This window comes from Boleophthalmus pectinirostris, unplaced genomic scaffold (genome assembly GCF_026225935.1).
Source record: "Boleophthalmus pectinirostris isolate CB_2022bp ecotype Guang Dong unplaced genomic scaffold, ASM2622593v1 HiC_scaffold_20, whole genome shotgun sequence".
NCBI lineage: Eukaryota > Metazoa > Chordata > Actinopteri > Gobiiformes > Gobiidae > Boleophthalmus > Boleophthalmus pectinirostris.
In genome coordinates this window covers 20,536,957-20,655,957 of record NW_026571153.1, presented here as the reverse complement: position 1 = coordinate 20,655,957, position 119,001 = coordinate 20,536,957, and the positions used below count along the sequence as shown (strand labels likewise).

Below are 119,001 nucleotides of genomic sequence, written 5' to 3'. Positions count from 1 at the left end.
GGGGTCTCCAATGTTTTTCCTCCCGTGAGCTAACTTTACAAAACAAAAATGCCAGAGAGCTACTAGTTTGAGCAGTCACAAGAAATTAAGTATATTTAAGGGCCAAGGAGAGCTTAAACAGTTAGATAACTATAAAACCTAAACCATTATCCATTTATTAGTGCACAAATTTAGACATCAAAATAATAATGCACAATGCTAATAGGCATTTAAATGATCAAATTTTACTCATTCAGGACAATATATGTAATTCATGTTTTTGTCTGTCCTGAACTGTGTGAAGTAGGGTTGCATCGAAAATCAGATACTAATCAATACTTAAACTATATCGGAACAAGATGCTCATTTGAGCAAGTATCCATACTAAAAAAAGTCACATTAACAAGACAGAAATGAAAATGAATTAATAGCTTTAGAAAGATATTGATGGACGACTAATGGATTTCTTGTCTATATCTTTCTTGTCTTATCATTGTCTAAATAAAGTGTGTTTTTTCTATCAAGGGTATCACTGGAAATAGTATGTTTTGTGACAACACTAGTGTGAAGTGTCTTTGAGTATTATGAAAAGCACTATATTACTTTAATATTATTTATTTAACAAGCTAGAGGTGGCTTTGGGTCAAATTGCATCTTAAATAAAACAATATGTCAGTGATGGCTGCCCTCATGGTGTTAACTGAGCCAAGGCACACTGTAACTCACCATCCACTGGGGGCGCTGCAGCGTAGAAATATTACCCAGCAGGCCTTAGCTGTAACTAGAGGACGAGGTCTTCCGAAGCCAGTGGAGGTGAGGCTGATAAAACAGTCAACCATGGGAGTGCTGCTAAACAGGTGGTACAAGTAGCAGCCGCCATGTAAGAAGGAGACGAGCAGCAGAATTCGATACGCGCCCAGAGAGAGGGCAGTAGAGAGGGACACAGCAGATGTAAAGTGTGGGAGGAGGGCCACAAGGGCACAGCAGAAGCATGTTTCCAAGGCCACATCTCATTTCTCTTTCGCAGCTTCCTTCTGGTTTACTTCTCTCTTATGATAAATGGTCACAATTTTATATAGCATTTTTCCACCTTCAAGGCACTCCAAGCACTTTACATCAAGGAAACACTCACCCATTCATGCACTTTCATACACCAGTGTATGCAGACACTGAGGGCAAAATGGGGTGTCTTGTCCAAGGACACAATGACACCTTTTATTTTAGGGAGCTGGAATCGCACCTCCAACCTGTGGGTCAGTGGATCTGATCTTCCATTTTTTAGCTGTCAATCAAATATGCCATATTTAGTAGTGTCTCAAAGCTTTATATTGAGTTTATGTGGTTGCAACAAAGTACAGGGACAGCAGCAAGGGATGTAAAATAATCCTGAATTTTTGACATTATTAGGGACTAGGAAGGGCTCCTCTCCTCCTCTGCTTTTCTCTCTCCTCTGCTTCTCTCTCCTCACTGTGTCTCAGTTAATCGAGGAGAGGAATAAAAGAGTAGGAGGCAAGGAAAGAGAAATGAGATACAGCCACAGTGTAGGTATTTATCACTTACCCAAACTTCTGTCCCTACAAACACCTGAGGAGGTGAGCATCCAGCAAGCAGCACGCCCTGTCAAAATATTTACCCAGTCACACAAAACCCACAGAATCCACATGCGTGACAGAGAAGTTTCACATAAGTCACACAGAAAAAAGCAGGTCTAACAAGGAGTTAAGGAGCAAACTTTCAAAATGCAACCAAGTTCACAACTGAGAAGTTTTATTTAAATGTATGTTTTTGGCAGAACAGTTAAATGGGTGAAGAAGAACAATATTGGCTGATAATGTAAACACTGGGTTCAGGAAATGAGTGCCTAAAGTATATACCAAAATGTAACATTATTTAAATTTAAAAAAAAATATACATTTAAATACATTGTTTTATCCATTCCCAAGAATATTATACAGGCAGATTTGCATATGTGAATACAATAAATAAAATACTTAATTCAATATATAATGTATATATACTAATAGTACACAGATTTGGACCAATCAAATGTTTTGAAAACTAATATACTAATGCACATTATGGTAGTATCATAAATTACTCGCTTTCATTGCACTTATGGCTAAACAAATGTATCTTGACTAAATGTAATCCTCAACAACTAGTAAACTATGTCATGTCATATTACACAAATTGACTCTTGTGAACTTTAAGGCATGTTAGATGTTCTTAGCTCATCAAAAACATAACAACGCCAGGTATGTGCAGGTATGTAATGAGGAAACAACATTATAACATAGATGAGAAAATAGTGGAATAGGGGCCCTTTAACGACCAAAAGAGGTTTACTTGACAATCCCACTTATTTATAGATGCATAAGGTACATTTTGAACCCATTGCCTTACCATGCATGGAAGCTTACATTTTTAGGAGCAAAAGCATCATCTATTATGAAGCAGGGAATACATTTGAATCAATACTCAGCTTTAATTAAACACAACTGTAGCTCTCTAGCATGCTGCCATTACAATGACTGCTCCCTGCTACGTGCTAATGAGGCTCTCAGCTGATGCGAGCCCCTCTGTGCCTATCGGCTTTCCTGCACAGCATATGGCTAGTAACAGTTCGCTCAACTCCAGTGGCTATACTTACAAGCAGTATAATATCTAATGACACAAGACTGGCTATTCTATATATATGTATATATATATATATTTATATATGGGTGTATTAAAGTGCCACAAGTTGGACTACTCATTTGACTAAACCACAGTTAAGGTGCACTGTGAAACTTTTCTGGTGGAGACCTACTTAGAGGTCAGATATGTGGAGAGGCAACCCCACTCACAGTCAGAATATCTGTTTTTCAAGGTATTTTTGAGCTATAAAATCAAAAATGGAATAAATGTAAAGTACAGTTGTTTAATGCTATACTGTATACTATACATTCCAGGTAGAGCAATGACCCCCAACCAAAAAGTTAATCAATCATTAATATAGAACTCTCTAAAACTCTCAACTTCCTGTAATTTTCAGCAGATTTTTCAACTTTTCTTTACAACTTACTTCTTGATTTGTGTAAAACTGTAATTTATATTTATAACAGTTATAATACCACCAAATTAAGTCCAGGTTCATAATAGCCTGTTATAAGCACTTTAAAGGTGCACTATGTAACTTTCTCTTTGGGGATCCGTTGTTTCTATGGATATGTCCTTGCTCTGCCTAGAATGTTCCATAGTGTGACATTAAACAGCTCTCCCTTATATTTATTCAATCATAGGTGGTTTAATAGCTCAAAAATACCAAGAAAAACAAGCAGTCATACTGTGAGCTTGGTGCCTTCCCACAGATCTGAACTGTAAGTCGGTCTGGTTTGATTTCCATGAAGATAGAAATGTTTAAAGCCATAGTGTGAAACATTATGAGAAAGCAATAACATCTCCACAGAGAAAAGCATTTGACAGATCCTGCACCAAAAAAGTTACACAATGCACCTTTAAATGAGAATAGGATTTACTTCAAGGCATGTTAACATGGGGATGTTCTTCATAAATCTTCATAATTCCATGATATTTAATGAATTACCGACATATAAGAGGTATACAAGTGTGTTTAAAGGTGTGGCAATTGGCATTTTGGACTGTTCCTTGGTCCGTTCAGGTGGTATGCAGAGTACGTACCACAACTCATAAAACGACGTCCTCAGATTGCAGTGGCAAATAGAAAGATCTGGATGAGTGGCATGACCTTCAGTGTTGAAAGATCAGCGAGGACGGCCTGCAAAAAGTAAGAAGTCAGACTGGGTGGCTTTTCGCCACCCAGTCTGACCAAAACATTCCTGATTTCAACTTCAAAAGCGTTCAAAAAGGGTTGCTTTGATATACAGTTTTTAGTTGTTAGTTAGATGACTATGAGCAAAAACAGAAGATCACATCAAGTTCATTTATAAAGCAGATTTAAAACAACCAAAGCTTACCAAAGTGCTGAGCAACAACAATAATACAACAATCGCATAAAAAAATACAATTTTAATATAAGTGTAATATATGAGATAAGGTGTGTTTTTAGTTGAGAGATTGAAGATTTGCATAGTTTGTCAACCTTATTTTATCATAATTCAACATGTAAACCTTATAAGCTGTTGTGATTAGAATTAGGAATGCACCAGTTCATCTTAATTTTCAGATTTGATACCGATTCCGATACTACACCTTAAAGTGTCTGATTTTTTCATTCTCTGCAATGGTATCAGTTAATATCAGATATCAGCATTTATTTACTTAAAACATAAATAAAATAAGACAGAACTGATCCAAAATTGTAGCTGTTATTTATCTCTCAAGTAACTACTGTACAGCTTTATACAAATAAGGCCAACCACAACCAGTAAATGGCCTTATTATTAATGATCAATATATATTTCTAAACAGGATATCAACTGAAACAATATTTACAAACTGATATCTGAAGCAGCAAATGTTTCAGTATTGGTGCAGATATCTGATATCAGTATAAGATTGGTGCATCCCTAATTAGAAGGTAGATTAGTAAGTGGTAATTATTATTAGAGTTACTTATTCCCCCTTTAGTGGGATAAAGGTGTGGTATTCGTAGAAATAGTTTGGGGACAGTTGCGGCTTTCAGTTTCCTGTTTATAGGCGCCATATTGAGGACTTTTGGAGATTAAAAAAAATACATAAAAATTAGCAATAATAATCATGCAGGTTTCTTGAGAAGTACAATCACTGTATGAGACGTGCCAGCTCCCCCATATACCCCCTATACCGTTCTTATGGTCTAGGGGTTGAACTAATTTAGATCTGCTATCATGTTAAAGAAGAGGAGTACTATTTCAACACTGGACCTGTGCTTCTAAATATAAAATGAAGGAGCGCCATGTTATGATATCTCCCCTTCAGTTTGGGGCAGGTGGCGCATGAGCAAGCAAATAGTGCAGGCCAGCATCTTCGCCGCCCCCTGTCGTCCAAAAGCGTCATATTGTCGCTGACCCCGCCTCCCTCCCTTCCTTCGCTATACACCTGATCTCTCTCAAAATTAGGCAAGAGGGTCCGTGCAGCAAGTCATCATATGCGTTACACTTGGTTTTGGTCATACGATAGGTGCCACTTCGGTATGCTATGTGAGCAGGGTATAAAGTTCAGGCATGCTCAAATCATAAATTAGACGTTACTGTAATGAGTGGCAGGGGCCAATATGGATTTCTGTGATATTTCAAAGCTAGATTAATATGAAGCTAAATATTTGGTAGCTAGTTAATGATACTGACAGAGTTGGCAAGGCTTGGCGCATACTGGGGATCAAGTCTACTAAGGTGTCCAGTAAGTCGTTGGCCATATTTCCTTGAGACATGTGCGGGCAGGAGACGGGGTTACTGGCCCTGGCTGGTCATCAGGAGCTATTTTAGTCCTTCTAAGATTATGTGAGAGACAGTTTCAAGCTCACAAGTAAAATGTGAGATACCTCTGCTGATGCCAGTGACGTCACTTCCATCAAGTTCTCAGCTCTGAAGGCGAAAACGGCAGCTGCTAATACTGGAGCAGGCGGAGAAGAAGAAGTGAGATAGAATTTTAAACATGGGGAGGTTGGGTAATGTATGGTCAGGTGCTGTGATGTGTTTACCAGAGACTATTTCCAGGGAATCGTATCCAAGAATTCGGTCCCAGAGGAGCAGGAGCTGGTCTGTGGAGAGGTATCCGGAAAAGGCACGCACCATCCATTTAAAAGCTATCCGTAAACTAGGTCAAAAACAGCATGGAAGTTTAAAAAATTACAATCTATTAAGAGAAAGATTTATTTGAACAAATAATCATAAATCATTTTATATTTATTTGTTATTTATTTGTGTAGGGGCCGATACAATAAATGTAGATTAATTAAGATTAATTAACTAATCTGATGCAGGTATCACAGTGTTTATAGCCTAGACTAATTTGCCAGTCCCCAGAAAAGCTTTTAAACTAAAATATTAGATTTCAAAACGCTTCAGATTCATAAATGTGGGATATCTTTTGTGAAAGGTTGTTAAACTTATCTGGTATTCTATACGTTGTGGTTTTGTTATGTTACCACAAGATGGCAGTGTTACCTAAATAGTGTGTTTCACTTTTGAATGGATACAATGTAAATGTCCATAAACGTCCATTACTTATATATAATCCTATATAATGCAAGAAAATGTTTAAATTTAACTTAAAGGAACTCACGGCTGTGCTTCAATCTGTCGGAGATGGTAAAAGAGCTGTGGCAGGTGGGTCTGGAGCAGTCTCTCAAACTGCAGGCACAGAGACACTATACCCTGCAAGAGAAGCCATGTTTGTGAAAAAAAAAGAAAGCGTGTACTTCAAATATTTAAAAGCCCTGTATTACACAAAATTTATTCTTGTGAGCTTAAAGAAATGTTATAATGTTATCTCCTCAAAAATATACCTGGAGTTTAGTTTTGTTTCATTCACACATGTTTGAGTAACTTGTTATTATTAGTCTGTCTGCATCTCCAAAGGTCAAAATGTTCTGTTCCACCTTGTGAAATTAACAGCTACCTTTCACTTTTTGTTCAGTAGAGATTTGAAATTCAAGGGCTGACGTTATGCAAATGATTCTAGTGAAGGTGTATGGAGCTTAAACACAAAGTGGAGTGCTTCCTGTATGACACACGAGGTAGTTTTCCGTTTGACAGATGAATTCAGCCTAAATTTGCAGGGTTTGTGTGTTAAATATGAGTGAATGACAAAACGCAACTTAAGGTATGTAGATCAGGAAAGGAAATACCCTTTAACTAAACTGCACCTTTACTATGTCAGTGTATATTATTACTGAGTGAACTGTATGCCACTCTGTTCTTGTCCCACAAGTTTTCATTGTATATAAAAATAAATAAATAAATAACTTAACTGGGCAAATACACACTATTTTTTTTATAAAGCACATAAGACTAAAAATAACTAATTGTAAAAAAAAAAAGTCTTATCCTCAAAGGAGAGGTGATCATACCGAGGGTGAAGAGGAGATGGAGTGAAGTCTGAAGAAGTAGCGGATGTACATCTCCCTGAACACACTGTAGAGTTTGGATGGCTCATTGTACAAGTAACACAAAGGAGCCACTGTTCAGCAAAGAAAAGGAAAAAGCTGAATTATTATCACAGTTCCTTAACATTGCAAAATTCAGGTCTTTTATACAATGCATTACATGATAATAGGGCTAAACATTTAGTGATAGTGGTCTTATGCATTTGATAATATACTTTTTTGGCTACATTGTCAGATCGTAATGTAGTTCATATTTGTTTAAGATATGACTTTGTTTACCATTTAAAGACATAATACATCATAAAAATAGTAAGTCTCCATCAATTGTAATATTATGATCTTTGATCTGATATTATGAACTGTGAACTTTTAGCATATCACCCACCCCAAAACAAATTGCGGTAAATAAGCATGTTATTTTTTGTTAATGTAATACCCTTGAATCTAAAAATGCTAACTCTATTCACCAGAGGTCAGTAAATGAACAATTACTGGATTCTAAACCCAATTTGCTTATGAGGCAAATATCACACTTCCCTGTGAACAAGATTATATCTAATATGAGTCAGGAACATTTTGTGCGCAGGAGAACAGCATATAATGATATTAGAAAGAGAAAGTGAAATTTGTAATCTTCTAATGGGGCATCCCAATAAGCACTCTACATCTTGTATTCATTTTACCTCAGTTATTACGCAACCGTAATTTGAAATCTTAATAAAATGTACTTACCATACATTGAGAAACCATGGAAGGGGATCACACCTGTTGAAATATGAAATATAATGTCAGTTCAACAAAAATAAATTACACCCAGATCAATTTTTCACATTTGTAAGATAGTAAAAATCAGACACAGCACCTTCAATGTAATTTTTAAAAAATACACTGGCTTACCATTAGGAGGATACACCACAGCACACTCTTCCACTCCCATTTTCCCTGCAACGTGAACACAAAACTTAATAAAAATAAATAAAAAATCACTATTTGTACACATGTGAGCTGCAAGGTCAGTGGGGTGGACTGGCATTTGTACAGGATTGGCACAGTCTTGATAAGGACAATACAAAGACAGATGAGCCTTACCTTCAATATAGGATTTGGGCGGAGTAGCGCTGTTATACTTGAAGTGTTCCAAGACAGCTGTGTCACGAGAAAAACACAGCAAAACCTAGAGGAAAATGGTACAATGCATTCAGATAAGCCATATGAATGAATGAAAATAGCTATTAAAGGTCCCATATTATTTATTCACCCTTGTTTGAGTAACTGTTTAATATTAGTCTGTACACATCCCCCAATCTCAAAATGCTCTGTTCCACCTTCTGATGTCATGCATTGATAGTTTTCATGATAGCAGCTATTTTTTTAACCTTATGTTGAGTAGAGACTGGCAATTCCAGGACTGAAATTATCCAAATGATTCTAGTGAAGGTGTATGGAGTTTAAAAACACAGTAGAGTACTTCCTATATTATCTCAAAAGGTGGAATAGGGTGTTTTCTGTTTGGCTAAATATGCAAAGTCTGTGTGTTAAATATGTGTGAATTAAATAAAACACAACTCTAGCTATGTTTGTGATGAGGAAATAACATTATAACATAGATCCAAAAATAGCGTAATATGTGCCCTTTAAAACCAGCCAGGAGAACATGTGAACACAATGTATCTATGTAAGATTTCTGGAGTTTCTCAAGTGCTTTTTCTTTTCCCTCACGAGATGGATTTTGAAGTGGCTATCATTTTCCATTACTGCACCAAGTCTGTCCTTTTTGAGAAGCAGGTTCATTTCCACAGACCACTTATGACAGATAATATAGAGAGAAATTGTCCGCCCATGACCCAAAATGAGACTGGTGGCAGCTCTTATACCTGAATGTTGACGAGAAAAGAGCACTGGGTGAGCTACCATCTTACCATATGAAAAGCAGATTGTGTACTCTAGGCATTCACCAATCCATCTCATTGGTGATCTTCAAAATTACTGTGTGGTTCCTGAATGTTTATGACTATTAAAATATATTTTTAAAAAAATGTCATGTAATATGGATAGAAAATATATGGTTTAAGAAAGCAGTCCTCCACTAAGGCACTAGACTGGTTTTGCAAAAGTCAAGAATTGTGTAGATATTAAAGGTTAATGGGCCTATATTACACTAATTTCTGATTCTGATTCCTCATCATAAACATACCTGGAGTTTTGTTTTGTTTCATTCACGTTTAACACACAAATCCTGCATATTTAGGCTGAGCTCTTTTCTAAAACAGAAAACATTCGACCTTGTGATGTCATGTGGTAATACAGGAAGTGCTCCACTGTGTTTATTAATGCCATACATCTTCATTAGAATCATTTGGATGATTTCAGCTCTGGATTTGACAATGTCTACTGAACTAAAAATAAATGGTAGTTGTCATGAGGGCGCACTGTGAGTGGCCCTACAGTGCTGTAGTGTGAGGAGAAAAATTACTACGCTTCACACTTTGACACCACTAAAAACACCACATTACTTTACTATTGTTCCCTAGGGGTATGAAGCTAACTGAAAGCACTGCTCTGTTAGAAGCTCTCTTACTCAAGATAGACTTTAATACGAGTTTTGTTTTAACACAATATAACCAGAAAGAGCTGACTTGGCTAAAATTACAATAGGTGAGCTGATTTGTGCTGTCCCTCTCAAATAACATTACAGTTAGACGCTAGCTAGAAACACCTAAACAGGAATCCTTGTATTTATCAGAGGCTCCTGAAAATGTATAGTTTGAATCCATTTTGTATTTTTTTCTTGTGTTATCAGATCTTAAAACTTTTTTAAACTATGATTTCTAATGTGTGCATTGTGTCACCATGCTAACCACTGAACATTCCACCAATAGAGATGCATGTAGAACACCCCCATCGCGAAGTGACCGCAAAGTATCAATAGACCCATTACCACATTGTAACGTACCCAAGCGAAGAGTTAATAATCAAAATGCACTTCTCATAGTCATCAGTGGGCCATATCTGATAATTCACAATTGTCCATGTTCCAATTGGGAGTAGATTCTTTCACTGCTTAGAGGATTTGACATCTATAAATATTGACATAGATTGTGTTCCTGCCACCTCAATGGCATATTACATTATGGTCTTTCAGGCTGACATTTCCACAGCTGTCAAATAAACCTTGTGTATATAGACCCATCTGTCATGACCAACGCAAGATTATGGACACATACTATGTACATTACCAGTGAAAAGTTTGGACACACCCTCTCTTTCAATGTTTTTTTTTCTTCCACATGTTTAATACACAGAGAAGACATTAAATATATAAAGTAGATATATGGAATTATGTAGCAAAGGGAAAAAGGTAAACAACTTTATTACATTTTATTTTTATTATATTTTATATTCAAATCCTCAAAGTAGCCACCCTTTACTTTGTTGAAAAATATTAAGTTATTCAACTTTTTTTCTTTCTACTATATAATTCCATATCGCTTACTTCATATATTTGATGTCTTCCATATGTATATAAAATGTAGAAAATAGGCAAGGCAAGTTTATTTGTATATCACAACTTGTACTAATTAGTAGTAAGTAGGTAGTACAAAGTGCTTTACAGAATACAAAAGACATTAAAATCATAATACAAAAAAATAAAAATATAAGTAATTAAAATAAAACATTACAGCCACACGAACAGCTTAATTAGTAGTAAAAAATATATATATATTGAATGAAAAGGTTTTTGACTGGTGCTGGTATTGTACTTCTATTCAAAAAGTGATGCGTTGTGTTTGGACCTTGAGCAATGTGATGTTATCTCTGCATTAATGTTTCGCAACTAAGGTTCTTTTAGGTTTTGTTTCCTTGCAAAATATGAACAAGTCTAATCTCAAGGGGCAAGTTATTTCAGGAACTTTTGTGAGATGTATTTGGCACACAGAAGCAAACTGAGGATCTAAGTCTGGGCTAGTTATATTTTCAACAGTGCTGGATGAGGCTACTGTAAACAGGTTCAAGTCAGTGTCAAAGTCCTATATTACGCAAACTCTTGTGAGCTTTAAGCCATGTTACAATGTTGTTACCTTATCAAAAACATAACCACAGTTGTGTTTTGTTTTATGTTTCAGTAACACTGCAATGTAGTGGTAGTTTTCAAGTTTGCGGCTACCTTTTATCTTTTGTCCAGTAGAGATGGGCAATTCCAGGGCTGAAATTATCCAAATGGTTCTAGTGAAGGTGTATGGAGTTTACAAACACAGAGGAGTACTTCCTGTATTACCACATGACATCACAAGGTGGATGGAGTGTTTTCTTCAGAGAAGAACACAGCCTAAAGCATACAGGGTTTGTGTGTATGTTTTTGATCAGAAAACGGCATCAAAACATAGATCAGAAAATATGGATCAGCGTAATATGGGCCATTTGATGTTTCTTTGGCAGCTAATATTGTAAATGCACTAAAAATACTGTATTATGGTTGGCTCTGTGTAGATAAAGACACAGACAAATGTCCCAAAAGACCCATGTACCTGATAGAGGAAGTCTTCAAAGACGAAGTAATAGTCATCATTGCTGGCTGTGAGTTTAACATCCTGTAAGAATAGCACAGAACATGTTATCTCTAAAGCAGCCTTAACAACCAGAGTAATGAACCAGCTCCACTGTATTGTCAGCTCTGACCTTGTAGATGAGATTGTCCACCAACAGGTCATGATGAATGACACCGGCCTTCAGCTGCTCATAGTACATGACATCCTGAAAGACAATATATATATAGATATTTACAAGCAGTAGTGGATGAGTATTAAATACTATTATGTATTATTAAGCATTATTAAGTTTTATAACTTTTGTACTTCGTTACCTTCCACCACTGTTTACATCTACATATTGGCTTGGCACAATAACAAATTTTGAAGCGCAATATATTTCCATAGAGATATACTGAGATAAACGATAATGCTGAAACTAGTAGCACGATAATTCCAGTAAACCATATTTAAATAGACAGTGCCATTCAAAAGGCCTGAGCTGCAATAAATAAATAGCAGAATGAACCAATAATTAGCCATAGAAGTTAGTTATAAAATCCTCTACAGCTCAAATCTTGTTGTATTGCAACAAAAATGCCCCAATCGCTCAACTTTGAAAAGAAAATGTACACATTTCCTTTACTACTGAAACTTACTACATACTGAAATCCAAAGTAAATTGTCCCAGCTTTAATATACTGAATTGAGTCTGAGTACTATACTATGCAATACTGAGTAGATATAGTGATATGGAAATATCGTGACAAGTATATAAGTATACAAATAACCAAAAAGTGTGCTAAAAGTGCTAAATCATGCATATTAGAAAAAAATAAATGTCAAGGGCACAGCAACAGCACGTAATATAGCACATAATCAAGAGTTGAATACTTAATCCATTATTATGACCTGAAAATAGGACTGTCCAATTAATACAATTTTAATCAAGATTGAGATTAAGTCAGCGTGGAGTTTATAACATCCAGAGAGGTAAACAATGTGTCAGTAAAAGCCTGTGGTTTAGAGCAAATTTCAGACTTTAAAGTATAAAGTATGTGTTAAACGGCAAGTATTAAAAAGTCTGTATTATTAAAAGTCTGTAATGTTTATTCTCAGAAAATAAATAATGAAAGACTTTTTTTTAACTAATTACTTTTTAATAAGACACAATTAAATTGGAGTAGAAAAAGGAGATCACGTAAGATGAGAAAAAAAATTCTGATTGATTTCTCATATCACCCAACCCTAATTGAAAATATGTTTGTGTTATAGTTTACAGACAAACCAAGCTCTTTAGAATTATGTGTGTATAATTATAATAGGGCTTCACGATATGAGAAAAAAGATGTGATTTTCGATAACTACGCTTTGCAATGTGATGACAAAATTATTGCAATATCTTAAAATACTTTTGGAAGTGCTTTTAAATTAAAATAAAAAATGTGCCTTCATTTGTTAGTCAAACTGGATCAAAACCAAGACCAACCCAAGTCTAAGGAAAATGACAAAATCTGCCTTTTTCTCCATGTTAATTTCCAAAAACACTTTTCTGTAAAATGGGAAACTTTGTGGTGTCACAATATGTCAATTTTTTAACATTGATTATAGCTTCAGCCACTCTTTATCAATGTTTCCACAAAATATAGCGCAGCCTGAAATGATAGATCATAGCTCTAAATCTCATTAGAGGAGCAGTTATATGAAGCTTAAGCGGCATTCCTGACAGTAGTGACAGCAGAACTAAAGCAGTGCTAACAGATGGAGCCCGTGTTTCCGGCAGCATGGTTTAACTCCGAGTGTCTCCGGCTGTGTCAGACTGGTGGATACAGATGAGCAGAGGGAGAAAGAGGATGGAATGGAGAAAGTGTCCTATAAGACATGTGAGCTGTGGCCTGGAAGTGATCAGGGCTACACACACTCACACAGCTCTCCTGACAACACCAAATTTAAAGTTACACATCTGTATCAATCTGAATTGTTGATTTAAAGGTTCATTTCACTGGAGAGTTCGTCACCTGCTTGCCTTCATGGAGATGTTATTGCTTTGTCTAGAATGTTTCATGGTAGAGATTAAACCGATCTCATGGGAAACAACTGTAGGCTACATAACAGGTAAGATCTGTGGAGATGCAAATCTGTTCACAGAGAGAAATTTTGTATTTTTGAGCAGCAGAAACACCCGTAACAAGAAAATACAGCTCCCAAGTTACTTGTCTCTAGGGAGATGTTATTACATTACCTCCAATATTGCAGAGTATGGCATTAAAACTTTCAGTCTCCAAAGAAACAAGCAGGAGACACCACCAGGCTAATTTATAAATGAGATCTGTGAAGAGGCGACCCCATTCACAGTCAGAATGCATGTTTTTAAAGGTATTTTTGAGCAATAAAAACACTCATAATGTCACGCCCCTGTCTGAGTTCCTGAGTCTTCTGTGTGTGGACGTGGGCGGAGTCTGCTGGGAGCACGTGCATCCCATCTGCAATCAAGCCTGCTACAAAGGCCCAGCTCTCCTGCCAGACTCTGCCAGATTGTTTCGTCTACCGGCTCCTCATCTCTCCACCGCCTATCCTCCCTGGTTAATAAACCCTTGTTACTTTTGCACTTTGTCCTTGTTTTGAGTCCTTTTTTGGATCCACTCCAGTGACACTTAACACATAATTGAATAAATGCATCTTAAATAAGTATAAAACCATATTGTGGAAAAGCCCAGTGAGGTTCATTTGGTCTTCCAATAATTTATGTTATTAGGTTCTTTTCTCAGACTATGAGTTTGTTTTCATACCTGACAGTGTCGACTGCTCACTAGCGATCTTGGTCACGTGGTGTTGCTCAGATGTGTCGTGTCATCTGATTTATATAGTTTTGGCGCTGTCTCCCTACACGAGGAGGCAGGATGACGGCGCCATCTGCAGGAAGACCACTAGTGAGTGGTCAAAACTGTCAGGTATGAAAACAAACTCTTGGTCTGAAAAAATAACCTACCAGTCGTAACACATATCATGTACACTTACAGGCAAAGCAATATCATCTCCATGGTAGCGGACCCGCAACCTGAAAAGTTACGCAAGTGCACCTTAAACACTATCATGTCCCTAGGCACGGGGAACTCCACTGTACTCTGAACCAGACCAGCACAAGCACCAGTAGCAGAAGCAGATGGTGACTCTGTTTGGGTCCACTGTGCTAAAACTGCACCATTTGATTATGTTAGTGGTAGAATTTATATTCTCAGGACAGGCTACAACAAGCAGAGATAAACAGCCCTTCAGGAGAATCACACACACTAGTTACATAACTGTTAAACCTTGAGTCTGAATAAATTATAGTGTCTACTTACTCATTTGAAGTATCCAAGACTAGAAGCAACTAGAACAAGAATGTTTAATTGCCCAATGGCATGCATCAAAAGAAATTTCTAATGGTGAAAATATTTACCTTAAAGGGCCCATATTACACTATTTTCCAATTTGTTATAATGTTATTTTCTTATCTCAAACATACCTGGAGTTGTGTTTCTTTTCAATCACACATTTAACACACAAATCCTGCATATTTAGCCTGAGTTCTTCTCTCAAACAGAAAATACTCTGTTTGACCTTGTGATGGCATGTGGTGATACAGGAAGTGCTCTAGTGAATTTTTTAACCCCATAGACCTTCATTAGAATTATTTAGATTTTAACTCTGTAACTTCCAATCTCTACAGAAGTAAAGGTAAAAGGTGAAACTTGAAAACTACTGCTTCATGACATCACAAGGTGGAACAGAGCATTTTGAGATTTAGAGATGCAGACAGATTAATAAATCAAGATTACTCAAACATCAGGTAACAGCATTTTAACATGACTTGAAGTCACTTAAAGAGTACTTTTTGTGTGATAAGTGACCTTTAACAAGCTAATATATTTTGGGCCACCTCTTGTCAACATACAATGAATTGATATAGTGATATGAAAAACCTGACATTCAGCTTTTATGAAGAAACTACTTTGGGAATCCCAGCGGCTGTAGGTATGTGACAGGTCCCTGACAAATGACAGGTGACAGGTTACCCCAGGGGGACAGGTGAGCCATACGCACACACAGGAATGCTATACACGCACACACATGTTGGATTTCCATGCTTTTTGCGAACATTACATAGACAGGTTTACTTTCCTGGACTCCTAACCTTAGCTACTATTATTACTTACCTTTTACACTTCTACGGGGTATTAATTACTAACACAGAACATATTTAGATCACTATTTTGCCTCTTATATTTTTGAAAATGCTATATTCACTGAAAACATCATATTAAAATTAGTGCTGTCATGCGATAAAAAAAAATTTAGAGATTAATTAATTATGATCTGTAATTAATTAATCTAATTAATCTCATTTTAATCTCACCTAAAAATTGCTGAGAAAAGCCTTCAATTTGAGGTATTTTCATTTAAATTCATTATTACATTATTGTGGCAGATCAAAAGACTGATATAGAACAAAAAAAGTGACTTTATAAAGTCATTTATTGTTTAACAAATCTCTCCAAATTGGCTGTTGAGCCCAAGTCTCCATGAATAAGAAACTGTTTGCTGTAAAGTAGCAAAGACGAGGAAATCTGAACATAGTAACTTTTGTCTACTTAAAGACAATAAAAAGTCCAGTCTTTCCTTAACCATATTAAAAATATTATTGATAGAGAAATGCTTTATATATGAGATCACTGGTTTTAGTCCTTGTTTTAGTCCTGGCTTAGACCTGCTTTAGTCCTAGTTTAGTCCTAGTTTAGTCCTGGAATGGATTAATCCTGGTTTTAGTCCTGGTGTTAGTTCTGGTTTAGTCCTGGTTTAGTCCTGGTTTAGTCCTGGTTTAGTCCTGGTTTTAGTTCTGGTTTTAGTCCTGGTTAGTCCTGGTTTAGACCTGGTTTAGTCCTGGTTTAGACCTGGTTTAGTCCTGGTTTAGTCCTGGACTGAATTAGTCCTGGTTTTAGTCTTGGTGTTAGTTCTGGTTTAGAGGCGCACAGGAGGAAGCGCGGTTTACGCCGCGTACGCGAGAAAACACGATCCACACGCGGCTCACGGGAGCACGTCGGTGTCCGCGCAGTGTCTACGAAAGGAAACGTGGTCCGCGCGTTCTCAGGTTAATGACGATGATGAAGGTGTGTGTTTGTGTTTGTGTGTGTTTGTGTGCGTGTCCCCTCATGTGGCAGGTCACTATAGGACAGTAGTGAAGACATCATGAGTCTATGCAGGTTGTTTTCACCAGTGACATTTAAGTTGTAGGCGATATTATATTTGTTATTTTCTTTTATATTTCACGTCGGGAGAATAATTTCCAAGACACGAATGTGTTTTTACCTGTGCACTGCTGACTCTGTTCTACTGGCTCTTCGACCTCGTCCATTGTGCGACTGACGCCGTAAACGTCGCTCTTACTGCGCGCGTTTTGTGCGGGTTTCCGACAATGAGTGGAATTGCCGAAATTAAAAAATGTATAAATGTGTTTTTTGTTTGTGCGTGTGTGTGTGTTGTTGTCCCAACAACACATAAAAACAGGTTTTATAATAAAGCAACTCACATACAGAAACACTAAAGTTAGAGATTAAAAATGAGATTAACGCGATTAAAAACATAACGCGCTAAATATGACTGCAATTAATTAATCGCAATTAACGCGATAATTTGACACCCCTAATTAAAATATGTAATTAGTTCCAGTTTAGTCTTTAACACTATAAGTCCTCCCTACCCTTGCTCTCTAACCCAGGTGACCCCCTCTTCAGAAGTGCAGAAAATTTAGATAAAATATGTGTTGCATAACTGGACAAAACTCAAAATACATTGCAACGTTCATCCTGTGAAGAAAAATAAAAATTATTATTATGGCCATGCCCCCTGACAAACCGAAAGCTGACCATCTTGGATTCAAATTTTCAAAATGTTGAGTCAGAATTTTCGCTCCCGTCGTATTTTAATGCACTCCTCTGAAGGCGCTTCACCCACAGGGTTGAAAATCACCATATATCATCTAGAGAAGTGGGGCATCAAAAGTTAGCCAATTTATTTTCATAACTGTCACAGTTTACGTGAGGCGAAGCTGCAAATTGTAAAACTTCTTGTAAAACATTTTGCCAAAATCTACTAATTGTGACAGAAACAAAAATTGTGTGATAGAGCCCCCTACAAAACACAACAAGATTCTCCACAGATAGGGAAAATTTTCTTTTCCAAAATGGACGAAATTTGTCATAAAATTGCCTTGGGACATCTCAATCAAAAAAGTCAATGTAAAACATGGTATTTTTTTAACTGTGTTCCCATGGTGATACACAAAAGCTCCAATGTTATCCTAATGAGAAAGATCAGAAAAATTCCCATTCATGAAAAAATATTATTATCACGGAATATTATGAAATTTGGCATAATGACTCTTCATGTCATTCCGATCAAAAAAATCTATCACAACCATATGGTATATTTCACTGGGTTCCATGCCTAATGGCAAAATTTAAAACATTTCTTACATTTCAAAGTCATAAAACAACTTATTAGTTTCACTGAAGAACGTGAAATTTGGCACAATGATTCTTCAAATCACCTTGATCAAAAAAGCACAAGGGGCCAAAGTCGTATTTTTCATGGTGTTGCCATGGCGATGTCCCAAAGTGCCCATGTTTATCTAGGTTAGCACATCAACATCTCCAAGGCGTGCTGACTTTCTGTGTTTAGTGACAAGTACAATTGTAAGCGACAATCACACAGACGCAAGAGGTGCATCAGCGCTACCCGGGGGCAGTGGCGGGTCGGCCGAGTGCGAAGTGCAGTCTGCGAGGACCGTTCGATGCTGCTTGCGGCTTCAATTTTGAATTTATTATTACAATTTATGTTTTGTTACTATAATATTTTGTGATGTGTGAGCTACTGTGTCTAAATAATTTCCCTTGTGGATCAATAAAATTTGTCTAAGTCTATGTAAGTTTAAGTCTAATTGAGAGTGCGCAGTAATTTTTGTCCCCACAAAGTCATAAATACACACCAGTCTACACACAGTAATGGTAGATGGAGGAGCTGTTGCAGGGAGGTGGGGAGCGGTTGGAGGGAGGGGGTTGGGTGGGGGTGTACCTGTGGCTGGTTGGTGGAGTTAAGGATGAGTGCCCACAGATCTGCCCGGAGCCCAGTGGGACAGCCCTGTCTGCTGTACTGCTGCGCTGCTGCACTGTCCTGCTCCTCCACCACTGCGCACACACAGAACACATTAGTGTAAAAGCCCAGACATACAGACATACAGACATACAGACATATAGACATATAGACATACAGACATACAAACACACAGACATATAGACATACATTATTTATTCACTCAGAACCTGTGGCTGTGAGAGGAATGAACCCAAGACCAGAATATGTCTGTGCTGAGCTACAAGACACTTTAACCTGGGCATTTTAGATTAGCTATGTTTGACAGGTTGGAAATGGCAACACTGATGGAACTCCAACTTTATGGGAACCCAGGATTAGAGATGGCCGATACTGATACCAACTGTTTAGGATCCAGAGAAACCAATGGGATCTAATTTGAATTTAGTGCAAACTCATCCACAACCATTTTTTAAATTATAGACAGATAAGAGAGCTGTGTAGTCACATTTCTGCACTACCCTCTTTGGCCAAAGTAATCAAATAACATTGTATGCATATACTCCTGATGCATATGATGGCAACTGGTTAGTCAATTTAAATATGAGTCTCTGGTGATGATTTAAGGCTGACAGTCAATTAAAAAGGGCATCTTTTCAGCAAATATTTCTACCCAGGATTATTATTTTTTGTGGTTAAGCATGTCTCTTGTCTGATGCCAGACTTACTACCAACCCATTTATCTCACTTATAGTAGAATTTGAATCTATAATTGATCATTCAATTTTTGAATTGATATGGACTTAAAGCAAATAGAGCAAGAACTAGTGAAGCAGAGCATTTTCTAACTTTACTGTAAGAACAGCGGATAGTACAAATTATACTGAATCAAGTACAAACATAATTTTTACTTTACTGACAGATTCTCGAAAGAAGAACTATTACATAGCTTTCCAAAACTAACACTTGGAAATACTGGGAAATTAACAATTCTGTCTCTATTCTGCCCTAAATCACAAATGTTAAAACATGCTGTCATTGATTTTAAATGCCGGCCAGTTGTAACGTAAACCCACATTCCTTGTAAATGTCCTATTTGGGAGATCTGAGCCAGCATGAGGCTAAGTTCAGTTGTTTTTGGAATAATAAGACCAATGTAAGTGCACAGTGCTGAGTCAAAGAGCTGTCTACTCATTTCAAGCACTTTTTAATCAAGCTTCATTATGTTGTCACTTTGTTCAAATTATTTTTATTTAAGGACAGACAGAGGAAAATTTAGCTTCTTGACAGCAATATTCAGAAAACAAAGACAAAAGAAAGGTATAAATAGCTACAAAAACATATGGTTGTCAAATCCCCTTGTGGCCTGTCTAAAACAGTATTACGTTCAGCAAATGCTCAATATTTTTGGAATCTCCTGCTTTGGTACAGGTTTATTCATAAAGCTAAACAGATAATACATAAATGTTTATTATCAACAGTTAAGTTATCTATAATGAGTGGCTACTGCCTTACCTTTCTTCCCAATTTGAACATATTCATTCTCAAACAGGTCTTCATAGCAACCGGAAAGAAACAAATAAAATAATCTGGTTAATTTTGTAAACAAATATAATCTCTCTGAGTTTAAAAACACAATCGTACCAGATAAGATACAATACAAAGAGACACTAATACTGTCAATTTCCGAACTTAACAGAGATAGAGTCTGAGGAAAGCCAGGCTGACATGAAGCACAGGAGCGGTAAACAGCAGATATGTGCACAATACACTCTGTAAACAATTAACACAGCGAGATTTATGATAGCAATAATAAAAGAGAAGGTCTGAAGACCTTAAAAGGGTCAGTTTAGTTAGAATAACTCCAAGCAAACATATTCAATACAGTATATGTCCAAAAATACTCTGCCTAAAAGAAACTTAAAGGTGTACTATGTAATTTTTTTTTGGTCGTGTCGGTCTGTCAGCTGCTTGTTTCTATAGATTTATTAAATTACAGGTGGTTTTATAGCTCAAAACTTCCTAGAAAAACAGGCATTGTGACTGTGAGTGGGGTTGCCTCTTCACTGATCTGACCTGTAACATGTTTGGCATGGTCACCATGAAAATAGAAAGGTTTAATACTACACTGTGAAACATTCCAGACGAAGTGAATAACATCTCCATGGTAAAAAGCATTTGACGGACCCTCCAAGAGAAATGTTACACAATGCATTTTTAATATAGTTATGACATGAAATACTAACTTATAGAAACAACTGCATTTTAGTTATGTACCTGGATGAAGGTGTGCGTGGTCATCAATCCCCAACTGCCCAGTGTTTAGGTTCAGTTCTGAAAAGGCCTGTCTCTGGAATAGTGGGAAAAACAGAGAGAGGTTTAAAATAAATAAAAGAGGTTTAAAGATCAGACTTTAAAAAAAAGCGCTCTTACCAACTTTGGGATGTCCCGAACATTGAGGGGAACCTGAATCAGACCCCAGTGGCTGCGAACATTCACCTCCTCACTGCTGTCATGGTTGGGATTTCTCAGGCTAACCACTACCTGAAAAAATCAAAATTAAATTTAAATTTAAATTTAAAATTTAAAATTTAAATTTAATGTATACATGACATCATAAATTAATTACAACTAGCTCTGTCATTGAATTGCAGCTAACTGTGTGTGTTGTCAGTGGGCAATGTCACACGTACACCAAAGTCTGATTATTATTTCATGTATGGACAATTAAAGGTCCTATATTACAAAGACTAAACTATTGTGAGCTTTAAGCCATGCTATAATGCTGTTACCTACTCCTAAGAATACCTGGAGTTGTGTTTTGTTTCATTCACACGTTTGAGTAATCCTGCATTTCTAAAGTTCAAAATGCTCTGTTCCACCCTGTAATGTTATGAAGCAGTAATTTTCAAGTTAACAGCTATATTTTACCTTTTATTCAGGGCTGAAATCAACCAAATGATTCTAGTGAAGGTCTATAGAGTTTAAAAACACAGTGGAGCACTTACCTGTATACCCGTATTACCACATAACATCACAAGGTGGAAGAGAGCGTTTTCAGTTTGAGAGAAGAACTCTAAATATGCAGGGTTTGTGTGTTAAACATGTGTAAAGGAAACAAAACACAACCAGGTATATTTATGATGACGAAACAACATTAAAACCTAGATCAGAAAACGAAGTATAGAACCCTTTAATTAAGTTCATTTAAATGACGTGTAAACCACAAAGTCCGATGTGAGTAACTGAAGGGACCATGATTAGAAAAAGAAATCTGATGATTTCCTGTTTACATGTCATTTTAATAACTCAACTATCAAAAAATCTGAGTGTGCATGTAACCTCAGACAGTAGTACTTAGAGAACATTAGCAAAACTGTGTGAAAATTATATTGTATTCAATGGTCTTGTAAGCACACACACAAGAGGAAAACTAGAGGTTCCTGCTTGCAGAGTTGTTTATTGGCAGACTTCTAAGCTTCACACAAATTAATGGAAAACAGCAGGGGATGCACCTGTATAAACCAATGCATGGCCGTTTGTACCAAGTGTCAAGATCAGAACATGAATCGATTTCTAAAGATAATCAACAATGGAACAGTTACCTCCAGAAAGTCTTTGGGGGCATAGACAGGTCTGAAGCGACTCAAATCTGTAACGAGATAATTCACAATTGTAGTTTATATAAATACCAACCGTTTACATCAGCAAATCCAAGACAGATGGGACAGCTCTTGTATCTAGACTATACAAATGTGTTGAGGCTTGAGAAACACTTTATCATTTCTGCATTAAGAACAATGCAGTGTCTTGTGGTCAAAGGGGAGGCTAAGTAGGACCGTGAGCTGTCTCTAAGTGGGATTTCCAGAGCACGGCAGTAAATCGGCATGGCGTGTCAGCTGTAAACGAGGTCAGAATCGGGTTTGGACGGAAGGAAGGGTGCTGCTCAGTCCAAGAAGTCTGGACAGGCTCGAGATTGAAAAAGTCAGTGTTTACAGTTAGCCGACGGCACAGAGCACAGTGTTATTGCAAAGAGTGATAGTGCTGTTTGGATCGGAGAGTTACCATGCTCTTTGTACTGAATTTACCCGGAGACTACCCGTGAAAGATAAAGATGTATATTTCGGTCTTCCTCAATAAAATATCTTTTGCAACATCTTATCTTATACAATGAAATGTACTGGCCACCCAAAGGTCAAAAGTATTTGGGATCCAGTACCATGCAGTTCAGTGCAGGGAACAAATAGGACTTTACTTATTTCAAGGCTTTTAATGCCCTGCTCTGGTAACCCTTAAAGGAGAAGCAAGAGCCAAAGTTACAAGATTTCTTTTAGCAGTTAGGGATGGGATAAACAATAATATTGTTATTAATAAAAAGGCAGACATTTTGTATAATTGTTGTAAATGCCAATAGAGATAATCGCCATTGTTTCACCAAAATGTGCAGAGAAAAGTTATTTATCTTTAATGTTATATTCTAGATTGTTATATTCTGGATCATTGTTATTTTCACAGATAACAAAGTACATTACTATAAAAGTTCTTTAAAATGTAACTAATTAATAATATTCAAATTATAATTTTTAATATCTCCAACATTTTTCAGCTGTTATCATGATCGTTAAATCGCAATTATTTTGGACATGAAAATCGTGACATAAAATGTCAGAATATCATCCCATGCTTTCTAGCAATTAATAAACTACATACAAACTTGTTCATATTATAGCTTCATAACAATTACCTATTCAAACATGCATTGTTTGTACACCATTACATTTACTATACACCAATATAGTGCGTGAGGAAATGGGTGAATTTGAGCTACGGGGACACCTGAATTTCCCCTTCCGGCAATCAGTAAAGTATTTATCTATTTATCTATGTCAATCTCTAAAATACCATCCATCCATCCAATTTCGTTCACTTATCTGGGACCGGGTCGCGGGGGCAGCAGCCTAAGCAGGGACTCTCAGACTTCCCTCACCCCAGACACGTCCTCCAGCTCCTCCGGGGGAATCCCGAGGCGTTCCCAGGCCAGCCGAGAGACATAGTCCCTTCAGCGTGTCCTGGGTCTTCCCTGGGACCTCCTCCCGGTGGGACATGCCCGGAACACCTCCCGAGGGAGGCGCCCAGGAGGCATCCGGAACAGATGCCCGAGCCACTTCAACTGGCTCCTCTCGACGTGGAGGAGCAGCGGCTCTACTCCGAGCTCCTCCCGTATGACTGAGCTCCTCACCCTATCTCTAAGGGAGCGCCCAGCCACCCTGCGGAGGAAACTCATTTCGAGTGCTTGTATCCGCAATCTTGTCCTTTCGGTCACTACCCAGAGCTCATGACCATAGGTGAGAGTAGGAACGAAGACTAACCGGTAAATCGAGAGCTTCGCCTTTTGGCTCAGCTCCCGCTTCACCACAACGGTCCGATATAGCGACTGCATCACTGCCGAAGCTGCACCAATCCACCTGTCAATCTCACGTTCCTCCCCTCACTCGTGAACAAGACCCCAAGATACTTGAACTCCTCCACTTGAGGCAGGGATTCTCCACCCACCCGGAGAGGGCAAGCCACCTTTTTCCGGTCGAGAACCATGGCCTCGGACTTAGAGCAGCTGATCTTCATCCCAACCACTTCACACTCGGCTGCAAACCGCCCCAGTGCACATTGCAGGTCCTGGTTCAATGAAGCCAACAGGACAACATCGTCTGCAAACAGCAGAGATGAAATCCTGTGGTCCCTAAACCGGCCCCCCTCCGGCCCCTGACTGCGCCTAGAAATTCTGTCCATAAATACAATGAACAGAACTGGTGACAAAGGGCAGCCCTGGTGGAGTCCAACTTGCACCGGGAACAGGTCTGACTTACTGCCGGCAATGCGAACACAGCTCCTGCTCCGGTCATACAGGGACCGGACAGCCCTTAGCAAAGGGCCCCGGATCCCATACTCCCAGAGCACGCCCCACAAGACACCACGAGGGACACGGTCGAATGCCTTCTCCAGATCCACAAAGCACATGTGGACCGGTTGGGCAAACTCCCATGAACCCTCGAGCACCCGATGGAGAGTATAGAGCTGGTCCAGTGTTCCACGGCCAGGACAAAAACCACACTGCTCCTCTTGGATCCGAGGTTCGACTATCGGCCGGATTCTCCTCTCCAGTACCCTGGCATAGACCTTACCGGGAAGGCTGAGGAGTGTGATCCCCCTATAGTTGGAACGCACCCTCCGGTCCCCCTTCTTATACAGAGGGACCACCACCCCGGTTTGCCAGTCCAGAGGTACTGTCCCCGACCGCCACGCGATGTTGAAGAGGCGTGTCAGCCAAGACAGCCCCACAACATCCAGAGACTTAAGGTACTTAGGACGGATCTCATCCAACCCCGGAGCCTTGCCACCAAGGAGCTTTCCAACCACCTCAGTGACTTCAGCCAGGGTGATGAGTCTGTCTCCAAGTCCCCAGCCTCGGCCTCCTCCTCGGAAGACGTGACAGTGGGATTGAGGAGATCCTCAAAGTATTCCTTCCACCGCCGGACAACGTCCCCAGTCGAGGTCAACAGCTCTCCCCCCGCACTGTAAACAGTGTTGGTGAAGAACTGCTTCCCCCTCCTGAGGCACCGGAGGGTTTGCCAGAATCTCTTCGAGGCCATCCGATAGTCCTCCTCCATGGCCTCCCCGAACTCCTCCCAGCTCTGAGTTTTTGCCTCCGCAACCGCACGGGCTGCAGCACGCTTGGCCCGCCGGTACCCATCAGCTGCCTCAGGAGTCCCCCGAGCCAGCAAGGGCCGATAGGACTCCTTCTTCAGCTTGAAGGTGTCCATCACCGGGTTCGGGGATTGCTGCCACGACAGGCACCACAGACCTTACGCCCACAGCTCCGAGCAGCCGCATCGACAATAGAGGCCGAGAATGAAGCCCACTCGGACTCCATATCTCCAGCCTCCCCCGGAATCCAGGAGAAGTCCTCCCGGAGGTGCGAGTTGAAAGTCCTCCTGACAGAGGGCTCCGCCAGATGTTCCCAGCAGACCCTCACTACAGGCTTGGGCCTGCCAGGTCTTTCCGGCTTCCTCCTCCGCCAGCGAACCCAACTCACAACCAGGTGGTGATCAGTTGACAGCTCAGCCCCTCTCTTCACCTGAGTGTCCAAGACACGCGGCCGGAGGTCAGATGACACGACTACAAAGTCGATTATCGACCTCCGGCCTAGGGCGTCCTGGTGCCACGTGCACTGATGGACACCCTTGTGCTCGAACATGGTGTTCGTTATGGACAAACTGTGACTAGCACAGAAGTCCAATAACAAAACACTGCTCGGGTTCAGATCGGGGAGGCCGTTCCTCCCAATCACCCTTCTCCAAGTGTCAATGTTGTTGCCCACGTGGGCGTTGAAGTCCCCCAGGAGAACAACAGAGTCCCCGGTCGGTGCACTGTCTAGTACCCCTCCCAAGGACTCCAAGAAGGCCGGGTACTCAGCACTGCTGTTCGGCCCGTAGGCCGACACCACAGTGAGAGACCTGTCCCCGACCCGAAGGCGCAGGGACGCGACCCTCTCGTTCACCGGGGTGAACTCCAACACACAGCAGCTGAGCTGTGGGGCAATGAGCAGGCCCACACCAGCCAGCCGCCGCTGCCCGCGGCCAACGCCAGAGAAATGGAGAGTCCAGCCCCTCTCAAGGAGTTGGGTTCCAGAGCCCAAACTGTGCGTGGAGGTGAGGCCGACTATATCTAGTCGGTAACGCTCAACCTCCCGCACAAGCTTAGGCTCCTTCCCCCCCAGCGAGGTGACATTCCATGTCCCCAGAGCTAGTCTCCATGTCCGGAGATCTGGTCGCTGAGGCCCCCGCCGTCGACTGCTGCCCGGATCCCTATGCACCGGCCCCATATGGATCCTGCCACGGGTGGTGGGCCCACGTGAGGACGGTCCCACGTCACTCCTTCGGGCTGAGCCCGGCCGAGGCAGGGGAAGGCCCAGCCACCAGGCACTCACTGGCGAGCACCCACCCCAGGCCTGGCTCCAGGGTGGGGCCCCGGTGACGCCAATCGGGGCGACGTAACTGGCCTCGTTGGTAAACTTGTCATACAGGGCTTCTGAACCGTTCTTCGTCTGACCCGTCCCCCCGGACCTGTTTGCCTTGGGTGACCCTACCAGGGGCATGAAGCCCCCGACAACATAGCTCCCGGGATCATTCGGGCACTCAAACCCCTCCACCATGATAAGGTGACGGTTCAAAGAGGGGTCTAAAATACCATGTTTTTTGGGGGTTTTTTTTATTTTATTTTATTTATTTTTTTTATAACATTTTTTAAATTTTATTTTATATTTCTACTTCAAACCAGTGCATCTCAGTCTTTCACTGCTCAAGGCCAAATCCCCTGAGATCTATTCAGACCTGGTTCATCTGTGCCCATCTCGTTCCATTTGTTGGTCAGCTCCTTCTGCTCCACTGCAGGCCTCTGTGTGGGTGGAAAACGGGGAATTCAACAAACAAATGCTCTCAAGTCAAAACAAATCATCAAGAAGTGGAACTCAAAATACAAAATGTGCCTACTGGCAAATTAATAAACTTTTATAACCTACATATACGGCTATAAGGACCATTGGCTAAAAAGGAGCGTAGCAAAAACTCTCTAAACTAACAAGTACCTCTGTGGTCTGGACACATGTTGGACTTAAACAGTATTCGCAGCACCACAAGTTCACTATTTGTACAGACATGTAACTTTGGTATTCACATGTAAAAAAGGGCAGAATCAACTACCAAATATTTTCACTGTATAATCGCAAAGGAAGGTAAAAGAATTAGAAAAAATTTAAATTGAAAAATTAAGGTCCAGTAAAACCCCATCAACTGCTCAACCTATGATCTACCTACAATTTCAAGACAGTGTAATGGAATTCAAATTTGTAGACTAGATATCATCTTCTGCAATGTTTTATCTATTACAGAGCCATTTGACTGTCTTATGAATTTATCTGCAGACACCATCAATCTTGTGCTGCTTTTATTTTTGGTCACGTGACTTGTACATCTTGTTCTAACTTGGTAGTTGCTTTAGTACATTAAATTCTTGACATACACATGTCAGTCAACAAAAGTCTGGAAAGACTGGAAGCATCAACAGGGGTTTGCACTAGAAAACAATGTGTCAGTAAAGCTGAAGTTGGAGTTGTTACCATGCGGGCCAGTGGTACTCCCAGCTCCGTGCTCATGCTGTTGAGGCTTTTGAGGACACGCTTCTCCCAGCTGGCCTGAGGGGAGATTTATATGTAATTATAGACATTCACACTGCAGGAACATATGGACTCTATCTGATTGGAAGCTTTTTTTAAATTAATTTTACAATATTTTAACTGAAGATGCAAGGCTAGAAAATGGACTATGCAGTGATTACTGTCTGGTCTAATTATGTGTCTGTGTGTTTTTTAACAATAATACTAAATACTAAATAAAACGAAATGAACTAAACATTAAGCATTTGGTACATTTGAGTACAGACTTTAATTTATAAAAAAAAACAAAAACATCCAATCCAACTATGTGCAAGCTGTCCTACTCAAAATTTATATTATGAAAAAAATGCTATAAAACTATTACTGGTAGTTCTCCCTGCAGCTGTTCAGGAGTCTCTTGGCAGCTGTTTAGGAGTAGCCCCAGATTTTGGCTAGAATTTAGATTAAACTTTGTATAAGACAATTCAGTCTGTTTGCAGTAGTCCAAACGTGAACATATCTATCGTGCTAGCCACTGCGTTCCAAATAGGAAGTGTTCATGGAGGCGCTTCTAGCTCCTACTGATCCTAGCTCCTCTTGACTTACATTGGAATATTGTCACCCTCTCCCTGTAACTGCTGCAGTGAGCCTCATCATTTTGGTCTTAAAATGTTGGTATTAACCCACTGTACACAATCCTGAAGTGTTTATTACACTATTTGGTCTGCTTTGGCTGTAAATTCCTATTCCTAATATGGAGCTTGGCTACAAATTAACTGCTAGCATCATGAGTTTCATTTGACTTGAGCCAAATGCTATAGGAAACGTCTCACTCCCTTACTTACTTCTTTATACACTCAGTCGTTCTAATGCAATGAGTTTGTAAGCTTGTTTCTCAACTTTTAGAGGCCAGAGTGAAGTTTTGCCATCACTGTACTAACAACAGCTAGAATGCTAACAGAGCACCAGTGTTACTTCCTGATTCTCTTTGTAGTTAGATGTAAAGAGCTCTCATTTTGATCCTAAGAGCTGCTTTTACAATATATACTGGGCAAAACAAATTTGACTCTATTACAAGAAGTCCCCTTAAATACAAATAAAAGTTGTTGAACATTTACAAAACAGACAAATTTATTTTCCAAAATGGGATCTCTGATCCAAACTACTGCTTTTACTGACAGAATTGGCTGTGGACCTCTGATTTAAAAAGACCCAAAATGAAAATTACAAAGTACTCAATACCAATCTCAAGAAAATGTGATATTCCCATTTTTATATTAGCCACACACTTAGACATCTGGGGATTCCATGCCATGTTCTTAAATTACTTCAGAAAAAGCTACACCAAATCATCACTCTTCTCCACATTTTCACTACTAATTGCATTTTCAATTCTAAATCCAGCCGAAACATATAAACAGCTGAATCCTGACCTCCACCGCCTATAGATGCGAGTGAGTAAATGTGCTGTGTTTGTATTTGGGTGACAGACTCAGAGAGAGGAAGGTGATGAAGAGGAGCAGTGATGAGGATGTGAGCAGACACACTGACCTGGGCCTTGCGCATGTAGGCCAGTGGCTCTTTGAGGTGCTCTGGGGGAACCGCAGGGTGACAAGGGGGCTGCTGCCTGGTGAAAGCACAAACAAAACATTTCAGAGCACAGAGATAATACATAAGACTTATATAGCACATTTTTGGACAATCAAAGACGCTTTACAAACAACGAGAAATGGATGTGCACAACTCAGAATTATAGTTTGTAGAGGTGGGTGGACGACAGAATTACAAATGCAATCAAGTCTGTAGCCTGTGCTCTTACTGATTTAAAAAAGGTACTACAATCACAACTTCACTGGGGTCTGCCTGTGCCTTACCGATAGCAGACACATGCAGGTTTTTCTCAGTACATAGACAGGCTCCTGTGAAAGCTCAGAACCTCCAGAATGCACTCATAGGCTGCTCTAGCTCTGATCAATGATTGGCACTACATGCTCAGGTTTAGGTAGTGAGGCTTCAGATCAGAGCAAGCCCTTTTAGGTTTTAACCAACTGAATTTAAGCACTGAAAATGCAAAAGAACTCAAATGAAAGACTCATTCTCATAAACAGATGGACACCAATGTTTATGTCAGCATTAGAACAATAAATCAGCATTAGAATCAGTAAAAGCTATATTTGATTTGAATATGTGGGTCTGAGGACACAGATAGGTTGAGTATGAAATTTTAAATCTAAATCTGACATGCAGTTCCTTTGTAAGTTTTGTAATTATTTTTATTTTAAATTTCCTGTCATTTTTTAAAAAGCATGAAGTAGAAACTAAACAAAAAGAATAATATCTGAAGAAAAAAGGAGAGAGACCCAAACACACCGTTTATCTCCTGTCTTCCAGTTAAGCATGCTTGAGACATATTGAATGACTCATGGCCCTGGTTTCTTAAACAAGATTCAGTGTAAGGTAAACAAGTATAAGAGCACATCGAGCTGACTAATGGCAAAAAGAGAGGTGCATTAGTTAATGTTACCCATCAAGCTGTAAAAGCCATGCATTAAGAGCCAACCTCCAGAGACACAGGTAAGAAGTCTTAAGAGTACTGTGCTTTACTTCACTATACCGGGAACAATGTGTCTTCAGAAACAGAAGGGGTCTACACTCACATAATACATGAGGAGAGAGTTAAATTATACAAATGTTTTTTTAGAGTCTGGGCACATTGGAGAGGATCATGGTAATAAATTAACAAAAAGATTTATAAACAAACAAACAAACAAACAAAAAATGTTACTGTATACTGGTCACAAGAACCCCTCCCCTGACACCTTCTCCATACAACCTTCTGTTGATGTGTCTTATGTGTCTAATGTACATGTCTTATATATATATTAATATAACATGATTCATAAAAACTATAGCACCAAGTAAAACATCAAGGAAAAAAATACACACAAAAATATATAAGACAATGTTCACACTCACACTGACACAGTAAGCACAGCTCGCCTGTATCAGTTTTTTCTATTGTTTTGGCTACTGCATGTCTGGATGTTGATGCTTGTGGTCACAGCACAGGGGATTTTTCCCAAGGTTTTTTCAAATACGGTACATAATAAACAAGTCAAGTAGTTATAGTGAACATTCTCAGTATTTGAAATGCTGCTAGTACTAGCTGGGACCTTTTTAAGACCTGGTTTATTTTGTGTTGCGTGTTAGATTCAGGTCAGTCTTGACTGAAGTTTAAAATCCATATACACACAATATTTTGTGAGAGAATAACTTTATATTGCACATGAGCATGAGCATGTGTGTGCCATGGATGACTAAACTGATGTACACTACTGGTATTTCAAACACTCCATATTCTTATTACTATAATACAGGTGTCTTGTTAAATGTACTTATCTTCTATCTTTAGCTCTTCTGCTTGTTATGGTAAAGTCTAGTTAGTGACTTGCAACACCTCTCCTTGCTTCATCTCAGTAAGTCATAAAGAGAAGCAATAATCAATGAGCCACATTAACCAGGTTTGTGTGTTGTGTAGAGTTGTGTGTATGTACTGAGTTGTTAGCTACCCTCTATAGCACAGGTGTCAAACATGCGGCCCGGGGGCCAGATCCGGCCCTCCAAGGCCTTTAATCTGGCCCTCGGCTGATTTTCTACTAAAATATTTTAATTCTATTTTTTATTAAAATATTGTTCATTTTCTGTGGTGCTTATCATAGCAGTGTTTCCAGCATCTCTGTGTGTGGCCCCTCCCACCAGAGCAGCACAAATGAAGACTTGCCTCTTTCCAAATGCTCTTAAAGGACGATCGTTTTGACTGTTGACCATGACACCCTCATCAGCAAAATGTCAAAAATGCGAAAAGTGGACACCGAGTGCAGGATTTTCCAAGAAAAATTTACTTAATCCTATTTATACAAGTTAATGTTAAACAAGTTCATGTTAAAATATTGTGTTGAAATTGTATTTTTCTTAAAGTTTCAGGTTGTTCATAATATTATAATATTTTGTAAAAGAAAGAATTCATCAATTTAAAAAGTTTTTTGTAATAGATTTGTATTTCTCTGCACAAATATTTGAACTTATTGTTATTTTTGGGGTTTATATTACATGAGTTTTCTGATCCGGCCCCTTTGGGATCAAAGTAGGTCCCTCAGACTAGAGCCCGACCGATATGGATTTTGTTGTGACCGATATGAAACCGATATAATGGGAGTTGGCGCTGCCGATAGCCGATATAATCGCCGATATATTTTGTGATGTAAAAATTCACTGTAAATCTTGAATTGATTAAAAAACTTAGGTTTGGCTCTAGTGGATTCTAAATTGGGTTTATTTAGGCAACATTTATTGTTATTTTGACTCTTTACATCATATTTACAGACAGTAGATTGGCCTAATGGCATTTTTGCATCACATTCTAGCTACTGTTACTGTCACTGCTAGTGATGGGTATTCCAGTTTTTTGGTTTTTTGATTTTTTTTGGAAAACCGGCTCGGCTCACTAAAGCAACTGGCTCTTTCGGCTCCCAAGCGACTCCTGAGATGGTTTTGTTGCAAGCAGGACTAAACCAGAACTGAACCAGGACTGAGTGTCGGGACTCGGTTTCTATCTCTCTCCTTCACTTAAGCCCAAGTTTAGTCCTGGTTTATTCATTTTATGCTGAACTGCAGCCAAATATGCACTTTTTTTATCCTATGCACACGCAGATTTCTGAAAGTTTCGTTTTCAGCCGCTGCTGCTGTCAAACTATGGGTCTACATGCGGCATGAAGAGAAAAAGTGAGAAAAAGAGAAAACACGGCTCCCAATAAGAAGCAGGCTCCTGTTGTTCACTTCAAAGAGTCGGCACTAAGAGCCGCTTCGATCGCGACCGACCCATAACTCCAAGCTAGTAAACTATCGCTATAAGCCTTTAGCCATAAAAACATGCGCACCGCGGTAATTAATTATATGCATAAATGTGGATCATTCACACGTCTATTCACAGCTCATTTACATATCAATGCTTGTCCAGTAACAAATATACGACCAATGTAGTCACTTTACAATAGACCAATAGAAAACAGCCTGTTTATGTGTGGGAGCTACAGCAGCTAATCGCTAACAAAACCTAAACTAGCTTCAAAGTCGATGTATTTCCAACACTCACCGCTCACACAGGCTCCTCCTCACATCACAAGTCTGCACTAATAAATGTCCTTTTAATCCAGACTCAAACCGATTGTCCGAAAAAGAATCTAATCTCAGTGTTGCGCACCGCTGCGGGTGTAAACAAACACACGTGAGTGAAGTGACGTCACTCTGGTGGTGTGTTCAGGGACAGTACGGACACAGACACAGACAAATTACACCGTAGATAAATACTGATGCGGAGCCACATTATAGGACATTTATCTGTCTGTAAATTGGATTAAATGAACATAATGTAGAGAGTCTAAACTTTATAAGGAGGTATAACATGCCCACGTGAAATATCGGCCCATATCAGCAAGCATATCGGCCGATAGCCGATATGTCTCCAGGTGCCCATATTGGCCGATAATATCGGCCAGCCGATATATCGGTCGGGCTCTACCTCAGACCAAAATGAGTTTGACACCCCTGCTCTATAGGAACAGTAAAGAACATATTTAAATGCCGTTTTAGGGTAAACTTGTTTGACAAGGAAAGTGTGATGAAAAATAAATTGACGCAGTGTCACTTCAGCAGCAACTCAGTTAGTACATGATGGATACTTTTCAGTAGCAGTTTTTGAACACTGGGAAACTATGTTATGTTTAGAAATAATTTATAAGCTAGAAAAGAGACCCCATTAATTTATCCCATAGACTTTCCAAAAACAATTAAAAGTTTTGAAGTTCACTCAGAGCTAATTAGCTATGTGGTGATTACTGAGCACAAGACCTATAATTTGATTTAAAATCTGTTTCTGAAACTTTATAAAACACAAATTTAAATCTTGCATTTAAAATTTTTGAGTGAAAACAACTGTGTTATAGATATTATTTAGCATGTAGCTGTTTAGCCTCCACGATGTCTTTGAACTCTTGATATTTGAATATTTCGAAATGTTTTCGGAAAGGAAATTTTACTTCCAAAACCAGAGCAGACTTCGAAGTGGATGGGATTGTTGAGCTCCATACATCCCTCCTGTATTCAAAACTGTATTCTACTAAACTTGTTTTTAAATGCAACATAAATATGAAGTGCATGTTGGTGTAGCTTACACATGTAGCTCCCTGTACACTGCATTCTGAAGCCTTCTTTCCCAGCCTGTAAGAGAAAATGAGTGAAATGGTTAACAATATATATTTTTAAATGACATTAAAAGGTTTGTAAGATGACAAGGGGTGACAATCAAAAAGGAGACACTATAGTAATGTTGTATGCACAACATTATCAGAATTCTCAGCATTTAGGACGCTTATGTAATTCACAGCCTTATGGAACAAAATGTCTGGAGTTTTTGGCAAAAACTCTAATTGTGAATATTACAGTATTACCCCCACCTGATGTTTTGAGGAAATTCCGTACATCTTCTTTAAGGGATCCCAGTTTTATCTCAGGTTGGTGTAAACATTCCTATTAAATTTCAGAAAAGAATCAGTTAAAACATGTCATGCATTCACTCATCTTGCAGAATATTATTCTCCAGGCGGGACGCAGCAGCACTGTGATTGACAGGCACCTGCTCTGCTCCTCCGCATCTTAGCCACATGCTAACGCTACTTACTTTGGCTTGTCGCTCTATTTGCGAGTGTAAATGGCTTCCTTTCAGGCGTTGCACGATTTGGGCAATTGCCAGCGATAACTCGGTACCCTCGTTCATTATTTGTGGTATCAGTGCTCCTTTATTTTTGTTTTACAGGACGTTTAATGATGGTGCAACATCCAGCGAAGCAGCAACAGCAACCCCCTGCACAAGTTACATAGCAACGGGTTCAGAGGGAACAATACTGAACATTGGTTCCTTGGACACATTGGTTCCGCTCTGGTTTCTACAAGTTATACAATTACATAGGGTAGGTGGGGGGTGGGGGGGGGGGGGGTTTGTTTATTGGGGGTAGGCTGTATGGTCTATTAATTTATGAAAATAAACCACTCTCCCATGCCGACATAAACAAAAACATAGTTCACTAGACTATGTTTCATTGAGATCTGTAGTTGGTTAAGATATACCAGGGAGTCACTCAAGATCTTTTCCACGTGAACGGTGATAGAGGAAGAGTCACATCAAATCACACAAAGTTCAAATACAACAGCAGCCAAAACGCGTGCATTTATATAAGCGTCATATCTGTCATTTTTGTTCTTTTAAGATTAGGCTAAATCACATAATTATATAGGCCTAGACTGTTAGGGTGTATTGTTTTTTTTTTTTTTTTGTTTTTTTTTTAATGAAGACAGGCAGATGCTGACTCGTGCTGAGCCTGAAGGCGGGCTGCGCGCTCGAAAGTGCGCCTCTTCCACATGCTGTCAGACACTATAGAGCCAGGACGCACGCCACACGAGGAGCGCGCGGACAACCTGACGCACAAATTTAAGTCATTGCATTATGATTCAAGTTCCTTTTCTTAAGTCGTGAAATAAGACTCACTTTGTGTTGATTTGGTTTGTAGCATGTGACGGATTTTTAACTCAGTCTACCTGGTTTTACATGTTGCTGCAAGAAGAGGACGCGCAATGGAGACGTTTACAATCCACGACATGCTCGTCAATTCTACTGATCTGAATAAGATTTTGTGTAATTTGGGAATTAAGAATATTTCAGATTGTGAGAGCGATGAAGTCCCTTCACCCGAACCTAAAGGTAAACAAGTTTTGGTCTATGTTCGAGAATATCTGTATTTTCCTTCGTAATTCCGAGGTTCATTCCTTTGAGCCTAATTTGTTCCAAAAGACAATTGTGCTTTGGGCATGTTTGCGCCAGCGCGCATTACGCATATGCCTGCTGTTGTGGTCTTCTGTGTGTCTTGTAGTAGACTACTGATACAAGGGCACCGCGCTGTTATACAACTTACAAAATTAATAACGTCAACACTGTACATTACAGAGTGGCACAGAAATATGTAAACATTTGTTTTAAACATATTTTATAGTGAAGGAGAGAGAGGCATTGTGGTCATGGCACATGCAAGAGCCTTCTGAGTCATGTTTACATTTATAGCGCTAAGACCACTTCATCATAGCTATAATATCTAACAATAACTGCAGGGTATGTATTCAGATGCAAACATTTCTATATGCAGCTATAGGCAGCCACACACACACACGTCAGCAAGATTCATTTATCACTTTTATTCATTTTCTCTCTTGAAAGTAACCCTTTTTTTTTTTTTTTTTTTTTTTTTTTTTTTTTTTAAATTAAGTTTGTAATATTCTCCTGACAAGAAATATTATCCAGGCCCCAACACATTATTAATTTCCTAAAATAAATGCTTCAAAGAATGTTGAAGAATGGTTTCATAAACTCTAAGTAAGAACAATTATCATTAAAGCAGGTGGCAGTGGTTTGTATTTGTTGAATAAAAATAATAAAATTATCATAACATTTGACATTATTGACACAACCCACTCTTCTTGCCAGACTGTTAAAGTGGGGTTGACAGCAGAGCGCACCATGTCCTGTAAATGCATTTGTAATGAGATCACTATAAGCCCTCGCATGCATCTGTTTCTTATGTATAGAGAGATATTAAGCCAGGTGTAAAATTTTAAATATAATTTAGGTAACTTCAGTGGGCGAACTTTGAAATGACAACATTTTGTAATAACTATAAAAAAGTAGACCTATAAGTCTTCATATTTTATTCATACAAATGTTTCTTGCTTTATTACGGTGATGCTTGTATAGTTATCCCTTCTTTGTTTATTGAACAGTTGTTAATGTTGTCCAGTGTAAGAGAGAGTAAGTAAGATAACATGCTGTGTCAGTGCTATTTTATCAATTAAAAGGTAAATGTAACATTTCTGATGTAGGGTCTGCCTCCTGTTTGTCGTCATTGAGATGTTATTGTTCTGCCTGGAATGTTCCACAGTGTGTCATTGAATGTATCTATCTTGCATTCATTTGATTATTGGTGTTTTAATTTAAACTAGTTTAATTAATGGTGTCCAAGAATCTAATCGGTAATTTCGCCTGGTGGCATCGGATACCTGTCTCCATGGAGATAGATGGGTTTTCCTATTGTGGAACATTCTACACAAAGCAATAACATCTCTATGGATACAAGTAGATAGGCCTGTCACGATGACAAATTTCGAAAAATGTATTCGATAAACAATAATATTGAAACCATCTTATGCCACTGACTCAGTAACCCAAGAGCAGATTTAAACCACAAAAGCTATTCTAAATCTACGATAATGCTAAAAATCATAAGCTGCAATAAATAAACAGCAAATTAAAACATTTTACTACTTAGTTTGCATCTCTAATGAGCCATAGAAGTTATTAATTCAACCTTCTATGGCTCAGACTTTATCACATATAAATAAATATACCATAATATGAATACATTTCCAGTAGTGCAAAGAAAATGTACGCTCGATAAATACTGACTCCTAAAAGTATTCTTCCATTTGTTATATATTGAACAATAAGTTGATACAATGGTTATCATGAAATGTCTACAGATAATGGATTTCCTGCAGAAAAATTGAATAGTGTATCTTTAACCAATATTCAGTATGATCAGCAATCCACAGCTCTCAAAACGTCCCTCTAGATTATGTTGTCCACGAGTCAACCTTCTCCCTGTGTCTGTCTTTGATTATTAAAGGTGCATTGTGTAACTTTTGTGGTGGAGGGTCCATGAAATGCTTTTCTCTATGGAAATGTTATTGCTTTGTCTTGAATGTTTCACAGTATGGCATTAAACCTTTCTATCTGCTTGGAGATCAAACCAGATCAAGTTACAGGTCAGATCTGTGGAGAAGCAATCCCACTCACCGCCTGTTTTTCTAGGTATTTTCCAGCTATAAAACCACCTGTAACTGAATGTAGTAAAACAGAGATGTTTAATGTTATACTGTGGAACATTCCAGGCAGAGCAATGACATATCCAGAGAAACAAGCAGTTGTCAGACCCCCAACCAAAAAGTTACATAGTGCACCTTTAAACAATATTCAGTTTCCTCAGCTATCCGCAGCTCTTAGAAACTTCCCTGTATTTTATGTTGTCCACAAATCAACTTTGACCCTATGTCTGACCCTTATAATTTATGTTTACTCCCCAGACCCTGATAACCCAATGTACAACAACAGTTTGGCTCTCCTCAGTGACAGCAAAAATCTGTAATGTTCAAGAGTTTTTATTTGTTTTTTGTCTTTTGTTTTTTTTTTTTTTTTTTTTTTTACCAACATGCAAAGACAAAAAAAAAGACAAAAAAAAACAAAAAAACCTTAGGACATACAAGTATACAATTATGACAAAGACAATAACAAAACATTGCCATTACACTACACATACATATATACACATACATATACATTCACACATGCATATACATATTACATATACATGTGTGTCCATTCATGCATACACACACATATATACCTACACACATGTACATATTACATATACACACATATATATACATATACATAGACTTTTTTAACATATATTAACATACCTACATTTCATGCCCATATACATACGTATACATGCACATACATAGATATATAGAGAGAGAGATATTTAAATACACAAAAGCTTTGGCAACATTCCTATCAAATGGGTTCTGAATTTCTCCCACAACTATGACAAGGAGCATTTGAGTTTGTTTGCAAAATATAGATTAATATCTCTTTAAAAATCATTAGAATCTTGCAGTTCACACTTTGTGTTAATAGTTTACGGTGACATCATTCTGGTTGTGTTCTACATGTATGTCTAATGGTGGAATGTTTAGGAGTTGCTATGGTGACAAAATGCACACTGTCAAAAAAGTTTGAAGATGATCTGAAAACTGAAGAAAAAAAACACAAAATGGATTTAAACAGCACATTTCCATGAGCCTTTGTCAAAACAAGTATTCATGGTTATGTTATTAATTTTCAAATAAATGGTGAGAGTGACAAACTGAAAAAAATATTGGTTAATGGTAGCTAGCATGTGATTGTAATTTTATGTGACAAAGACTTGTCTAACAGCATAAATCAGATCACCTGTTGTAATTCCAGGTTTTTATGGTCAGATTATGTTAAAACAAAGCACAGACTAAAGTCTAATAAAAGCCTCAGACAGAGCAGAGCCTACAGTTAGCATCACACCCCAAAAATGTACTCTGCTGTCCTTTTTTTTCTATACCAGTGGGAGATAAGCCACCAAAATAATATAACAATTTTTTTGGAGTCAGATCACAATTTCAATTTTCTTTTCTTTTGAGAGTTCACGCTTTATTATGGCTGGTTAAATCCATCTGTTACATTGTTAAGGCTCACCAGTGGGAAATGTGATTTTGAAAAAGTGTATTTAAGCTGTATTAAAAAAAATATGTAAATTCTATTGAAATATCAGGCCAGGAACATGTTTTCTATCACATTGTTTCTTGATTGCTCCTTGGATGCTCCTCTATAAGCATTATTTCCATTGATAGTATCAGAAAAAGATCAGATAACGCAATAATTAGATCTGATTTTTGGTGCATGTTTACATGTACAAAACTGTTGTATTTGGAACACAAAGTGCAATGAATTTTAACAGTTTCAATCTTTAACATTCTCTCTTTGGGTAATTTCTTTGTCAAAACATGCATAAGTCTGAGGAGTTATGCATACCAGACTGAACTGTTTACAAGACAATTAGAGGTGGGTGAGAAGAAGAGCCAGAAGTTGCACTCGAAGAATAATGTCACTTCAGAATAATATGACTCAAGCAGAAGTACAAAGTAGTAGTCCAGGAAATTACTCAAGCAAGAGTGTATTTGGGAAAATGGCTCAAGTAAGAATAATGGTAAAAGTATAAGTCTGAAAGTAATGTATGATTTATAAAACTTGTTGGCTTACTCACAGTGGGGACAATTACCAACACTTTTACTCATGTAAGAGTACTGTTACACTGTACAAAATGTTACTCAAAAAGGAGTAAAAGTATGCAATCCAAAAACTACTCCAAGATGAAAAAGTTAGTCAAGTACATGTAACTGAGTAAATGTAACTGCGTAGTACGTCCTCAACATTTGTTTTGTTCATCACCTTTTCCACCTGCTGCCCTGAGGTAGAAGGTACAGGTCTATACAGGCCAGAACAACCAGACTGACCCACAGCCCAAACAGCTTCAGTAAAAGTACAGATCCTGGAGCAAAAATATACTCAAGTAAAAGTATCAAATGAAAAATCTATTTAAGTAAGTAAGTATTAAAGTACCGTTTGAAAAAATGAGTAAAAAGTAAAAGTATTTTCCTAGCTGTTTTTTGTACTTTTTTGTATTTTTTGTATTGTTTTATTTATTTTTTTGCTCAGAAATGTCTGCCCAAATGTGTTAAAAAATAAACCTTTCAGTCTTTTCAGGAAGTCTACATATATACAATAATAACAAAATATATATTTACTTTTTAGTCCAGTTCAAAAATGTAGAGGAGAAGAAAGTACAGATCTCAAATGGAGTGAAATAAAATTTAACACCAAGACAATAACATTGAACACATCTTGGCAATGTTGCAGTGCACATATCTGACTATGTCTCTGTGATGCCCTTTAATACTGATACCCTTTATGCTGCAGCTATGACTGTTACTGTTTATGACATACATGTACTGCACTGAATGTCAAAATGTCAAAACTATGCAGTGTTTAATGCTCTAAACGTAATTTAATTGTTTTCTATGACAATGACAATAAAAGTCTTGAATGTACTACCCACGTCTGTTAACAATCCAATAATCCAAACTGCAGAAATCTGTTAATGGAATATCCTGTTTCTACCAATGAACTCTTTCTTTTCATTGTGGCAGACATCAACCAGACCGTGCGTATCGTGCTCTACAGCCTGATCTTCCTCCTGAGCGTGGTGGGGAACAGCATGATCATCGCTGTCCTGGTGAGGAACCGGCGAATGAGGACTGTCACCAACCTCTTCCTGCTGTCTCTGGCAGTCAGCGACCTGATGGTGTCCTTGGTCTGCATCCCCTTCACCCTCATCCCCAACCTCATGAGGGACTTCATCTTTGGCACGGGCATCTGCAAGCTCGTCATGTACTTCATGGGTCAGTCACAATGCTTTTGGTCTATCATAGGTTTATTGGGGCTTTTAAAGGGCCGGTATTATGCTGTTGTGTGATCTACTGTATGTTATAATGTTGTTTTGACAACAGAAAGAGACCTGTTGTGAGTTGTGTTTTGTTTCAGTCACACTTTTAACAAACAAACCTTTCATATTTAGGCTGAGTTCTTCTCTCAAACAGAAAACACTCTGTTCCACTTTGTGATGTTATGTGGCAATACAGGAAGTGCTTCACTGTTGATGATGATTTCAGCCCTGGAATTGCCAATCTTTACAGAACAAAAGGTAGCTGTTAACTTGAAAACTACTGCTTCATGCATGGATGACATGCAAGAAATAAAAGAAATTCAAAAAACCTCTTCAAAACTGAAACTTTTTATATTTTTTAATACTCTCTTTAGGATATTGAGGCATAACTTTTCTACAAAATGATGGTCTGAACAAAATGGGTTTTTTTGGTCCACCGAACAAAAGAATTGCGAAACTATTCGGAAGATGAAAACAGAGATCTTTGATTTGATCAAAAGTTTGTCTCTTGAATGATGAGATGAGGTGTACCGTTTACTTTGAATTTCAAATGTCATCTATAAAATCCAGTCATATCATTGATTTATTGTGATAAATCTGCTGATGCCACTCAGGGTGGCATCAGACTGGCACAGAACAGAGCACCTGGATTTGTTCCTCCAATTAAAAGTGGCCTAATTTGTAGTTCCTGCTCAAAATATGTTAGAAGTGACTATGACTGTGATATTCTTACTATCGCAGCTATTACTTGGGCGCATTTGTCTACTGATCCGGTTGGCAGTTCGAATCCCACTCTCAACATAAACATCATTAGTTGAGTGGTCAGATCCACTGACCCACAGGTTGACATGAAATTCCAGCTCCCACAGATGAATGCTGTTGTTGTGTCTTTAGGCAAGAGACTTAACCCCCTTCATCCCCAGTGTCTGAGTGTGAATGGTTGAGTGTAGAAAAGCACTATATAAACACATTTACCATTTACTACTAATAGTACTAATATTAATCTTGCTTGCTACTTGTCCATAGATATAATTTACACTTGTGTTATAATATTACCTCCAAAAAACATACCTGGAGTTGTGTTTTGTTTCACCAGCTACCTTTTACCTTTTGTTCAGTAGAGATTGGTAATTCCAGGCTTGAAATCATCCAAATGACTCTAGTGAAGGTGTATTGAGTTTGTGTGTTAAATGTGTGAATGAAACAATACACAACTCCAGGTTTGTTTGTGATGAGAAAACAACATTATAATGTAGGTGAGAAAATAGCCTAATATAGGCCCTTTAAATGCCTCTCTGGACACATTAGTGAGTTTGTTTCAGTGGGACAGAGTGTTGAAAGTGGAGGGTCACTGTAATCATATGTGGGTTAATCAAACAGTCCCCTCAGATCTTGTGGTAATCTTTGGACCCTTTCATCTCAGTCCAAATAGATAAGACTATTTACCGCATTCATTGGATCAGTAATTGGTTTCTACTTTTTGTTTGAGGCCTAGTAATTGAAGTCATCATGGGCCAACCCATTCAAAATATTCATTTCCTTTTCATTTTCGTCTCTTCAGCAGAATGTCAGGCTGGTCTAATAGATTTGACCTGGAATAAAATGGTGGAGAACAAGAACACTAATTTGGAAAATGTTGACTTAATGAATCGTTTTTGCCTGGTGCTCACCTCACTGTAGTTGTCTATCTGTGGTCCCAATTGTGACGTTTGTAGCAGGTCATGCTGACAAATTGTTTGAGGAAATATGGGTGCACGGCTCACTCAAAGACCACATGAAGCAAGTAGAGTGGAAGCTAATACAAATGGCTCAAAATGAGAGAGGCGCAGCAGGCTGTAATTAAAATGGCAAATTAAGGAGCACATATAATTAGGAAAGGCCCTTACGGAAGATTAACACAGCACTTTTATTAAGTATGACCGCAATAACAGCCAGAACACTGTCCAAAGTTTGTTTATAGCAGTGCAGACTGTCACCATGGTCCTCTGATTCTAAAAACTAAGCTTCAAATGTCGCCAATGTTGTAGAGTCAAGACTTAAAAGATACAGGATGCAATGCCACTGAAATGGCACAGCAAACATAACTTGTCAAATGGTCTGTTAAACCAATTGTTTAGAATGTAACTGTAGAATAAACTGTGGTAGAACGAGAGTTAAAGAGAAGAGGCGTGAGTTCTAATGAAGGAAAAGTTTATTTACCATCTGGACCCAGCACCCTGAGACATGAACTCTGTAGACACTGTCATAATGTGTCTATTCCAGGCTAGCGCAGGCCAGTCTGGATATTCTGGATACTCTTCTGTTGTAGGGAGTGTAAAGATTTGTGTATTTTGAATGCGGTGTGGGGGGGGGTATGATTTATTATATTGTCTTGGATGTAAATTAATCACGATATATGTTTTTAGCTCTTACAGTGACTATGTGCACGGAAAATAAATACATGGAAAAGGCACATTCATCTCTATGAGCTATTATTCATCTAAGGCTGCTACAAGGGAGTTTTATACCTCTGACGAGCGCACTGAGAGTCTTCAGCACAGAAGGAATTTCTCTAACAATTTTTTCCTCTCAAACCTTTACACCAAAAAAAGAAAGAAAAAAAAAGAAAAGAAAAGAAAAGAAAAAAGAATTCAGGAAATCTCAAAACTGAACCTAAATCAAAGTTACTTAAAAAAAATATATACCAACAACGGAAGCATACTCAGCGATGGATTTCAATGACTAATAGTCAGTTCATGCTTATAGTTTTAAAAAGTATCTCCATTTTCTCCACACTGAGCAACTTGCTGTCTCAGTGACATGTGATATGCAGTTCATAGTCCATGTGTCATGAAGATCTCCAAGGGCCATGGTAGACTCCCATGATCTCTGACCTCTGACCTCAAGGTGTGTCTGAGAATATTGTGCCAACACACAAGTTCACTAATAGTGCCCATTTTGTCTCCTTTGGTCCTTCACAGTCTTCTTCAAACACAGTGACTGGTAATGTTATATTTGAATGTACCTCATTCATAAACCTTAATATTTCTAAACCCAAATCCAAATGAAACATTTGAGCAGACTGGCTTCTTCTTTGTTTCCCCAAATTAACTAACACTCAGTTCAACTCAGCCCAATCACTCCACCCCCTGAGAGCAATTCAGAAACACCTCTGGGATAAATAAAGTCACCGAAGCAAATCAAATTGAAGTTTTAACAAAGCAGATGTTCAGACATTACCATTTTATGCTAAACATGTATTAAAACACCATTACCTTGGCTCAGAGTTATTCAGCTGTGTCAAGAAACACATTTGAGATCTCAGTGTTTTTATGTTGCCAATTAGGTGTTATTATTTACATATTTCAAAATTTTTAAAATGATTAAAATCTAATTTTGGAGAAAAATAATTACCTGTGCATATATGAGCTCTTATGTTTTCTGTCAACCACCTCATTCACCACTCCTGACATACTCCTCTTCATCTTGTGGCCCATCTGTGGAAGGAATGTTGTTACGCATTTTAAACACTCACATCATTCTCTGATCAAACCATTTGTAATATTTAAATCATCATTCTGTTATCTTTTTGTGTAGCCAAGTAATATCGAATGAATAATAATAATAATAATGAATAATAATATAGTAAATATATTTTACTTTCAGTTAATTTGCTTACCCAAAAGGATACAGGTGTTAAAGATTCCTCTGGAAATCTGGAGCAGCACACTATTGTCTTCACAGCTCAGTTTTGTCTCCGTGTGAACATTTAGTCTCCCTGTAAATACAACAAATAGACTCTGACTTTCAGCTCCCATCTAGGATCCTGCACCATCCTTTTCTCTGTGAGGAAAGTGATTATTTAGTTATTAACCTGAAAAGAAGAAGGAATGGATTAGAGCATGTTATACACTCAATATTATCATTATGTAGTTATGTAGTTATTAAAATGGTATTGTCCTGGTCACGTGTTAAATGTTTTAAACCTCTAGACTTTTGTTCTATAGTTTTAAGACTCACCCACACAACTTGTTTGTCTACTATATTTGGTTTTACCGTTGTTATTACAAGAGTCATTATGACAGTTACCAAGACAGAGCGAGCCAACAGGCTCTGTCCCTCCTCTCTGTCTCTCTTCTATCTTCCTCCTCTTTCTCCTTCTTCTTTGTTTGAGAGGAAGGAGAGCATGATCCCTCCTGGGCTCCTGGTCTGTGAGATGAAGCCTGTCTGCCCATACATAGTTTGGTAATGACACTGCATTTGAACATGAATAATGTTCATAAGGTTGTTTTGAATTATGTCAGATTTAGATATATTTCAGATACCTTACCATCACTCAACAACCGACTGTAGTATTTATTTATATTCTGAATTGAGTCAATGTATCACTTTAAGCAAAATTAAAATAAAAATTAACCAACTCTGCAAAAACATCTCTGATACATATTATGCATATTCATATTATATCAGTACTGTGTAAAAAGTCCTTTGCCTCTGGGCCTCCCCATAAACTCTGTTGGAGATCTCCAGTCACTGTGATGTCAGGCAGGAGCTCCGTGCAGTTTTTAAATCCGTAAATTATTACCAGTTCGTTAAGTCAGATTGTTTACTTGAAATTAACATGTTCAGACATGGCTGTGGTTTTCTTGTTTAATTGTTTGCACTGGGGTAATTCCCTCTTCAGTAGAGAACAAGCTGCTCCACATTAGAGAATATTGAGCACAGTGGCCGTGAAATTATGTTAGTATTTTTATTTTTTTTTACTTCGGCATTATTTGAAGTTACAAATAGTGAAGCTCTAAAGACCTCAAGACCATGTTTACAGACAAATAGCAAATAGCACATACTTTATGTTTTTTAAACCGTTAACCACCACCACACCTATTCCTCGCTTCCTGCTAATCTACTCAGAAAAACATTATTGGAATCCACATTTAACCACAGGCTTTTGCCATTTCCAATAGAAAACTAGATGAATATAAATATAATCTACCCCAGTTTCACACCAGCCAGTATACAGGCTATTTATCTGTCAAGCATGAGTCTTGTTAATAAGGCAATGTCTCCTTCCATTTTGCTAAAGGAATATTTGCACCAGATTAAGACTGTGTTGTTTGTACTTTTTTTGTGATGCCTGTTGTAGAATAAACTTTAGTCACCTGAGAGTTAAAGAGAAAAGGCATGACGCATGAGCTCTCCAACTTTTTACACCAAATAAGAAAATATTTTTTTTTTTCCGAGTATCACCAGATCTAAACCAGGTTTATAACAGGACTATACCAGGTCTAATTTAAGGTTAAACCAAGTGTAAAAATAGACTATATAATTTCCACTGTAGTCCTAAACATGAAATTAGCTGAAGGAGGACAGCAAAGTAATGAAATGAACTCTATGTTATACAAACCCACAAACTGAAGTGCTGCCCAAGTGCCACCGGAAGGAGTTCACGTACCACCAGTGGTACATGTTCCACAGTTTGAGAAACCCAGAGGCACTCTTCAGCTCTTATTTATCCAGAATCTAATGAACAGTAGTATTTTCATGAACACTCACTGCCAGTTTAATATTTATTCATATCTGAAACAAATGAAAACTACTCAAAAGGTTTTTCTATTGGCCACCAGGGTATTCATCACACAAACACAGACAGAGGCTTAATAACCAGATTTCAGTGGTTACTTTATTTCCAAATAATGTGATTAGTCACATACAATATTACATTTTCTTTTCCTTTCTTTTGACAATGATCAGTACTTATGACCTGCAGTACCCCTGGTTTAGGAGAGCCACTCATCACCTCTAATCAGATCAGTGCATTTTCTGCATTACATCACATTTCATAACCTCCGAATATTTGTTTGGAGCTACGCAATATGTTACAATTAACAAAGATGCGGTTTCATCCTAAATATTTCTTTTAAATCTAGTTACAAGTTTAATTTTTCTCTGTGGCGGGCTGAGATGAGGAAGTTGTCAAGGCCCTTATTGGCTCATCCGTTTTGGTGTTTGCGTGTTTATGCAGTGTTCCTCACGGAGTGAACTCTGTTATAATTGAAATGTATTTATAGATGATGATGTTATTGTTACAAAGTGTGTGGTGGAGGCAGATCAAGTTTAAGGTGCATGTGAACAGTGGAGCATCTGCAGAATTAGGAGCATTACACAAAACACAAGGGACAAATGAGGAAGGAAAGACCGGTTTGTTGAGATGAACACAGCTCTTGTAGTAGACTAATGCAGACATGTCAAAGGTTCAGAAAATGAGCTTGTACTACCAGCTTATGTAAACATAGGCATTAATTTAATAAAAAAATATTATATGTAGTGCTGTCATGCGATTAAAAAAATTGAGAGATTAATTAATTATGATCTGTAATTAATTAATCTAATTAATCTCTTTTTAATCTCACCTAAAAATTGCTGAGAAAAGCCTTCAATTTGAGGTATTTTCATTTAAATTCATTATTACATTATTGTGGCAGATCAAAAGACTGATATAGAACAAAAAAAGTGACTTTATAAAGTCATTTATTGTTTAACAAATCTCTCCAAATTGGCTGTTGAGCCCAAGTCTCCATGAATAAGAAACTGTTTGCTGTAAAGTAGCAAAGACGAGGAAATCTGAACATAATAACTTTTGTCTACTTAAAGACAATAAAAAGTCCAGTCTTTCCTTAACCATATGAAAAATATTATTGATAGAGAAATGCTTTATATATGAGATCACTGGTTTTAGTCCTTGTTTTAGTCCTGGTTTAGACCTGCTTTAGTCCTACTTTAGTCCTAGTTTAGTCCTGGAATGGGTTAGTCCTGGTTTTAGTCCTGGTGTTAGTTCTGGTTTAGTCCTGGTTTAGTCCTGGTTTAAACCTGGTTTAGTCCTGGTTTAGACCTAGTTTAGACCTGGTTTAGACCTGGTTTGGTTGGTTTGTGTGCGTGTCCCCTCATGTGGCAGGTCACTATAGGACAGTAGTGAAGACATCATGAGCCTATGCAGGTTGTTTTCACCAGCGACATTTAAGTTGTAGGCGATATTATATTTGTTATTTTCTTTTATATTTCACGTCGGGAGAATAATTTCCAAGACACGAATGCGTTTTTACCTGTGCACTGCTGACTCTGTTCTACTGGCTCTTCGTCCTCGTCCATTGTGCGACTGACGCCACCAACATGACGTTTACGTCGCTCTTACTGCGCGCATTTTGTGTGGGTTTCCGGCAATGAGTGGAATTACCGAAATAAAAAAATGTATAAATGTGTTTTTTGTGTGAGTGTGTGTGTGCTGTTGTCCCAACAACACATAAAAACAGATTTTATAATAAAGCAACTTGCATACAGAAACACTAAAGTTAGAGATTAAAAATGAGATTAACGCGATTAAAAAACATAACGCGCTAAATATGACTGCAATTAATTAATCGCAATTAACGCGATAATTTGACACCCCTAATTATATGTTATTTTGCTAATACATGTTAAGTCTCTTGAATAATTAACATTTCATTATACCAAATGCAACACTATATAGACTATATAGGGTATAATTTTGTAATGAATAGGGATTGATTAATAATATTAATATAATAGTTTTTCTTCTTCCTACTCCTTTTTGAGAAGTTAGCTTTTCTGTTGTACAGTTTGTGACTATGTAAATTATGTCTTTTTTGGTACAAACTCTACATACATGTTACTACTCCATTCATTCCACTGAGACAATTTCTGACATTGTCACACCACCAGGGTTGGAGCAGAGGCTGCGCTACCATTAGGTAACAGTAGGCAGCCACCTAGGGCCCCCCAATCAATTGCCCTCAGTGCCACTAATGGCTGATTTTCTCTCAATATGACATTAAATGAGAGTAGTTTTTAAACTTTTAAACAAGAAAACATATAATATATATAAAAAAAACTTTTTTTTCATCCCAAATAACCAAAACACATGTATTTCTATGACAAATGTTGGATGTTGCCATGGAAAAGAAAAGACAGGCATGTCCTCATTGGATTTTCAGTATGATGTTTGGAATATCTGGGCCAAATTTCGATGGGCTATGACAAACTTTTTTTTCCCAATAGCTTTTTCCCTTTTTCCTCCCAAGTAGCCAAAACCCATGTATTTCTATGACAAATGTTGGATGTTGCCATGGCAAATAGAAGTATGTCCTCAGTTACTTTTTTGTTCAGTATGGGATGGATAATGTGTGTGGCAGTTAATGGAATGTGAGAAACAATTTTTTTCTGCCCATAGATGGTGCTACAAAGATATTAACAACATTTTCACCAGACCTGAATGTTTTGTCAAAGGTGCACTATGTAACTTTTTGGTTGGGGGTCTGTCACATGCTTCTTTCTATGAATATGTCATTGCTCTGCCTGGAATGTTCCAACATATGACATTAAACAGCCCTACCTTACATTTATTAAATTACAAGTGATTTTATAGCTCGAAAAATCTAGAAAAACCCACATTCTGACTTCTGTAACTTGGTCTGGTTTGGTCTCTGTGAAGATACAAAGGTTTAATATCATACTGTGAAACATTCCAGACAAAGCATTAACATCTTCATGGAGAAAGATGTTACACAATGCACCTTTAACACTCAACATTTCAACATTTTTGGTTACTATTTGATTTTCTGGGCTGGCAGATTAAACTATTTATTCATGTAGTGATTTATTGAGTCACCTTACTATTCTTTATGTGCTTATTCTAGTCTCATAATAAGGCCAAACATACACATATATAAATCTCATAGCTGTTCATTCCTCTGCACTGGTAATAATAAAAATGCCCAGGTGCACGTAGGACAAAGAAAGCTCCAAAAGCCCGTGACAGTGTTGCTAACATATTTGTATCTCACCTCATTTCACAGGTGTCTGTTAGCGTGTCCACATTCAACCTGGTGGCTATCTCCCTGGAGAGATATAGTGCCATTTGCAACCCTCTCACCTCTCGGACGTGGCAGACCAAATCCCATGCTGCCAAGGTCATCACGGCGACCTGGGTAGCGTCTTTCCTCCTGATGTTACCGTACCCCATCTCCAGCACGCTCAAGCCCTTCACCCGCCTCAACAACAGCACTGGGCACATGTGTCGTCTGGTCTGGCCCAATGATATCACCCAGCAGTCATGGTGAGAGAATCTGTAACAAGAAATTTTGAGAGAGTTCCTTAAAGGTGCATTGTGTAACTTTTCTGGTGGATAGTCCATCAAACCCCACTCACAGTCAGAATGTCTGTTTTTCTAGGTATTTTTGAGCTATAAAACTACCTGTAATTGAATAAATGTAAAGTGGAGCTTTTTAATGTCATACTGTGGAACATTCCAGTCAGAGCAATGACATAGCCATAGAAACAAGCAGGTGACAGACCCCAAACCAGAAAGTTACAAAGTGCAACTTCAGAGGTCCTGTATTACGCACAATCATCTCTTGTGTTATAATGTTGTTACCTTGACAAAAACATACCTGGAGCTGTGTTTTGTTTTGTTTTTCACACATGTTTGAGTAATACTTTATTATTAGTTTGATTCCAGGGCTGAAATTATTGAAATGTCTCTGCTAAAGGTCTATGGAGTTTAGAGGGTCCGTATTATGCTATTTTCTGATCTATGTTATAATGTTGTTTCCTCTTCACATCCATACCTGGAGTTGTGTTTTGTTTCCTTCACACATGTTTAACACACAAATCCTGCTATATTTAGGCTGAGCTCTTCTCTCAAACAGAAAACACTCTTCCACCTTGTGATGTCATATGGTAATACACTGTGTATTTATACTTCATACACCTTCACTAGAATCATTTGGATGATTACAAACCTGGAAATGTCCATTGTTACTGAACTAATACTAAAAAGTAGCTGTTAACGTGAAAACTACTGCATGGCATCACAAAATGGAACAGAACATTTTGAGTTCCAAAGATATAGGCAGATAGCCAGGTTGGCGCCCCCTAGTCCATTCAAATAAATTTCTCTCCAGCGACTAGGCCAGGAATCAGAATACACTAGACAGTTTGAAAGAACCCTGGAAGTTGTAAACCACGCACCGTCCAATCAGCGCAGAGCTGTGAAGTGATGACGTCAAACTCAAGCACCTGTCTGGGTCCCTTCTGTGGTACAGCACAACAGTAATCAAAGCGGTCGAGATGGATGTAGATGAAGCCAAACATTCTGTGTTGGCAACGATTCCCGAGATCGAGGATTTAAAGCTGGAACAAAGAGAATGTTTGGTGAATTTTATCAAGGGGAAAGACGATGGTTTCTACGGAGTGAAACCGTCTGATGAATCAGGCTAGTAGACAGACTAACAATAACGGATTAGTTAAACATGTGTGAATGAAACAAAACACAACTTTGGGTATGTTTTGAGGTAACACCATTATAACCTGGCTTTCAGCTCACCAGATAATATAGGACATATAAATGAACACTTTTACTGTAAATGGGAGTACACTAGATCTACTCCATACACTGAGGTTGCATCGAAGGGCTCAGTCGGTTTTGTGGATGTGGAGTAGGCGTTCAAGGATTCTATCTCGCACATATAAATACTGCAGTTTTGTCCTTGGGCAAGTCACTTAACCCAACTTGCCCCCAGTTTCTACAGAGAAAGGTGTATGAATGGGTGAGTGGTTCCTTGATGTAAAAGTGTGTTGAGTGTCTTGAAGGTAGATGTGACTGTTTATTATGCAGAAAATAGCATCTATGTTATTGTTTCCTCATCAAAAACATACCTGGAGTAGTGTTTTGTTTTATTCATACATGTTTAACACACAAATCCTGCATATCTAGGCTGAGTTCTTCTCTCAAATAGAAAACACTAGTACACATTGTGATGTCCTGTAGTAACACAAGAAGTGCTCTACTGTGTGCACACACCTTCCACATTTTCAGCCTTTGAATTGCCAATTTCTACAAACAAAAGGTAAAATGTGCTGTTAATTTGAAAAATACCACTTCATGACATCACAAGACAGAACAGAGCTTTTCCAGTTTTGGAGATGTGGGAAAACGAATAATAACGGGTTAATCAAACATGTGTCAATGAAACAAAAACACAATTCAGAGTATGTTTTTGAGGAGGTAACAACATTATAACATGGATTAAAGCTCACAAGAGTCAAATGTGCGTAATATAGACCCTTTAATAACCCCCTATTAAGGACTGTCCGGCCCCTGAATGACCATTGCAGGATTTGTGCTCACATTACCAGAGATTATTAAATCAGACCTGTTGCATTCACTCGTCAATCACCTCATCAGAATAATGACTAAACCTGGAAATAAACCTGGACTCCACCAGGTCTAAACCAAGGCTACAACTGGACCAAACTCAAATCAATGTTAGTTCTCAAGGACTTATTTCTATGCTTATATTTTACTATCATTATTATTATTGTTTCATGCTGCACCATATCAACAAAACACATTCCTAGTTTGTGAATTTAGGTCCCAATGACAATCTGAAAATGTCTGAAAACTGGGCCCAAAATAGAAGTATAAACACATCATCAAAAACATATCAAAATTGGGACTAAATCTGGAAATAAACTTAGACTACCCCAGGTCTCAAGGACTCAATTTTGATATTTTGCTGTCATTATTGTTGTTTTATGCTGCGCCATCACCAAAACAAAACCGAGTTTGACAATCTAAAAATGTCTTATTCATTATTTTTATTCAGAATTGTGAATAGCTATCAGTGGGATTTGAGAATTGAGGAAAACCAGGGGTGGGATTTAATAGGTTTTCTTCTTCCCACTCCTTTTTTGAGCTCAAATAAGAAAAAAATGAAAGGTAAATTAAAGGTGCACTGTGTAACTTTTTGGTTGGGGGTCCGTCACCTGCTTGGATATTCATTGCTCTGCCTGGAATGTTCCATAGTAAGAATGTAGCTGTCATTTACATATATTCAATATATGTAATTATATATTATAAGTGGTTTTATAACTCAAAAATACAAAGAAAAATGTATATTGACTGGGAGCATGGAGAAAAGAATCTGACGAAGCCTCCACCAGAAAAGTTGAAAAGTACACAATGCACCTTTAAGCGTACTGATTCATGTGCATGTCTTGTCTTCATTTCTCTGCTCGAAATAAATAAAAACATGGAAAAAAATGAAAATGAAATGAATAAATGCATTGTGATTCTGACTTGTCCATTTTATGACTATGTCCCCTGCAGGTATGTGTCTCTGCTACTCATCCTCTTCCTCTTCCCGGGCATAGTGATGATGACTGCATACGGCCTTATCTCCATGGAGCTCTACAGGGGAATCAAGTTCGAGCTGTCGAGCAGGAAGGCCAGTCGGGGTATGAAAATGAAACGCACTCATAACAGCTTCGCTACAAAATGAGTGCATGACCTACATAGTGTTTCCTATGGCCAAATAGCATCTGTTTAGAGGAACATATGGTTTTCACATGGGGGAAAACAGCATGGGAAGGGATTAGATCATTCGGTGTATTGTTACTGAAGAAAATCTCTAGTAGCTCATAGTACAGTGTTATTGTTATGACTGCTTAATAGTCTAGTGTATAGTGTAGGTCTTTTGTGAAGAGAGATCAAGTTCAGACCAAACCTGCGCCTGAAGTTTGCCAGTAGTGAGTTTAACACAGACAGACATGAGTTACAACTAATTATGACATGGAAACAATATTGAGAGAGAGAGAGATACTTTATTGATCTCGAGGGAAATTCAGGTTTTGCTGCAGCAACATTTCCACTGTGCGTCTCAGTTGCCTTTGTGTTTCAGTCAAAGGTCTCAGTGCAGTTTAACAGCAGGACTGGTCAGGTAGGGTCTGTAGATCCTGTCTAAGAGCTAAAATGTCCCTCCTCTGTAACTTGAAGCATCACAGCACTGTCCAGGTGAACACAGCAGGAAAGTCTTCACTCTTACTTCACTCTGTTGTTTCAGTTGGCAATGAAATGGTCCATTTCCTCAAAGTATTTCCTCTGAAGGTCTTGTGCCACATTTGCTGCCACATATGGAGAAAAAGCCTGTAGCATCTGAAATGTCCTTAGCTAGCTCCTTGCAGGGTCCCCATGGATACAAGACAAACAAACAGCTCATTTCACACAATCCAACAGTTCCTAATTTGTGTCCTTGAACTGCACATACTACACTTCTTAGTTTGTTAAAATTCCATGATAAAACAAAAAGTTTTAAAAATTGCTGTGCTCAAAAGCCAACTCAACTCCAGAAATCAGATAATGATAACTTGTTAGTTAAGTCTCAGTCGAAAAATAGAAACATATTCTTATCATGTGGTTTGTTCACATTTTTGCATGATGCTAACACAACACAACCAGCGAGTATTCTGCTTTGAAACTACTGCTGCACATTGCATTACACATTGTTTGTAAAGTTAGAGTAGTATTTTAGCATTTTGTACCCTGTTTTGGTGCACTCATGAAAAATGGCCATGCTGGAGGTGTGGGCAAGATTACTCAAACATGCACTGATAACAGATAAAACCACTTCAACACTTTCATGTTTTTGATGGGGAAACAACTTTATAAAATGGTAGAGAGCTCCAAAAAGTCGCTTTTCTTTAAGAGGTCTACTTTGAGTTTCTTGTGCAGAATATAAAAACTATATAGGTAATAGTTATGTAAAGCCAACAAACATAATTTGCATTTAAGTGGTTCGTTTCCTTGAGGGGAATTCCAATAGTGCTGCTTAAGTTCATACCCCTCACATCAGGCTGACAGCTACAGCCTCACAACTGAAGAGCTCATTCTGAAAAGTGACATGAAAGGAGGCCATTCAACCCTCTCCACACTCTCCACAATTCCACAAAAATTACTAAACTTCTCTCAAATAAAAAAAAAATCATTTCCACCTTGTGATGTTAGAATCCATGAAGTGCTCCACTATGTTTTTAAACTGCATACATTTTCATTAGAAATCAATTGGATGATTTCAGCCCTGGAATTGCCAATCTCTACTGAACTAAAGGCAAAAGGTAACGGAAAAACTACTTCATGACATCACAAGGTGGCACAGAGCATATTACTCAAACATGTGTAAATGAAAGAAAACACACTTCCAGGCACACACAAGGGGACAACAGTAAAACACTAACACACAGAGGAATTGGCGACACCGAAAAAAACAGAATCAAATCAATCATAATTTTAGCTGAACTTGCCAACATAACTTATTTTGTTCATATACAGACTTTTCTTCATGTCTAACAAAGGAATCACAGATGTAGCCTGAAGAAGTCAAAACTTATCATTTCCCCCTCTCCTCCTCACACACAGATCGCCAGTCCAGCACTGGCAGCATCAAACCAGGAGACAGTGACGGCTGCTACCTCCAGCCCTCAGGCAAGAAAAAGAGCTTCTCACATTTTTCTAGCTCCAAGCCTGTGGTGGGCAGAGTCTGTAGTACAAGCCCCACGGCCAACCTCATGGCCAAGAAACGAGTCATCCGAATGCTTTTGGTCATCGTCTTCTTGTTCTTCGTCTGCTGGACCCCCGTGTTTGTGGTCAACGCCTGGCAAGCTTTCGATCGCCGCTCGGCCTACCAGCTGACAGGAGCCCCCATCTCCTTCATCCACCTTCTGTCCTACACCTCGGCCTGCGTCAACCCCATCATCTACTGCTTCATGAACAAGAGGTTTCGTCAGGGCATGCTCTCCACCTTTAGCTGCTGCGCCCAGAAACAAAACGGATCTCTGGGGAGGTCCGCCGGGACAGTTAGAGGAGAGGGGGCGATACGGGCAAAAGCGGAGCAAAATGGTCATACGCCGCCAAGTGGGGCCGTCACGAAGTTTACATACACAGGAGTCCGAACGTCAACCTGGAATGAGATGACTTAAATTGAAGTATTTTATTCATACATCGAATGACTTTTAAGTGAGTGGTGTACACGTAAGATTGTACAGGTCTTGTGAAGGACAGGTATCTCAAGACAAAAAAAAGTACAAACTTTGGTATTTACTTAAAAGCGCACTATGTAACTTTTTTGGGGGGATCTGTCACCTACTTCTTTCTATGGATATGGCATTCCTTCACCTAGAATGTTCCACAGTATGACATTAAACACTTGTTAAATTGACCTAGAAAACCAAAAATTCTGACTCAGATTGTGGTTGACTCTCCACAGATCTGACCTGTAACTTGGTCTGATTTGGTTTCCGTGATGATAGAAAGGTGAAACATTCTAGACAAAGCAGTAACATCTCGACGGAAAAAATAATTTGACAGGCCTTCCACCAGAAAAGTTACACAATGTGCCTTTAAAGGGATTACAAAAGCAGGATGTGTTTCATGTTAGCAGCTACACGTGGCTACAAAATGAATGTTCAAAAAGTCTAATTTAACTTTGTCAGCTGTTTAGCACTTCAGATAGCCAAATCAGTAAGACTTTTTTTTTTTAAAGTAATGCAAATCAGAATTTTGTTTTGTAATTTGTTAAACCTTTTATATTGGAACTTTATTTTAATTTTAATGTTGACTTTCTCTCTTGTTATTACTATTATCACAATCCCGTTACCGTGGTCCATGAGATATTTACTTACTTAATCAGAGACATTTCTATATTCTTAAATACATGAAATACATCAAATAAAATAAATATTACATGTTAATAATAAACATATGTTTAAATTTTGATCACAACTAGTCAAATTAACATATAATACTTATAGGTTACATTCACATTTCAGAGTCTGATGCCGTCATGATCTCAGATGGAGGAAATGGCTTATATAACTCTAAGAGGGTTATATATTTGAAAGCCCAAACATAAACATCAAGTTTAACCTTATAATTATTTGAGGCTGACTCTGGGGCTGATTCCAGAAACATACTAACTTCTCTCAAACAGAAAACACTAATTTCCACCTTGTGATGTTATAATACATGAAGTGCCCCACTGTGTTTTTAAATTCCATACACCTTCACTAGAATCATTTGGATAATTTCAGCCCTGGAATTGCCAATCTCCACTGAACTAAAGGTAAAAGGTAAGTGTTAACTGAAAAACCATTTCATGACATCACAAGGTGGCATGGATCATGTAACTCAAACATGTGTAAGTTATTAGGTTCTTTTTTCAGACCAAGAGTTTGTTTTCATACCTGACAGTGTCGACTGCTCACTAACGGTCTTCCTCAGAGTGGTCACGTGATGTTGCTGTGATGTGTGCGGTCAGCTGATTTATACAGGTTTTGTCGCTCTCTTCCTACCGGTGGAGGTAGGAAGATAGCGCTACCTGCAGTCCGACTTCCTCAGGACAGTATCCCAGGTGTGTGAGAGTAAAAAATCCCCCTCGTCCTGGTTTATAGTCCCGTGAGCATGTTTCCGTATTTCGATTGCCTCTTTAATCCAGCAGCAGGTTTTGTTATCCTCTGTCTTGATGTTTGCTCTGTCTCAGTCCATAATGTGGTTCTCTCTTTTACAGTGGTCAGAAATGGCCGATTTGAGTTGTTCCTGTTCTGCTTTGTGTTTTGTTGCTTGTGTGCATGCCTTTGCTGTTTCCTTCTCGCATTCTGTCGCAACATCACATGACCACTCTGAGGAAGGCCACTAGTGAGCAGTCAAAATTGTCAGGTATGAAAACAAACTCTTGGTCTGAAAAAAGAATCTAATAACATAAATTATCAAAAGACCAAATGAACCTCATTGAACTCAAACATGTGTAAATGAAACAAAACACTACTTTGGTTATGTTTTTGATGAGGTAACAACATTATAACACGACTAAAAGCTCAAAGAGTCAGTTTTGTTTAATATAGGACTTTCAAAGCGCAAAAAGTCTTTAAAAATGTTTCTTTAAATTATTATTGATTACACAAAGCTTATATACTGTAATCCTGGATGAAAGATCACGTTTGAGCATGGAGGGGCCCAGTGTCAAATGTTATAGAGTAAGTCTGAAGTCATGTTTCCTGAAGGCATTTGGTCATCCCTCTTTCCATTACTCACTTCAGAACAAGTGCATCTGGAGTTCAGCAGTCGTCCTTGACCTTATGTGTTTGTCCACTTTCTGTTACGGGAAATTTAAGTCACCTTATCTTGTGGGACTCACACCACCTGCACGCTCTGTTTCAAAAAGCAAATTCTCGGCATTACCATCCAATTTCCATTTACTGGAGTTTAAAATAGCAGCATAAATGTAGCAGCTATGTTTTTTTTTATTTTCTTACTTGGTGAAAATTGTTTTATTTTAATGTGTTCAATGGATTCTTCTATACAGTTTGTGCATGTGCCTATTTCTATGTATTAAACCTGCAGGCAATATGGAATAAAACTGAGATGACTGCGGACGCTAAGCTCATGTCATCTCGCCTTGAATGTAAAACAATAGCAGCCATTTTAAAGCTTTTTGTATACGTCTTAATGGATTTGTGTTAGTACAGGTATATAGCCTTAATATACAGTATATTTACCAATTCCTTGGATCTAGTGTGTGCCTCTGTGAACTTTTAAAGGGATAGTACATTAATGTGTTATATTTGTGAAATAGATGTTCTTTTTTTTTTTTTGTTTGGAAAGGAAACAGGAGCAATTCAAAGTAAGGGGGTTGATAAAAATATAACAGCCAAGAGCTCCTCCAAGACCTTTATTCTGGTATATTGTATAGACTTGGTACTAGAACCTGGCTGTCTAAATGAAGGCTAATGAGCATTAACATAATTTGTCTGTTTTTTATTCAATGGCATGTTTTCATAGCTCAAAAATACCTTGAAAAACACAAACTTTAATTGCCACAGATGTGATTTTGAACCATTTGCAGTAGGTCATTAAAAAACACATTCTTGTAGCTTTAATTCACTTTTAAATAGGCTTTTAAGATTCATAAGAATTTCACATTGTCTATCTTAAAAATGTCTACGAAACACACTACAAAACTAAACCTAGGAGTAGGAGCTCCCTCTGCTGTCAGCAATGGGAATGAACAATGAGAAAATAAACTAAATTAAATTGATTATGGACTTGTGTGTTCATAGTCCAAATTCATAGGCTTAAAAACTGAACAGAAGAAACCTGAATTTTTACCTGTGATGCAACAATCTGAGCAGAATGCAAGCAGAGCATTTTTTAGTGCTCAGAGATGACAACTTTGCATTAATGGATTAACATAAATTTAGTAAAATACAACTTCAGGTATACACGGGACAACAACAAAACAAAATGTTGTCCAGTTTTGTGTTTCATTTAACTTGCTGATATCGTATTCCTGGATGTCTTAAAAGTCGCATAATTTACTTTTGCATATCTGTATACTTGTCTCTCCATAGCGACAAGCCGGTGGCGGTCTATCCACCTGAAAAATTACATTGTGCGCCAGATTTACAAAGTGTTCAGAAAAAGATCTTTGGCCTTACGGTAAATGGTTGCATTTTTATATGGCGCTTTTCCACTTTCAAGGCACTTTGCATCAAGGACCCACTCACCCATTCACACACACACACACACACACACATTCTTCAGAATACAGACACTGGGGGCAAGGTGGGTTAAGTGTCTTGCCCAAGGACACAACGACAGCATTCATCTGTGGGAGCTGGAATCACACAAGCCAACCTTCAGATCAGTGGACAAACGCTCTTACCGATCAAGCTACAGTCGCTCTTATCGAAAACTCGTGACTGTCCTATCCCTTTAAAATACTCAAATGAAGTTTACCTGGAATTGTGTGCAAAATTGTGTAAATGTAAATACTCATTAAAAACAATACACGGTTAACATTTTATATCACGTTTTTATTCTCATTTTTATGCCAATATTGCAAGTTTTTTCTCATTTTTTTCTTCTTTTAATGACATACAGATTTGAGCATGGTCTGGAGCTGCAATATGTACAAAAACAAACTAATGTTATAAAAAAAAAAAAAAAAAAGAGTCCCCTTTTGTTTATTTATTGCTAAATGTTAACAAACGGCACAGGTTTCTACCATCAGCAACCCTTTTGAGCATATCTACCACAACGACACCTCGGCGCACCACTTTACTAGTTCAATACATTATTACAGTGAGTGTAGGAAGAAGTGACGAGCCGGAACATGGAAAAAAGTGAATCCAAGCTATGCAAGAAGACAGTATCGGAAGTATAGGAAATAAGCGAGAATATTCCAAATGTACACATGAAAGTATTGTTGAAAAGTCTGGAAAGAAGTTAATGGTAGCGTCTAGTGCAAACAGCCATGAAAGTCTTTAAGGAGAAGTATAAGGCTGAGTGCGACAAAAGGACTCCACACTCTTTAGTTTTTTTAATAGTTTAAAGCTGCCACTCACTCTGCCCTGTTTTGTTTAGCAGTGCATGAAAACTACATTATAAAAAGACATTTGGCATATTAGAGGATACATACATTGTTCAGAGCTCATTAAAAATAAACAATAACACAAATGAACAGCTGCTTTCGGAAGTAGAGTACATGATAAACGCGTGGAGAGAGAGAGAAGCGGTAAGTGTGTGAAGAATACAGCAAAAAGGCATGTAACATCATCACCCCTTTTTAAACAGAACATTTCGGTACTACTTCATAATAATTACAGTTTATTTAGGCTCAGTATAGCACGGGCAAATTGTTTATTAAAATGATTCATAATTAGTAACTATTTAATAAAGAAGTTTGAAGTTGGAGGCAGCTAGTAATTAAATGGCCCATATTATGATATTTTATAATGTTTCCTCAAAAACATCCCTGGAGTTGTGTTTTGTTTCATTCACACGTGTAACAGACAAACCCTGCATATTTGGGCTTCTTCTCTCGAACAGACAACACTCAAACACTCTGGTTCACCTTGTGATGTAACGTGGCAATACAGGAAATACTCCACTGTGTTTTTAAACTGGATACATGTTCACTGGAATCATTTGGATGATTTCAGCCCCGGAATTACCCATCGCTACTGAACAAAAGGTAATTGTTAACTTGAAAACTACCACTACATGACATCACAAGGTGGAACAGGGTATTTTGAGGTTTAGACATTTAGAGACAAATTAATAATAATGTGTTACTCAAACATGTGAATGAAACTAAACACAACTTCAGGTGTGTTTCTGAGGTAACATAACTAAAAGCTCACAAGTGTCAATTTTGTCCAATACAGGACCTTTCAGTAATTTCTATGAATAAAGTTTGTGTTCATGCCATTACTAGCTTATTAAAGTGTAGTTATTATAAAGAGTTACAGAAATTCCTTTAGTTCAAACTGTAAACCAGCTCAGATTGTCAGGACAACGCACTCATACGCATCGCCCCCCGGAGAGCCAATGTAACCATGTGTCCGAAACAAGTGTGAAGAATGGGGAAACACTGCTCCACATGTAAACAACAGTTACTGAAGGTGGAGGGGAAGTGGTCAAATTGAGTTTAAATGAAACAAAAGAAACAAGTTTGTTTAAGATTTGGAGACCGTGTGCAGAGTAAAGGGTTCAAATAGTTGGCCTCGTAAAAGGGCAACGTGAAGAAGACTTTATGTTTCAGGATGCTACACTGGAGCTGCAGCACCGTCTGGAGTGGTGGACTCACTGCACTCCCAGGCCAAACAGGCAGCAAGGGCCATAATGCACTTCTTTGTGACATAAGACAAAGGGACAAGGGAGTACCAATAATTTAAAAAATATACAATATAAAACATATAACATTAATAATTGACATGTGGGGCATAACTTAATCTGACTTTCTTTTTACAAGCAAATCCAGTTTGTTCTTTCTCTTATTTCAAGGCTTGGTTTGACATATTGAAGGACTTCATTAAACAGACATTCAAGTGACAGCAGACCTCGTCCTGTGGAGTTGGACTCAGATGGACTTAATACTGTGGACGTGTATGTATTGCCTCTGAATGTGTGTTTGCCTGGAGCAGACATTTAGGTTCTGGTGGAAGACACAAGTCTCAAGTTTGTTTTTGGGATTCACACTTTGAAATGGAGCGAGTCTGACTCAATTTTCCATTACAGCAACTATGCAAGACACACGCATACGCACACATACATATATATATTTTATATTTATATTTGCTGGCTGGTGAACTAGTGCTCAGGCGGACAAACAATGAAACACAAATGACCTGTACAGTATTGCTGTTGGAAATGCAATATTCAACAATACAGTTAGAAGGCTTTTAACTCCAACAGGAGGTGCTGTGAGTGCAACTACGGAACAGTGACTTTACATGTACATATAGTGTAAGTTTGAGCAAAGAGAAAACCACAGGAGCTTTGTAAAGGCTAGAAGGCTGACTCACAGATACTGTACCAAAGTGAAGGTGCTGCGCACCGCATGGTCATAAAAACAGGTTTGACTTTACACTGAAGAGAAGGCTGCTCGGCACAACAGCTGAGAAGAGGCCAGGCCACAGCGTGTCTGTGCTACGCACAGGTTCTTCCACGGTGAGTAAACAGCAGAGAGAAGGTGACACATTTGGAAATTGAAGTTATCGGTAAGGCCACATCAAATTGAAAAGTGTCTGTTCATCACACCCCACTTTGGAGAAGAGTGTCTGAAGCGGAGCACACTGGAAGACCCCCTGCAGGTGCAGCGAGAGCGCCCCCTGCAGGTGCAGTGAGAGCGCCACCACAGTCCTCCATGTTACTGATACTTGTACAGTGACCAACAGAGCGACAGATACAGGCCATTAGATATGTGATTGGGTCCACTGTGTACACAGTCAATATACAGTACTAAGGCTAGTTTGAGTCAATGACTACTTATTACATTAGTTTGAACATGTCTCGTAACCATGGAAGTCTTGTTCTAGGTTCTGCTATGGCTCCTGTCAGATGGACAGTACTTTAAGAGACATAGCCATGTAATAGTATTGCAGGCAAGGCAGAGGCATTGCTTAAAGCTTTTCTTTTAAAGACTTCATAAAAACCAATGATAAAAATAGGCCCTCTGAGGTTATTCCCCAATTATAAAACAAACAAAACAACCTTCGCTTATGTAAATACACAACCAAGACTTGAGATTTCCCAACAGAAGAAGAGAGTATCAAAAAGAAAAGTGAACTTCTGAGCACTGGGGGAGCAGGCGTTTGGAAGTTCACATAAAATACAGGCTGGGATTCTGGACCAGGGAACAGCGCCCGAGCTCAGAGGAAGAGTAGAAACTATTTGGTAACAAAAGTGTACTATATGTTTAATACAAAAAGGTATGGAGAAAAATGTACCTTTACTAAAGCTTATACAAGATCCTTGGTCCATAAAAACTATGCAATCGGCACATTTGTGTGTCCCTCTGCATCTGACAACATCACATCCACCTGCTTGGGAAACCACAATGGGAACAGTATAAAACAAGTGGTAGGCGGGGCTAAAGCGGCGTTCCCAACATGTGGGATGTATTTGGCGGCAGATGTTCTCACAGCTATAAAAGGTGCTGGTGCTCTGAGCCCGCCTCCAACAGGAAGTGGACGGGCAGGAGTGGGATTCTTTCGCCCCCTCCTGCTCCACTGCCCCACCTTTTCTTTGCATCCAAAAATTCAGCACTTTGAGGGAGTCTGTAAGTCCTTTGCAGTCTGTGTGTGCCGAGTTGTGCGTTAGGAGACCACAGCTGCAGCGGTGGAGGAGGTGGATGTGACCCCGGGGTTGGTACCAGCAGGGCCGTACACATTAGGGGGGTCCTGGCTGCTGTTGTTCAGGAGGCTGGAGTTGCCCGCGCGCAGTATGGCCCCTGCGGCGCTGCAATGTGGTCGGGGCCCTGGCTCTGGGGTGTAGGTGAAGGTGAGTGTGGTGGAGTAGATGATGCCGTCGTTCCTCACCAGAGTGACAGGCACCTGCACGGGCTGCCTCACCCAGCGCCAGCCCTCACGGAACGCAGAGATGTCAGGCACCACACACAGCATGCTCTCCGCACACCTGTAAGGAACAGTGAAGCGTCAGTTATGGGATCAGCAAATAAATACATCTTAAATTGCTCAAATGTACTGTTGGGCTGCTACTATTTTTATATAAAGGTGCATTCTGTAACTTTTAGGTGGAGGATCTGTTGCCTCCATAGAGAGGTTATTGCTTTGTCTAGAATGTTTCACAGTGCAGTGTTAAACCTTTCTGTCTGACCAAGTTACAAGTCAGATCTGTGGAGAGGCAACACCGCTCACAGTCAGAATGCCTGTTTTTCTATGTATTTTTGAGCTATAAAACCATCTGTAACTGAATAATTGTAAGGCAGACCTGTTTGATATCGTACTGTGGAACATTCCAGGCAGAACAATGACATATCCATAGAAACAAGCAGGTTACAGACCAAACAATCAAAAAGTTGCATAGTGCACCTTTAACTAAAATATGGTTATACATATGTAAATAACAACTGAGACTTTCAGCTGGTGGGACCATGACTTTTGACAATGTCTTGGGGCTTTGACAGTTCACAGTGAAGGGACAGGAGAGGACAGAGGGCTCACCTGTACATCGTCTCTGCCTCAACGTCTCCAAACCAAACCCGGAGTTGTGGAGTGAAGTTCTGCCCTGTCAGCTCCAGCATGGCTACATCCCCACCACCATTTAGCTGAAAACAAGACACACTTGGGTTAGCGCACTGAATGAGTATTATAATTATTATTTTCATGCAAAGGTAAATCTGTGTTGTACCTGTAAGCTTTCCACCACAGGCACAGGGGTGACAGGAGAGTGGACTGGGCCCATTCCCTCATAGAAAGTGTATTCAGCTTTATCCGTGCTGATGATTGTCCAGGAGGCGCCATCGTTGATCATCTCCTTGTTTGGTTCCTTTGGGCATGGAGTGGCCTGAAGAAAACAAGAAACAGTTAAGACAAAACAGCAGTATACATTTAGATAAATGTACTTTAAGCTGAGACACGGACTTGAAACTGGATGATCCTTTCTTGGGAAAGGCACAGGTACATGCGCTCGGTGTCCTTCAGGTAGAAGGCACACTTGTGGAGCTGGGAGACAGGGTCATCGGCATCCAGCAACGCCGTCTGCTTGTCCACTTTACGGATGATCTGAGAAAGTAGTAACATGGAATAAGGCAAAACCACTCAAACTTCAAATTGTTTTTCTTAAAGATCAAATATTGTGTTTGAGCCTGCTATATAGTTCAAATGTACAACACCCATGGGTCATTCTGTTATTATTTACACATTTTAAAACGCAATAGTTATCTAAAATGATTTAAGTAAAGAAACAGACCGTAGACTACTGCTTGCAGCACTCAATGGGAGCTGACATCGTCTTAAACATCATGAATAGAGTTGGTGTTACTGATTTGTTTTGGCTAGTGTGTAAATGGCTCATACCGCGCACGCTCAAGCTGCCCTCTGCAGACAGATGCGCAGGTATCTGTGCAGACACTGCACTGTCTAAATAAAAAGTAAACATTCTTCTGTGGCTTCCTTTCCCCCCTGTTTGTCTATCTGCGACCCAGGGCAAGTATTTCATGACTCATGTTTCATGTCTCCAACGGGCCGTGATCAGTCCGCAGCAGCACGCACTTATCGCTACAATCACGCTCAAATGCGCTGACATGCACACTTTGCCTCATATGTACCTCGGGAATGATTTAATAATGTGAAACACACTCAAAAGAAACACGGATACGGTGTTTAAAATGAAATATTATTTGCTTATTATGTTACAGGACATAACAGGACACGTCATCTTTCCATTCAAGAGACAATACCATATCCCACAACATTGCCCTGTATTTACCAGTCTGGGCAGGGCCATGCCGGTGACAGAGCACACGAGCTTGACTGTCTGTCCATAGTGGATGTAACCGTCTCTCACAGTGAACTCCTCCCCCTCAGACTCCTCGTCATCCACTGCAACAACAAAGGACACAGATTAAGCAAACTACTTATATTTGCAACTTTGTGGTAAAAAATGTATAAAAATGGGTGTGTGCAGGCTCCAGCAGCCAATGCAATTTTAAGTGCTTGGTGACATCACAAAAACTGTTCTAAAACAGCCAGGTGGGCGGAGTTTGAAATGTGGAGACCTATTGGACCAATCATACTGCTCCATTTAGCAGCTCTATTTTGTGGTTGTTGGAAGAATTTGGAAGGTGTTTAGTTAAAACAGTACCACTTCTGAACTACTAAACGACACATGTGAGCACTTGTGGACTTACATAGATGGATGTAAAAGGCGCCCCACTGCTGTGAGCTGGCGTGGAAGTTCCCGCCCTCGACGTGCAGATAGCGCGTGCTGACGGTCTGGGAGCGCAGACGGTTAAACAGTGCCACTTTAGTCCCTGATGCGATGCACACTGTCAAGAGGACAAACAAGAACAATGTAATTTACACATCAGGACTAAACATGGGGAGTCAGCATTTCATTTCTAAGAGGTTAAAATCTGGAACAGTCTTTCTGAAGATGTGAGAAAGGAATTATTTTGTCTAGGCTCAAAACAGCTAATATCTGTTTGGCTGCACATACAATACGTATGACTGAAATGTTTTTATTCTGCACTCATCTTTTAATGTTAATTTTATGATGAGTTGTGTTTTAAGAACTTTCTGTTGTGATTTTAATGTCATGAAAAAGAGCGGTCATGATCAGCACTGAAATCTCTAGTTATTTTAACAGATCCATGGACACAACCTTGTCAGTGAGCACATAGGCTACAGTGTCCTCTGGTGGGCATAAGAGAAAATGCAATATAAAGACATGCGTCACAATTTTCATATTGAGGTGAATTCGGTTGCATGTTTGGTTTTGTTTAGGCACTGGTCTTCAAAACGGTCAGGAGTCAGAAATGTCAGCAAGCAGTTTGGAAGAGACAGAAGTCACGACAGGCCTTTTGATGTGTTTGAAGTTAATCTGAATTATCTTTGTTATAATGATTTACTCAGAAGAGCTCAAAACCCCACATGCATTTCCAATTTCATGTTTACAGAATTTTTCAAGCGTAGTAAACAATATACACTAGTGTTCAGTTTAGAGTAGATTTGATGACATTCTGACATTTGTTTTGGCGATACCAAATTCATTCAAACTCACTTTGATTCTAGAGAATAGGCTCGATGCTCAATACTGATTCCAGTGTCACAATGATAATAAAAACACAATGTAGGCAATAGAATAATTTTCTACATTAAATAATAGTACTTTATTATCTTATTACTATCATGAGGTTTTATATCTGTGTAATCCTACAGTAGTCCAGGTAGGTTCCATAGGGGTCCATGGACATATGTCTATCTGCTCTTACTCGTTCTGATGCAGCTCAAGGTCATTCTAAATGTTCTAAAGGATCATTCTAAAGGTTCAGCAGGTTAATTTCTATCTTATGACTTTTTTAGTATCAATACCTGTTCAAATGAGTATAGTTTCTAGTGTTAGTATCGCTAAGTATGTGATTTTTGATGTCCAAGTTGAAAACTGTATTGTCATGATAGGAGTGATATTATCATTACCATGTACAGTAATGGATGGATGGTAACTTACGGTAGGGCTGGGCGATATGGATCAAAAAATATATCTCGATATATTTTGCTATATCTCGATATACGATATATATCTCGATATATGTTCAAGAAAAAATAACCCCCTAAAACTATAAACTGCAAAAACAAATCTGTCAAATTCCACAAGGTCCTTTTTTTTAAATTGAAGTGTAAGAGGTCGACAGTTTAACATTTAAGATTACAAAAAACCCTAATTACATAAATAATAATTTAACTGTAAAATAAAAGAAATAATACATATTTTCTTCTTTTCATTCATAAATAAAACAACTCAACACAAGTTCATCTTTGCATTAACTGTTATCCAGACCATAATCATAACCATGAGCTCATTTAGCAGAAGAAGCTCAGGATGTTCCTTATTTCAATAGATCCATGTTATTATCCAGCAGTAAGGAGCTCTGAGGTTTAATCTCACAATCCACTGCAGATCAAACCCAACGTTTCCAAACACAACAACAAGTGACACTGCAGCAGATTATTAATTTAAATATTCTGCATAAATAAACTTTACATTGCTAAACTTTACAATATATAAAGCATAACGACTCTAGAGCCACATCAGCCCGTTTGCGATAATAATGTGTTTAATGCAGTTTTGCGCACGTGCGTTTACATTTTACAGAAACGAAACTTAAGTGCATGGCTCATTTGCATAAACAGCACTTCTCGTGCAGCTCAGCTCGTTTAGCTTCTTTCGGGCTAAAGGACGCGACTCGGTGGAATATGAGGATGTGCTGCTGATGTTCTTGTCTGTAAATGGTGGAAAAGGTTCGTGGTGCTTGAAGTTTTTCACTGGCACCAACTTTCGGCGTTCAGGGCGGTAGTGACGAGTGAAGGAGACACGAGCGAACAAAATCAGGGAGGCGGGGGCGCGCGGAGGTGACGAGAGAGAAGACAAACAAGTGAAGCGGCGAAATCAGAATTGAATATAAGCATTATATCGATATATACGATATGTCAGAATTCATATCGAGTTTAAAAACTATCTCGATATATTTAAAATATCGATATATCGCCCACCCCTAACTTACGGTCTGCATTCTTGAGGGACTGCTTCTTTTTGGAGGGCTTGGAGATGACTTTGATCCTCTTGCTGAGGAAGACGCCAATGTCTGCGCTGTTGCCGTAGAACATTTTCACAGACAACATGAAGTGCTTTCTCTTGTCGGAGTCGGATATGTACAAGGTTTTGGCTGTGCAATAGTTCTGGGACAAAACACAAACAACAAAATCAGATCTCAAAACTTAATTATGCAAAATTGATTCTTGTGAGCTTTTAGCCATGTTAAACTTTTGTTACCTCATCAAAAACATACCAGGAGGTGTGTTTTGTTTGAGTTTGACTAATCCTTTATTATAAGTCTGTCTACATCTGCAAATCTCATAATGCTTTGTTCCACCTTCAAGTCAGCAGCTACCTTTTACCTTTAGTTCAGTAGAATTGGGCAATTCTAGGGCTGAAATCATCCACAGGATTCTATCAAAAGTGTATAGAGTTTAAAATCACAGTGGAGCACTTCCCTATGACATCACAAAGTAGAACAGAGTGGTTTCGGTTTGAGAGAAGAACTCTGCTTAAATGTGCATTAAACATATGTGAATGAAACGAAACACAACTCCAGGTATGTTTGTGATGAGGAAACAACATTATAGCATAGATCAGAAAATAGAACAGTAAGGTCATTTAAACTCTGTAATAAAAGAGAGTTAAAGTGAGTAGTACCTTTCCCTCTAAATTGAGCTGCTGCATCTCCTGGTCGCTGTTGCCGATGCCTATGAAGGCACAGGGTTGGGACTCTTGTTCAGAGCAGCCGTCACGCTCCATCTGCTCCTTCTTTTTCTTCCAGCCGCTGCCCATTAGGTACACACAGGGAGGGGGGCAAAAGAACCTGCACAAGGGGGAAAAAAGCTCAGATTTAGTGTCCAGTATACAAAATCATACAGAAACACAATCATTTGGTACAGCATAGGGCACTATGACAACCACTATTAAATGAGCACTGTGCAACTTTTCTGGTGGAGGGCCTGCCACCTGCTTGTTTCTACGGAGATGCTTTCTCTGGAATGCCCTAAAGTACACTGGAATTACGCTATTAATGGATTTCAAACAAAAATTCTTTCCTGATTTGAAGGACTTTGTGAAGGACCTTTCCCTATTCAAAAGATATATTATTTTGATTTGAATTACTTAATTGTCATGACCACGGACCACGGTTGCCATAGCATCAAGCCCATGAATAACGCAATAGAATCATTTAGTCTGGAGAATTTGTGACAAGTCTAAAGAATCTAATTTAACAGGACAATTTTAATATCTCTGGTCATTTATTTAGTGTGTAATGTTTGGAAAAACTTGCATCATCATCTCAGACCACTGGAAATAGTCACATCACGCTGCATGTACTGCTTCACACCAGAAGAGGGCAGACTGGTATAAGGGCCAAACATATCCCTGTATGACCAAATATTGGAACTGCAGAACTCCCGCAGCTGACATCACTTCATCCTAACATAAACATTTCTTCATTTTTAAGGATTTACTGTTCTTATATCAGGCATGCATAGATCCTATACGTTTTTTTCTTTTACTTTGTGAGGAAAATTTAGCAATTAAAGGTGCACTGTGACACTTTCTGGTGGTCAGTCACCTGCTTGTCTTCATGGAGATGTTCTTGCTTGTCTAGAATGTTCCACAGAAGAGATTAAACCTATTAATCTCAAGGGAGACAACTATACGCTACATTACAGGTCAGATCTGTGGAGTGGCAACCCTTCACAGAGAGATTTTTTGCATTTTGTATTGTGTTTTTGAGCAACAGAAACACCCATAATGACTAAATGCTTGATAGATGTGTTTAATGTCATAATATGGAACATTCCAAGCAAAGCAATAGCATCTCCACGGAGTCAAGCAGGTGACGGATCCTCCACTAGAAAAGTTTTGCAATGCACATTTAAGGTATAAAAAAATGCATTTATCCATAAAGTGATGCTCTTGAGATTAATATGTGAGCGTGGAACTGGAGAGAGACCCATTGAGTGTGGGTCTGTGGGCGTGTGGTCTTTTTCCGGAGGTGAGAGTGGACAGACAGAAACGCTCATTTGCATTTGCACAGCAGCTTCACTTCTGTGCTGTTTATTACAACACACAGACATCAGAGGTGCCAGACAGAACACTTATTTTATGCCAAAAAGATAATATTGACAGAAATTCCTTTGGAACTTGCATACACTATGTAGCGGTCTATGTAGCTGTGGTATTTAGTGTAGTGTAGTTTAGCAGAAAAAAAAAACTGTCTTTACTGAAGTGACATTGTAAAAAGGCAGCAGTGATTACACGTTACATTTTAAGTTGTATTATTTGTGGCAGCAGTTCTGGAGTGAATGTGGTGACAATAGCAGTGGTAGTAGTTGCAGTTTTAGTATTAGGAATTGTAAAATAAACTGAAGTAGTCCGAGATTTGGAGAAAATGCACGAGGCAGGAAAAGTTAATTTGCCATCAGGACGAGACCCAACACCCAGACATGAACCCTAAACACATTATGACAGAGTTGTTCATTCCAGTCTAGTGCAGTCCAGTCTGGCAATGCTTCTATTGTAGGGAGTATTATACGTCTGATGATGTGGCCAAGAAAACAGCGGCCGAGCTGGCGGTGAAAGCCCTCAGTACAGCACAGAAATTTCTCAAACAGCAATAGTGGAAGAGTTGCACAATATATCGCAATCAAATCGAAATTAAAGTTGGCACAGTTATCAAAGCACAAAGGCCGGAATTGTTTATATAATAGAATGTCCTCTACAAAGAACAAAATGTCCCTTCTTCTATTAAAAAAATACTTATTGTACTAGTATTTGAAACCTCTAAATACACGTTCTGAAAATTATAGGATTCTTGTATTAATTTAGCAGTTCATATTTCAGTCTTTTCTCAAATGGTAATACTACTGAAGTTGCCTATACTTGCACTCGAAACAAAATCCTACTATTTAAACATACTGCAAATCTAAGCACAAAATACTCAGAACAATCACTGTTTTTTTCCACACGCATGTAGCCCCAAATAGAGGTAGTAATCAAATTTGTTTCATTTTATAGAATACCATGAAGTGCAAAAGGCTGTAAATAACCTGAACATTATGAGTGGTGTAATGGTGGTTTTCAGATTCTAAAATGTGATGATGTTGACACAGCTTTTCCTGTTGATAACATAGCACTATTTCCAAAAGGTAAATGCACGAACGTTGAACATGATCAGTGACTAGACCCAAGAACTTGCTGTATTACAAGAAAAATCTGCATTTGAACAATATTCATTTTAGCTGAGCCATCTGTATTAAAGGTACACTGTGTAACTTAGGTTGGGGTTCTGTCACCTGCTTGTTTCTATGCATATGTAATTGTTCTGTCTGGAATGTCCCACAGAACGATATTAAACAGATCTACATTATATTTATTCAATTAGAGGTAGTTTATAGCTTAAAAAAAAAAAAAACAGGCATTCTGACAATATTAATTTTACCTGCCCCCTTCTGATTTAAAGGTGAATTGCAAAACTTTTCTGTCCGTCACCTGCTTGACTCCATGGAGATGTTATTGCTCTGCCTGGAATGTTCCTTGATATGACATTAAACACATATATCTAGCATTTATTCGTTATTACAGGTATTTCTATTATAAACAAAAACAAAAATTCTCTCTGAACAGATCTGACCCATAACTTGTCCTGGTTTGATCTCCATGACGCTAGAAAAGTTTAATACCATACTGTGAAACATTCCAGACAAAGCAGTAAGATTTCCATAGAGACAAGCATTAGACAGGCCCTCCGCTGAAAAAGTTACGCAATGCAGCTTTCAATAGTACTGGCCTATAGAATGTTGTGATGTCATGTGAAATCCAAATCCAGCGATACAGTAACAGTAAGTGTGCCAGTCTGCTGTCCTCCTTGAACCTGCGCCGTAAACACATTGTATAACTGTACAACAAAAGCTGGACAAACCTGTAGAAGCAGGCACATGCTGCACTATTTGTACAGCAACTCAAGTGTGTCAGTCTAACTAAACATGGGAGGAATTCCACTTGCCCTCCCCACGTATCTGCCCCGGTGAGCTACAACTCTCTGAGGTGTCTCCCAACTGGCCCTGCGTTCACCGATTCACCTTCAGATAGGCCTGATGAGATTGCAAGCAGCGCTGAGCTACGCGGCCAAGAAAACAGAGGAGAAGAGATGATGGAGGAGGAGGTGACCAGGGCAGAGTGGAGTGAAGACGGTTGCCAGATAAAGGGAACAGGCCAAGAAAGATGAAGTTCCTTTCAGCACTGAACTATATTAACTATATATTATACAATTCACAGTTTCGTAAGAATAAGCGGCTCCCTGTGTTACATATTTACATACTAGGGCTGTCAAACATACTAGTATAATTATCCAGACATATTAACTGATGCTAAAACTCGTATCAAAACAAACCACTCCTTTGAACAAGTATTGACACCGACAAATAGGACAAAATTTGACCTTTCCTGAATAGTTTTAGAACGGTGTCAGTCTATATCAGAACTAGCATGATAATATTAAAGAAGCTACCATTTTTTCTGTGTTGAAATTGAGTCTGCTGTATAAAAAAGTGGTAATTGTTATTTTGTTGTAGTGTTTTCATTAGTATTGAAATAGAGTTTGTATTGTGTTGTATTTAAAATATGAGTAAAACGGGACTACTGGGTTTTGATGATATTTGTTTACATGTTTCAACTTAAAACCTAGAATAGATACAAAGACTTAGTATCTAAACCAAGAGGAAACCAGAACCTCGGCCTACACAACTGGATGTAACTAAGAAACAGCATTTGTTTGTCTGCAAGGTTCTTGGTTACAATAGGAAAAAGGCCTACGTAGCAAAAATGAAACCAGTCAGAATTACTCACTGGTTGAAATATTGCAGCATTGTACTTATGTTAAGGTACAACACTTTTTGTTCACCTAATCACAGGAATGTAACAATAACTGTTATATTTTGATATTGTATTGTTAAAAGTCTCACAATAATATCATGAGCAATAACAATATATCGAATTACAAGTCCCTTTGCTTAAATTCATTGTTATGGTGCAACAGCTAAAAAAACAGAGAGAACTACATATACCATGATCCTTTTCTCTCGGTTTCAATCCAATCTACCTGATGAAATAACAGTTAAGCACTTTAAAATCTTATTTGGATTATGATAGAAAAGTAGCATATTCACAATTTTGTTAGGCTCCACACAAAATATAACAGCAAGTATCGTACTGTGAGATATGTATCATGAAAATACTGTATTGAGGGATTTGGATATCGTTACATCTCTACTAATTCCTCTTTATTTCTGTTACAAATAGTCCAAGTTTTCCTGAATTCCTGAGTTACATATTTACATACTAGGGCTATTGAATGTACTAGTATAATTACCCAACTGATACTAAAACTCAAAACATCAAAACAAGCCACTCCTGTGAACAAGTATTGACACTGAAAAACAGTTTATTATCCTAGTCGTATTTGCTATTTTTTTTCCACATCATTATAAATAATATTGAAACAGAGTGGGTTTTGACGATATTTGTTCACATGTTTCAACTTAAAACCTAGAATAGATCCAAAGACTTAGAATCTAAACCAAGAGCAAACCAGAACCACAGCCTACACAACTGGATGCAACTAAGAAACGGCATTTGTTTGTCTGCAAGGTTCTTGGTTACAATAAGAAAAGGCCTACGTAGTAAAAATGAAACCTGTCAAAATTACTCACTGATTTAAATATTACGAGCTTGTATCTGCACTTACATCATACTTATGTTAAAGTAAAACACATTTTGGTCAGTTATAGTTTCACAATAATATCGTGTAATATCGAATTAAAAGTATAAGATGCAAGATGTAATGAAAATATCGTCGAGAGAGATTTGGACATCGTGACATCCCTACTAACTCCTTTTTTATTTCTGTTACAAATGTGCCGTGTTCTCCTGAAGCACATCTCCAGTCACTTCCCCCACTATCTGTGGAAATCTGTACTCTGCCGTGGATTCTATGACCTTCCTTTGCGAGGTGGATGGGGATTAGTGTCCAGGGCCAAGTTCTTGATATCTCACTCAAAAGCAGCTGCGTTTTGCCTTTCACTCACTCACCTTTTTTCATTGCCGTAGGATTTCTGTGCAACTTTCGCGTGCAGGATCATGACAGTTTGGTCTCCTCTTTCTTTTAGGTAATTCCGCATGGCTTCTCTGTAAATAATAATAAAAGCAAAAAGGTAGTCATTAGTAAATTTTGTGATCAGAAAATAATGTGATGATAAAAAAGGTGTTGATTGAGCTTAGGCCTGTCATGAAAAAAAATGAAAATGTGAGAAATATTACGATGTCACTGACACAATAACAATAAAGCAGGATAATCACAAAATTACGCATTCACACATTTTTACACATAAACCCCACATATTTAGGATGACTTCTTCTCTCAAATAATTTTGGCAACACAGGAAGTGCTCCAGTGTTTTTAAATTCCATACACCTTCACTAGAATCATTTGGATAGTTTCAGGGCTAGAATTGTAAATCTCTACTATACAAAAGGTAAAAGGCAGCTGTTGAAAACTACCACTTCGTGACATAACATGGTGGACAGATCACATTTTGAGCTTTGGAGATGTAGACAGAATAATAAAGGATTACTCAAACGTGTGAATGAACCAAAATCAACTCCAGGTATGTTTTGATAAGGGAAGAACATTCTAATACAGCTTAAAGCTCACAGACAATTTTGCACAATATACGACTTTCAAATCTTATCGTATTACACAATACGTTACAATATCTCCCCACTAATGCTAAGAAAATGTACACACGATAAATACTGAACACCAAAATATATTGCTCCAGCTCTCATATATTGAACTATAAAAATGATATGGTAATTATTGAGACAGGCATAGATTGAGCATAGTAAGATTAAAAGAAAACACATAGCAGATGGATTGTACACTAGCAATGACCTCTGGAAAGCTTGTGTAAGATATAAGCCAAAAAAGTCACATCTCTGCGGACTGAGCTGAACCATAAATGACCGGCTCAGAGGGACTGCGAGGTGCAAAGGGGAAGCAACGTGAGGGAGCGAGGAGGTTCAGGAGAGGGAAGGAAAGGGGGAAAGAAAACAGACGAAAAAAACTTCAGCTGAGCTCACCAGCAAAGAGTTCGCCGCTGGTGTCAGAAAAGTTGCTAAATCTGGGCTACGTCTACTCAAGTACAACTCAAGCTCTTCATAATGTCAATGGAATTATGAGTTGAATTCAAAACTAACTGTACAGAGTAAAAGGCCAATATTACACAATTTTCCAATCTGTTATAATGCCCTCATCCAAAACGTACCCGGACTTGTGTCTTGTTTCATTCACACATGTTTAACACTGAAATCCTGCATATTTAGTCTGAGTTCTTCTCTCAAATGGAAAACACTGACATCATAAGTTACACCGCATGATAACATGTGGTACTACATGAAGTTCTCCACTGTGTTTTTAAACTTCATACACCTTCATTTCAGATCATTTGGGTGCTTTCAGCCCTGGAATTTCTAAGATATACTGAACTTAAGGTAAAATGTAGCTGTTAATTTTAAAACTTACCAATTCATTACATGACAAAGTGGAATAGAGCATTTTGAACTGTGGAAATGTAGACAGACTAATAATGAAAGTTTACTCAAAAATGTGTGAATGAAACAAAACACAAGTCCAGATATGTTTTTGATGAGATAACAAGGTTGTAACATGGCTAAAAGTTTTGCATAATATGGGAACTTTAAACTGGGTGATAGACCCATACATTATTTACACGAAAAGCTAATCTGTCTATAGGTTAACTTAGTACAAGCTCTGGAAGTAAACAAAATGTAGCAAATGTATTCAGTTTTAGTTAAAAAATGTTGATCAACTCTTTTGAAACACGCATTTCTAAAAACCTACATTCTACACCGGCTTGTCAATTCTTGTCTGGATGAACACAGCTTTGGGGGGAAGACACTATGCCCTTATTTAGAGTTAGGCAAAGTTTATAGATCCACATGGGAAATTATGACACAGTAGCTCACACAAAGAAAAACAAAATTATTAGCAACTAGCAAAAATAGCAGAAAATGATTTGGCTGTGATACTCGTCTGCATCTTCAAACTGAAAATGAACATTATAGAAGTCTGTACTGTATTGGGCCATGAATTTTGAAGCATGATATATTGCTAGAGATACATACAGCCATAATATTGAAACTACTTTATGACACAATAACCTAAAAGCAGGATAATCCCAGTAAACAAATGTTTAAATACACAGTGTCATTAAAAGCCCTGAGCTGCAACACATAAATAACAGAAAGAACCAATAATTATCATAGAAGTTATTTATTTAAACTTCTGCAGCTTAAATCTTTTCTTATTACATAATTTATGCGCCGTTACAAAATACAAAACAGCTTCTCCAATTCTTTTGTGCCTTCTGCTATTAAATTGCTAAACTCGGATGGTAGTGTTCTCTGAAGTTATTTGCATTCTCATATATTGTTGTATCGAGTTCCACTTGTAAACTGCAACAGGAAATTGACTCCTGTGAGATTTAAGCAGTGATAAAATGCTGTTACCTCTTCAAAAACATGAACCTGGAGTTGTGTTTTGTTTCATTCACACATTTGAGTAATTCCCTATTGTCTATCTACATCTCCAAAGCTCAAAATGGTCTGTTCCACCTTGTGATGTCATGTAGTGGTAGTTTTCATGTTAACAGCTACCTTTTACCTTTAGTCCAGGAGAAATTTAAATCATCGAGATGATTCTAGTGAAGGTGTATGGAGTTTAAAAACACAATGGAGCACTTCTTGTATTACCACATGACATCACAAGGTGGAATTTAGAGTTTGGAGTGAAGAACTAGACTAAATATAGAAGATATGTGTGTTAAACATGTGAATGAAACAAAACACAACTCCAGGAATGTGTTTGATAAGGATATAACATTATAACAGATCAGAAAAAAGTGTAATCATGGCCCTTTAAATATTCACCGCATCAGTTTGACCAAAAAAAAAAAAATTACGAGGTCAAAGCTCGAACTCCGAAGCCTAATTAAGACACACGCCTCGTAGGCATTATCAAACTGCTGGGGCCGAGCAGAAGCACATATGCCCATGACACCTGACACGCGAGCTGTGTACGGGGCGTCCCACTCACCATGCACTCTCCCCTCCGCACGCTCATTCTGGACGGAGCCTTTGTTATGAAAAGTGTGGGGCCTCTGTGCGTGTCTGCAACGGAGGGGGGTGCAGCCGGGGGTCGGAAGAGTTTGATTTCATAACCAACTGGCTCCGATTCCTCACTTTAGACGGAGATGACACGGAAAAATGCAATTACACTGTTTAGACTTGGCATTTTTCAACCACACATCACCAGCAAAACATGAGAAGGAATGCGCAATTTTTGAATTCCAAACACTTGAGGCCATTATATAGTAACATGATAGCATCGATTCACCACATGGAGAAAATCACTTTGTTTCCCTGAGCCAAGCCTGAAAAAAGGTGCACACAATTGCACTAGTTAAAAGGAAATATGAGACACATTAAGTAAAGCACACTTGATGCTTGGCCGCTTCCTCCAGGGCTCAAGTGAAACAAGAACTTAGTGTCAGAAAAACAGAGGGCCTATTAGTGATCCCTGGGGAACTCCAGAGACATCATGAAGAGAGGAATGCACAATTTACCCCAAGTAAGAAAGTAAGTTGAATATACTGCTACAAAACAAGGACTTTCACATAAAGTTAAATCCATAATTTCACTCTGTAGGCCAACAAGACTTAGTATAAAAAGCAAAAATGAGATGGGAAGAAGGAATGATAACCAAAATATGACAATAACATCTGGTTGTTTGTGTTTGTGTGTGTGAGAAGTGAGAACTGCTCGGAGATGCTGCTAATGAAGTGCCCTATGGGATCAATAAAGTTTTCTGAATCTGAATCTATTTTTGCTCAAGTTTTTGTATATAAGCAGGATTCGGTTTCAAATTGTTCACTGATGATGCAGATGGACAGAAGGATTAAGAAGTTCCACTACTTACAATGTTTTTTATTTCCTACAGCATCCCACAACAATGTAATTTACATGTTTTAATAACTGATTCTTTGTTCTAAATTGGAATTTTAAAAGTGATGTGAGGTCTGAATAAGAGGCCTCAAGAGTGAACAAAAAGAGGAACCAACTGTCCTTCAGACCAGTCAGAGTGAAGAGGGTTTTCCACCCCTATCTTTAAACATGCTAACAAAGTTACTTCATGTATTATTTGTGATGTCCCTTTGAACTTTTGAGCCTAACTGTTGCCTTACATGACCTTTGAAATAGGCTTTGCATGTGATAACAAATGAATGCAACACACTTGAACCAAAATGCAGTATTGCTTGTCAATACAACACAAATTAAGGGACCAAATATGGTTCAGAACCACAGAATTTTGATGGGAACCCATAAAAACAAAACAGAAACATTTGCAGTACCCCCACCATTAAAAAGAAAAATTCAATAAATCAAATTTTGTGTGGACAGCAACAATTGGGCCAGATGTCTATAAAACCATGTACCATTATAGACAAAGTTTTATTTCTATGATAATTTGAAAATTGAGGGGAAATACACTGGGAATTCCCCTTACCAGTTAATATAAGAGCTACAATGCACAAAGATAGTCCTTTAAAATCTAATTTATCCTGGTGACAACTAACAGACACCACCAATTAGCAAGTGTTAAGTGTAAAGATAAATTATGTTGCAAAAACAAGCAAATCTATAAAAATTTAATAAAATACAGATGAAGAAAGAGAATGTCTAACAGAACAGGCTCACGCATGACCCACAACAAAGCCCCAGAGGTGTTAAATGCAGCTTTAACCTCTGTGTAATACAACAGCACCACTAAAAAGTGGCTAAAACCTTGTTGAGGACACTCAGGACAAATACATGTTAAGTAAAATGCATTTACTGGAAGAAAAAAAATTATTTGGCTTATGTGATATCCCAGTGTTTTTCCTCCCATTATATTGTCAGGGCACCCCGCCAACAGTGCGCACTGTCACTCAAATTATGGGGCGCTAATCACGTATCGTTAAAACAAGTGTCTTCCCTATAAATACAGGCCATATTTTCTCTCATACTTTGCCTGTCTAACTCAGTCCATTCTACAATATGATCTGGTCCGGATTTTGCCGTAGTCGGCGCCGCAGCTCACAGACAGCAGTGCTAATGCTGCTTCTGCACTGTAAACCTGACAGAGACAGATGCAAAAACTGTCCCAGCTCAGGAGTAAGTTATATTAGAGACTGTTGATGATAATAACATGCTTACTAATAATTTGTGGTATTTTAGAGTAAGTAAATAAACTCCGCCTGCCAACCCAGTAAACCTCTTGTTGAGAAACCAATACATTCAAGCTAAGTTTAGCTGACACTTGGCAGATTTATTGTAGGTTATCAGTCATGAACAAAAGAAAGTGCTGGTCGCATTTACTACACATGACCTAGGAAGTGAGAAAACACAGCGCATCTTCAAGGCAACACAAACATTTAATTTCCTGTACGGCCATGTGACTATATACTGCACCAAAGTACACCCACCATCTAAATTATTACTAATAGCCGTAAACATTACATTTATTAAAAGTAAAAACATTGATAACAGCAGTAAATGTTGGAAATATAATGCATTCAAGAAGGAGTTTTTACAATCAAATTTGAAACAGAGATGGGAAGTCATGTGAGAGGGCTTATTAGAAGTGTGCAGGAGCAGACACTTGTGTGTATGTGTGAAAGCACTACAGATGCAGCATCTGTCCAGTGCATCTGCCACTGGTCTATAGCACAGAGCCCTGACACCAGAGCCCCAACAGAGTGGGGAACTGCATGCACCAATGAGATTGAGGAGCAGCCTGGTAACACTAAAAGAGGGGGCTAAAAGACCACTAGTGAGCCGTCGAAACTGTCAGGTATGAAAACAAACCCTTGGTCTGAAAAAAGAACCTAATAACATAGGGAGTATTTTACTTCTTTGGAGTATTAACTGCACATATAACATATTTAAATCACCATGTTACCTTTAGTTGTTTGCAAAATGCTGTAAATCGCCAAAATCTATAAATTATTAACATATTTTATATGTGTCACTTATAATATATCACATAAATCAATCCCCTTCAAAGTGCTATCACAACACAATCAGCGTGCATCCTGCTAATGAAGCGACTGCACATCGCATCAGGTTTGTCAAGTTGCTCTATACAGTTTTGTATCATGTTTTTATATATTTATGGAAAAATTGTTATGTGGGAGCATGGATGACATAGGCTTGCCAACTAACTAGCTATGGCCAAGGAGAGATTGCTAAAATACTCAAACCTGCATGGATGACATCTAAAACCTCTTTAGGTGTGCCTTTTATAGAGGGAACAATATTATGACATGGTAGAAAGCTAAAAAAAAAAAAAAAAAAAAGAAGTGATTTTGCATAATACCCCCTCTAAGTTTTTGTAGTACCAAGTTGTTAGATAATACATCCATGTCAATCACCCCACGAAGCATGGCGACTCTGGGACTATTCATAATCCTTGGGGAACTCCAGTGACCACAGTTCAGAATGGTGAAGAAGAAAACTCACTATACACAGACCTGCTGATGTCAAGACCAAGGGCCATAATAATAGAACACACTGTGTGTAACAACGATCTATTTAAACATTTTTTCAAACATATTTTTTTCTGGGGACACATGTATAATTTTCGTGATAAACTCTAAAAACAATTAGAAAATGGTCAAATCAAAATATGTACTAGAATGTAAATCGTATCAGATTACTCAAAATACCCCAAGTTAATACTGATATTTCTTTATTGTATTTGGTAAATTCCAAACAATTGGTTTGGGGTTTAAAACACAAAAATGCCAAAGTCCGGCTGCCAGCTCTACTGTTTCGGCTTTCAGAAAAGTATGAATTGTACAAACTGCAGAGTGGGAAACTTCACCATATTTGGCAAAAAGCAAATGTATGCTCAATAAAAGGGACATGAATCGTAAGATTCAGAAGGAAGTTTCAGCATCTTGCCCAAAAGTAACCTCCAACATGTGTCAGCACAGACACGCTAGATCATGGTGCCACTGCAGTTTGAGTTGAAGATTCATCATCGGTCATGCCACTGGGTACATTCGGCCTCTTAACTTAGTGTTGGCTTTGAATAAGTAAGGCCAGTGGTTAAATAGGCTTTTTTTTTTTTTTTTATAATGACTTGCTTAGAGGTGCAGTGCGCAATTTTTTTGATGGATGGTCTATCTGTCTTCACAGAGTTAGAGCTTTGCCTGAAATGTTTCATGGTATGGCATTAAACATATCCATCTAGCTAGCATTTGTTCATTATGGGTGTTTAAATTGCTCAAAAATACAATAGGTTTAATCTCTACTGTGGAACATTATTGACAAAGCAATAACATTTCCATGGAGACAAGCAAGTGGCAGACCCTCCACCAAAAATGTTATTGATAGTTTTATTTCCATCACAGGTATATTCTGGCATTATTCTACAAACAGTCATATTTAACATGTACTGACCGAAAAGGTGTAGGCTGAAGTTATGCAGTGCACCGTTAAATTAAAGATATTCTGAAAATGCAACTGGAATCTAGGATCAGAAAATTCAGACTTTTATAATACTGCTGATGTGAGTAGCCTTCCCCACTTCCACACAGGGCTTTCCAGTGCATTTGAGAGTGAGCCCAAAGGCAGAAAGCATCTTGTCCTCATGTGCACAGAATGTGTAAGAGGCGCTCTCCCTGGACCCCAGTGCGTGCTAGTGCCTGCTTCTCTCACTGCTTGTGTGTCTCTGTATTGTATTTCCAGTCGAGTAGCCTCCCTGACACGGCGCCCCTGCAGGACCCCGAGCTTTAGCTGCCCTAAAAAGCCCCAGAAGGACTGCCTGTGCTGCTGCCTGACAGAAAGTGGTGGAAGATGTTGAATGAGTAGAGACGAGGGAATGTGAGTGAACAAGAGGAGAGAAGAGGACAAAGAAGAAAAACACGATGCACTGAGATGTGTTGTGTGCCTCTTAGTCACAATGTTGGTGACTGTAGGCATGGGGATATATTGATATATATACAGTATATATATTCGTTGTCATGATTATCATGGCCTAAATAATTGCGATTAACGATAATATCACAATCATTATTAAAGTTGTTGACAGTTCAAAATTTTTGGATATGAATAATTATAATTTTAATGAGTTCCATATTTAAAAGGGCCCATGTTATTTTCTGATTTCTGTTATGTTTTTTCCTCATCACAAACATACAGTTGTGTTTTGTTTCATTCACACACGTTTAATGCAAAAACTCTGCAAATCTGGGCAGAATTCATCTCTCAAACTGAAAATACTCTGTTACACTGTTCCACCTTGTGATGTCATGTGGTAATAAAGGAAGTGCTCTAGTGTATTTTTTAAAACTCCATACAAGTGCACTAGAATCAGTTGGATCATTTGAGACTTGGAATTACCAATCTCTACAATTTTGAGTATTTTGAGTTTTGGAGATGTAGACAGACTAATAATAAAGGACTACTCAAACAAGTGTGAATGAAACAAAACACAAGTCCAGGTATATTTTTAATAAGGTAAAAGCATTATAGCATGGCTTAAAGCTTAAAAGAGTCAATATAAGCCCTTTAAACAACTGCCACAGTAATGTTCTTTGTTATAACAGAAAACATTGATCTAGCAGAAAACTTTATGGTCACGCTTTTTTCTGCACATTTTGGTGATAAAATAGCAATTGTTTTTGTTGCCGATTATCACGATTATATAAAAAGTCCCGCAAACGATTACTGTCTACCCTTTTTATCACAATATTATTGTGTGTTGTCCCATCCCTATTGGTGACTGTCATATTTCTGGCCATTGAGTTAGTCCCACTGGCAGCACATGAATGAACCAGACACATCAAAAAGACGCTCGGGGCCCCTCCATCCAGAACAGGACAATATGTAAGCATTCATTTTACCCACAGAGAGCCACGCGTAAAAAGAGGCTAGCCGCTTCCCAGAAACAATGACACAAACACCAACAAGCAAACAAGTCTGTACAGAGGCTTCCAGGAGCAAAACCACAACCATCCATCAACATTCAGGGTCCATCCAGCGCTGCTCCCACTGACTCAGAACAAGAGAAGTGTGCCTAATCAAAAACGTGCAGGAGGCTGGTCTGAGGAAAACTGAATGCTCCAACAATACAGGGCATGGGGAGTTCATGCAGCCAGGCCAGGACACAGAGCTTTGGGATTGATGCAACACTGTGTAAAATAAGCTTAAAAATAGGAAGCATTTTATGTAAGTGCAAGTAATACTCCTGTAATGGAAAATCATATTTAAACGGTCCTATTTTCTGATCTTTTCTGGTTATAATGTTGCTTCAAAGTAAGAAAATTGTGTGTAATATAGGAGCTTTACAAAATGGCAAATGATAAAAAAGTTTAAAAAAAAAAAAAAAAAAAAGTTTGAGCTCCCCACTATTCAGTATTGATTGATTGGCTAGGCAATTTTTAAACCAAATTTTAATAGCGATCAAGATCTAGACTTTATTAACTGTCAATGATTGGCCAGCTTAGGTTTAGATCTACAGCCAATGGTGTCAGTAAAAACATGTGGTTTGGAGCAGACTTTGGAAGAGGCAATCTGACTATAATTTCTTTTTTCCTTTGTTTTGCAAAAGAAAAATGAAATCCTGATTGATCAATATGAGTTAAAAACATTTGATTGGTTGATAAACTTACTGATAATAAATCATTACACTTAGGCAAGTCACAATAACAAATTTTGAAGTGAGATATATTGCTGAAGAAAATACAGACTATACACGAGAATACTGAAACAAAACCGGAAAGGAAATATCTCCACAAAAAGTATTCTAAATGTACAATAATGATAAAAAATATGAAATGCAATAAATAAACAGTTAAGATTGCATAATTTAACCTCATAATTAAACCTTCTACAACTGAAATGTTATCATATTGTAATTTGTATATTATATATATATATATATATATATATATATATATATTATTATTATATTATTTTTTTTTTTTTTTGCAATGAAAAGTACGAAGAAAAAAGTACTCAAATATATTAACCCTCAAAAATGATTGTTCCATTATTGATGTATTGAACAATAGTCAATAAAGTAATTATCGTGACAGGCCTATTTTTAACAAAAGCATGTTATTAAAATCCTATCTAGGACAGTGGTTTTGTGCTGGTCTCATTTTGCATTTTTACACTGTGACCCCATTTTCATATTCTCTTTTTTAATTTATAATAAAACAGGAAAGCCAGCATCACTTTTAACAGCTCCAAAAATAGTGGTATAGAGTGTGTGTATATTGGGTTGTGCTTTGTGCGTGTAGACTCACCTTGTTAGGCGCTGTGGCTGAGGGCGCTCCCCAAACTTCCTGCAAAAAGACACAGCAACAAGAGCAACATGAGTGGAGCTGCTTCTCAACCACAAATACACCAAGTAAACACCAGCACACAAGTCTACACACGGACTCAAACATTAATTGCCTTTGTTTTTGCCACCCACTTCAACAGCCAGCTTTTCTTAGCTTGTTTCCTGGTAGGGTTGTCAAAGGTATCAAAAATCAGATACTAATCACAAGTATTGGTACTAAAAAACACTCACAGGACAGATATGAACCTTTCCTGAATAGCTTTAGAATGATCTTGAGATGTATCAGAACAAGTACAAGAGCACAGACTAGTATACGCACATGGACCACTATGAAACCTACCTGGACGACTGAAGGAATACACAGATATAAGGCCACATGGTAATATAAAAGAAAGGTGGAGGGGCCATCACATCTTTTTGTTCATGGAGATATAAATGCTTTGTCTATGGTATTAAACCTTTCTGTCTTTAGAGACCAAACCAGACCAAGTTGCAGGTTAGATCTGTGGAGTGGCAACACTGCTCACAGTCAGAATGCCTGTGTTTCTCTGTATATTTCAGATATAAAACCACTTGTAATTTAATAAATGTAAGGAAGAGCTGTTTAATGACATACTATGAAACATTCTAGGTAGAGCAATGACATACCCATAGAAACAAGGGAGTGACTAAACCCAAACCAAAAAGGTACATAGTGCACTTTTAATGCTGAAGGAGTTTTTTTTTTTTTTTTTATAAATATTATGGTATCAGAATCAGCAATGAGTATTGAGTCTAAACTTTAGTATCGAAATAGAGTTTGAAATTTTCACAGTGATGACGGCGCTATCGCCTAGAATAGCAACGTAAAGAAAACAATAGGCCTCAGCTGATTTACAGTGAGTAAATAGAGCAATTGTCAACACCCATCCATTTTGGTTATCTAGGATTTTACAACCTGCTGTTTTAAAAGGTCAACTCAGCTCAACATGTGGCTATGATTCAGGCACTACTGTTGACTGTGGCTCTGTTACTTTTAAGTAGCGTGCTGATAAAATATGGAACAGATACAGTAAGTGTTCTGGCTTCACGAGGGCTGATCTGAATTGTAAAAAGGGGACTGTTTGACTTGATAATTTGACGGTGCTTCTGCCAGTTCAACAATGTATAATGCTGTAGCTCGAGGATAGAAATGCCTGGAAGAGGTTGAAAAGAGCTTCTGCATTTTAGCACAGAACTGTAATGAGGAAAGTGCAATAACAGAAAGAGACGGGGCTACTGGGGAGTCCGCTTTAGGTTCAAACATCCAGCAGAGACGTCAACGAAATATTAAAGGTGCACTATTTAACTTGGTTAGATTGATTAAACTACAAGTAGTTCTATAGCTCAAAAATAGCTAGAAAAACAGCCATTCTGACTGTGAGCAGAGTTGCCTCTCCACAGATTTGACCAGTAACTTGGTCTGGTTTGGTCTCCATGAAGATAGACATCTCCATGGAGACAAGCATTTGAGGGCCCCTCCACCAGAAAAATTATGCAATGCACTTTAAAAGGGCCCATATTATGCCTAATAATGGGTTTAGTTTCACTCACATGTTCGAGTAATAACACATAACACTTGTGTTGTGATTTCCAAGATACCCAAAGACATGAGTAGATAAAATGTAGCTGCAGTCTTGTGCTAATGAGCTCAAAACGCTCCGTTTCACCAGCTGATATCATCGGGTGGGACCACGCTTCCAGCCTATACACTTTCACTGAATGTTTTAATCTTTGCAGCTCCTAAATTACTAGGGCTGTTGGTTCCTTTTTGATCAGTCAGTTGTGTCCTACTCATCCATTTTTATTCACCAATATTTTTTTATTATCGATTAAATATGGACAACAAGAAATGAGAAAACTCGGGGTGAGTTAGCTGAATAATTTAAATGATGCCAAAAAGCTAAGGACTACATTCAAGATCAAGATATTTTGTATTCAGGAAATTATACATACTTTTACCCTATCATATATATGTGAAGTTATAAAACATGGAATGCCAATGTTAAGAAGTACTTAAAAAACAAAACAAAAATCATTATGTGACCATGACCTTTAATACAGGTTAAACAAGGTCTTGACTTGCCAAAAGTAAATAACAAACTGCTAAAAGTTTGAAAGGAGAAACTGAAACCACAAAGCACATGGCTTATTTGTGTAAATGCCGACCGTAGCCGCAATTAAAAAAAGTGCCTCATGTCACACCTAATTTCACACCCTAACCCAGTGGAAAAGGTTGACTTCTGAAACAGAGCATACTTAATACTTGAAATACAAAATATTAATAAAATCTAAACACAGATTTTAAAACATTAAAGGTGCACTGTGTTGATTTTCTGATGTAGAGTCTGCTGCCTGCTTGTCTCCATAAATAAAACAGTTTTGCTTTGGATGTTCCACATTATAAAGATCTAGCCAATATTTACTCAATTACAGGTGCTTTTATTGCTAAAAATACCTTGAAAAATGCATTGTGAGTTGGCCTACATTTCAACAGATCTGACCTGTAACTTGCTTGATTGTGCCACTCGTCTGTCTCCATGGAGTTAGACAGGTTTGGTGTCACACTGTAGAATATTCTAGGCAAAACAATAACATCTCCATGGAGACAAATGTGTGGCAAGCTCTCTACCAGAAAAGTTATGCAATGCACCTTTATCAAACTGAATATTTTGAATTCTTCCACATTGTAATTAGTAAACCCTACAAAAGTGCCCATTGGTATAAGATTTGCTTTCCAGACATCATTTGAACTTCCTTTAATAAAAGAGAAAACAGTTACAATTAGTGAAGTGTCAAGAGTATTTTATAGCGTGAGTCATACCTCCACATCCCTGACACGTGCACAGAGGGAAACCACAATACAAAAATAACATGCAAACTTGTGACACATCAAACACTAAAAAAATAACTTTTTTGGTTAATTTCTGCTTTTTGTTCTTCTCTGACGTCTTTGAGCTCATAATTTTTGCTGAGTGCAGTCATAATTTCCATTGTCATATCCTCAGAAGACACAGTGACTAACAAGGTTACAGCGGTTCAAAGTTAATGAGATGGAGACTTTCACAACTCACTTAAAACTTGGATTTATCTGCAGAACGCCGGTTTGAGGATTCGTTCTGTTCGCTGTGACCCAGACAAGGACAAAACAGGAAGAAATGTCATTAATGCAGGATGTGTCTGTTTTGTTGACCAAGTGCCAGTGACTGATGTAATAGCTGTGAGAGGGCCTTTGACCTTTATAACCAGAAAAGACAAAATTCTGAGTAGAGGGGAGAGAGGAGAGACGCCACGGTACTCTTGATCTACTTCAAGAACTTACCATTTTATTTTGAGACTTGTCAATTCCCACTACGAGATTTCGAGTCAGCTATTCCATTACGTAATATGTCTTACTTTGATTAAGACCTCTGCCAAGGCATCAGACTGGTCTTAATCAAAGTAGACAATAACTTTTTGACAAAAATAGACAAAAAAAAGTCCGCAATCAGACAAAAAAAAAAAAGTTGGTATGTCAAGTTCACCGCAATGTCCACGGCTATCATTGACAGTAAAAATGCGGGCTCATTTGCAACATCATATGAAGTGTGCAATCATAAAAGGTGCACTGTGTAACCTTTCTGGTAGAGGGCCCGCCAGTTACTTGTCTCCACGGAGATGTTATTGCTTTACCTCCAATATTCCAAAGTATGGCACTGCACTTTTCAATTTCTATAGAAACAAGCAGTAAAAATGCACATTTTTAAATGTATTTTTGAGCAATAAAATCACCATAATTGAATAAATGCAAGTTACACTCTACCTTGAAAAAAGAAGTTTGTGAATGACAAAATTGTTCTTGGTAAAAAATAAATAAACAAATAAATAAATAAAGGTAATCTAAGCATGTCTGACCTCAAAAAAATAAAATAAAATAAATAAATAAAATAATCACTTCATGTCAACTCCTCCACCCACTGATCACAGTATATTTTATTTGTACTTACACATTTCTCTAAGTATGCTTTATTTGACACCAGTCTCTTGGTATTTTTGCTACTTATTTTGAATGTATTACTACCATTTCTATATTTTCTCTTTGTTATTGTGATATATTGGCATATGTGAGCTACTGTGGCCAAATAATTTCCCTTATGGATCAATAAAATTTGTCTAAGTCTAAGATCAGTTTTCAGTGGGTTTTCTTGAGCTCTACTGTTGCAAACTCTTTAGTCACGTTCTTTCTTAATGGCAGCTGTGATGGACAGATTTTCCCCATGTGGAGGAAGTGGAAGCCGAGCCTGCTGCTGATAAGTGTGTCAGAACATCTTACATGCCATCAATAAACACACAGATAGCATGTCACGCCGTCGATTAAGGCGTTACCGCGACGATGTGCTGTGAAAAAGTGGGGAGAAGCATGGAAACAAATAAAAGGCATGAAAATAGCTGGGAAGACGCCGAGGGTAAAGAGAAAGTGGGAGAAAGTGGATGTGTGATTGGTGCAAGAGGCAGAAAGAGCTGGTGGAGGTGGAATAATTATAAAGCAGGGCAATCGATAAGGTTCCCACAGTGAAACAGCGCTTGCCTGGGATGGCTAATGGATTCCAGACGGCTCTCCTCTCCCCCGCCTGCTCCTTCTGTTAAACCTTAGCCCCCTCCGACGCTAACGGGCCACGCGGGGGGAAGGATACTGCAGGGAAACTGAAGTCAGACCGCTGAAGAAAGATGGAGATGATGGTGGTGGTGGTGCATAGAAGATGGACTATGCGAAGGGCTTGGTGCAGTTTTAGAGTATTATCACGATACTAAAATTTCAAAACAATTCGATTTTGATACTAAAGAACAGACATCTTGTTTTGATATTATTTTTTAGTGTGGTTTAATATTAGATTTTCAATATTTTCTACTATTAGGGTTGTAAAAAGTATTTTATTCTACAGTATGGTGCAATGAGGATGGACCATGCTAAGGGTTTGGTGCAATGACCAAGCCTTGGTACAATTTGAAATCACTACTAAAATTTCACTCAATTTCGATACTAAAGAATAGACTCAATACTCTCTACAGATTTTGATATTTGTTTAGAAAATATTGTAATTTTTAACACAAAGTAATATCTATAATAAAATATTGTATTTGTTTATTATTCCATGTGGTCTTACACTACTTGTGATAAAACACAAGATAAATGTGATTTTTTATTTTTTTATATTTTTCCATTTTCTGCTAATAGTCATGAGTATTTTATTTGACACCATGAATTTAATTTTGGTACACACTTCATGCTTGAAAATCAGTAGACCACAAGTTCAGATTTTCATAAGTGGTGATAAAAATGGTGGAGGTCATGGGTGCAAGATGCTTCTGCGAAAAACCACCATCCTCTTCACCTCTGAGAAGTCACACCTTCAAACTCTGACAAGCAAACAACAACAAGACAACACAGGAAAACCACAGCCATGTGCGCTACTGCTGCAACTACTATTCCTTCTACAACTCCCCCACACCATGCCTCTGTGGGCTATCTGAACCAGCACTGAGGCCAAAGGTATGGGTGTGCATTGCCTCAGAGTCTGACAATACAATACTTATGATATGGATATCACGATTCGATATATATTCCCATTCTAAAACAATGGATGATATATTGTGATTTATCAATAATTACTTCTAATAATATAGTCAACTACACCTTCACAAGAACAGAATTGTATGAAATATAGTTTTTGAGTTTATTTTGTAATTATGAGAACAGTGAATGTTGCTGAAAATATTATTCTGATGCATTTTGAATTGATTCGACAATTGTGCAAGTATTACGATATATCACTGAATCGATTTTTTCTTACACCCCTAGCCAGAGGTCTCCAATTAACCTGACGGCGAAAACATTTCCACATTACAAAACTGGGGTCCACAAAAATCTGCCAAAGACAATGTTTTATTTGCCAAAATAACTTTGGCCTTGTTAAGTCCAGACTCAAAACTCATCTATTCAGACTGGCGTTTAACACTCAGTAATGCAGTGACACTTTGCTCAATTGGTTTTATTTCATTGTTTAATGTTTTGCATGTTTTTATATTGTGTTGATTTTAATGTGAAGCACTTTACAACACTCGAGGTGACCAAAGGACTCTATCAATAAAGATTAATTGAAAATGCAATGGTAAAAATGGTGTTAATGAAAAGCCTAAAGTGTGCATTTATGTCATGTAAGTAGTGTATTCATTTTAAATACAACACAGACAAATATAAAAATAATTTTCACTTGCTCCCTGCATGTTTGCTTAATGGAAGGTTTAGTTTGGCAAAGTGTGCCAAGTATGCCAAGAGAGGGTTATATATACACAATCATATGCATTCAACATTAGGTATTACACTTAAAGTTGATGAGGAAGTCTGACCTTGATGCAATACAATGCTTTTAAAGGGCCCATTGTATGCTATTTTCTGCTGTTATAATATTGTTTCCTCATCCCAAATATACCTGGAGTTGTATTCTGTGTCATTCACACGTTTAACACACAAATCCTGCATATATTTAGGCTGAGTTCATCTCTCAAAACTGAAAACGCTATTCCACCTTGTGATGTCATGTGATATAACAGCAAGTGCTCATTGTATTTTTAAACTCAATACTGTGTTTCTGAATTCCACACACCTTCACTGAAATAATCTGGATCATTTCAGCCCTGCCAGTCTCCACTGACAGCTTTACATGGTGGAACAGAGCATTTTGTGCTTTGGAGATGTAGACAGACTAATAATAAATAATGACTCAAATATGTGTGAATGAAACAAAACACAACTCCAGGTATGTTTCTGAGGAGGTAGCAACATTAGGACACAGCTTAACATAGCTTAAATCTCACAAGAGTCAATTTTGTGTAATAGAGGACCTTTAACCCCCATAAGGTTGTCAGTCATTGCAGGTCAGGGTCAATGGAGGGGAAAAGGAAGCTCCGAGCAAAAGGGATTTTGCTCCATCCGCCACAACAACTCTCTCTCTTCCCTGGCTCCTTCCTCTGACCATTTCCTGCTTACTATGGACATAATAGGAGAAATGAGATCAGAAGGTAAACACTATTAGGTCTATTAAGTCATTTGTCACAGTTTAAGCTCTGCAATCCAATTCATCAGTTAAAGAAGGAAGGAGTTTTATTTTTATGAGCCAGGTTAAAGAATGGGTCTGTCACAATAAATTTCAAAGCACGATATATTGCTACAGAGAAATACTGCGATACATGTTTGTAAAATCCCTTAGTTGTCCAGGTAGGATCCATGGCAAAAGAGAAATTCTAGGAACTGAAGAAATGAATAAGCATCTTGGATGAGCTGCGCAACATATTTGATCAGAAAAAACTTTGTCTAGTTTGAATTGAACCTCTCCATGCCACTGCAATAAATGATAATATTCTAATATATCAAGATAATATAACTACTTTATGCCACTGACACAAAACAGGATAATCCCAGTAAACAATTTTTTTATATATGCAGTATCATTAAAAGTAATTTATTCCAACCTCTACAGCTCAAATATGACATTCTTACATAAAAATGGCAAAAATCTGACTTTTGGGAGGAAAAAAAAAAAAAAAAAGGAGTACGAAATATAAATACTGAGGCCTGAAATAAATTGTTAGTCTTCTTTTCAACAATAAATTGATATAGTAATTATTATGACAGGCCTTCATATTTGGCTTTTTTATTTAATTTTGTCATATTCTAAACAAATAAAATACCCTCCAGTATTTATTTCCTAAGCATAAACAATACTTTTCAATCATTGCCACAAAGAAAAGTCAGATTTCTTCTTGAACTCTGCTCCAAACTCTAACTGACAGAGGACCTGTGGACCTCTGATAGGCCTGTCACAATAACCAAATTTGAAGTGCGATATTTATTGCTGAAGGAAATATTGGTGATAAACAACAATATTGAAACTAAACTAAACTTTATACAACTGACACTGTTTTCAATTCAAATTTCATTAATTACACGGCTCTACCTGGTCGGTCCATTTCACAAATAGTACAGGACTGGCTGTTGCACACAAACACTATTCAAATCATAGTGCAAATCACTCACATTACTGATAACATCATGCATCACAGTATAGCCATTATGAAAAACTTACAAATACTAATAACATAGACCTGTCACAGTTATTTCTATATCTATTTATCGTGTGTACAATTTTTAAAAATATATTTTTTTGGCTATATGATAACATTTTAATTGATGAGACTCATTACAAATGCAAACTAACTATTACAGTATTTATTGCAGCTCATGTTTTTTTAACCATATTTTACATTTAGAATAATCTTTGGGGGTAATCCTACTTTAGGGTTTTTGTATCAGTGGCATAAGATAGTTTAAATTGTATCGTTTGTCGTCAATATTTTCTTCATGAAAACATCACACGTCTAAATTTATTATCGTGCCAAGCCTACGTGAAGACGCAAGAATTTTACTACAAATCAGTGACGTTCACAAATTGTACTTTGTTAAAAATGCCAGGTCCATTTGCAGCTCCAGAAGATCAGATATAAACTGCCTGCTCCTTTTGATTTAATTTCACGCCCCTGGTTTGGCAGAAGCACCTCTGTTTGTCAAAAGCCTGACTGGTTTGAGACTGACAGAAGAAAACTACAAATATAACCACGGCGAATGTGAGCGCAAGTTTCTGTCAGGATTTGGAAAAGTTGAGGAATCCAGTTCATGTCATGTCAACAATATGTCTGTGAGTGTTTATGAGGCCATGTTTGTACCTTTTTGTAAGAAAATGGCTGGTATCTCTCGCACAGATATATATATATATATATATATATATATATATATATATACCTATATATATTATGATATATTATATACACTTTTCTAAACACTCAAAGACGCTGTACAAATACAATTAAGAGCATATATAAAACAAGGTAATCTGACAAAATATAAACGTATAGGCATGCTAATAAAGTAGGTTAGACATTAAAAGTACAATAGATGGGTTTTGGGCAGTTTTTCTTTTCCATTTGAATAAAATATATAAATAAATAAACATAAATCAACTAAATGTGCTACCACCATATCCACAGGGCACACAATGACACCACACATGTAAAATAAAATGAAATAAAACTCCCCTGCCACTATTCACAGACATCAAGATATCTTGTGTTAATATAAACTCATTTACCACAGCTAAAGTTCACACCTCTTGCATACATGTCTCACCTCTCTCCATTTCTCTCTTACTAAAGCCAAAAATAAATCAATAATTAAATAAAACTTAATGGGATGTGTGTGTTTGCTGTTAATCTAGAAAAAAAAAAGATGATTAACATTTACCCCAATTAACCCAATGCAAATAAAGGCCACCAGTAATTCCAGAGCAAAACCAATACTCCGTTATGAAACATGCATGAACTCATATTTTGTTTTGTTTAATAAGTCAACACCTCTAACAACTTGCAGATACAACTTTTTGACAGAACGAAACTCCACACCCAGCCTCCCCTCAGGCCCGCAAAAAAAGAAAACATGCAGCCACAAGCTCCCCAGTCAGAGGAGCATCGAGAGAAACACTAAATCTGCTTGTCAAATCTGATTTCACACAGGGAATAACATTTACATTATTTTTCTCTGCTGATGTGCGGTTTTGTCTCCCATTCCACTCCTTCTGAAAAATATCAGCTAAATAAAATGCAAGTCTGGCATTTATTTGTACAAACATACAGTATTATAAAAACTTGATTTTAGTATTAAAATGGGAACAAAAACATTTATTGCACAAATCAATCAACTGAGAACCAGTGCTGCTGTGTACAGTAGGCCTGTCACGACAACAAAACTATTCTAAATGGATAATACAGTTACAAAAACACAAACTGCACAGCTCAAATCTGCACTGAAAAATACCAAAATGTTCCTCACTAGAAAGAAAAACTCCCCACAATAAAATTTGACCCCCAAAATGTATTCTTTCTTCTAACATATATTGAACAATAAGTCAATATAGTAATTACACTATACAAACAGATGGATGAACATGATGAGCTCATTCAGACCTATTTTTAAATAGTGAAATAAATATCCTAGTAGCCTGAAGCCATTACTTTGAACAGACAAATGTCGAATTTCATATTGACCACTTTTGCACAAAGACGGAAGGTACTCTGGCATATGAGACAGTGGTGACAGGGTGAGCTGGCAGGTTCTATGAATAGAGTAGACCACATACACGTACACACGTACACACATGCACACACACACGCCTGTACCATGTTAGTACAGGGCGATGGGGGGCTGATTGAGAGGGTGTGAAACCAGGCTGCTGTTCTGTGGTCCAGGCATCTGACAGTTGTGACTGACAGTCCAAACAGCACATGAGGGAAAACGAAGCATCAGCGCCCCAAAGCACCCCCCCTCCCATCTTCCCCCCGACCCAGATACACAGAGACATGTCCATGGTAGAGCTAACGCAAACCTACACTCATCACTCTGGAGCTCAGGCAGGTGTCTGAGAACTCAAAGTGTCCTGATCTTCTTCAATGTCACAATATCATGAAAGTTGGTGGGATGAATCCTGTTGTAAATATAAATGAGTTTTACACCAATTCAAGAAGGAGTTTGTGAGGAAAAGTTGAAAAATATGTTGAAAATTGCAGGAAGTGCAGAATTCTATTTTAGAGAATTCTATATCGAGGACATCCCAGTAAGGAGAATTCTATACAAAAGTTGGACATAATTTTCTCAAAAAAAAAAAAAAATCTGATATTTTAAATAACATTTCAACAAAGCAAAGGTGTTTTGTATTCTAATATCTGTGTACATTAGAGGACTTTTGGCCCAGTGTACAACATGGTTGCAAGGTAACAGTTATGAAATTCCCTAGCATGATGTCATGATTTCCAGGAAATTAAATTTTCAATCTTAAAAATGACCATGATCTTAACCGTGTTTTAATAAAATGAGTAGTCTGCTCTGTCATAGGCACTTTAAAGGAGGTCAAAGCATGCAGTCATCTTAAACAGCATTTTGAAACCAAGTTGATGCCCAAGAAAAAAATAGACTACCAGACAAGGTACGCCAATTCCTGTAACCAAAGCTACCCGTAAGTGATAAATTGAGCACAAAACTGAGAAAAGTTATTTCAGCCACCTTTACTAGTACTGAGAATAGAAACAGACAACACATAGTAACAGTCAAAAGTCTGGTCACACCTTCTCATGCATTCTTTTTTTTTTTCCCCCCCCCTCTGTTTTTACTACTTTCTGATGAAGTCTCGTGAAATGTTTTTTACTTCATAGCTGTGCCTTCTCCACATAAAGAAATGCCAAACATGCAAAGCAGTAGGCAAATCATAGGGTGGCTAAATCAAAAACAAGTTTAGTTATTTTCAGTTTATTTTTTGTTTACTACATCCTATATGTGCCCATTCATAGTTGTGAGGCCTTCAGAGTGGATCTACAATGTAAATAATAATGGAAACAAAGAAGTAACATAAATTAAAAAGAGTATCTAAACCTTCGACCGGTAGTGTACATGCATAATTAACTTTAGTGCATAACAGTGTGCCATTGCTGATAAGAATTTACAACCAAAGATAACTACTAAACTGCTGCTGAAAATATGGAGACGAAAGCGCTCCATCTCTAATTACTTTATGTATCCACTGGCATCAATAAACACCTACAGCCAGAGAAGGAACTGCAAATCTGCTGAGGTCGATCTATCACACGCCCTGTCTGTAAACATGTCCACAAATCTCACTCTGCCTCTCTGTACGATATTTTCACAATATACATGCAGTCTAACAAAACAGTCAATGTGCTACTTTTCCTCATAAAATGCCTTGACAAGACTTACTAACCCAAAGAACTAAGATTTCAAAGTGCTTATAACATTTATTTCTTCATGTAGTCTTTGTTGAAACAGAGCAAAGGATCATGCTTTATGTAGTTCCTCTGTATGTTTTGCTTTATGTAGTTCCCTCTGTTTTTTGGCCATTGCTGCATCATAACTATTAACTTATGTGACTTAAAACACTTGCGATGGTTCACGATATTATTGAGACACTTTTGACGATACAGCATTGCGATATTTTGGTTATTTTTACATCCTTAACAACCACCAACTGTCCAATCAGTGCTCTCATCTGGCATTCAACCTGAGGGGACACCAACTACCACAACTGCCACACCAAATTCTTTACTGGAACAGGGAGACATCACCACACAGGGCTTTGTAATTATGTGCACTCCAAGCCTTTTATTAATTCCTTTACACAGGACTTCATAAAAAAGGGCAAGGCGAGGATTATTGCAGTCATGTTTTATAATATATTACTGAAAAATAATCTTTTTTTCCCTACTGGTCTTCGGAAATCCCCTGAAGTCCAAATCACAACATGTGCAGATGCCAGACGCCATTCATTCATATGCTCAAGGTCAAGGGTTAGGGTTTGACCTCTGGGGTCAACTGGCAGGCAGTGGGAGCAGGGAGTCACATGGAGTGGAACAGATGAGTTTTTACACATTTAAACTGAGTATTTGTGATAGTGTCATGCCTGTTGCTGCCTATTGACATTAATTAGACAGAGATCAATGGATAAAAAATCTAGAGAAAAACAGGGAGATGAGACAAAAAAAAAACATAATTTTTCCTCATATTGATGAATTTTCATTTTGTGTTATTATAAACAAATAAAAAAATGTCAATTTCCTGAACAAACAATGACAAAACAAAATTCATGAAAGTTTTTGGACTGAAGTGATTTTAAAAGCTTGCCATTTTCAAATTGACTTGTTAGCACTGCAAGCCAAACCCACCAACAAAAGTGGGCACGAGGCTAATGCTAACTGTGAAATTAGTAAGAGAGACTGAAGCTAAAGTCTAGTAGCATAATTACGCATTTTCCTAGTTCCCTGTGTTTTACAGCTATTTGAATGTCCTCTTGTGCTCTTATACATGATGCAGCAGTGACAGCACATAGACATTCGGACATACAGCCCAGGGACAGTGTGTGCCTCAAACAGCACTGTGAAGGATTAGGCCTATAAAAAGGTGTCTGGTTTCCTCGCCTGAGGGCTGATGGCTGATATCACAGCTCATAGAGTGGCTGTACACCTCATTATCAACACTGGGGCTCCCTGGTGCTTCCACTGGCCCAGCATCGCCCAGGGCCACACCGCTAACATCAAACACATGCACCTAACCTAAATAAAGCCAATTGGTTTTGGAAAAGCTCGTTCCAGGGGACAAATTTCTCCAATATATCAAGTATGTTAGAAGAAATTGTCAGTTAATTCAAGTCAACAGATACTTGAATGCCTTAAGGACAATGTAGCAGGGTAATAGCTTCAAGTGTAATAGGATCTTAACCACGGCACTGACTCAGAGTCCTCAGAGTCTTGATAATAGTTTTATTTGAAATTACTGGACGCCATGTTCCACAAAAACAAATCAGGTGTTCCATTGCTCACACCTAGAGGCAGGGGTTTGTAATTTTGGCTTTATGTGTTCCCACTTTAAACCATAGACTGTATAAAGAAGTAGGCTAAGGGAGTGTTCGGCTCCACTCAACTGAAGCTCACAATGCTAGAGGTTATAGTCGAGTTCCATATTAGGAACAGAAATGTATTTGTGAACAAAATAGCTTAATAAAAACACCAGGATCATGTAGAGCGGGTTATGCCGAACATTTTAAGACCAAAATGATGGGCCACTGCAGCATTTACAGAGAAAAAGGTGACAATTTTCCAAAGTAAAGTCAACTGGAAACAGAGTCAATGGAGCCAGAAGCACCCCCATGAACACATTTATATATACAGTCTATGCTTTAAACTCACACAACTAGATTCATGTGGCTTGGCTTGGCTGGACTATTCTTGAACTTTTCAACAATATCCAAATATTGCTAACGTCATACTGTGCCTATCCGAGATACGATAAATTAAAAAAAAAATTTATTCAGCTAGCCCCAGCTTTTTCATTACAGAAAAAAAACAAAAAATGGTGGAAATAAAAAGTCTCGCCAGGCAACGTGTGTGAGAGGACATGATTCTCACTGAGAGAATTCTGGAAAAGTGTGCCTGCTAGCTGCGTTTGTACTGGCAGTCTGTTGAAAAAAATACCTGCATACTGATGTCACAAGCACAACGCCAAGGGGTTTGCTGGCTTTGGGACACGCTCACTTCCTCGGAAAGCTCTGCAATTCTGTGTGTGGCTTCTATTACGCACACATCTCTCAAGCACATATTTAATCATTGAGAAAAACTGCAGGTACGTCGCCAGCCAAGTGGGCACTAAAGCTTGTATTCTAAATCAACCCTGGACGGGAAGCGTGGCACAAAAAGGGAATCCTAGACAACACGTACGGCAACAGGAAGTAATGGCGAAAGGTTCTCTGTGAGTCTGAGCTAGCCTGGCAATTATCACTTTGTATGTAACATTTATAGCAACCAGCTGCAGAGGAAAAAACTGCAGTATAACAACATACAAGAAGCTATGATGTTAGTGATGACTGATAGTGATAGTAACTTTTGTTTTTGACTGTGTTTTGACATTGGCGCGTTTTTGTCACATTTCTTCTGATTCACCTCCAGATTTACAGGGTTCTCCGTCTCCTCCCCTTGGCTTGGAACCAAAGTGTGTCCCCCTAGGTCCCATTAAATCACAGCAATCCAAGACAAAGTGACGTAATTCAGAGCAACAGCCTGAGGTCAAAAGGGAGAAGCAACAGGGAAATTGGGATAAAACGTGACTTTCAAGCAAAAATACAAGAAAAGCATGAAAACTAAAAAGAATTGCCTTTTCCTTGATGGTTAAATCAATTGTCATCAAAAATTCATCTGCTATGACACAAATTAGTTGGCTATTTTGCAGAGTCATGATCTTTGTTTAGACATACAGGATGAGGTGGGGAGATAGCCGTATTTGTTCAGCAAACATTGCTCTGCGCAATAGAGTAGAAGTATATCGTTAACTTCATAATAATTAGATTTGTAGCCTTGTATTTGGCTTCAGAGATGGCTGTATGAACATAGCGACAGACCAAAATGTTTTGGTTTATTTGTCATGGCTAAGGACCGACACCTATTGTTTAGAATCCAGAGAAAAAGATTGCTGAAAAGCTCTGCCAATATTTTATGCTGATATGTAGAGCTGGTTTTGATATAATCATGTAATAACAGAATTTAAATTTACTACAAACTTAACCACAGCTCTATTTTACCACAAACCTATAAGTAACATTATATTCAAATAAATATATTTATATTATACTTTATATGTATTCTTTTACATGTATTCTTTAGGCAAGGTCGGCAAAAACCTAAATAGCCAATGCTCTAAAATGTTTAAATATCAGCCAACTGATATTCCTATCTCTATCTCCAAATGCATGTCAGCTGCCTGCAACCAATCACTGCACAGAAAAACTCTGATTGACAAATGTCCAAAGCCAATGAAATGCCTTTCCAATTCAGGAAATATTGTTGCCAATAACAAAAAGGCAAAAAGGGACTTAAACTTACAGTTATACTTACTTAGCAATTAGCATCTTAAAAATACCCATGTGAAATATCACAGCAATGTAGAATTTGAAATGTGAGGAGAAACAGTTAGAAAAGACTCAAACAAGTTGGCGGTCTGTTGATGAGCTGTCCAACCCTGGAGGCTGACTGACTACAGATGGCAGAGGTCTGGTATCTGCCCCTCCATGTCCCGCTGGGGGCAGAATCAAGGGCAGGGTGTGTGTGTGTGTGTGTGTGTGTGTGCGTGGTAGCCAGCCACTTTGCACACTGATGTGATCCACCCAGCCGAGTGCGCATACGCACAAGCACGCACGCACACACACACACACACACACACACACGCACGCACGCACACGCACACACACACACGCACGCACACACACACACACTCAAAAGCACCCGCTCCATCTGTCTTTGACATGGGAGAGCTTAATGACAGAGGCAGAAAAGCCAAAGAAAAGGCGTCCATGTTGGGTCTCCCTCCCTTCCCTTCTTGACCGCATAAACATCAATGCTCCATATGGACGAACTCCTTAAAAACTGCTCCTTGGCCTGGCACACAATCAATACAGACATCTACATTCTGGCACAAGCGACCCACTCTATCCTCCATTGCACTGTATATTATATGTCTCAAATGTAGTGAATAATGAAATTTCCAGTGCATAGTTTGGAGCCGACCCGGGAGCACAGACACGCTCCCTTGATGCTTGTTCTATCTTTAATGAAGTCTCCTTTGTGAATCCTGTTTTCTCCGTACTGCCTGCCACCTGGCTCCATTCAAGCCTCAGATAACACAGGTCCTACAGGGAGAGGCGGTGCACACAATACTTTGAACATGCATTAGAGCCTACGCCGCACAAGAGGAATCAATCAAGAGGGATCTTTGAAATAACTGACATAATTAAGAGGTCTAGTTTTATACTAATTTATTAGAAAGTGTTTGTGGGTAGACCTTGCTGAATCTGCTATGTAAATGTCCAAAATGCAAAAAGATGCAAACAAACTAAAGTCAAGATAACACCTAAATTTGTGAATGCAAAACTAGAACAACCCAAGACATCCAAAACAAGTCTTTTAAAAGCTCTTAAAAAGGTAGCTGTCTGTGTAATCCCTCTGTCTTCCAGGCAGGATCCATAGGAAAAATTCTATTCTGTACAAAGGTTTTGTCCAGTGTTACAAAATGGAAGTTCAAGGAGAAAGAATAAACCCACAATCACAGTAAGCTAAAGGAGGTCATATTTCAGTTTGCTGTAATGAAGCGTCATACAAATCGAAGTTGAATAATAGTCTTGACTGGCTCTTCTGTCAGATATCAATAGCATATTCAAAAGATGACCTTAATTAAATGAATATAGCAAAACCAAATTTAACACATTATTTTTTTTTTTTTATCCATGTCAAATCTGGAAAGAGATGGGAGGGGGGGGACTACCAAGTTGCCAACCAGAATTTTCAATGGTGCACTGTGTTACAAGAAGGCCAGTTTCAAAATGAATACATGGCTTTCCACACCTCAGAAAAGTGTTAAAAATGTGCAAAGACAGTCACTCACCAATCGTTGCCAAAACAAGACACTGGTTGATATGTGGGTGCAACTTCCGCTTAAAATTGCTCTCTGCCCATGCACAACGCTGGCACCAACCCAACTTATTCTTTGTTCCTTTTCTAAATTAGACTAACTCCATTGCAGCTATCACCAGAATGGATTAGAATGTATGAGAAGTGTGTTTAATTGGGTCAAACGTTCAGCAATTGTATTTTGTTTTTGAATGAGAGCAAGGGTGGAAAAAATACCTGGCAGTGAAGCTCTTGAATCCTTAACAGCTCACAGTCACTGATTGCAAATCTCACATTAGCAATGCAGAGAGATGAAAGTGAGCGATGGGAGGAAGACATGGGGTGTCTGTTTTAAATAAATACAGCCACGGGAGACATGAGATACGCAGAGACCAGAGTGACCCCGCTGAATTAGACGCTGGTGATCAAACAGGAAGCCTTCTGGTGAAGTGACAAGTTGACTGGAGAGCGGCTTGGGTTTGGGGGTAAAGATGTCATGTGCTGGGGGAGTGTGTCAGGAGAGAGAGCGCTGTGAACCCTGAATGAACCACGCTTTTTGGTGCCCCCCGCCCTGTCTTAACACTGGCGGGCTGATGAGTCACTGCTGGAACCAGAGTAGAGACCCAGGGGGGGAACATCGTGACGAGAAGTACTCATCGACCGCGGATATGTTTACTGTGCAAATCGCCTCGAGCTGAAACTCAGGTAGCATTTTGGGACAGATACAGCAGTGACACCCGCAACTGAAGGTGATGTATGCGCTTTCTGCTGCTGTAGGACAGAGGGCAAGGCGTACCATTAATGCTACACCAGTGTGAGCCAGTCACAAAAAGGTATTGATACTGTATCTGAATAGATATGGAAAGGTCCCCACACAAAATTAATTAATGTGAGCTTTAAGCCATGTTATAAATGTTGTTACCTCATCAAAAACATACCTGGAGTTGTGTTTTTTTTTTCATTCACAATGTTGTCTGTCTTTATGTTCAAAATGTTCTGTTCCACCTTGTGATATCATGAAGTGGTAGTTTTCAAATTAACAGCTACCTTTTGTCTTTTGTTCAATAGAGATTGACAGTTACAGGGCTGAAATTATCCAAATTATTCTAACAAAGGTGTAAGGAGCCTAAAAACACTAAACACATGGAACACTTGCTGTATTACCACATGACATCACAACGTGGAACAGAGTGTTTTTTTGTTTGACTGAAGAACTCAATAAGCCTAAATATGCAGGGTTTGTGTATTAAACATGTGTAAATGAAACAAAACAATTCCCGATGTTTGTCATGAGGGAGCAACGTTATGACATAGCTTAGAAAATAGTGTAATATGGGCCCTTTAAGAATGTTACAATTAAAATGGGGCTTAAAGGGGACATTATGTGCAAAAACTACTTTTATGAGCTTTTCATAATGCAATAGGTTACCTCATCAATGGTTTACTCAAAAGTTGCATTTTGATTGATTTATACATTTTTGAGAAATACTATCTTTTCCAGCATTCAAGGCTGGAGTGTTCAGAAGTTCTGTTTTCACCTACCCCCATCTCTGCTCTTTACTCTGCAACAATTCAAGACAACAACTCAACAACTCCAAGTTATACCAGTAGGATTCCATAATGTCTTGTGGACATAATGATCTATGTATGTTATAGTAATTAGAGCCCGACCGATATGGATTTTGTGTGGCCGATATGAAACCAATATAATGAGAGTTGGAGCTGCTGATAGCCGATATAATCACCGATATATTTAGTGGTGTAAAAATTCACAGTAAATCTTGAATTGTTTAAAAAACTTAGGTTTGGCTCTAGTGGATTCTAAATTGGGTTTATTTAGTCAACATTTATTGTTATTCTGACACTTTACATCATATTTACAGACAGTAGATTGGCCTAATGGCATTTTTGCATCACATTCTTGCTACTAGTGATGGGTATTCCAGTTTTTTGTTTTTTTTTGGTGAACCGGCTCTTTTGGCTTGGCTTACTAAAGCAGCTGGCTCTTTCAGCTCCCAAGCGACTCTTGAGATTGTTTTGTTGCAAGCAGGACTAAACCAAAACTGAACCAGGGCTGAAAAAGGACTAAACCAGGACTAAAACTGATTTAAACCATGTGTAAAACAGGACTAAACCAGAAATGAACCAGGACTGAGTGTCGGGACTCGGTCTCTCCCTCAGTCTAGCCCAAGATTAGTCCTGGTTCATTCATTTTATGCTGAACTGCAGCCAAATATGCACTTTTTTTTATCCTATGCACACGCAGATTTCTGAAAGTTTCGTTTTCAGCCGCTGCTGCTGTCAAACTACGGGTCTACAAGCGACTTGAAGAGAAAAAGTGAGAAAAAGAGAAAACACGGCTCCCAATAAGAAGCATGCTCCCGTTGTTCGCTTCAAAGAGCCGGCTCTAATAGTCGCTTCGATCGCGACCGACCCATAACTCCTAGCTAGTAAAGAAACTACCGCTATTAGCCTTTAGCCGTAAAAACGTGCGCGCCGCGGTAATTAATTATATGCATAAATGTGGATCATTCACACGTCTATTCACAGCTCATTTACATATCAATGCTGGTCCAGTAACAAATATACGGCCAATGTAGTCACTTTACAATAGACCAATAGAAAACAGCATGTTTATGTGTGAGAGCTACAGCAGCTAATCGCTAATAACAAATAGCCAAAACTAGCTTCAAAGTCGATGTATTTCCAACACTCACCGCTCACACAGGCTCCTCCTCACATCACAAGTCTGCACTAATAAATGTCCTTTTAATCCAGACTCAAGCCGATTGTCCGTAAAAAGAATATAATCTCAGTGTTGCGCACCGCTGCGGGTGTAAACAATAGCACGTGACTGAAGTGACGTGACCCTGGGGTTGTGTTCAGGGACAGTACGGACACAGACACAGACACAAATTACACCGCAGATAAATACTGATGTGGAGCCACATATTAGGACATTTATCTGTCTGTAAATTGGATTAAATGAACATAATGTAGAGAGTCTAATATTTATAACGAGGTATAACATGCCGACGTGAAATATCGGCCCATATCAGCAAGCATATCGGCCGATAGACGATATGTCTCCAGATGCCCATATCGGCCAATAATATCGGCCAGCCGATATATCGGTCGGGCTCTAATAGTAATTATACAAATATATAAATTACTAAGAAAACATATGTCTAACATAATCTACAGTTTGAAAATATACCAGTAAATTAAGTACAATTTTAAATTGTAAATTACAGATGCTATAATAAACCTTTTTTTTTGTAGTTTCAAACAAAACCAATGTAAAAAGTCACTACACAATAAAACAACTAGCATATCAGTAAATTAGGAATGCAAAAGACACAAAAGATACAGATAGCATTAATTTTTAAAGAAATGTGAAATGACAAATTTTGCAAGTCCAATCAGAGACATGGCAAGTGTTAAACCACAGGAACCACAAACTCTGAACTTCACACACTGTCCTGTTCAGTTTAGTTAAATTAGCATGCTGCCTTCAAAAAACATGTGAAAAACAAAAGGGAAAAGATTAGTCATAATTCTTAGCAGGCTGTGATTTACAATTCCAAAAACATGAATATTGTTGAGGGAGATCAAACAAAAGCTATGTATTAGAGATCGACCAATATGGTTGTTTTTTCATGCTGTGAATATTTTTGGGCTGATATGTGGGGTTGATTTGGATTATTTTCCCCAAATTCTGTCATTTAAATTTACTGTAAATTCACCCCTTTTTTTGTTTACCACAGACCTCTAAGAGAAGAGTCACATTTTTGCACTGTTCTTTCAGCAGTGAAATGTTCAGATAAAGCTTTGTGTGTATTCTTCTTATATGGTTTTATCTCCATTATGTATTTTTGTAAACTGTGTAACATCCCACTTTCACTACAGTACATCTGAATATATGTGCAAAACAGAAGCTTGCTATAACCAGTCAATTTCCTTAAAGGTGCTCTCACACTGAACCATCCCACCTTGTTGCAGCCTTGTTCCTAAATTTCAGTATCATTCATCTTCAGCAGACACTTATCCCCCTCAACACAGCAGTGGTGCCACCGTATTTTTACCTTGACTACCAAAACCCATCCACAACTGTCAACTACCCTCTGGACTGCCTTTGACAACTTCAGTACACTGGGTGATTTATTACAAAGCCTTGCATAAGCCTTATACAACTCCAACAGGGCATGTGGTTAGCGGTCTATTCATATTGATACATTAATGCCGGTCGAGTTGTGTGCCAGGTATATCAGTGTATGCTGGAAAGATAAATGTGTGTATCCAGAGACTACAAAAGCCTGATAGTGGAGTCCCAAGTTAACCCTTACCTGGTGCCAAAAGAGGGAGCCTTTTCTGTTTGGTATGTCAATACTTAAAGTCTATTATACACATAGTTCAAGGTCTGAGCTGCACTTAAAACTTTGGCTAAAGCATCAGACAAACAACAGATAGTCCAGTATAGCTGCCCTAAATCACCAACATCAATATTTTGTTTGGGCTCACCACCTGCTTAAAATAAAAGACATTAAGATTTATTTTAACACTGCCACATTATGGGTTAGTAGTGCAGCAGGAAGTCTAAAAATAATTTCTAGTGATATGGTTTCCTTATTTTAAATTGTATTATGCGAAGCAGTACAGAGTAGCTGGTACGTGAGTTTCTCATCAATTAAAGTTATATATTTGGAGAAAAATTATCAAAATCTGTTCTATATCGGGGCAAAAATATCGGCAGAGCTTAATCGGCCACACTCAAGTCTAAAATATCAGTTATCGGTTATGGAAAACCCCATATTGGTCAATCTCTGATACTAACCATTACTCACTGACAGCAAAAACAGTGTTGCATTGGACAAAAACAAACATTATACTCAGCTAACTGAAAAAGGAAAGCAAAATATCAGTCTTTTTTAATACATTCACTGTGCAACTGGATGTCTGTGAATTAAAGTAGGTCATATACAACTTATTTAAAATGACAAACACTTGTGCCACATGTAAAAAACCTATTAAATCCAAAAGCTTAAACCCCACATGATAATATTGAGTGTATTTTAAAAGAGAATCTCCAGTCCTGATTTGGTCTATATTAATCATTTATAAGTCCAATCCATGGAAATCAAACTTCATCCTAAAGGCTAGACTACATCTTATGGGGGATGATGGAAAATGGCTGGCCAGACCTTATGTCCAGACAGACTGTGTCCAGACTGTTTTAATGCATGAATGGGTAATTCATTTCATAAACCACATGTTATATATGATGTGTAACTTAATAAAATTATTTGCACAGAAGCTAAGTATATATGACCTTCCAAATACACTGTATGGAATTTGATCATTAATATTTTATGGCCCATAGTCAAGAGAGAGCCAGCACAGTCAAAAATGTGTGTGTACGTAATTTTTTTAAAGTGGTGATTTTACTTTTGGCAAGAACAGTTGTGCAACACCAACAAAACTGAAAAAGGTGTTTGACTCAAAGAGATAAAGCCCCATAAATTCGACCAATGAATTCCTTCTATGTGTGTTTCTTGTAAAATCTTTGGGCATGTGTCAGCTCCCAACTAGCCTCACTTTCAGCCAGCCCTCAAAGCCACCGAAAGGCCTTGGTGTGCTGCAAGCATAGAGAAAATAGAATTCCTGGCAGAAAGAGAAAGAGAGAAGCATGACCTTTAGCCCACATGCTGTGAGACGATCCTTAGCAAACCCCAACGAACCGGGGACTGCCACGCGCTTAGCAAAGACTGTGTCAGCAATAGGTCTGTCTGGTTTCACTGTTTCTGGTCTGATGAGGAAGGGGGCAGAGGCTCTATAGAACACTTGTCCTTTTTAAGAAATTATGCAACTTCAGTAACAGCCAAAACAGCGTTGCTTGAATCTTGGTTGTGGTCTGACATGTCTGTATAATGATGAACGGCGAGACTGTTGGTCACTTTTGCAAAGAAAACAAATGGATATCCTCAGTGAGCTCATGTCAAAACTCACGTACATACTTTAGAGGCGCTTCCGAAAACAATGGCACTGGTAGAGAACATTGAACTGCAGCCACAAGAGTGAAAAGATCAACCACAACAAGTAAAAAGCTTCTCTTTAGAGTGAAACGAGAGCGAGCGCATTGTTTCCTTAACCACGATCAATTCAACTGTTCCATAAAATGACACAGATGCCTATTACTTCATTGTGATTCCAAGTGAAGGCCAGAGTTTCCTGACGTCAAGAGCCACAGGAATGCCACCAGGCGGATTCTTCGACGGAGCTCGGCGCAGCCTTAGTCAAACAAGCAGACAATGCAGAGGAGCTTGAAGATAAGAGTGGGGCCTTCCTGGTTTTCTGACCTTGTCCATGTGTCCGTCTCTTGCTCCCCATCCACTCATTTTCCTGGCAGTCCATGGCTCGCCTCTCTGCCCCTTTCCTGACACATCCCTATGGTCCTTACCTCAGTACATCGGTACTCATGTTTGGGCAAACTGGCAGTGGTTCTCCCCACAGACAAACTTGTGATGAGTATAAATGAACAAATACGAGCTTCCTCTGTGTGCATCTGCAGGTCCGCCTGTCACGCTAATACATTTTGAAGCTCAATATAATGCTCCATAAAAATATTGCGACAAACAGTAATATTGAAACTAACCAACTGACTCAATAAAAATAACCCAAGATAATCTCAGTAAATCTCAGTAAACTAACCAGACTGTATCATTAAAAGCCCTGAGCTGCAAAAAATAAATAATTAGCCACAGAAGTCAGTTATTCAATCGGCAACAGCTGAAGTCTTATTATATTACAACAAAAATACCTTGGGTAAAATACTCAAATCCCCATTTTTGCAAAGTAATTGTACACACAATAAATATTGAATATATATTGACATATAGTATTCCAGCTTTCATATATTGAACAGTAAATCAATATAGTAATTATCATGACTGGCCTATCTGTAGGGTCTGGCAAGCTCCTATTGGCAAAGCCTTGCTAGTAATTTATAAGACAAAAAATGTAAAGTTAAGTACGGTTTTATATTGAAGGATAGCTGTCTGTACTTTGAACTTTAATAATTTTGTTTCGACTACTGTGAAATGCTTTTGAATGTTTTGTTTTGTTTTTTTCAAACTATTGCTAAAAATAAATAGTTAGAATTATATATAAAGATGCACTGTAGTTTAGGACTAACACATATGGATTTTTACTTTGTAATTGAATACATTTTGGCCACATCAACAAATCAAGTCAAAAGTCCATTATAATGCAAAATTGACTCTTGTGAGCTTTGAACCATGTTAAAATGTTGTTACTTCAAAAACATATCGAGAGCTGTTTTGTTTCAATCACATTTATTTGGAGTAACCATTTTTATTAGTCTGTTTACATCTCCAAAGCTCAAAATGCTCTGTTCCACCTGGTGGTTTTCAAGTTAACTTTTGATCAGTTAAGTTTGGCAATTCCAAGGCTGAAATTACCACATAACTGTAGTATTACCACATGTGTAAAATTAGACAAAATATAACTCCTGGTATGTTTTTGATAAGAAAACATTATAACATGAACATAGATCAGAAAATTGCTTAATATGGGCTTTAACAAAATAAGAAGATGAAGAAACAATGCATAATCCATCCAGCTTCATTTAACCTGCATGCATGACTTCACAGTTGCAAAAATCAGAGCTGAGTTTTAGTGTTGCGAGTGTGCATTCAGTTTTATGGCGGTACTTAAAATCCCAAGGCAATGTGAGGGTTCTTCCAGGAAGCTTTACTACAGACTGCCTTATTGCCTGCCACTCCCTGCTTATCTATTACAGCAATAGCGGCGGTTGCTTACAGTGGTGGGAGGCCGCTGCTGTGGCTGTCGTTAGGGGCTTTCCCAACAGGGGAGATCCTGTGTACATTAGCCACCTTCCTCCACTGGACGAGCCGGCCTGGTGCTATGGTGGTAGAGCAGATGAGTGTTCTGACAGCATAGGGGCTTCAACAATAGATCTGGGCTTGCACGAGCACTGCCGAGAATAATAAGGCAATTATCTGGGCCAGCAGAATAGGAAAACAACACTTTCCTCTGTGTAAGCCGGCCCCTCTGGTGGATTCTCCTCAAAGCTTAGGCAGCACATTCTGCTCTTGTATCACTGTGATTATTAACCACAATACCGCTGAGAATTAACAATGGCCAAATATATATTCATACTGGTGAACTCTAATAAAAAAATGCTCTTTAAAGGTGCACCTTTTCAGGTAAAGGAACCGCCAGTTACTTGTCTCCTTGAAGATGTTACTGTTTACCTCCATTATTCCAAAGTATGGCAGTAAACTTTTCAATCTCCACAGAAACAAGCAGGAGACACCACCAGGCCAATTTATAGGTGAGATCTGTGAAGAGGTGCTCCCACTCACAGCAAGAATGCATGTTTTTAAAGGTATTTTGAGCAATAAAAACACACATAATTTAATAAAGGCATCTTATGTAAGTTTAATACCATATTGTACAGGCAAAGCAATAACATGTCAATGGTAGCGAATCCCCAAAATAAAAGTCACGCAAGTGCGCCTTTAAGTTCAGAGTAGGGGGCTTGGTGACATGTGCCTTCAAAAATAAAAACACAAAACTATGTAATATATCCACATAAGATCCCATTTGACATGAATTTTTTGGTTTGGTTAAGGCCTTATTCAGTCCAAGGGTTATTACTCCCTCCAATGGCAAAGAATTTAACAATTACTTCCTGTGTCTACTGGCAACATTTTCAAATTCAGTATGAAGAAATTTTTTGTCATCTTGTCAACAGACTAATACACCACTAAATACCAAAAGAATCTATTGTTGTACAAGTGGGGTTGAAAAATACAATGATGTAGCCATTATATACTTCCCATAAGGTAGGAAGCAGCAGTGCTCTGTGAAGTTGAATGAAAGTGAATGGGACAGGGAAAGGTTTTTCTGAATGAAACAATATGAAAGCAGAGGGACAGTGGGAGTAAAAACTGCTGACACAGAACAAGCCACAATTCCTTGGGATATTGTTCCAACAGCACACAGTTGTTCCAAAAGAAGTGTAAGGAAATAGGTAACTTTGTTTCAGCATTTTGTCATGTAGAGCTTGTGCTAAGGTTTTGTCCACTCGGCTGTCTATCGCTGCGCCAACAACAACACTAAGAGGGCTTGGACTTCTCTCAAACATGACGCCAGGCTTGTTTTCAAAACCACACCGGCCTTAAATTTACATTAAAATGCTCTGTGCTGTGAACTATGTGGAACAGTAGTGTCTGTTGGGGTATTAGACCAAGGATGAGCTCAGACTAATGTGGTCCAAGTAAATAATAGGTAACATAACAGCTATTGAATCAGAAATACAAGTTTAGCAACAGAGCCAGTCAGAGCAAAGTCAAATGTTTTGCTTTGTTCTCATTTCAAAAGCTATGATCAATAAAACTGGCATATTTGTACACTTAAGATTCTTATTTTTAATCAATTTCATATCACATTATCAGTCCAAATGTAGCGAATAATTATACTGAATGGCACTCAAATACTATCATATTTGTCAGATTCATTTCTCAATAAGCTGGGCTTAGCAATTGTCAGGTATGACTTTTTTGTCATTCTTCTTAAAGCATATTCTAAACTACTTTGCAAAAAGTGGGTCACACGGTCATTAAAATTTTTCTTTCACAGTTCAGCTAGGATGCTGTTTAAACTGTCATCAAGGTTGTAGCAGGATTTAGAAACATGGCTTGCAAAAATGATGCTTTAGGTTGGGCTCCATAGTACAGATTTGTGTGGAAATATTTCTTAAAGAACTCATTCACAAAAACATCCATGTCAAATTGGCCCAAATCTCCTACCTTCTCCAGTCTTGCACGAGAGGAACGAAAAAGCAAAAGTACATCCTGCTACGGTGTATCTGGTTTTCGCAACATGGCTCAGGACCAAGACAAAAAGGACACTAGTTTGGAGAGGGTCCAACTTTGACTTAAACGTGCACTATGCAACTTTTTGGTTGGGGGGGGACCATCATCTGCTTGTTTCTATGTCTGTGACATTGCTTTTCCTGGAATGTTCCACGGTATAAGATTAAACCGCGGTTCTTTACATTTATTCAACTACGTGTGGTTTTACAGCTCTAAAATACCTAGAAAAACAGGCATTCTGAGCAGGAAGCAGGCCATGAAGATAGAAAGGATTAATGCCATACTGTGAAACATTTCAGATGACGCAACATCTCCATGGAGAAAAGGTTTTTGACGGACCATCCACCAGAAAATTACACAATGCACCTTTAAATCAAAGACAAATGCTGCTTCTCTGCCTGAGGAGTCTCGTGCGGTGGCTCCCTTGAGACGGACAGACACAAACAGGCTACTCGTCATTGCAGAACAAGTTGAATCTGAAACTGTAGGCTCCAGGCAATAGTTCAATCATGTGGAGTAATGGATATATGTGCAGACTTCCAACAAAGGGCTACTGTACACAGGAGATTCAGAGCCCCTCAAGAGGTCTGGCATAGGCATGTTTGAGTTGGTGCTATACTTCCCCTCTGGCGTGATGCCGGCACACTTTGAAGGTTTTCACCGCTCTGAGTGGACTCGGGGCAGTTCTGAGGGTGACCGATCATGTAGCGTGGATCTTCCCTATAGTTTATCTAACGTGACAATTTAATCCCATTCTATATGACACAATAAACCGTCCAAAATATGAGACGAACTCAACAGATCAATACAAAGTTGGGAGAAAGTGACAAAAAATGTTGTGTGTAATCATATACAGTCTTAAACTTTAAAGTGGTTGATTTTATTTAAAAAGGTGTACTATTTGTATGTATTTCCCTTGTGAGTCAATAAAGTTTGTCTAAGTCTATGTAAATTATGTGGTGAGGGGTTGCCACCTCCCACTAGTGTCCATGGTAACATTACTGTTTTGCTAGGAATGTTCCACAGTATGTCACTGAACTTGTATATATTCGATTACAGGTATTTTCATAGCTAGAAATATCTTAGTATTCACAGATCTGCTTAGTAACTTGGACTGGTGGCTGGTCACATGCTTGTCACCAAGGAGATAGAAGTTTAATGCCGTACTGTGGAAAATTCCAGGCAACGCAATATTTTCATAAAGACAAGCTGGTGGATGATCACACACGAGAAAAGTTGGATAGTGCTCTTTTAGGAAAACTTTATACGTTATGGACTTATCAGAGTTACTTTCTCACTTTTTACCTAATGACATTACAAGATGTCCACGTTAAATCTTGTAAAAGATCTCTAAGCATTCTTCCAAGTGCCTTCAAATAGTCTGTGGCATTAGCTGAACTGTAGTTGAACTGGCCATCTTGAGTCATTTATTTACAAAAAAAATACACTTTACTTTTACTTTTAAAAGAATAACCCTTTGTGTGTGTGATGGCAAGGGCAATTATTAATGTATAAGCCTGCTTAAACCTTTGAGTTATCTTTGAGTTTGCCTCTGAGGGACTCTTTTAACTCTAGCCCACCATAAAGGTCAGTGCTTCGACATCTGCTGCTCCCTCTGAACCTGTCTTTTCATGAAGGCGACTCGGGGAAGAGGAGAGGACCCTAGGGAGGACATGCATGCGCGCGCACACTTACCCACCTTCCACTCTCCACACCATTCACCTCTGTATCAGCGGCAGCTCAAACCACGCGTGCACTCCCCTCAAAGGATACAACACGCATTTGTGGCGCAGAGAAAGGCTCAACGGTATCATTACACCAGAGTGGAGATGCCCGGATTTGGCTCAAAGACAACACTCAAGGGGGGAGAGAACATGGGTGGCTGTGGTAGGATGACCAGACCGGAGCTAAATGGAATCCCGCTCCCCCAGGGAACATTGAAGGCAGAGTGGTGTTGAAATAAGTGATTCATGCTTTTATCATCCCAGGTGAACAGAGGTGCTCTTTCAGCTATTACACTGCAGGTTTCTGGCAGCAGCAGGCACAGAGTATGAAAGCAACACTGTCTTCTCCCCAAGCATTTTGTTTTATTTTGCCTTCAACAACAACATGGTAAAAGAGGCCCTGAAATTAAATGTATTAAATGTATCATCAGATTTGTGGGATGTCAGAAATTTACATGTTGGAATAATCCACGCTTTGATTCCTGACGTGTTCCAAGTACATTATAGGCCATCTATCACTTACAACAAACAGGCAATGTTTGTAATGAAAACAGCAGATTAATACATGCTTTATGAAGCATAGGAATATTGTGAAAACACAGATCATTTACCAGTGGTCACATAAAATTATAATAAACAATTACTGTATTTAATATTGCACCAAAAAAGTGTTTAAGGTGGCACAAAATAGAGATAAGATACTTAAGTGTACATATTTTGAAAATTATGCAAAACCTGTACGGTATCAGAGTAAACACAAACTGGACTTTTTACAAATGATCCGTTTCTGATTCAAAAAGAGCACATCACTGTGACTTTTGTTAGTATGATGCAATTGCAAAAAAATATCTTCTGGTCATTTAATCAGGAAATATGACCCACAAATATGCCCAAAACAGTTAACAAACATTTTGTTCGAAGCTAACTCTGATTCATGCACAAAGTGGTCTAATCAAAGGCACTCCTATGACCATTTATCCAGTCATAATCCCATTAGCAGTAGTGTTTGCAGCCCCTCCCTGGGCAAAGCCAGAAGCATTCAAAGCAGTGGTCAGCCTGCGATGCCTTTGGCCGTTACAGTGAATGACCTACCCTCAGCTAATAAAGACCTCCTTATGGCACTTAATTTTCTGTTAAACCTCACCAGCCCAAGCCAACACACAAGCATCGACCCCACTCACGCAAACAGTCAAACACACATGAATCTGCAGATATCATCTGGACAGGTGGCCAGCCACCCAGACCTGACCCGGCTGCCCTCTGCCTCCCCCTTGCTCCCCCTCAACTGAAATCAGTTCAGGTCTGCTGGAAAGCCCCAAATGAACATGCAAACATCCCCTCCCCAAACAACGCACACACCTCCAGCAAATGTCTGTTACGCACTGAGCTGTCTGTTAGGATTATAGCACAGCAAAACTCTGTCCAACCTACAGCCCGTCTAGGACACTGTGTGAAGACTAATATACAGGAGAAATGTGGTAAATCACAATTATAACCAAAACAAACGTAATAGCGTAGTAAATTCATCTGCTCTCATAGAAGGTGCAGCATAAACGAATGAATGAACAACAGATAGCCCCAGAACATACATTTCGAATGAGAAGACTCGAGATTTTTTTTTTTTTTTTTAACAAATTAAGTCCGACAGTTCATCACTGGGTCAGGATGACTGGAAGGTTTTGATAAATTTGCATAGCTGTTACAGCAGCGACGCAAAGCCTTTATCACTATTCTGTCCTTAGATGCACTCCACATCTTCTTAAGGATTTCTACTGCTTTTGAGCGCTATTTAACATTACCGATCAGCCACACAGTCCGACGATACAGACATTTCGGAAGGACTTGATAATACGCTAAATTACAGTGCTCCAATTCAACGCTCCAAGAATCTCGGCGAGCACGTTGTGTGCATAGGGAAGTGCTTCGTGGTGTCAATATTTCATAAACAGTGGTAAAAGAACGCCGTGCTCACAAAGCTACAACGTGTTTCTATCCCATGTCGCTAGCTGGGCTCCATTATCGGACAGCTAGCGGTGTTTAGTCACAGTAGTAAACGTGCAGGCTTTGCGCAGAGCACGCTTCGAAAACAAATGCAGGACTCCGTACAAAAGGGGCGCTGCTTGTGTTAGAGCAGAGGAAAATGTAGAGACCGAAAAACCCGCTCTGGGAACATGCTTCAAGTGCTGGAGTGTGTAGCACGCTGATCACGCTGCTAGCTAGAGCTCGCTGTTGTCTCGGGAAAGACCACCGAGGGTGAAGTATCGCTTAGCTGGGCTAGCTCACAAAACACTGCAGCAAGTCAGCTCGGGCAAGAAACTGGGCAAAGGAAAACACTCACACGCGATCACACTGAAACAAAGAAACCACTTATAGCTGCTCAAGTGAGGGGTGCACGTGAAAAACATACCCGGGTACAACTTAGTCAATAAAACAAAGACATTTTTATAATAACAAGTTCTAATTTGTTGAACTCCAATCCCCAGCTCCAACCCCGAATCTCAGACTCACCCTGTCACAACAGGCGCCATCTTCCACAAACTCTCACCAAAACTCCAATACTCGCGATATCCTTTCTCTCCCACAGTCCAACAATCCGCCGAGACAACACAAGCAGACTGAGGTGCAGGGACGAGGAGACGGAGAGAAAGGGGTGGGTGAGGAAGATGAGAAAAGGGGAGGCGGCGGGCGGGCAGCAGCGACACGGAGAGAGAGTGAGCGAAAAGGGCAGACGCCACAACAACAGGCGTGGGAAACTTCCGAGATCACGCGAGACCTGGAAAACTCTCATAATAGGCAAGCACTGGGGGGAGCATCCCGTATCGCGAGAGTATGTTATAGTGGAGTAGTTGTTTATCTTGTGGGGCTGAAATACTATTCCCACGTGTTTACCGGGTAATAAATTAGTCCACCAATTGGTTTAAAAATAAGCACATGCGGGTTTCGTTTTCCCAGGCTTACAGTAGGCTGTATGGCGGATAGGTCTTAGGTCTGTTAACTGTGGAGAGAGTGCAGGGTATGTGCTATAACGTAATGCCAGCAACTCGATCAAAATATTTTACTTTCTAGACTCTTGGCAAATATGTAAACAAAAATCAGAAGCACTTCAAGGTCTCACTGCATTAGAGCAAGAATGAGTGGAGGATTTCTGTAGTTTATGTACACCAAATTGACGTTTCCCATGGGTAACATTGGAGTTCCTGTTTAGAAAGTGGAAACAATGGTGTGAACACATGTGAATGGGCCATACAGGGCAGATTAGAGCATTGCCATCACAGTGAGGAGTCCCATGATTTACCCAAACTTTAGCCCAAGCACAAGGAAAGCTCTTATTTGGACCCTTTTGGGATTTATCTTTAGTTTGAGTGTATTTCCAAAAGTTTATCTGTTACATTCCCACAGTAAATTTACAGGGTGAGTTTTGTTAATTTGGCAGGATGGGAAAACCATAGCCTACACGTTTATGTACATTCTCCTCACTTGGCATACCTTAATTTGAATACGTTGAGGTATCTTTGTTCACATCAAAACTCATTTTAACTTCAAAGAAAGCTGCATTTTCAGCTCTTTAAAAGACTGGAAGAGTAGCCTAAATCAATAATTGATTGAATCTGTATATTCAATCTGGATTATATAGTAGGCATATAAAGCCATGTAATAAAAAGTCAAACGTATAAATTGTTGAATTTTCCAAGTTAAAAAAGAATCAAATAGTGGCTGAGGCATTTGCATGAGAGTTTCTGCAGCACAAAGCCAAATGAAGACATCAAATCTGGGACCTCAGCCTGCCCTCAAATATTTTTTCCTTCCTTCTGCTCTTTTATACTCAACTAGCCTCTTCCATTAAAGAAGACATATTGTGCTTTTGTTTGCTATATATTTATAAATCTATGACACCAGTGGATCATCATGTATTTTGGACATTTTCGCAATATCTGTCTAAACCAGCTTAATGAAAGAATTCACTCTGCTGATTTCCTTGTTGTGAAATTGCCTTGCCAGTTCCCTCCTGCCCCTTTTATGATACATAAAAAGTATAAGTATGTATATAGTATAAAAGTATATTTGTTTTTTTATTACTCCTTCAAGACATACATTTTAATGTCATATACTGTGCACACATTACATTAGTATGTAGTATATATAGATATACAAATGCATTCATATGCAAATACAAACCCACATACTCAAAGTGCACTGGTTAGTTTGTCCAAAATTTCTGTTGTAATAATATGTGTAATTTATAAAAGTAACATAAACCCTGACATCCCCTTTAGTTAATTTAGTTATTAAAAATTTTGGTTCTTATGCTTTCCGTACTTCTTTGTTCCACTTTTTTGTTACTAAGCCAAAGTAGCCCCCTGCCTGCGCTCCCCTAACGCCCGCTGTCTCATTAAGGCCAAAAACCATTTCTTTTATTAGAGACTCCAGTCAATTCAAGTAATCATGACTAAGCCATAAGCCCCAGGTTTATAAATCCATTCACTTGACTACTTAAGCTCGCTGCTCACAAAGAAAGCGGCAGATTGCAAAAAAGAAAGACTGTCGTCCCAAATGCAACCAATATACCACAGTTTTGGTTATCTATAGATTTGACCTACATATGAAAAGTGCACACCAAATTTCATTGCACAAAAGCAAGATAAAACTCATTATAAGGTACTAGAAATAACTTCTTCTTTCTACTCAAAAATGAGAACAAAGACAAAAGCCAACCAATTAAAGAAGTGCAGTTTCCTGATAAGCACTGCTTAACTTGAAGTAATTTGATACAGAAAGAGGGGGGTTAGGGTAGGGGGTGTCTGGGCTTCCTGAAAGTGAACAAGAAGTGACAGACTATATAGACGGTGATGGCAGGTTCATAGACATACTGGGTTAAAAGCCAGACACACACAAGACCTGAATGATCGGAAACTAGAGTTTGACACATTGCTGAACTCTGTCAAACTTTATGAGACACTGAAGACTGAAGACTGAAGACTTTACACAAGATAGTTTTACATGCGAGGAGTGTGTTTGTTTGTCAAGCAATGGAAACATATTTGTGTAGCACAATTTGTACACAAAGGACTTCAAAGAGCTTTACAGAATAAGAAAGACATTAAAATCACAATAAAGTTAAAGCATTGTGTAACTTGTTTGTTTGAAATGTTGGCATTAAACTTATCCATCTACCAT

General features: G+C 38.5%; 3 protein-coding genes across 4 annotated transcripts; 1 reads left to right on the top strand and 2 right to left on the bottom strand.

Annotated features, from left to right (window-relative positions):
• Positions 1-1,565: 1,565 nt before the first annotated feature.
• On the bottom strand, positions 1,566-34,806 carry tbc1d19 (TBC1 domain family, member 19). 2 transcript variants are annotated; one of them, XM_055156468.1, is made up of 22 exons: positions 34,629-34,806; positions 34,405-34,477; positions 34,123-34,168; positions 29,444-29,519; positions 27,857-27,931; positions 27,072-27,135; positions 22,290-22,336; positions 21,118-21,228; positions 20,962-21,034; positions 20,200-20,238; positions 18,667-18,779; positions 11,705-11,779; positions 11,554-11,616; positions 8,117-8,201; positions 7,925-7,969; positions 7,760-7,792; positions 6,992-7,101; positions 6,205-6,296; positions 5,621-5,736; positions 5,462-5,532; positions 3,661-3,757; positions 1,566-1,596 (listed from the first exon to the last, which is right to left on the bottom strand). In XM_055156468.1, exons 1-21 carry the CDS (start codon positions 34,722-34,724, stop codon positions 3,683-3,685), a joined length of 1,578 nt encoding a protein of 525 aa, XP_055012443.1. In that variant the 5' UTR covers positions 34,725-34,806; the 3' UTR covers positions 1,566-1,596; positions 3,661-3,682. The 2 variants fall into 2 exon arrangements, with proteins under 2 accessions (XP_055012443.1, XP_020793524.1); XM_020937865.2 differs by lacking the exon at positions 1,566-1,596 and having other exon boundaries at positions 1,730-3,757.
• Positions 34,807-35,578: 772 nt separating this feature from the next.
• On the top strand, positions 35,579-56,019 carry cckar (cholecystokinin A receptor). The gene is made up of 6 exons (XM_055156499.1): positions 35,579-35,705; positions 40,853-41,104; positions 41,674-41,675; positions 49,998-50,257; positions 53,312-53,439; positions 55,397-56,019. The coding sequence occupies exons 1-6, from the start codon at positions 35,579-35,581 to the stop codon at positions 55,954-55,956; spliced, it is 1,329 nt and encodes a 442-aa protein (XP_055012474.1). The 3' UTR covers positions 55,957-56,019.
• A 3,807-nt stretch (positions 56,020-59,826) lies between these two features.
• rbpjb (recombination signal binding protein for immunoglobulin kappa J region b) lies at positions 59,827-116,547 on the bottom strand. The gene is made up of 11 exons (XM_020937781.2): positions 116,335-116,547; positions 85,045-85,083; positions 74,699-74,794; positions 69,254-69,419; positions 68,562-68,736; positions 66,189-66,326; positions 65,768-65,880; positions 64,921-65,061; positions 64,688-64,843; positions 64,501-64,604; positions 59,827-63,952 (listed from the first exon to the last, which is right to left on the bottom strand). Exons 1-11 carry the CDS (start codon positions 116,352-116,354, stop codon positions 63,634-63,636), a joined length of 1,467 nt encoding a protein of 488 aa, XP_020793440.1. The 5' UTR covers positions 116,355-116,547; the 3' UTR covers positions 59,827-63,633.
• Between the last annotated feature and the right edge of the window lie 2,454 nt (positions 116,548-119,001).

Bases quoted from the DNA above. Each gene is read 5' to 3' on its own strand.
- cckar (XM_055156499.1), top strand. From the start codon at position 35,579: ATGGAGACGTTTACAATCCACGACATGCTCGTCAATTCTACTGATCTG. The intron at 35,706-40,852 runs GTAAACAAGTTT...TCATTGTGGCAG, and splicing joins CCCTTCACCCGAACCTAAAG to ACATCAACCAGACCGTGCGT. The intron at 53,440-55,396 runs GTATGAAAATGA...CCTCACACACAG, and splicing joins GAGCAGGAAGGCCAGTCGGG to ATCGCCAGTCCAGCACTGGC.
- rbpjb (XM_020937781.2), bottom strand. From the start codon at position 116,354: ATGGCGCCTGTTGTGACAGG. The intron at 74,795-85,044 runs GTGAGTCTACAC...TATTATTTACAG, and splicing joins CAGCCACAGCGCCTAACAAG to AGAAGCCATGCGGAATTACC. The intron at 65,881-66,188 runs GTAAGTCCACAA...TTGTTGTTGCAG, and splicing joins CGCCTTTTACATCCATCTAT to TGGATGACGAGGAGTCTGAG.
- tbc1d19 (XM_055156468.1), bottom strand. From the start codon at position 34,724: ATGAACGAGGGTACCGAGTTATCGCTGGCAATTGCCCAAATCGTGCAA. The intron at 34,478-34,628 runs GTAAGTAGCGTT...GAAATTTAATAG, and splicing joins AAATAGAGCGACAAGCCAAA to GAATGTTTACACCAACCTGA. The intron at 20,239-20,961 runs GTACATAACTAA...GTTGCTATGAAG, and splicing joins CCACGCACACCTTCATCCAG to ACCTGTTTGAGAATGAATAT.